General features: G+C 45.0%; 2 protein-coding genes across 2 annotated transcripts; one reads left to right on the top strand and one right to left on the bottom strand.

Moving 5' to 3' along the window:
* The first annotated feature begins 16,987 nt into the window (after positions 1–16,987).
* PDX1 (pancreatic and duodenal homeobox 1) lies at positions 16,988–81,089 on the top strand. The gene is made up of 2 exons (XM_073662471.1): positions 16,988–17,487; positions 78,448–81,089. Exons 1-2 carry the CDS (start codon positions 17,085–17,087, stop codon positions 78,849–78,851), a joined length of 807 nt encoding a protein of 268 aa, XP_073518572.1. The 5' UTR covers positions 16,988–17,084; the 3' UTR covers positions 78,852–81,089.
* A 29,687-nt stretch (positions 81,090–110,776) lies between these two features.
* Positions 110,777–124,066, bottom strand: CDX2 (caudal type homeobox 2). The gene is made up of 3 exons (XM_073662473.1): positions 123,408–124,066; positions 118,758–118,909; positions 110,777–112,211 (listed from the first exon to the last, which is right to left on the bottom strand). The coding sequence occupies exons 1-3, from the start codon at positions 123,832–123,834 to the stop codon at positions 112,032–112,034; spliced, it is 759 nt and encodes a 252-aa protein (XP_073518574.1). The 5' UTR covers positions 123,835–124,066; the 3' UTR covers positions 110,777–112,031.
* Positions 124,067–144,179: the final 20,113 nt, after the last annotated feature.

Here is a 144,179-nt window from a genome sequence, read left to right on the forward strand (position 1 = left end):
CACTATAATATCACCATTAGGCCGGTTTCACACGTCCGTATATTTCTGGTACCGGAAAGAGCGGTATCGGAGATATCCGTGTTCTATGTGTCTGTGTGTGTCACATGTGTGGCAACCGTGTGCCACCTGTGTGCCGCATCAGGATCATACAGACCAGAGCCTGGGAATCAGCGCTACTGTTAGCGCTGTTTCCAAGGCCCGGGTGCTGAAAGCTACCCTCATCATGGTTCCCTGCGGGCGCTGTGATCAGCACCAGCAGGGACAATGATGAGGGTAGTAGTGTCTGCTCCCGCAATGTCCCTGTGTAAAAACAAGAATAAAATAATAAAATCCATATACTCACCTGTCTGGAGGTGTCCCCCACTGTAATCCTCTGACCACTGATGCTGAGGAGCTGGAAAGAATGAGCCGCTCCAGGGAGCGGACCCTGGAGCTGCACTCAGTGAGTGACAGGACACTGCTCCTGAGCTCAGCTCCAGGGCCGCTTGCTGGAGCGGCTCATTCTCCCCAGCTCCTCGCCGTCAGCAGTCAGAGGATTATAGTGTCTCCGGACAGGTGATTATAAGATTTTATTATTTTACTCTTATTTTTACACAGGGGCACTGCGGGAGCAGACACTACTACTCTCAACATTGTCCCTGCTGGTGCTGATCTCAGCGCAAGCAGGGAACCATGATGAGGGCAGCATTCAGCACCCGGTGCTTGGGAACAGCGCTAACTGTAGCACTGATTCCCAGATGCCGGTACATGTCACACTGAGGACACATGGATGGCATCCATTTGTGTTCAGCGTGAGACACGTTTGCGGACCGTGCATCCGCAAAAAAAGCGGACATGTCAGCGTGTGGAGCACACGGACACACGGTCCGTGGAAACCCACTGACATGCGCACAGACCCATAGATTTGAATGGGTCTGCGTGTGTCAGTGTCTCCAGTACATGTGTAAATTTTCACCACACGTACTGGAAACACGGACATGTGAAACAGCCCTTATGTTTCTTCTCTGTTCCTGAATCAGGGAGTGGCACTTGAAATGTAAGCTCCCTGCCAACCCTTCCTATACTCACCCTCTGGCGTCTTTACCATTTTTCGGTGCTGCTCCAGTCCCGTGGTACCATCTTGTGCCCGTAACATCTGACTGGCCAAAAGTCAGAAGCTAAGCTCACAAGCTCTCAATGCAAGTCTATGAGATCCAGAACGAGGCCAGAATGAGCGACCTCCGCGTTGCTCCATGAAACACCCCTCTTCCTGGTATGCATGGCACCTCTCATCCCTCATCCTGGTATGCATGGCACCCCTCATCCCTCATCCTGGTATGCATGGCACCCCTCATCCTGGTATGCATGGCACCCCCATCATGCTGCACACAAAAAAGTAAAGGATTTTACTCGCCTTCCTTCCCTCTGCTCCAGCGCTGCGTCCTGTTCTGCTGCCAGCAGCTGATCTCACCGTGTGAGCCGCGTATGAAGTCACTACAATACGCCCTCACACATGAGATGAGCTACTGGAATAGTCACTGCTCCCCACTCCGGGACTATGGACGTGGGGAGCAGTGACTTCATTCTCCTTAATGGAGCGCACTCTGTAGCTGCAGCCGCGGCTCCTCCAGCGACTGGGCGATCGCGTGTCCCACTATTAGGGAGCATGTATATTCGCTACTCCTCACGCCCATGGGAATGGGGAGTAGTGAATATTCATGCTCTTTAATAGCGGGCATACGTGACCGCCGAGCCGCTGCAGGAGCCGGCGCTGCAGCTGACACTGTGCGCCCGCTATTAAGGAGAATGAATATTCAGTGCTCCCCAAGCCCATGGGCGTGGAGAGAGGTATATTCATTGTCTTTAACAGCAGGCACACGTGATAGCTGCAGCAGGTGGCTCCTACCTCCTGTGCTGCGTTTCTCCGCCGCTGCCGCTCCCCACACACCAGCCACCATCCACAGCCACAGTATAATATAGTACATTTGGACTATAAGACGGACACCTCTTTCCTTCAAAATTTTGGAGGAAAAAAGTGCGTCTTATAGTCCAAAAAATACGGTAAACCTTTGTATTCCCCATGAAATAACAATTGGGAAACATTTTTCTGAGAACCCTGCACTGTTCCTTTCCTCTGTAATTCCTATTGAAAATATATGAGTAACCTGACAACTTGACATTATACAATGGACACAGTTAGTTCCGATTGGACGATATCAGATCAGGTAGCTACAAACTGTCAACTGGTAACACCCAGTTAATGTATGAGGAATAACAAAGGAACATACAGTGGCATGTAACAGTTTGGGCACTCCTGATCAAAATTACTGTTATTGTGAACAGTTAAGCAAGTTGAAGATGAAATGATCTCAAAATTACCTAAAGTTAAAGGTGACACATTTCCTTTGTATTTTAGGCAAAAAATATATATATATATATTTTCATCTTTTACATTTTAAAAATTGCAAAAGGGAAATTGGGCTGATGCAAAAGTTTGGGCACCCTGCATGGTTAGTGCCTAGTATCACCCCCTTTTCAAAGTATCACAGCTTGTAAACGCCTTTTGTAGCCAAACAAGAGTCTTTCAATTCTTGCTTGAGGGATTTTCATCCATTCTTACTTGGAAAATTCTTCCAGTTTTGTGAGAATCCTGGGTCGTCTTGCATGCACTGCTATTTTGAGGTCTAGCCACAGATTTTCAATGATGTTCAGATCAGGTGACTGTGAGGGCCATTGTAAAACCTTCAGCTTGCGCCTTTTGAGGTAGTCTATTGTGGATTTTGACATGTCTTTAGGATCATTATCCATTTGTAGAAGCCATCCACTTTCCAACTTCAGCTTTTTTACAGATGGTGTTATATTTGCAACAAGAATATGTTGAAATGTCATTGAATCCATTCTTCCCTCTACCCATGAAATGTTCCCCGTACCATTGGCTGCAACACAATCCCAAAGCATGATTGCTTCACCCCCATGATTAATGGTTGGCGCAGGGCCGGCGTCATCACCCGGTGCACCCGGGCAAGTGTCGGGCACTGAGCAAGCAGGGGGTCCCAATCGCTGTCGGGGACACTGGCCCTCTATGGGGTCTGAGAGTCGGGGTGCCCGATGCCAGTGCCTGAAAATGGGCCCACCCCCGTACTCAGGGCCCCAGCACTTGGAATACTTACCTCTCCCTGTTCCACCGCAGCTCTGGCATCTTCCGCGTCTTCTGACTGTGTGACATCTCAGGGCAGAGGGCGCAATGACATCACTACAGCTCACTTTCTGCTATGAGCGTCACAGTGCAGAGGGCGGGAAGATGGCGACGCTGAGGAGTCCAGAGCAACGGCCAGCGAGGAGAGGTGAGTATTTGACTTTTATATTGGGCCCATTATGTATGGAGCAATATATGTGGCCCATTATGTATGGAGCATTATATGTGGCCCATTATGTATGGAGCAATATATGGAGCCCATTATTCTGTATGGAGCAATATATGGGGCCCATTATTCTGTATGGAGCATTATATGGGGCCCATTATTCTGTATGGAGCATTATATGAGGCCCATTATTCTGTATGGAGCATTATATGGGGTCCATTATTCTGAATGGAGCATTATATGGGGCCCATTATTCTGTATGGAGCATTATATGGGGTTCATTATTCTGTATTAAAGAAGTTGTCCACTACTTTTACATCTGTTGGATAGGGCATCAATGTATGATCAGCCGAGGTCCCGTACGTGGCACCCCGGCTGATCAGCTGCTATCGGTGCCGGCGGCCGCCGGTCGGAAGTGCTCACCTGCGGGGCTCCACCGTCAAGTGGTTGTGACCACCCTGGTGTACTGCACATCTGCCTCCCATTGAATTGAATAGGAGGCGGAGGAGCAGTACACCGTGGCAGCCACTACCACTTGACGGCGAAGCCCCGCAGGTGAGAACTTCCAGCCGCTGGCAACGATAACAGCTGATCGGTGGGGGTGCCGCGTGCGAGACCCCGGCTGGTCTTGCACGGTCCTACGGATAGGGCATCAATGTAAAAGTAGTGGACAACCCCTTTAAGCAATATATGGGGCTCATTATACTGTATGGAGTATTATATGGGGTCCATTATTCTGTATGGCGGTCTAAAATGAAAACTTTTGAATCCCCCCCAGGTCACGTACTGTGCGCTGCGAGGATTCGCCAGTTTCTTAGCTTTTGCAGAATTTACAATAGATATCAGTCAAGTAAGAAGTAAGTGAAATCTTCGGCATTGTACTATACCTATATTTCTTTGCCGTATCTGTGCATCATGAATCGTGGTATGTGTTAAAAGGGCCCACTGAGACTCTTTTTACCGGGGCCCACGAAAACCTGGAGCCGGCCCTGGGTTGGCGAGATGTTCTTTTCCTAAAATTCTGTGCCCTTTTTTCTTCACACATACCTTTGATCATTGTGGCCAAAGAGTTCTATTTTAACCTCATCAGTTCACAGAACTTGTTTGCAAAATGCATCAGGCTTGTTTAGATGTTCTTTTGCATACTTCTGATGCTGAATTTTATGGTGGGGAAGCAGGAGAGGTTTTCTTCTGATGACTCTTCCATGAAGGCCATATTTGTGCATGTGTCTCTGAACAGTACAACAATGTACCACAGCTCCAGAGTCTGCTAAATATTTCTGAAGGTCTTTTCCAGTAACGCGGGGGTTCTGATTTGCCTCTCTAGCAATCCTACGAGCAGCTCTCACTGAAATTTTGCTTGGTCTTCAAGACCTTATCTTGACCTCCACTGTTCCTGCTAACTGCCATTTCTAAATTACATTTCGAACTGAGGAAAGGGCAACTTGAAAACACTTTACTGTCTTCTTATAGCCTTCTCCCGCTTTCTGGGCCTCCACAGTTTTCATTTCCAGAGTGTTAGGCTGCTGCTTAGAAGAACCCATGGCTGCTGTTTTTTGGCACAAGGTTAGAGGAGGCTGAGTTATTATAAAGCTGGAAAATTTGCAGCACTTTGCCTTTCCTAACTAGAATAGTGAACAAACAAATAAAGTAGCACATGAAATATGTGAAATTTGAATAGCATTACTGCTCTAGATCAGTGTTCCCCAACTCCAGTCCTCAAGGCCCACCAACAGATCATGTTTTCAGGTTTTCCTTAGTATTGCACAGGTGATGGAATTATTGCCTGTGCAGGTGATAAAGTTATCACCTGTGCAATACTCTCTAGCATCCGTGCCTCATCTTGACGACGAGCTTCCTCAACCAGCAATGCAGCAAACACAACAGCACACTGCGCATTGTTCATGATGGTGCAAACTAAAAAAAAATTAAATTAAAAAATGAGAAAAGTTTCAACAAAACAATAAAGCAATTATTTGAACTGTGCATGCGAAAGGTCATGGAAAACTGCATTCCATTCCGTTAGCGCGCGTGCCAGAAAACGTGCTGTATGGATGTGTGCACACGAGACCCCCCTAAAATGGCAGCCCATGCAAAAGCATATGTACACAGATAGTAGCCAAGCCCTCCCTCCTCCCTCCAGAGCAATGATAGCAGATAATTGGTAGGTGTCCTATAAATGAAGTAAAAATGGAAACGCATTTGAGACCCCAAACGATACCTACCGTGCACAGAGTATAGGTGTCAGAAGAACCGTTGAAGAATAGATAAATCAATGTGGAGTCGCAGCCCGGAGAGCTCTACTACGATCTGCAAACCAACATACGGTCAGGAACAAAGAAAGGAAGCGCTACTATGTTGTCTTCTTTAAGGCAAGGCCGCGCAATCAGAACGCAGTAGCGACCACAAATCGGAGCTGAGGGGGCGCGGAAAAGGCAACGCAAATGCACGCCTATGTGTCTCAGTTCTGAGTCGCCAACTAGGTCGTTGGTAAGGTGTCAAACGCACAGATACATGCTACCCAGCGGGACCTCAACGATCAAAAAATGGTCCAGGCCATTCTGACACGACCAGCGATCTCACAGCAGGGGCCTGGTCGCTGCTAAGTGTCACATGTAGCGAGATCACTACTGAAGTCGCTGTTGCGTCACAAAACTTGTGACTCAGCAGCGATCTCGCTTAGTGTGACGGGGCCTTAAGGAAATCCTGAAACCATGACCTGTTGGTGGGCCTTGAGGACTGAAGCTGGGGAACACTGATCTAGATAATAAGAAAAAATAGAGATGCTTAGCACATAATTGGAAAATTCATGCATGCCCAGCAGCTAATGAGAAGGTGATCTCTGGTTTGCTGGAAACCTATCTAATTTGAAATCCTCTTCTAGGCTAAAGCCTGTGTGGATGGGTAGGTAGGATCCTGAGTGCTCGGTCAGCGAGCCAATATAAAAATAACAAAACACTGACTGGCACTTCCAAATCAGAAAACTGGTTTTCTGATTTGGAATTGCCAGTTTTTTATTAATTGATGATAGTGAACAAGCTATAACCCTAACAGGCTAATTAAGGTCTGAAACCTTGGCCAAAGTTATGAGCACACAAATCTCCAAGGGTGCCCAAACTTTTGCATCAGCCCATTTGCCTGTTTGTAATTTTTAAAATGTAAAATGTATATATTTTTCCCTAAAATACAAAGGAAATGTGTCATCTTTAACTTTAAGCCTTTTAGAGATCATTTAATCTTCAACTTGCTTAAAGGGATTGTCCACTACTTTATATGATCCCCCAGTCTATTCCCCCAGGGCCCATAAGTGTTTCTCTAAATACCTTGTGGTGCTTTTTCTGCCTGTGAGCGGAGCTATCACTGGCCACTGAGAGGCATCACGTGACCCCCGGCTGCAGCCGGCTCTGACGTCCGCTGATGTCACGTCAAGTTCCGGCTGCAACAGGGGGTACTCACTTCTGCATTCCACGGTGGACGCTGGGCTGTGGGCATGGTTACCCAGCACGTCACTTCCGGCATCCACCGTGCGCTCTCCCTCTCCCCATCCATTTAGAAAGCGTGCGGTGGATGCAGGGTGTGACGCACAGGGTAACCCCGCCCACAACCCAGCATCCACTGTGGGGAGCGCGTCGCTGAGGTCACGCCTCACTTGACGTGACATCAGTGACGGGTCACGTGATGCCTCTGAGCGGCCAGCGATAGCGCCGCTCAGAGGCAGAAAAAGGTACCGCAAGGTATTTACAAAAACACTTCTGGGCCCCGGAGGGGATACATTGAGGGGGTTCATATAAAGTAGTGGACAACTTCTTTAACTGTTCACAATAACAGTAATTTTGACCAGGGTGCCCACATTTTTACATGCCACTGTATATGGAATACATATGTAGGAGGAATAACAGAGGAACGGCAAAGTATAAAGTTACAGCAAAAGATGTTACTGAATTGTTACTCTATGGGGAATACAAGTATTTTTGCAAAACAGACCTGTGAAAAGAGGCGACAAGTCCTTTTTTAAGAATTGAAGTCCACACTATGAGCAAACCCCTTACACAGCATGTTTATTTGCTAAGGCTGGATCCAAGTTTTCCTCTCCAATATGGCCCATCAGTGTACTTGTTTTTTCAAAGCAATATGTTCCTCTCAAGTGACATTTGTTAACAATACAAATATTACCTTTGCTACAACACATTAGATATGTTTTCTACCTCAGGAAACTTCAAGATACCAGCTCTGCACTTGTACTAAATAGGGGTAAATGAAGCATTAAAATGGATCCCGATTTAGAGAAATGTGCAATTAGACTAGAAGTGCAGAGTAAATATGGTGGATGTGTGTGTATAAGTGTGAGAATGACAGACTGGAGCAGCCACCGCAGTGATCTTTGTCCTGTTTGGAAGCTCTCCGCCTCCTCATATCCTTGTCACCAAGTCAACCAAGAGCAGATTATCTGTAAGGGTCAACACATTTCAGCCAAACCTCCAGAAAATACCCCTTCAATAATCAATAGACTTACTATCATACTTGCATTGATAGCATTGTGATCCCTGCCAGCTAATATCTAACAATGTTCCAATTCTCTAGTAAACAGCTCACAGAAGGTCAATCTACTGCGTCCCGACCGGGGCTGCCAGGGAATCAGGTCACAGATGGTATTTTTCCCTAAACGGGAGAAGACAAAACAAATTGAAAACTAGTTTGGTGAGAAAAGAGATAAAAATGCACTATGAAATTAGAAACAACGAGAGCAGTTCTTCCCATATTCTCAGTCAGGAGCACACCGCTCCCCAGCCAACTGCCTGATAAGGGGTGGGTTACTCCTGATTGATTGAAGTTGGCATTGTTACAGCTGGCCTGAACTATACCGCTATATCAGGCAAATGTCGGAAGCCCAGTAAGCACTGAAGTTGTTCGGGATCAGATGCTAATAATGCGTAGTGATCCAGGTCAACTTCAGAGCAGCGATTATAAACTCCATTGGAAAGAGCTTTCAAAATTGCAGTGGTGGCCCATTCTCTAGACCAGTATTCCCCAACTCCAGTCCTTAAGACGAGCCACCAACAGGTTATTTTTTCAGGATTTCGTTAGTATTGCACAGGTAATAATTGCATCACCTGCACAGGCAATAATTCCATCACCTGGGCAATACTAAGGAAATCCTGAAAACATGACCTTTTGGTGGCTCGTCTTGAGGACTGGAGTTGGGGAACACTTCTATACACAATAAAAAAATATAATATCAAGGGAACAGAGCTGAATTTTAATAGGAAGTTACAAAAGCACTACCCAACAATACCCATCAAAGCAGTTGGGATTAACCCTTTAATTTTTAAATACAACCTGCAGAGCAATCAGCTGATTGGCTTTTGTAAACTCTGGGGGTCAGTTGAGAGAAGTTGCACCCCTGTAAGGGATTTATATTACGTGTCAGCCATTCAAATGTGGCACATGAATGGACCTGGTCCATCAGATGAAGATGTGCTTGTTGTTCATGGGTCTCCACTGTAGCTCATAGTCTCGAGGTCTAGGGACCCTTCTCTTTGATTTGTATATGCCGTAATATAGCCATTGAATAATGGTTGACTTAGTTAGAAATCCTCTTTAATAATTAAGCAACATTCATTAGCTACAGCAGAAGCTACAGCTTCTACTGTAGAGAATTATGCTTCATTCACATGTCAGTTATTTTCTCGTACAAGGAAATCGGTGATTTTGATTAGAATTTCATTAGATTTTCATCAGAGTTGACTGATGAGAAAAAAAAAAGGTTTTCCACCTTCTATCAGTCCACGAAAAAAAGTACTGCCCATTGATGACATCCGAGTGCTACGCAATTATTTTCACTGACCCATACACTTTTATTGCCAAGTTTGATCCAAAAAACTTTACAGAAAAAGAAACAGCCTTACCAACATGAGGTTAGATTACCAATGCACTAGCAGGATACAGCAGACCCCCATGATAAAGGCAGGGGTAGCACAGGTGCAAAATACCCATGGAGCAACTATTTTGAATTTAGTATAGGAACTCACAAGTATGAGGACCCTTGGTGTGGGTTGCGAGCTTCCATATTTTGGCCAAAATATCGACCAAAACCTCATGTATTTTAAACATTTTTCATCTTTTTATTGCACATTATTTCCATTTTTATGTAGGATGCAGCCAGGCCCTTTATTATTGGCTGGGAAAATTGGGGTGTCTATCCTCATGGGGTGTACTTATACAGTTGCTGGGCAGCCTGCCTGATCCAAGGACATGGGCGTCATCAATAGTCTGTAAACCAGACACTGCATCACTCGTATCTGTGTCACTGGCACCCTATTCAAGCTCATCTGCGTGCATGTATAATACTAGGCAAGCACCCCCTCCATGAATTGGTAGGTTTGTGAGTGGTTCCTCCATCAGTATTTTGCACCTGTGCTGCCCCCCCACCCACAGGGTCTACTGCATCCTGTTAATGCATTGGTATTCTGACATGTTGGTAAAGCTGTTTTTTTTTCTGTGATGTTTTTTGCCCTTCTGTGAGCCATGTTTGATCCAACACTCGGATCAATATCGGACATGTCTCCACGATTTTGCATGGACGACTGGGTCAGCAAAAAATTGTGAACAGCCCCATTGACTTTTATAGGTATGAGTGCTGTCCGTGAACAACACAGATAGCACTTGTATGTGAAAAACTGACATCTGAATGAGACTTTAATCTAGTGAACCTGTTAGTAGCAATTATATAAATGCTAGACTCCTTCCATTAGTTCTATAAAATGTTGAGACCACATTATTAGTGGCAGATAAGGCACATGTCATGTACGTCAGCATTAATTATTTTGCTTTTCTGTGACCGATTCTCTTTAAAGTGATTGCGTGGTTTAGAAATCCCATTTTCATATTTAGAAACAGTCTCTGTTCAGCTCCCTTATCTTGAAGTTAGACCTTATTTATCTCTTGCTTGAGAGGTCCCAATATTGTAATTGATTTCTGTATGAGCTATGTAATACCTTGTTCTCCCAGTGGTGGTGCTGCAGGAAAATTGAACCCTTGGTGCCGGATTTCTCCAGAGATTGGATGTCCTAGCAGCAAAACACCTTGTGATCATCATAAAGTCTCCAATATCTGATGACAAGAAGGCATTGTCTCAAGAGGGATCAAGATATTCTAGCGATAAATAGAGTGTTCATTCACAACAGATAGAAAAAATAATAATATATAAATAATGAGTTTCTGTATTTTTAGAAAAAAAATTAATTGACATTTATTAAACAAGTTTAACATTTTTGTGTCAGTAAGGCTCACGCATTGTTATATATATTTTTTTGTAGCAACTCTACACAACTGTCAAGATCTCCACGTGGTAGAACAGATAAGATGGGGCAGATCATAAATTGGTGGAAGTTGAGGGCCAGCAATGGCAGCCCGGACAGCAGCAGTACCACAGTATACATGACACGATGGACAGGGAGGAGATGTCCAGCAGAGTGTGGTCCATTGATTCTGGTGGCAGCAGTATGGAGTAGATGACAGTCAAAGGACAGGCAGAGAGATGTTAAAGCTGATATAATTATTGGCATCAGTCAACGGTGCATGAAAGGCTGCACTGATCCATAGCTTATTCATTTTGACAAATATTAGGTTTTTCACCCTTATAGCAGATAACCTGGTCCGCTTTGGTGTAAAAAAAAAAAAATCCACCAGCCATGCTGAACACCCATTGGGGCATGAGATCATAGTACACCTATAGGAAACTGGGCCATTTCTTGCCACTGCTCCAATTTGTCGACCCAGAAATCCATTGGATTGGTGCTCAGGGTATCTGTTTGAGAAAGGTCACAGTCAAGGTACGATTGAAATTTCTTAACAATTCGGCAAAAAATGTATAATTTTTTTTATTTTACTTATGAAGCTTAATGAAACTTGGTTGGATCAATTTTGCCCTTTCTCACAATCCTGATCAGGGTGCTACATGGAAAATTTTGGTCAAAAAAAATGTTGCATTTTCTAGCCAAACCTGTCAGGGATGACTTTTTGGTATAATAAATAATGGCAGCTAGATATTTTCCAATAAGCCTCAGTATACGCAATTCTTTTGCAAAAGGCAATATGAACTTGGACATGTGAGAGTACACTTTCCTTGGTATCGTCTTAATCATACTGGCCAGGACAATCATATTTACATCCATGTAATTTTTACTCCAGAATGAACGTCGAGAAAACAAAACTCAAAACACAATTGTAGAATTGTGTTTTTTTCGTAATTTCACTTCACTTTTTTCCCCATTTCCTATAGGTTGTCCACTACTTTTACACTGAAGTCCTATCCTTACGATAGGTCATCAATGTCTGATCGGCCACGGGTGCGACACCTGGGACCCCCGCCCTTCAGCTGTTATCGGTGCCGGCGACGGCGGCGGAAGTACTTACTTACGTAGCTTAGCTTGGCCGTCTACTTGTATTGGCCGGGACATGGAACTGCACATCCGCATCCTATTCAATTCAATGTGTAGTACCCCGCTGAGGCCAACAATGCACACATTTCAGTAGGTGAACACATCTGTTAAAGTTTCAGGATTACGTAGTTTTTTCTCTTTTAAAAGAGCATACAATAAAACATTTTTTTTAAAAAGTCCACGTGCCTTTACAAAATAGGATGGGACCAGGAAATCTAGGTAGAATAATGTCTCAATAGCAAGTGCGCATAACTGGCCGCTGTACTCAGGTGGTGTATGTACGCATCTAATATTAGACTATTGGAGCAATGAAGAGGCTTACAAAATTATTAGAAATAATGCACATACTTTGGTAGGCGAACACTTTTGTTTAAAGGGAATCTGACAGTAAGATCAACCCTTCTAATCCGTCTATATGGACATGCAGGTCATAGAAAGTTCAATAAAATTATAGTTTGATATCTGCGATCCGATTTCAGAGAATATCAAGTTTTTCTTATATGTAAATGAGCTGTAAGATCCATGAGGCGGGCATAGATCTTCCTGAGAATTTGCCTCCAGAGATTATTTTTAATAAGAGGGGGAGTTATCAGTGTGAGGCATGTAACTAACACAGAATAGTAGAACTGAACTCTATCTCATAACAAACACGTTAGCAGCTGCAGCTCTGGCAGCTCTGCTGTATTACAACAATACTGCAACATTGTCTGCCTGTGAGCTGGAGGCTGAAGATGCGTCAGTTAGGGCTCGTGCAGACGGCCTTATTATCGGTCCAAGTGCGATCTGACAAAACATCGGATCTCACCCGGACAAATGTTATTCTGTGGGGGATTGCACATGTCTGATTTTTTTCCTCGGAGAGAAAAACATACCCAATATTTGGATCGTACTCGGCCATGCAAGTCAATGAGTACGTGGAAATCATCGGACTGCGACTGGATGACATCTGAGTGCAGTCCAATTTCCATGCACTGACTCAATTGGAGAATTTTTTTTCTGCATCTTCTCCTCACAGAATCAGATCACACTATGCTGACACTCTGATCAGAGTCTCATTTCCATAATCGGCCCGATTCTCTTAGGCTGTGTGCCCACGTAGCATTTTTCAAGCGTATATGCTGCGGAATTTCCGCAGCGTAAACGCTTGAAAAACGCATGTATATCCGCACCCCATGGTCCCCAATGGGATTCCGCAAGTTCTATGCACATGCTGCGGATTTTTCCGCAGCGTTTATGCCGCGTTCAAAAATCCGCAGCATGTCATTTAATTTTGCGTTTCCGCAAGCGGAATTGCCTTTGTCCAATGCATAAAAAACGCAAGGCAATTCCGCATGTGGAAAACGCGTGATAAACGCGCGAAAAATGCGCGATAAACGCGTGCGGAATTCCGCATGCGTTTTTCCAGGAGAGGACTTGCATTTATGCAGCAGAAATTTTCTGCTCCATAAATGCAACGTGGGCACATAGCCTTAAAAGAAAATCTACGGCCATCTGTTTGAGCCCATATAATCATACACAGCTCTGGAGTGACATCAGAGAGCAGCAATTACATATCACACTGGTAACGCCTTCATCACTCTATAACTCCTTCTCTTCAGGGGCAGGGCTGGCTTTTCTCCACACACATTTACAATTAATTAAATAAACAATTCTATTCTCATGATCTGGTCCCTGGGTATCAAACCCACAACCTATATCTTTAGTTAGTGCCATCAGTAGCTAAAGCTATGAGCCATAGCCTGCACTCACAAGCATGGGAGGATTTTGCAGGCCGTGGACCCACAGGTATATTATACAGGTGCATAGAGATACATTATGTATAGCAGTGTATTTCTATGTCCCTGTTTCCTAGAGGTGAAGAAAAAAAAGTCAGATTTTATTTTTGTTCCTATAAAACTACTAAAACATAATTAAAAACAATTACAAAAATGTAATTTCTCTTGCTAGTGATCTGATCTGGTTTCCCTGGGAATCAAACCCACAACCTACACCATTGCAGGCAGTAGTTAAAGCTTTGAGCCACAGCAAACTACAAACTACCAACTACACAAGAATTTGTACTTGAAACTGCATTGCAACCACCAAACCCAGCAACAGATTATACTGGTACGTAGAGATACATCTGTACATAGCAGTGATTTTAATGTACCTGTATTCTATAGGGAAAACAAAAAAAAAGGTGTTTTTTTTTTTTTTCTATAAAATAACGATAAAAAATGACATTATGAAAAATATTAAATATCACAAATCAGCAAATAACAAACACATTTGGTGCCCCTGTAATCCCTATAATCGTAACAACCCGCATAACACAGCGATCAGGTTATTTATGGTGATTGGTAAATTGCAAGATTGATTTTTTCTCTGTTAAACCCATAAAAACATGTAATAAAAATTGTAACACTGAAGCCCTGTTCACATAGCGTGATTGCTATGTTTTTCTACTGCTTTTTTTTTCTGCAGGTGTCTTCACCATATGACATGATAGCAATTTCCACTGATTAGGCTATGTTCACACACGTTGTGTTTTGCTGCGTATTTTGCAGCAGATATTTATGCAAATTTTCAGCTGCATCTAGCAGTACTAGTAAAGTATATCAGAAACCAGAATTCTCTGTTCACACATGTGGCTTTTTACTTGCTGCGTATTTTCTGCCTTGCTTGCCTATTTGGAATATAGAACATGTCACTTCTTTCAGCGCTTTTGAAGCAGAAAATGCACCTGCACCCATAGGAAGTAATGGGTGATCAAAAAAACCCTGCTAAAAACGCAACAAAACCTGAGTTTTTAATGCAACTGTTGTCATGCCAGAGACAAGTTAGCAGCAGATTTGCAGCACAAAAAAAACACGTGTGTGAACATAGCCTTATTGTGTTTTTGCTACATTTTTTATGCTCTCCCCCCTTATTTGATGCGTTTTTGATGCAGATGTGAAGCAGCACGTATAACTCTTGTTAATAATACAGAAAAGCTTTGAGTCTGTGCTTAAAAATACAATTTTTTTTTATTTTCATGCATTTTTTTCAAGCTCCACATAAAAGCTTATAGAGAAAAAAAAAAAAAGCACCAAAACCACAGAGCACAGAAGCGTCTTTAGACACACTTAAGGCAGAGGATTTCATGAAATCACATCCACTTTCCTTGGACATTTAGGCCATGTTCATATTTAGCACAAATGCTGCATTTTCTGCTGCTTTTTTGCACAGCGATTCTGCTGCGTTTAACCGTCTAAACAATGTGGATGTGATGAAAACTGCACCCCCTGTGGTCTAAAGACGCTGCTGAACTGTGCGATTTTGGTGCATATTTTTCGCTAGAGGCTTCTATGTGGAGTCTAAACAAAGTATGTAAAAATCTGAAGTTACTTCTTTAGGGTATGTGCACACGTTGAGTATTTGATTGAAGAAATTTCTGCAATGTTTCTGCATCACAGGGAAGTTGTTGGCAGCAAAAACACAATGGAAAATACGTGCATTTTTGGAGCGTGTTTGCTGCGTTTTTGACTGATTTGAGAGAAGTCAATGGTGAAAAACGCACCGAGAATTGACATGATGCAGAAATCTGCAAGTCAAAAATACTCAACGTGTGCATGACACTTCAGGTTTCTCATTCACTTTGCTGGCATCAGGTTTTGCAACAAATCTGCTCAGAAAAAATGCGATAAAAAACACACCAAATCTGCAACATGTGCACATAGCCTCGAGTGCAAAATCAAAGCTTTTCTGTACTATAAAAAAAAAAAAAAGAAAAAAAAAAACACCACTTAAAAATGCTGTTTCACAGCTGCACCAAAAATGAATCAAATAAGAGAAAAACGGCTTAAAAAAATGCAGCAAAGATGCAATAACCAGAGAAGATTTTTTGCAGACACCCGCAAAAACTAAAAAAAAACTGTATTTATGCTATGTGTGAACACGGCCTTACAGACACAAAAAGTCAGATGTTGTATAGTGAAGCTACATAGAGATGAGAAAGTTCTGGCAGCTCCAACTGTGAATGAGTGAACAAAAAATAATCCTCAGGTCCCAACTAGAGATGAGCAGGACGCACAGATGACGTCGCACCAACCCTGTCTAATCAAAAGCCGCCGGGGACATCGGACCTGGACGCTGGACCCTGAACCGGAGACCTGTGAATCGATCCACTCATCTCTAATCCAAACCGTCCTGGATACAGCGAACAGTCCTGGATTTGGGTCTGCGCCCTGCAGTCTCGAATGTCCCTCACTGCCACCGCCCCTCTGACAACACCTCCTGCCAGGGGAGAAAGAAATGGTAAATGGACATGGATTGGGGTCTGGCCAAAGTTTGTCCTGGTGCACTACACGCTCCGCATGATCTGTCCCTCTTTCTATTCTGCAATATTTGGGAGGTACGATTCTATTACACTTTACTGTATATCACTTGGATTTCTGTTCACAGACTGAGACTATCACTCCCATTTTCAATCTGGTACATCAGCACTGGAGTAGTGCACCACAATCATATTAGGCCTTTTTCTATTCCTATGCTGTGTGCTCTGAGCTCCTATCCTTAAACAGTACAGGCATAAAATGGCGTTCCTTGGCCTGCTCCTATGCTTTATACTGCCTGTGATAGTCCCCCTGATTGGCTGTACTACACCATGTGATTGGATTGCTGCATGGCATTATGGGAGAGCTCGTGCTGCCACGCCAGACGCCATTATCCCGCTCACTGAGTGCAGCATGTGTGAACAGACGCCGGGCATTTATTCATTTATTTTTTTAATTGTGAACCACGAATATTATCGCAGATTTCAGGAAATTCTAATCGAACTTGATCCTCCGCTCATCTCTATTGCACGTGTATCTCTGTGGGGTGGAGGACGCCATTAAAAAAGTTCCCTGTGATAAAGCTGCCATGTGTTATCTCTTCTTCTGATAGGTTTATCAGATCAGGTGCACAGAAGGAAGCTACCGCGGCACAACACATGTTCTCTCAAGATGCTGTCCGTAATCACTAACCAGCCCAGTAATCAGTTCACATTCACAATGTGACCCAATGCGCCGGGTCTAATACACGAGTCCCCTGTGTGACATACAAAGTAAGGGACAAATATAGGGAAATGGTCACTAAGAAAGAGCGAAACAGCTGCACTTATCTTCTACAGGACACTCCCATCTGATGCCCATTGCCAAATCACATGAGTCAAGGAGCAGCCAATGTGACTGCAGCTCTGAGGCCATTCCCTGCAGGTGAAGCTTACCTGTCAGCTAGCAGAGCAAACTTCACAGAGGAGGACTTATCCAGCTCCTTATGTTTTCCTGATACACTCACAGCCATGAATGCGGATGACCAGTACTACTCCACAGCCCACATCTACAAGGACTCTTGTGCATTTCAGAGGAGCCAAGGCCAGGACTATAGCCCAAGCCCCCCAGCATGTCTGTACATGGGAAGACAGCAGCCCTCCACCTACTCCAACTCAATGATAAGTTTGGATCCAGGAAGTCCCCCAGATATCTCGCCATACGAGGTGCCACCTATATCAGAAGATCCTGGTGTTCCACATCTTCACCATCACCACCATCATCACCACCCTGGGATCCCTCACCCCCAGCAGCAAACGATGCCTTATCCAGAGGACTCTGAACCAGGACTCTTAGATGAACGGAGCAGAACCATTTTACCTTTCCCATGGATGAAATCCACCAAATCACACAGCTGGAAAGGACAATGGACAGGTGAGTGCCAGGAGGTCTTATGCTTCATAGGAGGGATGTGAGACAAAGGATGACTACAACTGTGCAAAGGAAAGTCCAAATATCCCCACAATCTGCCCATAATATATATGGTAACGAGTAGAAAGATCCACTTGAAGGATCATGGTGCATTAATTAATAGCATGGCGGTGCCTACTAATGCATCATAAAACATGGCATCTTCATAACTGGGTGAAAGTGCTGTAATAATAAGGAAACCTCAGCAACACTACAATACATGCATAAAAAGAAAGACATTAGAATACATACGTGCGTGTATATATATATATATATATATATATATATATATATACACATACATACACACACACACACACACACACACACACACACACACACACATGCTGTATGCGATGTGTGTCATTCGTTTTCTGTATTGAATATATATATTACACTGAGCATAAACTCACACATACAAAGTGTAAAATATAGATTGTCCATATCAGAAAATAGAACAAACTTACCTACACAAACAATACCAGGCTATAAGGAAATAGAATATGTATTTATACTAAATAACAGGCACACACAACAAGCGGCATACAATATATACATATAAGTGTACAGCCAGTCACAGCACTACACACATATACAATATATACATAAATGCATACACAACAGACATAGCTACACACACACACATTACAGCATGGAGGCTCAGTGGTTAGCACTGTATGGTGGCTCAGTGGTTAGCACTGCAGCCTTGCAGTGCTTTGGTCCTAGGTTCAAATCCCACCAAGGAAAATATCTGCACAGAGTTTGTATTTTCTCCCTGTGTTTGCGTGGGTTTCCTCCAGGTTCTCCGGTTTCTTCCCACACTCCAAAGACTGATAGGGAATGTAGATTGTGAGCCCCAATGGGGACAGTGATGATGTCTGTAATGTGCAGTGGAATTAATGGCGCTACATAAGTAAAGCATAATAATACAGTACGCACGAGACAGATGTCAGTATAATAATAACTTTAGTTCTATAGCATAGCACCAACATATACAATATATAGATTATGCAATATACATATACCATACATATTCTCATGAAGATAGTACGGATATACATAATTACACACATACGCAGCACATACAAAAAGCCTACACATTTACGCATATGTACACATTTATACATGCCCACAGTATATACATACACCTATGTGTACAATCACACCACAGTCCTCATTAGTCACTTTCCTAGTATACATGCACTTTAAGGAAATGTCCGGCGTGATTGACAGTTATTGGAACAGACTCTCTCTATACAGAGGGTTCAGCTACAGAACAATATTGCTCTATCTCGTTGTACAATGTTATCACAGGTCCCATTATACACTTTTTGTCACACCTGCAAAGCAAATATTTTTTTAATCACAATGTTCAAACAAAGTTTAGAAAATGTATATTCTAGTAATTTTCCTGGCAGATATGTCCTATATCCGCTGCCCTACAACCCTCACTATACAATGTGCACAGTACACCAGACCTGCGGTGCTATGGAGCCAGCAACACAAGCGTACAGTCAGTATCCCAGCAGAGAACAGTCACTGTCCGTACACTACAGTGTGCACTTGTACATAGATGGAGCTAAGCAGCAAAAACAAACGGGAGCCACATACAGAGACTGACATGAAATCATGCATAACCCTGCAAAATAAATATCTATCTAAATAATAGAGAGTTGTACATGGTTGACATTTCTATATATATTTTATGATCTGTTTTCAAAACAACACTAAGGCTACGTTCCCACTATGAGCTTTTTGGTGAGTTTTTGATATGGCATATTTTCGGCACCCATTTAATAAAATGGGTTACTTGTGTTTTTTCAAAAACTTTTATATAGTAATTTGTGTTTTGGGACTAGGTTCAGTATTTTGCACACATTAATAAATATATATTAGAAATAAATTCCATTTCTTACTTTGATAAAATAGAAATTTGTGCTAATTGATTTTATGAAAAAATTATATCTTCCTTAATGTATTAATTAATTACAATTTCACAACTAAAAAAAAATAATTATTGTTGTAGAATGGAAATCAGTTACCCTACATAGGCCTCTTAAGCTATTACATAGTCTTCATGTCATCGTTATTTAATTTTTTTAAGAAAGTTATAACAGAATAAGATGGGCTTCTTTAATGTATTTTTTTTCATATATATATATATATATATATATATATATATACACACACACACACACACACACACACACACACACACACACACACACACACACACACACACACACACACACACACACACACACACACACACACGCGCACGCGCGCGTATTTATATTAATACATTTTCCAGGTTTTCGTTATTTTTCGGCAGATAGTGAATAAAACACAAGTATTGTAGCATTAATGAATAGCCAACAAAATTATTGCAACATTTTGGAACGCAAATGATAACTCTTTACAACCGAGCAGATCTCCATCTAACTACTATGTTTAACCATAATAAAATAATCAATATTATGATTGTGTTTGGCCATCTTAAGACATCCTCTAAATTTTGAAGAATGTGTTTAGTAGGAGACACCTGTCAATAAAATGTACAAAATATATAAAGAGAAAAATTATTTTTATTAAGTGTTATTAGCGTATATTGTGTTACTTTGTTAATAAAAACAATTATTTCAGTACATGTTAATTTAATAGATTGCATATAATCAAAGATAGATAGTCTTTCCTCACGTAAGACATAAAATAGAATTTTTTATTCTGTACATTTTCTTTCTTTCAATATACAACAGGAGACCTGAACTTCACAGTCTGATAATTCTCTGCACTTTCCTTATATCTGTTCTTTTTCTTCTTGGGTATTTGTGATAAAGCAAATAATGAGAAAACAAAAAAATATTCATTAATTTTGTAAAAAAATAAAGTGAAGTCATACTTCAAAATATCAAATCTGATCAGAAACTTGGTAGCTCCTACTCGCAGAATTGTGTCAAGGTAATGCTTTGATTCTTTATTCTGGTCCATATTTATATATAATAATTTTCAATATTTATACAGAAAAAAACATCTTTGCACTTAAATCAAGTATTTTGCTTCTCATAATAATAAAAATAATAATACATTAAATAATTAGTGCAAAAGCTTAAACCACACTAAAAATAAATGTACAATAAAACAATATATTGTGGTACCGTGTGAGCCAGAAAAATCTATGGAAATACTTTTATGCCCAAAAAAAGACAAAAGTATTACCTTTTAGAATATTTTTGTCTTTTTGGGCATAAAACTATTTACACAAAAATATAATAAAAAATAATTGGCTGTTAAAAACTAATAATTGGCAGAAACTATTATAATCTCTTTAACGTTATTAAATGGTTGGGAAAATTTATTAGACAAGTTTTCATTGAATTTTTATGTGTCATCATGTAAATATTGCAGGTATTTGATAATCTGTTAACAATTAATCGTTGTGAGGACATCACATTACAAAGGAAATTTTTTTTACAATGATCCTTTGTTTTCCAAACATTATCAAATAATTTTTAATACAAAAAGTAAATTATTGAAATCATTAATTTAATTAATTAATTAATTAATTAAATGAGCAGCTTAATTTGCATTCCTCCATAGGCTGCAGCTATCAATATGAGACTTCAACATGAAAAATAGCATTTTTGGTATTAATTAGCTAATTTATTAGTATGAATGATCTTCAGGGCTTGTATTTTTGGGTCAAGTACGATCCGACAAAACATCGGAGAGCACTCGGACCAATGTTAATATATGGGGCAGTTCACACTCTTAGTTTTTTTCCTCGAACTGATCCGGTCAGAAGAAAAAAAAAAAATCACAGTATGCCCGAGTTGAATCTGTGGATGACATCTACTAATTACCATTTTCACAGACTGACAGAATGGAGAAGATGTAAAAAAAATTTTTTCCATCTTCTCATCCGAGAAAACTCTGAGAGTTTGATCAGTGTGTGATTATCATAATCATTCCTATTTTCTCAGATGAGAGAATATATGCTGGTGTGACCCTGGTCTAATAAATATGAACATTGTATGTTGGTATTAGCTGTATTTGCCATGTTGAAAAAAAAACAGACAATTGCCTGTGGAGGCAGCAAGTAGGGGGCGACACAGAGCAGATTAATGTTGTTTATTACCTATTTTTGCATTATGTTCTGCCACTTGCTCCTGGTTACAATTACATTTTTAGCCAATGAATACAGGGAGGTATACTAATCAGGAATAAGTGGATAGAAATTATGCATGGGTCACCATTAACATTATATACAGCAAAGTCCTATGCGCAGAACTTACCCCTGCACAGAGTTTGGTGCCCTCCTGCGGCATTGTATTCTTCTCTGGAAGCAATAGCAGAGAACACCATTGTGATAGCGCACCTGATGAAGCACAGGGTGAAACAATGGTTTATAGCAGTAAATGGGCGCTGTATTAGGGATCCATACAACACAAATCTGTAATATAGCTGTCTTTTTTTTTTTTTTTTTTTTTTTTTTTTTTAAATTTCTTCATTCTACAGATGCAATGGTGTGTTTTTGTTTTTTTAAATTAGTTTGTTGGAATTCTTTTTTTTTTTCTTCTCAGGATGGTAAATAAAAGAGGAGTCTGATTAAGGGTTCGTTCACACTAGCATATAAATCGGACGAGTGCAACGCGAGAAATAATCAGATTGCACTCTGCACCAATGTTGATTAACAGTGAGACAGTGCAGATCTGCGTATTTATTTCTCAGCTGTATTCGGCATGAGAAAAAAAAAAAAAAAAAATCGCAGCATGGTGAGATATCACTCCAAAATCTGATGGGTGTGAGAAAAAAAATCCCATGCCATACGGACCATCCGATTTTTACGGATACATTTCAGTTCTGTAGCATAGAAAATTGTAAATGATTAATAACTGCTGGGTAAAAAAAAATTAAAAAATTGTCCCACTTTTCTTGATGAGAATGGGACCGTTTTTTGGTTTGTTTTTGTTTTTTGCACACATGTGAGCGAACCCTAATTGATAAAAAGAAAAATACATCAGTTTGTATCTCTTTGCATATTATGGAAACAAATACAATAATTGATTGTCTTTTGTGCAGTTTGTAACTTTAAATTCTTACAATAGTGAAAAGTTCACACTAAATATATATAAGGTTATGTTCACACCTGCGTCGGAGCCTCTGTCACAGATTCTGCCAAGTAAAAGCCGAACAAAATAGTGCAGCATTCTGCATGAAAATAATGTAAGGTGACAGATGAGGCGTGTGGGGCATTGTTGGTTTCCGTCATGTATGAGCCTGCGATGCCGATATTTTTGTATTCCAACCTTTAGAACAGAAGAAGGGAAATAAGTAGTCCAAAAGAAAAGTATAATGAAATGTTTTAATTTGACATTTGGAGTCATTATATCAGTTTTCCTCCTTTTCTCTGTATATTTTAAATTAAATGCATAAGTAGGTGTCATAGGTGTGTGGCACCCCAGGGGTCTGGTTTCCACAGTAATAGCAATATTACGTCTGAGAGCAGGTGGGAGGTCTCCTGGTCAGGAATCCTATGCATGCCACACCTCCTGCCCAGTCCTGGGAGGGGAAGAACTTCCCCTATATAAAACTAGGGCTGAGGCAGGGTTAGGGAGAAGAAGAGGAGTCCCAGACAGAGACATAGTCTGGTCTGGAGAGGAGCAGCTATAGGAAAGAAAGATCAGGAGCTCTGTGGGAGCTGTGCTAAAAGAGGTCAGGGCTGGAAGCTGTAGAGCTCGCCCTGATTGAAGAGTTCTTACCGGACCCGGAGTCCGAGGCTGTGGGGACTAATCCTTACCCAGCAGCAGAAACCGCCCGGCAGGGGATTTCAGGTCCTCTGGCCAAGAAACCCGAAGGCACGGTCACACGCAAGGGACCAGCACCGCCGTCGTGGAGCGGAAGCTACCAGAAGGCCCCGAGTCACCGGCCATACGGGTGAGCACCACACGGTACACTCAGGGACGTGGGCTACTTTTATCAGCCTCTAGCAAGGTAGCCAGAAGAGTACGATTAGTTGGGGAGGCCTACAACTCCACCTGGCCAGGGGAGATTCCATCTGCTCGCGGACTGACCAGGCCCCGATCGCTAGCCAGTACTCCGGGAGGGTCTACCTTTGCCACCAGTAAAGACCCTGAACTACACCGCACCGTCTCCGAGTGTTTCATCATCCACGTCCGCTGCCCTGAGGCCTTACCCCTCCCGTTGGGGGTTATACCATCCCCGCTGCACAACCGTATCACCGGCCTCAGCGGTCTGCCCTGCAGCGGCGGTCTCATGACCGCATTCAACGGGTGGCGTAGTCGAACATTCTAACATCTACTGCTAAATACTGCCGCTCAGTTTGACTCCCTGGGCACGGACCGGGTCACCGCCACGAGACTACTACCCCCATCTGATCCGGCTCCGGGTAAGCCCCCGTGCGCGCGATGCCGCACGACACAGCAGGCCCAGGGGCGCGTCAACTTTTGGCGTAGTCGGCAGGATTACGTGCCCGCAACCACCGGGTACTGCGTGCCTGAAAAAGAGACTTTTAAACTTACCTGTGGTGAAGATTCCCGCCATCCGACGCCATCTTCTACCTTCTTCCCGCCATCCGTGGAGTTTTCCCGCCGTTGGACGCCATCTTCTGCCTTCTTCCTGCCATCTGTGGAGTTTTCCCGCCGTTGGACGCCATCTTGAAGACGCCGCGCGGGAAGAAGAGGGGCGTGGACTCCGAAAAGCCCGCGAGAACTGAAGCCCCGCCTCACGTCCGGACGTTGCGTAAGGTCCTGGAAGGAGCCCAGCAGACGCCAACGTCATTGGAGCGCGACGGAAGGTCCTCAACCCTGACGATCCACTGCGGAGCCGCGGCCTACGGAAGAGGATCATCGCAAGGTAGGCCACGGTCCACTAGGGGGGAGGAAGATGTCGGATACGGAGGAGAGCTTCACTGCCGCAGCCACCGCCAGCGCCACCGCTGCTGCGGTCATGCCTTTCACTATGCTCTATATCCCGGGGGCAGCCTGGCTACCCCAGTACTCAGGGGAGTCACATACCCTGAATGACTTTAGAGAAAAGCTGGATAGCCTCTTCCAGGTGTACCCCCTCACAGAAGAGCAAAAAGTGAGCATCCTGGTGGCCCAACTAACCGGGGCAGCCCAAAGGGAGGTAAAGTCCTGGCCACCTGGGAGGAGGACTGTCGCAGGGATATTAACCCGGCTGAAGGACACCTTTGATACCCACACCTCAGCCGAGATTAAGCTTAGATTCTACGGGTGCAAACAGCGAGCACATGAGAGTATAAGAGACTATGCTTTAAACCTACAAGAGGCCCTGAGAGCCATTAAGCAGACCGACCCTGACGGCGTGGGAAACGAGGACAGGCTGTTGACCGAACAATTTATAGAGGGACTATATTGCAATGCCCACCGAACCCAGTTGCGGGCAATGGCCTTACAGGATCCTCATCTGGACTTTGCAAAGTTCAAGGACAGAGCCATCCGGGTGCTCCGAGAACCGGCACCGGGTGGCGTTGTGACCCACAGGCGCCCTACTACCGCTTACCACCAGGAGGCGACGCCCTTGTCGGCAGGGCCTGTGGGAGCTGATGCGCAGGCTTTGAACAATGACCCGGCTCCAGACCTGCACCATCAGGTCCAAGAGCTAGCTAAAAGCGTTGCCGCGCTAACCCGAACTGTGCAGTCGTTAAAGGTTTCTGCTCCAGGGAAGATCCAGCTGGCATCCGGACCGGAGGACATCCCGTGACGTCGACCAAGGAGGACCCCACCGGCCAGAGGAAGACCCAGCGACCGATACAACGAGGACGGACAACCCATCTGCCGCCGCTGCAATCAACCCGGACATATGGCAAGGTACTGTCCTTTAAACTGGCACAACCTGGGGTAGAGGGCCGACCCCTAGGAATAAGATCACCAGGCCCATCGAACTGGCGTGACAAATATGTGGGAGGACGTCCAGTCTTGCCTGTGGTACTGGATGGCATTCCTATGAGTGCCCTACTTGACACCGGGTCACAGGTCACCACCATCCCGTACGTGCTCTTCAAGCAGTACTGGAATGACTCGGATATAACCCGCTACCCTGACGACGACTTGAGTATCATCGCCAGCAATGGTCAACCCGTGCCACAGATCGGATTCAAAGAGAGGACCATTAAAATCTGTAGAGTCGAACTGGCAGCACAGGGACTGATCATTGTAGACATTGACAAGCGCGAGAGTCACCCAAAGATAACGCTAGGAACTAATGTGATTGAAAATTGTCTTGCAGAGGTGATTTTCATTTTACAGCAGGTTGCCAAGAACGCCAGCTCCGGCCAGCAGCGAGTGCTCCAAAAAGAGATCCGGGCACTGATGCGACGGCAACAGGTGGAACTCTCCGGTGGTGAGATTGGAAGCGTGAGAATGTGTGACCCTGTGATGAACCTGTAGCCGCCATCTTGGTAATGATAAATCATATCCAGGGATGGCCACACTTCAGCAGCCCCCACCGTTGGGACCTTCTGTTAAAACGTCAACTAGATAGTTTCCCCCCATCCAGGCTCCTGTAAGATAAGAAGCCTACTTAACACTTGAATGCTAGGAGCTTCAAAGACTTCGAGAGGAAACACAGCCAGCAGGGGGGGGTGCTTCGTCTATCTGTACCTGACCATTTGTCCCATAGGACTAGTTTCTTTGTCTGTCACAAGCATGGAGGCATAAGATATAGAAACATGAATAGTACACGCATGTTGCGTGGGATGGGCCAATAAAAAAATATCACGGCGTCCCGGAGCCATTGCGCACACAAGCCTCCGCGGTAGACGTTTGTACGTGCTCTGGAAGCCAAGATATAGCGCGGAGCCATTCCTGAGGACCGTATGGTATCATAATTGATATCAAAAGGTCGGTTACGGCGGCCCGAATCCATGGGAACCCCTGGGGGTATCATGAGACCATCCCAGAAGAAGTTATTGGGTTCCATAGAATTTGGGCTTCTGATCGAAGTTAGACCTGAGGGTGGAGACTGAGCCAGCTGACCTCACCAGCAGTGGGCGGGACGGGGCAGGTAAGATAGCAGGACAGACAAGAGACAAGTCAGTTTTTGACCCAAGAGTGGTGTGCTGAACATCTGAGCACCAGCTGAGGCCACCAAGGGGAGGAGCAGTTTGACCATGCGGTGGTAGGCCTCAGCCTGTAACAAAGAACCGTGCCTGCGACCGCAGAATCCTCTCCCTGCGTCACAAGAAAATCAAGAAACCGGTAACTGATATGCTGTGGTGATTCTGTGTGTTGTATTCCATTGTTGTATAGTTTAGCCTGACCTTATACCTGTGTATATTTAGTTGTATATCGTGTATCTAGTGTATTATTATAATCAATTACCTCAAGTAATTGTGGGCCTGCCTTTTATTCTGCATAACGAACGCACGTCCGTGTGAGCTCGGCTCAAGCCAAAAACGCTACCCAGGGTTGGTTCCTGACCCGATATAGGCCCATTCACGGACTGGGCGTATATCTAAAATAGGGACTGGTGGCAGCATACCAACTGGAGATTGGGGAAGGCTGGTAGTGACGGTCGGAGGTTCAGATATATATATTCCTGGCGCGGCCAAGGAAGATATATATACCGCCCTCACTACAGAGGGCCCCGATACCCAGTAGGTTACAGGACAGTCTCCCTGGCGACCGCTTATCCTAGGTGCAGTTCCTTGACTGACCTGAGGCTAAGAGGGCGCTAGCGAGTTGTGCTGTGTAGTGACGTTACGGTTTAGTGACGTTGAAGGGATAACACACTACCGTGTTCCCTGCGCTGGTTGCAGCTTCCTGGCACTACTTTCTCTAGGTGCAGTACCTTGACTGATCTGAGAGGTAAGGGGGCGCCAGAGAGCTGCACCCACCGGCCGGCTTTCATCACATTGGTGGCAGAGCGGTGGGATTGCAGAATAATAGTGTTGTGGGACCCCTACTCCCAGGCACTAAAGACTGCCAGTGGTAACTTCCACTGCTGGAGTCTTAAGGTCAGCCCAACGTTAGACGGTCAGGCTAAAAGTATAACAAGGTGTGTGCAAACTCAGGGTTGCAGCGGTGTCGGTTACCAAGATGGCAGACGGCACCAGGAGCAAGACCCTGCAGGAGGCTAATGCTACGGTCCGTGTGGCAGGAGGGGAGGACATTGTTACTCATGGCGAGGAGGAGTCCAGCCCGGGCACCTCAGGGAGCCAGTCCCCAGTATACGGTCCCGCAGTGGGCTGCCCACCACCTACCCAGCCCAGCCTGTCCAGATCACAAGCCCTTTTACAAGCGGCTATGGCAAGTCTCCAGTCTCATGGCGATGCCGTCTACAAAACCCTCCTGGCAGCATCAGAGAAGGCAGCGGAGGAGGAGCGCGAAGCTGCAGAGCGCCGGGAGGCTGCGGAGCGTGAAGCTGCAGAGCGCCGGGAGGCTGCGGAGCGTGCAGAGCGAGCTGCGGAGCGCCAGCACCAACTGGACCTGGCCCAGCGGGGGCTTCCGCTAGAGCAACCAACCCATCAGGAGACCAAGTCGTCCAAAGTCCGAGCTGAGGACTTCCCTCTACTGGAGAAGGATGGGGACCTGGACTCCTTTCTGGTGGCATTTGAACGGACCTGTCTTCAGCACCATCTGGCCCGGGATCAGTGGGCCAGATACCTGACCCCCCGTTTGAGGGGTAAGTCCCTGGATGCCTTGGGGGACTTACCTGCCGGGGAGGTACAGAACTACGACTGCATCAAGCGGGCCCTGATCCGGCAGTACAACCTCACTCCCGAGTCGTACCGCCAGAAGTTCCGGAGCCTGCTGCGTGGCCCCAAGGACACCTGGACCGATCATATGCGGGCGCTGTTGAGAGCCGCAGAGCACTGGACCTCGGGTCTAGCGCTTACTACCCGCCAGGAGGTCCAGGAACTGTTCGTCACGGAGCAGTTCTTGTGGAACTGCCCAGAGGACCTCCGACAGTTCCTCCGTGACCGAAAACCAACAGGGGCTTCTGCTACAGCCGCCCTGGCAGACGAGTATGCCAATAACAGGGCGCCTGAGCTGAAGAGGTCTGCCAGCAGCACCTGGAGAGGGGGTAAGCCCAGTCATGCCCCTGTTTCCCCGGCCCCTAGAACACAAGGGGTGTATCCCCCTGTTGCCCTCTCCAGGCAAGGACCAGACGTAAGACGTTGTCATCTATGCAACAAACCAGGACACTTTAGGGCTGAGTGTCCCCAGCGCCAAAAGACCCCATCCCAGTCCCAGAGAGCGCCCAATGTTTTGTGTGTGGGAGGGGGTGGTGGTAGGTCCCTGGACAACATCCAACCCGTCACCATAGGCCGTTCTGCGGTCATGGGACTGCGGGACACGGGCGCTGAACGAACACTGGTACGGCCTGAGGTGGTGTCCCCCCAGGACTTGGTACCAGGAAAGACTCTTTCCGTCTCCGGGGTTGGAGGCGTGGAGCCGGCACTTCCCGTTGCCATGGTGTATTTGGACTGGGGTGCCGGAAGGGGGATGCGGGAGGTGGGAGTAACGCCCAATATTCCCGCAAATGTTTTATTAGGGACCGACTTGGGGCGTCTAGTATCGCAGTATGTACCCTCTGAACCCCCAAGTTCGGCCCCCCAAGAGTGTATTGATTTGTCTGCTGCTAATGCCAACCATGTTGTATGTAGTGTGTGTCCTGCTGAGGAGGAGGGAGTGAAACCTGAGGGTAACACCTGCACAGACACAACACAAACAGGGTTAGTGAAAGCAGGTGGGGAGTGTGGGGATGCCCGCAGAGGTGCTCAGCCGGCGTGCCGTGACCTCTTGTCCTCCGGTGAGGGAGGGGGCGGGCAGGATTCTGTAGAGGGAAGCTCAGGGATGGAGAGGGGGGCAGCTACCGGCAGTGTAGGGCTCCCAGGGGTATCCAGGCTGCTGAGTATAGGCCCACTGCAGGGGGAGGAACAGGCCATGGGGGGTGGGGGTGTCCCAAGAGAGGAGCCGCCAGGTAAGACCCCAGGGCAGGAGTTCCCCACATCCGAGATGTCCAAAGGCCTAGGAAGCCTGCCTGATCGGGCGGCTTGGTCAGAAACAGAGGGGAAGCGGGCACTACCCACGGTCACAGCGGTCATAGCCGCTGTCACCAGGAGTGGGAGCGCCGGAGCCCAAGGAGCCTTGCAGAGGTCCGACGGCTTCCCCACTTCTGACCAAGTGTCTGCCGGGTCAGACAGCGGCCAGGTGACATGCCCGGAGGGGCTGACGGAGGATGTGGCAGTTTCGTCGATTCTGGCCACATCAAGTCAGGAATTTCAGGCTGCGTTGGAAGCAGACGACAGCCTGAAAGCTCTCAAGGAACAGGCGGCACAGCCTCCCATGGAGTCAGACTGCGAGCGTGTGGTCTGGGACCAGGGACGGCTGTACCGGGTAACGGTCCAGCAGGGTTCACCGGAGGCGTGGCCCAGGGACCGACAGTTAGTGGTACCCTATCCGTTCAGGGCGGAATTGTTGCGGATCGCACACGAGATTCCGATGGCCGGACACCTAGGGATCGCTAAAACCAAGGCCAGGATAGCTCAGCATTTCTACTGGCCTGGGATGGGAGCCGCGGTGGGTGCCTACTGCCGTTCGTGTGACACCTGTCAGAGGGTGGGGAAGGCGGGGCCGCGCCCCAAAGCCCCACTGGTAACTCTGCCAATCATCGAAGAGCCTTTCTCGAGGGTCGCTGTGGATCTTATTGGACCTCTGTCCACTCCCAGCCACTCCGGGAAATGCTTCATACTCACGGTAGTGGACTATGCCACCCGGTACCCGGAAGCGGTAGCTTTGTCGTCCATTCGGGCCGACAAGGTGGCTACCGCCTTACTGGAGATCTTCTCCAGAGTGGGTTTCCCCCAAGAAATGCTCACCGACCGAGGGACCCAGTTCATGTCGCGGCTGATGGAGTCCCTCTGTAAGCAAATGCAGGTGCAACATCTGGTGGCCAGCCCGTATCACCCACAGACTAATGGCCTGTGTGAGCGGTTCAATGGCACCTTAACGCAGATGCTTAAGATGTTGGTCGACTCCCACGGGAGAGACTGGGAGCGCTACCTCCCACACCTCCTATTTGCTTACCGGGAGGTTCCGCAGGCCTCAACGGGGTTCTCCCCCTTTGAGCTCCTGTACGGGCGACGGGTACGGGGCCCCCTGGCTCTGGTGAAGGAAGCATGGGAAGGGGATTTGGCCACCCCCGAGGTGTCGGTCATCGAGTATGTCGTGCGCCACCGGGACAGGATGATGGCCTTGGCAAAGCTGGTGCAGGACAATATGGCCCAGGCCCAGGCCGACCAGAAGCGGTGGTACGACCAGAATGCTTGTGAGAGGACCTACCAGGTGGGTCAAAAGGTGTGGGTACTGGTCCCCGTACCACAGAACAAGCTTCAGGCAGCCTGGGAAGGTCCCTACTTCGTGCACCAGAAACTCAATGCCGTCACCTATCTGGTCACCCTGGATCACGCCCGTGGAAGGAGGAAGGCCTTCCACGTGAACATGATGAAGGCTCATCATGAGCGGGAAGCGACTGCCCACCCAGTGTGCAACCTTCCCGAGGAAGGAGAGGTAGAAACCCTCCTGGATCTGCTCACCCAAGCCAAGGCGGGTGGGTCCATCGAGGATGTGGGGGTTGGCCACCAGCTCACGGAGGACCAACGGTCCCAGCTGGGGACCACCCTGCACCCCTTCCGGGGGCTGTTCAGCAGCCTGCCCGGAAGGACTGAGATGGCTGTCCACGACGTGGACACTGGCGATCACCCGCCGATCCGGCGTTCAGCATATCGGGTCTCTTTCGAGGTGCAGGGAAACATGCGCCAAGAGATAGACGAGATGCTGAAGCTGGGGGTGATCCAGGCATCCAGCAGCGCGTGGGCTTCGCCTGTAGTCCTCGTACCAAAGAAGGACCGAACTACACGGTTCTGCGTGGACTACCGGGGGCTCAACGCTGTAACGGCCACCGATGCGTTCCCCATACCACGCATCGATGACCTGCTCGATCGGATGGCCGGGGCTAAGTACCTGACCATCATGGATCTGAGCCGGGGGTACTGGCAGATTCCTCTGACCCCCGCGGCAAGGGAACGCTCTGCCTTTATCACCCCTTTTGGACTGTACGAGTCCACAGTGATGCCATTCGGCATGAAGAATGCCCCTGCCACTTTTCAGCGGATGGTCAATACGCTGCTTGAGGGACTTGAAGGGTACGCGGCTGCGTACTTGGACGATATTGCAGTCTTCAGTCCCACTTGGGAGGATCACCTAGAGCACCTGCGGCAGGTGCTCGGTCGGATCCACCGGGCAGGCTTGACCATCAAGCCGGAAAAGTGCCAGCTGGGCATGAGTGAGGTCCTCTACCTGGGTCACCGGGTAGGCGGGGGGGTTCTGAAGCCAGAACCGGGGAAAGTGGATGCCATCGCATCCTGGCCCACTCCTAGGACCAAAAAGCAGGTGATGTCCTTCTTGGGGACCGCCGGGTACTATAGGAGGTTCGTCCCACACTATAGCACCCTGGCCAAGCCCCTGACGGACCTCACCAAGAAGAAGCTGCCCGTCGCAGTCGACTGGACAGTCGCCTGCGAGACAGCTTTCGGGGCACTCAAGGCCGCCCTAAGTAGCTCCCCTGTACTGCAAGCTGCCGACTTCGACCGGCCGTTTGTGGTACAGACCGACGCCAGTGACTTTGGCCTCGGTGCTGTGCTAAGTCAGGTCAACACGACAGGCCAGGAACATCCTGTCTTGTACCTGAGCAGGAAGCTACTGCCCCGGGAGGTGGCTTACTCCACGGTGGAAAAAGAATGCCTGGCAATTGTATGGGCCCTGCAGCGTCTGCAGCCCTACTTGTACGGGAGCCATTTCACCGTGGAGACGGACCACAACCCCCTCAGCTGGTTACACACGGTCTCTGGGTCGAATGGCAGGTTGCTACGCTGGAGCCTCGCTCTCCAGCAGTACCACTTCTCCATTCGCCACAGAAGAGGCCGTGACCACGGTAACGCTGACGGGTTATCCCGGCAAGGGGAGGGTGCAGAAGGACGCACGGGGGAACACAGGAATGTGCTACCCCCTCGCGCCCTCGTATAGGGGGAGGTGTGATGAACCTGTAGCCGCCATCTTGGTAATGATAAATCATATCCAGGGATGGCCACACTTCAGCAGCCCCCACCGTTGGGACCTTCTGTTAAAACGTCAACTAGATAGTTTCCCCCCATCCAGGCTCCTGTAAGATAAGAAGCCTACTTAACACTTGAATGCTAGGAGCTTCAAAGACTTCGAGAGGAAACACAGCCAGCAGGGGGGGGTGCTTCGTCTATCTGTACCTGACCATTTGTCCCATAGGACTAGTTTCTTTGTCTGTCACAAGCATGGAGGCATAAGATATAGAAACATGAATAGTACACGCATGTTGCGTGGGATGGGCCAATAAAAAAATATCACGGCGTCCCGGAGCCATTGCGCACACAAGCCTCCGCGGTAGACGTTTGTACGTGCTCTGGAAGCCAAGATATAGCGCGGAGCCATTCCTGAGGACCGTATGGTATCATAATTGATATCAAAAGGTCGGTTACGGCGGCCCGAATCCATGGGAACCCCTGGGGGTATCATGAGACCATCCCAGAAGAAGTTATTGGGTTCCATAGAATTTGGGCTTCTGATCGAAGTTAGACCTGAGGGTGGAGACTGAGCCAGCTGACCTCACCAGCAGTGGGCGGGACGGGGCAGGTAAGATAGCAGGACAGACAAGAGACAAGTCAGTTTTTGACCCAAGAGTGGTGTGCTGAACATCTGAGCACCAGCTGAGGCCACCAAGGGGAGGAGCAGTTTGACCATGCGGTGGTAGGCCTCAGCCTGTAACAAAGAACCGTGCCTGCGACCGCAGAATCCTCTCCCTGCGTCACAAGAAAATCAAGAAACCGGTAACTGATATGCTGTGGTGATTCTGTGTGTTGTATTCCATTGTTGTATAGTTTAGCCTGACCTTATACCTGTGTATATTTAGTTGTATATCGTGTATCTAGTGTATTATTATAATCAATTACCTCAAGTAATTGTGGGCCTGCCTTTTATTCTGCATAACGAACGCACGTCCGTGTGAGCTCGGCTCAAGCCAAAAACGCTACCCAGGGTTGGTTCCTGACCCGATATAGGCCCATTCACGGACTGGGCGTATATCTAAAATAGGGACTGGTGGCAGCATACCAACTGGAGATTGGGGAAGGCTGGTAGTGACGGTCGGAGGTTCAGATATATATATTCCTGGCGCGGCCAAGGAAGATATATATACCGCCCTCACTACAGAGGGCCCCGATACCCAGTAGGTTACAGGACAGTCTCCCTGGCGACCGCTTATCCTAGGTGCAGTTCCTTGACTGACCTGAGGCTAAGAGGGCGCTAGCGAGTTGTGCTGTGTAGTGACGTTACGGTTTAGTGACGTTGAAGGGATAACACACTACCGTGTTCCCTGCGCTGGTTGCAGCTTCCTGGCACTACTTTCTCTAGGTGCAGTACCTTGACTGATCTGAGAGGTAAGGGGGCGCCAGAGAGCTGCACCCACCGGCCGGCTTTCATCACAGACCCTTTCCCTATTGCCATGCCCCCAAAAAGTGAAATGATGATTTGGTGCCGGGCAGCTATTGGTCTAAGAGGTAGAGACTACCAAGCAATGGTAGAACCCGTCTACTCAGACAGTAGGCCCACCATTTTGACAGCACGGGGGGTGGTTGATGTCCGCCATGGGAGGGTGCCCGTTTGCATAATAAACATCGGGAAGAGAGAAGTACACCTGCCCAGGTATGCCACGCTAGCTAAATTGTTCACCATAAACCAGAATTCTGTACAGGCCGTGGAACCCTTGCCTCCATCTCAACCAGAGGAAGGTAACGGCTCTAAGAAAACAATAGAGGACTGGTGTCAGCAACTACATTTGGGTACCGACTCTACTCCCTCACACCAGAAACAGGGAGTCTATCGGGTGGTTCAAGAGTACGAGAGAGTGTTTAGTAAACACCCGTTAGACTTCGGGCGAGTCAAGGGGGTAGAACACCACATCCCCACGGGAGACCATCCTCCCATAAAGGAGAGATACCGACCCGTACCCCCTGCACACTACCAACACGCCAAGGGGATGCTTAGAGACATGAAGGAGGCTGTGGTAATCAGGGATAGCTGTAGCCCCTGGGCAGCTCCACTGGTCTTGGTTAAAAAGAAAGACAACACCATGAGAATGTGTGTAGATTACCGGAAAATCAACCGTATCACACACAAAGATGCGTACCCCTTACCAAGGATAGAGGAGTCTTTGGCCACTTTAAAATCTGCTAACTTCTTCTCTACTTTGGATCTCACTAGCGGGTACTGGCAGGTTCCTGTAGCAGAGGCGGACCGGGAGAAGACCGCATTCACCACCCCGATGGGACTTAGCGAGTTTACCTGCATGCCGTTCGGACTCTGCAACGCACCCGGAACCTTCCAACGGTTGATGGAATGCTGTCTGGGACACCGAAACTTCGAGACGGTCCTGTTATACCTGGACGATGTCATCGTCTACTCCAAGACCTACGAGGACCACCTGAAACACCTGGCAGAAGTGTTCGAAGCCCTGGCAAACTACGGCCTAAAGGTGAAACCCTCCAAGTGTCACCTCCTGAAACCAAAGGTGCAGTACCTGGGACATGTGGTGAGTGCTGACGGAGTGGCTCCCGACCCTGATAAGATCACCGCAATCAAGGAATGGCCAAGCCCCTCCAGCGTAAAGGAAGTGCGGCAGTTCCTCGGGTTGGTAGGCTACTACCGAAGATTCATTCCCGGTTTCACCAAAAAGGCAGCTCCTATGCAGGACCTCCTGATAGGCCAGTCCAGGAAGGCCAAGAACCAGAAGCCACCCTTCAGATGGGAGAAGCTGGAAGAAGAGTCCTTCCGCCAGCTGAAGATGGCCCTCACGGGGGATGAAATCCTAGCGTACCCTGATTACAGCCAGCCCTTTATCCTCTACACCGACGCAAGTAACATCGGGCTAGGAGCCGTACTGTCCCAGATCCAGCAGGGGAAAGAACGGGTAATTGCTTACGCCAGCCGAAAACTGCGACCCACCGAAAGAAACCCTGAGAATTACAGCTCATTCAAGCTAGAGTTCCTGGCAGTGGTGTGGGCAGTCACCGAACGCTTTAGGCACTACCTCGCCTCTTCCCAGTTCACCGTGTACACGGATAACAACCCGATGACACACCTGGATACGGCAAGACTCGGTGCCCTGGAGCAGAGATGGATGGCCCGCCTGTCCAACTACGAGTTCACGATCAAGTACCGGGCAGGACGCTCCAATACCAACGCGGATGCCTTGTCCAGAATGCCAAACCTACCGGACGTAGGGGAAGATCCAGAGGAATTGGAAGAAGTTGAACTCCCCGCGTTCCACCGTCATGGGACTATCCAGTATTCCCACCGTGTAAGGAGTAAGCAATCCGCTACGTTCAATCCCTTACCCCATTACAACTGGGCGGAAACGCAAGACAGTGACCCCGCCGTCCGACTGGTGAAGGAGATGCTGACTCAGCCAGATGCCCGCCTTGACCCAGACGCTCCGGAGGAGGCCAAGCAACTGTGGATTGAGAAGAGTCGACTGTTCCTTTACAAGGGGAAGTTGTGCCGCAGAATGGTTAACTCCCGGACGCATGAACTGATCTGGCAAGTAGTGGTGCCAAGAAGAGACGCGGCTATGGTACTGGAGGCATACCACGATGGAGCTGGGCACTTCGGGTGGAAGAAGCTGGAGTTCCTGCTGCGCGGGCGGTTCCACTGGGTAGGCATGAGAGGAACCATCGAGAGGTGGTGCAGAGACTGTGGACCGTGCCACCTAAGAAGGAAGGACCGTGCCAGCCAGAAGACTCCCTTGCAGCCCATCATCACCCGACAGCCACTGGAACTGGTAGCCCTGGACCATGTGAAACTGGCTTCAAGCAGATCTGGGTGTGTCTACGCCCTCACAATCGTAGATCATTACTCCCGGTTCCTGGTGGTGGTCCCGGTCAAGGACTTAACGGCTCAAACAGCAGCTAGAGCCTTCCAGCAGCACTTCTGCCGTCCAGACGGATACCCAGAGCAGGTGCTGACGGACCAAGGACCTGCCTTTGAAGCGGAAGTCTTCCAGGAGTTCTGCACTCTGTATGGCTGCCGGAAGATAAGAACAACACCCTATCATCCGCAAACCAATGGACTCTGTGAGAAAATGAACCAGGTGGTGATAGACCTTCTGAAAACATTGCCCCTGGAAGAACGCAATCTGTGGCCTGAGAAACTGCCTGATCTGGTGGACCTATACAACCACATCCCGGTAGGTTCTACCAACTGTACCCCGGCTTACCTAATGAGAGCAAGACCTGGTAAGCTCCCTGTTGATCTGGAGATGGGAGTCCCGACACCCGAGGACACTTCACCAGAAGCAGACTGGGACACAGAAAGGCAGCAGCAGTACCGGAAAGTACAGGAGAGCGTGGAGCGAAGTCTCTGTCAAGCTAGAGAAAGACAGGAGAAGACTTACAACCAGTATGCTCCCGCTGTTCCCCTGGTACCTGGAGAGCAGGTCTTGAAGAGGAAGAGACGCCTCCACAAGTTGGACGACCAGTGGGAGAAGGACCCGTACACCGTACTGCCCTCAAGCCATGAGAACCCGAAAGTCTGCATAATCAGTAAGGACGGAGGAGAAACCACAGCCATTGTCTCCCGAGATCACCTGAAGAAGTGTCCCGAACAGCTACGAAGCCCTGAAGAAGAACAAGAAGACCCTCGACCCGCAGAGGAAAGGGAAGATATGGTCAGTACTGTGCTCGGAGACTTCCCTCGGTCTTGGACTCAAGTAAATGGCGCTGTTGTGGTACCCGTCCTCACCTTCCTCCAACCAGCATCTCAAGTACCTACGGAGAAACAGGTAGAGCTGGAAGAGCAGCCGGTCCAGGAGGCAGAAGACCCCACACAAGCAGACCAGGAGGATCAACCCTCTGCTTATAGTGAGCCTGCCGTACCCCTAGTGAGCCAAAGAGCCCGTAGACAGCTGCCCAGTTTATCTTTGACAGCTCCTACACCCCGTAGCTCAGGACCAGTCAGTCAGCTCCGTAGGTCCACTAGAGCCACTAGAGGCCAGTTGCCCGTACGTTGGAGGATCTAAGTGTTTAGACTGCTTTATTTGTATTTACCTGTTTATTGTTGCCTGTAAATAATTGTGTATTTTTAGTTATTTTATAGGTGTCGTTTAGGGATTATCCAGAATACTTTGTACATATGTTTGGAGCGTAACCCAGGAATGGACTAAAGACTGTTAAGGACTCGGGGCAGGACAGACCCCTACCTGGTTACGGCTCCCTGTTCCTTGGTGAAATGGACACCCTTGTTTTCTTCAAAAACTGCACCCGGTTGCGGACACACCGTGACCATCCTAATGTGTTTTTCTTTATTATGCTGTTTCTGTTTATACTTGTATGTTTACAAAAATATGTTTAGTCCCGGAGTACTAAATTTCACTAGGGGGGAATGTGGCACCCCAGGGGTCTGGTTTCCACAGTAATAGCAATATTACGTCTGAGAGCAGGTGGGAGGTCTCCTGGTCAGGAATCCTATGCATGCCACACCTCCTGCCCAGTCCTGGGAGGGGAAGAACTTCCCCTATATAAAACTAGGGCTGAGGCAGGGTTAGGGAGAAGAAGAGGAGTCCCAGACAGAGACATAGTCTGGTGTGGAGAGGAGCAGCTATAGGAAAGAAAGATCAGGAGCTCTGTGGGAGCTGTGCTAAAAGAGGTCAGGGCTGGAAGCTGTAGAGCTCGCCCTGATTGAAGAGTTCTTACCGGACCCGGAGTCCGAGGCTGTGGGGACTAATCCTTACCCAGCAGCAGAAACCGCCCGGCAGGGGATTTCAGGTCCTCTGGCCAAGAAACCCGAAGGCACGGTCACATGCAAGGGACCAGCACCGCCGTCGTGGAGCGGAAGCTACCAGAAGGCCCCGAGTCACCGGCCATACGGGTGAGCACCACACGGTACACTCAGGGACGTGGGCTACTTTTATCAGCCTCTAGCAAGGTAGCCAGAAGAGTACGATTAGTTGGGGAGGCCTACAACTCCACCTGGCCAGGGGAGATTCCATCTGCTCGCGGACTGACCAGGCCCCGATCGCTAGCCAGTACTCCGGGAGGGTCTACCTTTGCCACCAGTAAAGACCCTGAACTACACCGCACCGTCTCCGAGTGTTTCATCATCCACGTCCGCTGCCCTGAGGCCTTACCCCTCCCGTTGGGGGTTATACCATCCCCGCTGCACAACCGTATCACCGGCCTCAGCGGTCTGCCCTGCAGCGGCGGTCTCATGACCGCATTCAACGGGTGGCGTAGTCGAACATTCTAACATCTACTGCTAAATACTGCCGCTCAGTTTGACTCCCTGGGCACGGACCGGGTCACCGCCACGAGACTACTACCCCCATCTGATCCGGCTCCGGGTAAGCCCCCGTGCGCGCGATGCCGCACGACACAGCAGGCCCAGGGGCGCGTCAGGTGCATGAACCGTAAGAGGTGGAAAATGAGTGTGTGCAGTAATGCTCAGAGAAGACTTGGACAGTGTTCACACATTGTAGAATGTAGCCCTGTTATGCATATACTTGTATATGAACGATTTTTTTTTTCGGTCCGTGAGAAAGAATGCATTACTGTCATCCACGTCTCAAGTGAGACTCACACATTGAAGTCTATGGGTGCGAGAAAAAAAGTCGGATCTCACATGGAAAATTCGAGCGGCATCTGATTTTTACGGATACATTTCTATTATAAACATAGGAAACTGTATGTGATCATTTACATGTTCTAATGTAGTTGTATTAAAATGAATCGCACACGGACATAATAAATGGACATTTAAATGACACATGGATGAAAATTAGAAAAAAAATCATCCGAGTTTTCTGTATGAAACTCGGACGATTTTGCATACGCTTGTCTGCGGGCGCTCTTATTCTGAAAAGTCGTGGCATTTCAGAAAAAGTATACTTTGAAAATTCGACTAAGAATTATGCTTCTCAGAAGACTAGTCTGAGGTGGGTCTTTTCAATGTGTGTGTGTATAGATGGAGACCTCTCAGACTATGGAGGCAGACGCATAGTCCCTGGACGACTTTTCAAATTTTGCTTTCTCTTAAATGCCACAATTTTTCAGCATAAAACATACACAGCTGCAATAATTGAGCCAGAGTCTGATTTGTGCTGCCTGCAGTTCGGACATCTGCAAAGAAACAGTACAACAGAAAGCCAGTCTGATCCAGTATCGCCTCATGGTTTCCATTACAAGGGGAAACCATGATTCAAGTGTGCACAGTTCCTAAACCTTTGTGCATAATAACGGCTTCCATTTGTAATGGAAATTTTGAAGCTGTGCTGCAGTAAAATGAAGTGTGAACCTAGCCCAAGTCAGTGACATGTCCTTTAGAAATGGCACTTATAAACTTTTACTATTTGGTGTACTGTATGAGCAAGCTGACCTTGACGCTGTGTTTCAGCGAAAACAGCGACATTCCCTTAATCTTGGCATCTAATAATCCCACACCTGTTTTCAACATAGAACTGCAATATATATGATCAGAAACAGAAGGATGAGCACAGAAAGCTAATAAGAAACTATGAAAATGGAACAGTAGGTGATCACTAGTAATGAGCAGTTTTTTCGAAAAGTACGGTTTAAAAAAAACTATTTGAGAACTGTAACAGAATTTTGGCTACTAATTTTACACTCATTGTAAATAGTAGGAGCACCATCACTTTTGGGATAGATGAGATAATTTTCAAACACATTTTTAATCTTTTGCGATTTATTGGCTGTTTAATCAATACCATTGCCTTGTAGAATACAATCATTTTCTCTGAGATTTCCTATTGTGGCAGTACAATAATGGATACAATTAGTTAGATACTGGTAAGAAATATCTGCGTGTATTAAAAATGTGTTTGAAAATTATCTCATCTATCCCAAAAGTGATGGTGCTCCTACTATTTACAATGAGTGTAAAATTAGTAGCCAAAATTCTGTTACAGTTCTCAAATAGTTTTTTTTAAACCGTACTTTTCGAAAAAACTGCTCATTACTAGTGATCACCTACTGTTCCATTTTCATAGTTTCTTATTAGCTTTCTGTGCTCATCCTTCTGTTTCTGATCATATATATTGCAGTTCTATGTTGAAAACAGGTGTGGGATTATTAGATGCCAAGATTAAGGGAATGTCGCTGTTTTCGCTGAAACACAGCGTCAAGGTCAGCTTGCTCATACAGTACACCAAATAGTAAAAGTTTATAAGATTGCCATTTCTAAAGGACATGTCACTGACTTGGGCTAGGTTCACACTTCATTTTACTGCAGCACAGCTTCAAAATTTCCATTACAAATGGAAGCCGTTATTATGCACAAAGGTTTAGGAACTGTGCACACTTGAATCATGGTTTCCCCTTGTAATGGAAACCATGAGGCGATACTGGATCAGACTGGCTTTCTGTTGTACTGTTTCTTTGCAGAGTAAGGCTATGTTCACACGTCTTGGTTTTTTCAGCATTTTTTTGATTTTTTTCAGCTGCGTTTTACAGTAAAAACAGTCTCTGAGATTCCAGAAATCTCATGCACACATCTTGGTTTTTTTTTATCAGGATTTTGTGCTTTGCAAATCATGTAATTTCTTTTACCGTTTTTTCAGTGTTTTTCACCCATTGGAAGTAATGGGAAGTGAAAAAACGCCTAGTGGGAACATAGCTATCAGGTTTTGCTCTGTTTTTAGTGAAAATAAGCAAGTACAGAAGTACGCAAAACTCATTTATCTTTGTGATTTATTTATTTTTTCCATCTTTTCTTGGTCACTGAGATGATAGTTTTTGTATTAGTACAGTGTGATTAAATTAGTTATGTGTACAGTGTATACATTGGCTGAGCTAAGTGTGAGATTGAATAATATTTGTGTCCCATGGAGGAAATTGAACAATGCCTGAGCAACTGAATGGCAGACCATAGTGTGAAAGTAAATAGTGTCATACAAACTCAATGCACTGCCAGTGTCTTAGGTAAACTATTCCTGAACAATTCACCTCCCCTCACTGTTACATTTGAAATTCTGGTTAATATGGTTTCACAGATGTTTTGCATTAGTGACCTGTGCTCATGCTTCTATGGTGGAAGCAAAGCTGAACCTTGGGATCCTGAAAAATGCACCAAAACCTGTGTTTTGATGCAGCTTCTTTCCTGCTAAGAGATCAGGTTTTGCGGATGAAAAAAACGCAGTGTGTGAACATAGCCTTAGTCTTCCAGTGAAATTTGTCAAAATCTGCAAAATGCAGATGTTAAATTGGCCAATTAGGGGTAATAAAAAAAAAAACACCATAACTGATCATTTTGTATCCTGTTATAGATCCTAGAAAAATGAAAATCATATCAGTGTGAACATAGTCTTACTTAACTTTTTCTTATATACAGCCCAGCATGATCTTTAAAAAAATAAATAGTGCTCCCTGCTGATCTCTTTGCTTCCTCTTCGAACAGGCTTGGGCATGTGACTACTATAACAAATCAGTGGCTACAGCAGTGACCAACACATCATTAAAGGAGTCAGTTATTTGCTCCATCTGTCTCATATCCATGACCAGAAGAGGGAGTACTTACAACTGCACTATATATTCTGTTCAGCACTGGGACATGCATTAAAAAATGAACAACCAATTAATACTAATAAAAATCTGCTTTTTTTTTGGTCATTTACTATAGTTAAAATGTTAACGCACACCTGACATTTCAGAAAAAAAACTGTCATGTTGTCTATGTGAGGAGTAACATTAGTTCTGGCCACTATATGACTTTATAATCTTGTATTGTTCACCAATTTTCTCCTTTGTAGGCCTCATCTCTAAATTTCAGTTGTCTCTCAGCTAGTTGGTGGGGACTAGCTGCAATGTCTCAAATACACAGCATATATAGACATGAGGGATTCTTGACCTCACAGGTCTCTCTGTAGCACATGCCCAGTATTGAGTAGTATAGATGTAAATCTAACACTGGGGTTATCTGATCCCTCAGTGACCTGCCAGGCCTCTTGTCTTGAGCATTGCAGGAAGAGGAAGACTTTGACATTAAAGAAGACTCTTCATAAAAACGGCAGTGGTGTTTTTCCTGAAGTGTCTAATTTTCTCCCTCCGCACCAGTCATTGTGACAGCTTTGCCACCGTAATTTTTTTTTTTCTTGCATCATGTATATGACGCGCCCCCTGGGCCGTGGGGTACTCGGTGACCCGGTCCGTGACCCAGGGCGGTCAATCCAAAGGGGAATATTTACACGGGATTTATAGTTTTTATATACAGTTCATGACACCACCTGTGGTATGCGGCTAAAGGGAGCCACCACTGCGGGGCAGGTCCTCTGGAGCTGGTGTAAATGCAGCAGAGTTGGTTTAGCTCTCCACAGGTAGAGCTTAGTTCCAGGGCTGTGCGGAGTTGTTATGGTTGTTGCGGTGTAGTGCAGGGGGTGATGGCGCAGCAATAACTTCAGAGACAGTGCGGTGCAGTCTTCAGAGTTTACTCACAGTTGTTAAGTTCCTCTGGTTGCACTGTCCAGCTTACAGCCTCGCACGTCGCGCTGCGTTCACCAGGCAGGGGTTCAGCAAGCTCCCAGGTGTTTCAAGAGTGCCTGACAGGACCCCGTTCTGTATGACCTTCTCAGCCGTCTTTCTGCGCTGGCCCTCACCCTTCTTGCCCTGCGCCTCGCCAAACAATGTCCCAAGCCGGTATCCTCGGATCTTTCTGGGCAACCTGGAGTTCCCCTGGATCCTACGCGGTTACCTTTTGGGCGACTTGAGTGCGGATGTGGCAGCTGCACCCTGAAAGTACAGAAGCCTCCAATTTCCAGTTGAACCTTGTAATTCTCACTGCTCAGGGGCCGGTCCCCTCTGCGGCTTGATCCCTCCACCGCCTGGCAGATTCGGGCGTACGGGTGGCCTCCAGCACTGCCCGTACCCCTGGGATCCCTTTCACTTTCCTGGAGCCTCTCCTGCTCCTCTCTCCCTCAGTCTGTCCAGGGCCTCTCCTCAGGCCCTCTTCCTGAGCAGAGCTCCTGCTCCCACTCACTGTCCTCCTCTGACTGAACTGTCTCCACACCCAAGATGGCTTCCCTCTTTATACTATCCCTAAGAAGTGCTCCCCTGATCTACGTCCTCCACCCACGCCCACTACATGGTTCCCCCTACTTTGGTTCCCCCCACTCCAACCAGGGTCAGGGCTCAGCAGGAAGCGCGACACATCTTGCCCCTCCAGCTGGTCTGGAGTAGTGTAGTGTTGGATGCAGGTGTTAGGGTCCCGGGCAGCACTCTATCCTTACCTGAGGGTGAGATACCACACCTCTGGGTGAGATGCAGTACCTCTGTGGCGACTAAACCCACAGGGGCGCCACATATACAATAATCAGCAGCCAAATGGAAGCAGCCTGAAGGATGATAAGGCCACTTCTTTTAATTACTTTTGAAGCCTGAAACAGTTAACCCCTTCACCCCCGGGCCATTTTCCGTTTTTGCCTTTTTGTTTTTTGCTCCCCTTTCCAGAGCCATAACTTTTTTATTTTTCAGTCAATATGACCATGTGATGGCTTATTTTTTTGCGGGACAAGTTGTACTTTTGAACGCCACCATTGGTTTTACCAAACGGGAAAAAAATTCCAAGTGCGGTGAAATTGCAAAAAAAAGTGCAATTCTGCAATTGTGTGGTTTTTTTTGTTTTTTTTTTTACTATGTTCACTAAATGCTAAAACTGACCTGCTATTATGATTCCCCAGTTCATTAAGAGTTCATAGATACCAAACATCTATAGGTTAAATTTTATTTAAGTGGTAAAAAAAAATTCAAAGTTTGTTAAAAAAAAAAGTCGCCATTTTCCGAGACCCGTAGCATCTCCATTTTTCGGGATTTTTTTGCGCGCCAAGCTGGCGTTTTTATTGATACCATTTTGGGGTAGATATGTTCTTTTGATCACCCGTTATTGCATTTTATTGCAATGTTGCAACCAAAAAAAAAAAAAACGTAATTCTGGAGTTTGATTTTTTTTCTCGTTATGCCGTTTACCGATCGGATTAATGCTTTTTTTCTATATTGATAGATCGGGCAATTCTGAACTCGGCGATACCATATACGTGTATGTGGTGTTTTTTTTTTCAATGGGGGAGATTTAAACTTTTATACATCTTTTAATATTTTTAAAAACATTTTCTTTACACATACTTCAATAGTCTCCATGGGAGACTAGAAGCTCTAATTATCTGATTGCCTGTGCTACACACAGGTGACCATCGCATCGCCTGTGTGTAGCAGAAATGCTCGCTGGCTATGAGCGCCGACTGCTGGGCAGCGCTCATAACCTCTCTGCAATGACAAATACAGGGGTCTCCTGCAGACCCCAGGTTGTAATGCCAACCCATCGGCGACCCGCGGTCATGTGGCACGGGCGTCGATGGGCGGGACTAGTGACGTCCTTCCGGTACGGTCATGTTAAATGCCGCTGTCAGAGATTGTCAGAGGCATTTAACATGTTAACAGCTGCAAGTGGATCGCAATTCCACCCACAGCTGTTAGGGGCACATTACAGCTGATCAGATCAGCTGTCATGTCCCGGAAAGGTGCGGGCTCCAGCGATGAGAGCCCGCAAAGGGAGAGACCCGACATGTGCCATACATATACAGTACATGTTGGAAAGGGGTTAAAAGAAGGTCAGAAAGACTTAACCTATGCACAGCAAGTCGTTTTGACATTGCAGTGGATATGTTCATTCTTTTTTGCATGTTTTAAGTGGTTTTTAGGTGGGTTTCAGAGTGGACACGCCTGAAAAAGATGTTGTGTGCACATACCCTGAGGCTACATTCCCATGATGAACATTAGTTGGGTTTTTGATGTTGCAGATTTTGTGCATTTTTTATGTAAATAAGGTTACTTGCGTGTTTGAGTGTGATTTTTAGATGCTTTTTAGTGTGTCATGCTTTAAATATAGTTGCTTTGTTTGATACTTCTTGGTATTCGGCTTTGACAAAATGTTATTGATGCAGTCGTGTGCGGATTACATGTGTTTTTTACCACATTTCTGCAGCAGAAATGCACGAACAAAGAATGTGTGTTTTTTACCTGCGTATTTTCCACATCTCATACATGTCTATGGGAAAAATATGCACATAAAACTCGCAAGAGAAATTAAAATGTTGAAACAAGCACCGCAGGTCAGTTTGCTGACTAAAAAAAGCACAGTGGGCAGGAGATTTCTATAAATCCCATTCACTTTGCTGGAACTGTAAGATGGTGCGTTTTTGATGCAGTGAAAATTCACAGCGTCATAAACTCATCATGGGAACTTCTGCTTAGGGTCCACATACCCTAAAGACTCGCTCACATGAGCGTATAACACGGTCGAGTGCTATCCAATGTTTTATCGAATAGCACTCGGACCAATGTTAGACTATGGGGCAGTGCAGATCTGCCATTTTTAATTTTTTTCTTAAGTCGATTCGGCATGAGAAAAAATTTGCAGCATGCTGCAAGCAGCTCTGGAATTCGGATCATGCTCACCCATACAAGTCTATGGGCACGTGTGGAACATCGGACTGCACTCAAATGTCCAGTTGCGGACAGAGACAGCCGAGGGGCTGAAAACAGTTGCCCGCGGGCCGCACCATGCCCCCTGCCAACCAGTCTCTGCATCTGATGCAGATGGCAGTGAACACATCGGTGGAGCCGGGGCCGCCAGTCCCTTATTCCACCAATCAGCAAGTGAGACAACTGATGCGATGACGTCATTTCATCGCGTCAGCTGTGCACTGTGGAGGGTCAGAGCACTGGAGACAGGAGCAGAGTCAGAGCGCCGAAGGAACGGCAGCGAGGTGAGTATGTGGTGCTATTCTTTCATTTGTATGGTATATTTTGTATGTACAGTGGCATGTAAAAGTTTGAGCACCCCTGGTCAAAATTACTGTTATTGTGAACAGTTAAGCAAGTTGAAGATGAAATGATCTCTTAAAGGCCTAAAGTGAAAGATGATACATTTCCTTTGTATATTAGGCAAAAAAAATAATAATAATAATAATATTAATAAATATATATTTATTGCACTTCATAAACCGCAGTTCACACATATAAAGTCCACGAGCCTTTCCAGTGGCAGCTATGCCCACTTGGCTCCAGGTAAACTATAACGTACCGCTTTTACCTTTTGCAGGGTCTTAACGGTTCCAGGTTTAGTTTGCCACCACTTTCACTTTTAGGCTTCCCAGGTGGGGGTCTCCAGCCCTCGTACCTTTGAAGGCTACTGGTATGTTTTCACTCACATCCAGTCTGCGCCTTTCAGGACTCTTGTATGCCAAGCCGGCTCTCCCTCAAAGGCCACTGGCATCCAGGCTCGACCTTTCAGGCTGCCAAACTTCACTCTCGGCCTCACTAGGCCTCACTAGGCCTCACTAGGCCTCACTAGGCCTCACTAGGCCTCACTAGGCCTCACTAGGCCTCACTAGGCCTCACACGAACGGTGTCCCACACACATGGGGAACAGGCCTCATGCCTCTCACAGAACACACCTGTCTCCCATCAAGCAGGGTTTATATATGCATCCCGTGCACACACACACACACACATACTGACAGGACCTTGCTGATGTCACAGTCATGTGATCAGACAGACATTCTGTGGTGCAGGACCTGTGCTATGTCACAGTCATGTGACCAGTCACCTGAGGGGGAAGGTACATGGTCAGGTAAAACACATCCTGGACCATTACCGTAATGCCAGCAAGTGGCTGCATTACTATATATATATATATATATATATATATATATATATATATATATATATATATATATATATATATATATATATATAATATAATATAATATAATATAATATAATATAATATATAATATATAAATTTATTTATTAATTTTTAACACTTTAAAAATTACAAAAAGAAAAGTGGGCTAATGCAAAAGTTTGGGCACCCTGCAAGGTTAGTACCTAGTAGTGCCCCCTTTTGAAAGTATCACAGCTTGTAAACACTTTTTGTAGCCAGCCAAGAGTCTTTCAATTCTTGTTTGAGGGATTTTCATCCATTCTTCCTTGAAAAAATTCTTTCAGTTCTGTGAGATTCCTGGGTCATGCACTGCTATTTTGAGTTCTAGCCACACATTTTCAATGATGTCCAGATCAGGGGACTGTGAGGGCCATTGTAAAACCTTCAGCTTGCACCTTTTGAGTTAGTCTATTGTGGATTTTTATGTGTGTTTAGGATCATTATCCATTTGTAGAAGTCAATCTTTTTTCATCTTCAGCTTTTTTCACAGATAGTGTTATGTTTGCATCAAGAATTTGTTGAAATTTCATTGAATCCATTCTTCCATAGAGAAATGTTCCCTCTCCCTTGGCTGCAACACAATCCGAAAGCATGACTGATCCACCCCCATGCTTAATGGTTGGCGAGATGTTCTTTCCCTAAAATTCTCTGCTCTTTTTTCCCCACACATACCTTTTATCATTGTGGCCAAAGAGTTCTATTTTAACCTCATCGGTCCACAGGACTTGTTTGCAAAATGCATCCGGCTTGTTTATATGTTCTTTTGCATACTTCTGACACTGAATTTCATGGTGAGGACGCAGGAGAGGTTTTCTTCTGATGACTCTTCCATGAAGGCCATATTTGTGCAGGTGTCTTTGAACTGTAGAACAATGTACCACAACTCCACAGAGTCTGTTAAATCTTTCTGAAGGTCGTTTGCATTCAAGCGGGGGTTGTGATTTGCCTCTCTAGCAATCCTTCAAGCAGTTCTCACTGAAATTTTGATTGGTCTTCCAGACCTTATCTTGACCTCCACTGTTCCTGCTAACTGCCGTTTCTTAATTACATTTCGAACTGAGGAAAGGACAACTTGAAAACGCTTTGCTATCTTCTTATAGCCTTCTCCTGCTTTGTGGGCCTCCACCATTTTCATTTTCAGAGTGCTAGGCAGCTGCTTAGAAGAACCCATGGCTGCTGGTTTTTGGCACAAGGTTACAGGAGGCTGGGCTTTTATAAAGCTGGAAAATTTGCATCACCTGGACTTTCCTAACGATGACAGTGAACAAGCCATAACCCTAACAGGCTAATTAAGGTCTGAAACCTTGGTCAAAGTTATCTGAGCGCAAATCTCCAAGGGTGCCCAAACTTTTGCATCGGCACATTTTCCTTTTTGTAATTTTTAAAATGCAAATTTTTTTTTTGCCAAATTTATAACGGAAATGTGTCATCTTTAACTTTAGGCCTAGTAGAGATCATTTCATCTTCAACTTGCTTAACTGTTCACAATAACAGTCATTTTGACCAGGGGTGGCCAAACTTTTACATGCCACTGTGCGTAGGAGGCTATGTGGGGGCAGCTAATACTGTATATAGGGGGCTATGTGGGGGTGGTTCATACTGTGTATATAGGAGGCTACGTGGGTGTTCTTATGGTATATAAGTGGCTGTGTGAGAGTTCTTTACAGTATATAGGGGGCTGTGTAGGGGCTCTTATAGCATATAGGGGGCTGTGTGCAGGCTCATACGGTATACAGGGGGGTGTCGGCATACTTAATTCTATTCAATATTAAATCATATAATTAATATTGAGCAGAATTAATTTCAGCTTATTGGTTCGGCCTCCACAACAGTCATGGTCTCTCATATGGCCCCTTGAGAAAATGAATTGCCCATCCCTGCTCTTTACTGTATAATATGGAAAGAGGGCGGCTTCCGAGCAGAAGCTGCTTGAAGAATGAACATGTTTCATCTTTTAACAGCTTCGGAGTTTTCCGAACCCTTAAGTGGTTAAAAGAAGTGACCCAAGACTGAACATGTGCGCAGCAATGTCATTTTGTCATTACTTTTATAGGTCACTCTTGTAGAAATTTTTTCAGGCGGATTCCCTACAGAATCTGCTTAAGAAAGACATTGTGTGCACATATCCTAATAGGGTTTCCAGCTTCCAAAATGTCCAGCATTGCAGGCTAGTCTTCATTCCTGCCTGCAAATAAACCACAAGAGAAGTTAAATATCATATAGTTAAATATCTTTTTAAATAAACAGGTTTTCTATAAAATGCATGGCACGGCCCAATGCCCCTAATAACCTGTTGTCAGTTTATTTACATATTTCCAGTAAGGAGTATTAGAATAAAATTATCCAATGTTTTTAATTAATAGGGAATACAGCTATATACAAAAACAGACTAGTCCAGTCTTCACACTTTAATCAGAAAGGGTTAATTAAAAAAAAAACTTAAGGCCTCATTCACCAAGAGGCTCCTGATTCCTTGAGAAGTGCATGCCAATGAAACTAAGCAGTTTTATTGCTTAGTGGCCACAGCCGAGTACTGCAGTTAATTGCAGGTCCTAGCAGGCGTCTCTAGTTCTTACTGCTAGGCCGCAAGTCCTTTTGACAAAGTCTATCAATGCTGTCTGTGCCTCTTGCACTCTCTATGGTCCCCACCCCGCCTTTTGCACCACCCCTGACTGACACCTGTACCATACATCAGTATTGGAAGTAATGGCGCCTCCATTTCACCATTGCAGGCGTCAATCCTCGAGCAGAGTTTCCTCATGGATCTTCGGTGCTTGATCGACAATGGCTGTCTCCCTGATCTGGGGAGAAGAGAGCTGGGCTCCGGATTTTGACTGGCGTCATCGGGGTTCGGTATCTTAACTGGTGCAGGTCTGGAATTCGGGCCTTGACCAGCATAGATCGGGCCCTTTGGTCTTGACCGGCATAGTCGGGGCTCTGGATCTTACCTGGTGTCGTCTGGGTCCTGTTTGCAAGCACCCAGCACTTTGCTGGCACTTGATTCCTGCTCCGGCCTGTTACTCTGGCCGCAACATCTTCTACTGTGCACGTCTGCACCAAATCTGCTCCTGTTTTGGTGCGCTGGCTTCTTATACCCAGGAACTGAGGCATCAGGACACCTGACCTGATGCTTCATCTAGACCCGTCCTACCTGCAACACTTCCTCTTTCTTCTCTCTTTGCAGGGTTCTGTCTGAACAGCAGATGGCAGTCTTTAATCACAAATGGTGCACAGTGCTGAGAAATCTCATTTTTCATTGTACGCTCTCCTACACATAATCAATTGTTTAGTCCTGGACAACCCCTTTAAGGAAAATATATTTTTTTTAAATTTTGACTGTTTTTAATTTTGGCAGTACTCTACATTTCAAAATTAGATACAAAATATTTTTCTATTTTGGCAATAATCTCCGAGCAATAGAAGGCCTGAAAGCAGCTACAGATCTTAGTTTACTGTTGATGTAAAATAATCTCATTATAGTAGAAGGTTGGAGATTGATGGGAGACTAACAGAATGACCGCTCTATTACTCTCTTAATATGACTAAATAAACATGATGGACAAGGAAATACAGTTAAAAACTCAAAATCCATCCCAGTATTGTCATGCTAGGTATGGGAAGGACCCAGTGTACGACGAAGGGAAAATGGGGGAAGCCCAGCAACTAGGGAAAGGGAGAGTGGAGACCCCCCTAGGCAGATCTAACAACATGTTACATGCACGCCGCTAGGTTCAGATGGGGTGAGACCGGTTTCATGAATTCATTGGGATCCTGGTGGAACCGTTACTCAGAGCGACCATAGGCTGCAGCTTCTCTCAGGCACACGATAGATTCAATTGCTGACCAGACACATCTGACAAGAGTCTTTTTCAACAGATTAACAGGTGAATTTAATCTGAGGCACAGCCAGTGCAATTCAGGGATATTACAGCCACAATCTTCATTATAGTACAGTCTGAGTTTCTTGAGCAACCGGCTCCAGTAACAATACAGTAGTTTCTTCACAAGGCACAGTATTACAGTCTCTTCGGTAGCATAATTCAGCATAGATTGGATCTCTTAGCAGCACACTTCTATGCATACACAACCACAGGCTTTTCCTTCACAAGGACACAATATTATACAGTATTCTTTATCTTGCATGGAGATGGAGGGGGGAGGGTTTGATGAGGGAGATGATCCCTGTAACACAATTCCTTCCAGTCCTTATCTCCCTGCCTGATAATACTCTGCACTGTTAGTTCGGGGAGCTTATCTAACCTGTGTTTAGTTTCTCTCCTGATCTGAATCCTGTTCAGTTGACTTCTGTCAGATCCAGATAACACACCACCTTTCTCTTCGGCTTCAGCCAGACTACAATAACAAGTTCCCCACAATCCCCCTGGGGCTCTGCTAAAACACTCCCTGTCTTCTTTGACTGTGTTAACCCCTCTAGTTGCTGGATGCTTCTGAAGCAACAGCACTACTTCTGCATGTCGCCAACATCCTGACTCCCCTTCATCACTGAGCTTCAGCCCATCTTTCTTGGCACTAGCAGCAGTCTCATCATTTATCATCACTGACTTGTATCCCAGCTTTCCTATCCTCAAAAGCTGTCCCAGCATTGGCAGCAGTCTCCAAAAGTATCATTACTGAACTGCAACCCAGATTTCATAGCATCAGCAGCAATCTCGCATCTCCGTCTCTATTATTATTATTATTAATCTCAGAATTCATCATTATGCACTTTTCCATTGTTGACAGCAGTTTCAGAATGTATCATCACTGAACTGAAATCCTAGATTTCCCAGCATTGGCAACAATCTCAGAAAGTATCATCACTGAGCTGCAACCCACCTTTCCCATTGTCAGCAGCCATCTCCGAACATATCAATACTGAGCTGCAACCCAGCTTTCAGATTGTCAGCAGCAGTCGGTATATATCATTCATCACTAAACTGCAACCTAGCTTTCCCAGAATTGGCAACAGTCTCAAAGTATAATCACTAAACTGCAATCCAGCATTTCTAGCATCAGCAGCAGTGTTGGCAGTATTCTGAGAAAGCATGATTATTACTGAGCGGCAACACAGCCCTCCTAGCATCAGCAGCAGTCTGAGAACTTATCACTGAGCAGTAACTAAGCTTCCCCATAGACTACATTATTGCAGTAGTAGTTTAATCCAAGTAGTGGGAAAGCTGGGTTACAGCTAGTGTCAAGTGAGCTGCCGTGATCTTCTGAAAAGTGGAAACGTTAGGTTAGAGGCCAATAGTCTATTGCGGTCTGCCTTGATCAATGAGCTCCTAAGTTTTGCACAGTTGGTTTACACTATAATAATCTGATGCAGTGAGTGCACCTAAGTGCTCCTTTCACATCCAGGAAACGCTGTAAGGTACAGCAGAGTGCACAAGATTTGAATTTAAGAAAACTTCTTACATTGCACAAAACATTGGAGTTGGACAATTCCTATGGGAGGCACTGTGCTCTAAGCTTATGTAGAATGCCTGTAATAAAAAAAAAAAAAAAAAAAAATCCTATTGTGGAAACAAACTACCCATCCAGCTCACAGTTTGAGAAGCACTGCCCTAAGGTACAGTCAAATGCTTTAGGTTTGTAATGTAAGAAAACTTTACATTGCACCAAAAGTTGGACGATTTTCGTGGGAGGCGTTGTGCTCTGAGCCTCCATAGACCTAAAAACAAAGTTACAATTCAAATCACCTTCAATTGAATAGTAAGCCTATTGGACTCCAAGTATACTCAATATTGCTAGACATAAAATACAACTTTTACATAATGATGGTAAAATAGTCATTAGTAAACACAAAAATACTTTGGAAGCATAACATTATATGCCTATCCATGTCAAATAACTGTCTATATATCAACCACTATACTATTTTATACTACCCGTTAGAATATCTGGTCAGTGGACCAAAATCATAGTGGGTCATCACTTTTGGTCGCTGGTAAACAATGCTGTGCAGGTACACTATCAGAAGTAAAGCCCCCGTCTCACATAGCGAGATCGCTGCTGTGTCACGGTTTTGGTGACGCAACAGCGACCTCACCAGCGATGTCGCTATGTGTGACACTTTGCAGCGATCAGGCCCCTGCTGTGAGGTCGCTGATCGCTGCAAAGTGTGCTGGACCATTTTTTGGTCGTTGCCCTCCCGCTGGTCAGCACACATCGCTGTGTGTGACCAGCGGGAGCAGCGATCAGGCTGGTAACCATGATAAACATCGGGTTACTAGGGGCACACGCGCACTTAGTAACCCGCTGTTTATCATGGTTACGAGCCTGCTAAAGTGAGCGGTAACCTCCCGCTCACCGTAGCAGAGTGGTAACCATGATAAACAGCGGGTTACTAGGTGCGCGTGTGCCCCTAGTAACCCGATGTTTATCATGGTTACCAGCCTGCTCCTGCTTCAGCAGGCTGGTAACCAGGAGCAGGACATTGTGGAAAGATTCTTTCCACGATGTCGCTGCTCCCCTGATCGTTGGTGAGCCTGCCTGTTTGACAGCTCACCAGCGACCACATAGCGACGCAGCAACGATCCCTGACAGGTCGTATCGTTGTCGGGATCGTTGCAGCGTCGCTAAGTGTGACGGGGCCTTAACACAACATTATAGCCATAAAGCCACAGGTCTTACCATTTCTGTCCACATACGGTAGCAAAGTGTTCTAATCCAACAGGTTGAAAAGTCCAGTGATTGGCAGCTGTCCCTCGTATGCCCTTGTGGGGGGCTAGTATACCTTATAGACCTAATCTCAGTTTCCCCTTTCTTGTAATGGTTCTCCTGAATCAGGGACTTTGCCATAATAAAATGTCCCTAACATGCCCCTATTAAAATAAGCATTGTCCTGAAATGGCATGTTTCTGTCTAAAAAAAAAAAATAAAAATAAGGGGGGCTCATTTTGGGACATAAAGCTTAAGGAACCTGTAAAATGGTGTCAGGTAAGTACTACAATCCTGCCTACCATACACTTGTCTGTAACTGCAGATGGTTAATATATAAAGTATGTTGATGGACCGAGGGCAGAATATCATGCATGTATTTCAGGGCCAATATCCATTAAGGGAGACTGCTCATTAGATTACGTGTGGATGTGGCATACTTGTACGTCCTTTTACTTCTACTTGTAGAAAGCGTGTGTCGTAATTGGCTCCTCCGAACATACCGATGAGATGAGAAGTGTGCTAATTGTCAGTGGATCGATGCCACTTCATTACTTTTAATTGAGTCCTGCTAATGATGAGCCAATCTGAGGAAATTCTATTCTCATGGAAGTTATTCGATATTAATTGAATGTTCCTTACATAATTCATCTCTTCACTTTACATGGGACGTTTGTGAGGAAGGAGCCTCCCTCTCCTACAATTTCAGCTCATCAGAACTCTATTTTTTTTTATAACAGTCTTCGTCTCTATCTTGAACCATGGCAACTTGATGGATGAACCATTTTTGGAACATCGATCTTGTGCAAGCCTAGATAGGCCCACCAGGGTCTTTTCCACCATCATCTTGATAATATCAAGCCATTGGGTTGCTGATCTTCCTCTTCACCTTGTTCCTTCTATTCTTTCATCCATGATGTCCTTCTCCAGTAATTTGCCCTCTTTATATGATGTGTCCAGAGTAGACAAGTCGTAGCTTGGTGACCCTTGTTTTGAGTGACATGTCTGGCTTGACAGGATGCAGCCTTGTCTAATGTCTCGCTTTACTTTAAACCATGCCGTTTCTCCGTGTTCCATTTGGACTGTTGCTTCTTGGTCGATGTGGAGGTTACTAATGAGGCTGATCAGTTGGGTTGGCACATCCATATATTTTTCTGGCATGAGTTATGAGAGAAATAGTTTGATAGTTTCCACAGTCTGCAGCATCTCCTTTCTTCGGAGTAGGAATAAACACTGATCTTGTCCAGTCCTTGGACCAATTACCAGTTGTCCGTATCTGTTGACACAGGTGAGTGATGACATCAACTGCTGCTTCAAAAGACTTTATTAGTGCTATTGGAATATTGTCAGATTCAGGCGCTTTGTGGTTTGATTGATGCTTTATCACAGCAACGACTTCATCTTTCAGGATGTTCGTCTCTCTATCATTTCCAGTCTCAGTTTCTTCCCATATCTCTGAGTTGTTCTCGTAGAGGTGCTCTGTGTAGTCTTTCCAACTTTACTTGATCTGTTTTGGCTCAGTTAGTTTGTTCCTGTTGGCATCCTTCAACATTTCCCCACTTGGTTCAAACTTTCATTGTATCTCTTTGATCTTTAGGTATGCCTTCTTGGTCTTGCCTCTCAGATGTTCGTTTTCTATCTTTGTACATATCTTTTGGTAATAAAGTTCTTTGCTCGAATGGCTGTCTTTTAGCCTTTTACTGATGTTGTCTGCGTCCTACTTGTTACCTTTTGGCTTTTGCTATTCGTCTTTCTTCGATAATCTGTAGGGTCTCTTCTGCTAAGGGGTCTCTAATGCTTACTGTTTGTCTTACTGGCTTCATCAGTAATAAGTCTTTTATGTGATTCCATAATTCCTCAGGCTTGCTTTCATTGATGTCCAGTGATGTAAATTGGTTTTGCAGACCGTCCCAAAAAACGTTAAGTATGTTGGTGGAACCGAAGTTGGAAACTGCCTGTTGTCTAGTCCGATTGCACAGCTTGACTCTAATCTTTGATTTCAAAAGTTCATGATCAGTTCCACAGTCAGCTACTGGCTTTATTTTCACGGTAATAATCGACAACCTCCATCTTTGGCGAACACATATGTAGTCAATCAGATTCTATAGGCCCCATTCGATGATGTCCATGTGTAGAGTCTTCTTTTGTGATTTTGGAAGAAGATGTTCATGATGGACAGTTGATTTGTCATACATAAGTTAATGAATCTTCCTCCAGCCTCGTTTCATTCACCAAGTCCAAAGTTTAGAACAACGGTTAGTTACATGTTTTGGAACCAATGGTTTCAACTCTTCTTTACCTATATTAAAAAAAAAAAATTTATTTAACTTTTTTGATTTTGGGAAGGGGGGTTAAGTGGTATATGCACGCATAATACACATGTAGATCAACTGGATGCCAATTCAGTAGGTCAATACCACCAATGAAAATGTAATCCTAGGAAGTCCGACTAGTATCTTGCACCATAAGTCACACATAATTCACACTATGTAGTTAGCTCCTTCTGCTGTGGTCAATCTTATTTTTTTACCTCCTACTTAGTCCTGTCGGAATAGCCATATGAGATCCAGATTGTGTGAGGAGTTGTAGTTGTGTGTACTGAAAAACAAGAAAGAATTAACTTTGTGTGGTGGAATGGAGAGAATGTAAGTCCCAATTGTTGCTTGGACTTTATTTTATAGCCTACAGTGCAGTAATGATGTTATTACGTACTTTGTTATCCAGTCCTGTACAGTTATGGCAATAACAAATATATGTAGTAATACGTCACTGATTTAAAAAAAATAAAAGTCGTAAAAGACCCATAACTTTTTTTATTTTTCTGTTTGTTTGAGCTGTGTGAGGGCTTTTTATTTTTCCAGGCTGAGCTGTAGTCCGTATTGGTAATTGATATTGTATTGGTGCGTTTTAAGGTTAAATATGACCTTTTTGTTCCTTTTTTTTGGAGGCAAACTGTATAAAAAAAATAAAAAAAATTCTGCCTTTTTTTTTTTTTCTTTATACGAGGGTTAGTCAATAAGTAATGCCTCCTATTTTTTTCTCCTTAAATAAGGTAGTTATGTTAAATATTCGAATTTGGCACAATTCCTCAAACCTTCTTCTCCAATCCACAGCAATTGCAACTTCCTGCACCAACACGTGGCAGGACTGTATCCGTTTGCAAAATGGCTGACATCGATGTTCGTATTAGACAACGTTCTGTGATTGAATTCTTGCATGCAGAAGGTGAAACGCCCATTCCAATTCATGAGAGACTGAAAGATGTGTACGGTGATGCAACAGTGGATGTCAGTACTGTTAGACGATGGGCTCGTCGCTGTAACACAGCTGAAGGGCCATCACCGATGGCTGACAAAATGCGGCGTGGCAGGCCAGTAACCGCAGTGACTCCAAGCAACATTCAGCGAGTCGATGGCATCATTCGTGGTGACCGCCGGGTGACTGCAGATGAATTGTGTGGCATTATCTGCCTCAGTAAAGGCAGTGTGATGACAATTATTGGACAACTGGGATACAGAAAAGTTTGTGCACGGTGGGTCCCATGAATGCTTTTTACCATGCTGGAATACATGCCCTTGTTAAACGGTGGACCCAGACTGTGGAAATGGATGGAGACTATATTGAAAAGTGACAAATTAATAGTTAATGTTGTGGTTTTCAACCTATGTAATTGCATTTGAATTTCTTGCCAATTAAAAGGAGAAAAAAAATAGGCGGCATTACTTATTGACTGACCCTCGTATGTGAGATATAGTGCAATATTAATATTTCTGATGTTAAAAATGTTTATTTGTAATATTTATGGAATGGGAACAAGGTGTTATTTTAATTTTGTATATTTTTGAGGTTTTGTTAAATATATTCTTTAATTATTATCTTTTTTTTTTAACATTGAGTGGTCACATCACTTAGGGGTGTGGTAACTGAGGAGGCCCTCATGGATCTGACCATTTAGATGCTGTGGTTGATATTGACTGTAGCATCTTATGGATTAAACAGTTATAATCAAAGCTTAATTCTGACAGTGGCAGTTACGGGCAAGCGTTCTATATATGGAGTCAGACGGCTTATTATTAAGGGGGCTAGGTGTCAGACCCCTGTGATCTGATATTGACGACCTAGAATAGGTCATCCATATTATATGACTGGACAAATTTGACTTTTTCAAAAATTTAATTTTAAGGTTGAAATTTAAAAATCGTGATTCAAAATAATTTATTATTTTTAAATTGACCCCAAAAATTAATGTTGGAAATATTTGTTCTCTAGTTGGTGAAATTCTCTCACTTGGCTGTTTCCAGTTGTAGCTCAACCGCCATGTAAGCTCACTATGGTCATGTGCAAGTATAGGTGGGGAAAGAAAGGGGTTCCATGTTCTTTCAATCAGTGGGGTGGCAGTGATTAGAACCCCACTAGCAGAACCTAAGACATGTATAGATTATATACGTATCTCCGAAATACCAATATAATGATTTGATGCCTTTACACTATTGTTCTATGCTTGAAACTCAAGACCGTGAAAATACGCAATTAATAAGACATTAGCTGTAAATGACGCCAGAACAGTAATTGTAGGCAGTTGATACATATTTCATAGTATTCCAGATACAGTGCGAACTTTCATGTTTAGTGTCATTGGTTTTTCCGAGATCTAATCATACAAAAGTCAGACCTGACAAATGATTATTACTTCAGCGCGGAGTTTTATTCCTAATGAATCAATAAATTCTAAAGTTTAATTGCTGAACATGAGAAGCTGGATTATACATCAGGAAAGAACTAAGCTGAAAAGTCCAAGGGTCTAGAAGACTTATTGATTTGTGGGGAGAGGTAAACGTGCCTGATGGGAGCACTGATCATTGCTAAAAATTTGGCTCAATTTACGTGATATGACCAGAAGTGGAACTAGAAAGTGCTTTGATCGATTGAAAACTTTTGAATGTCCCCTTGAGCATTTACCATATTGATGTGGAAGTTAAGATATACATTCAGACCACGATGTGTTAACCAAAAACACACAACTTCTTCTGTGAAGGTAAAACCCAAAGAGTAAGCATAGACATTAGCAGAACATGCTGGGACCATGGTACCACAGACAACCATCCAAATAATCAGGAAATTCAGGACGGGGCCACGGGTGATTAACACTTCAAAATCCAATCACTTAGATCAATTCAGATCATCAGATCTATTCTCTGTATTGATTAGAACCTATACTGGAACCTTTTGATAAAATCAGACCCCAAGGTCAGACTTCAAAATTGATGTCCACATTTATAAGTTTACATGTAAATTTATTCAGATCCTGAAATTAATTCAAACCCCCAAACTAGTCCTCTAAGTAAATTCAGACCTCTAAATGAATCAAGACCTTAGAACAGACCCCTATATTTACATGGGTTGATAATTGACGAACGTTAACTATCATCGTCCCATGTAAACATGCCACCAATCGGCTAACGAGCACGCAAAACACTAAGGCTATGTTCACACATTGCGTTTTTTCAGCTTTTTTTTTTTAATACAAATTTTCACCTGCGTTTTACAGTACCAGCAAAGTCTATGAGATTTCAGGAATCTCATGCACACACACTGTTTTTTTTTTGTCATCAGTATTTTGTGCTTTGCATGGTTTTTAGCACAATAGAGCAGGTCACTTGTTTCAGCGTTTTTGCAGCGTTTTTCACCACTTGAAAATAATGGGCAGTGACAAAAACACTGAAAAAAGCTGCAAAAGCGCAGGTATCAGGTTTTGCTGTTTTTTTTGTGGCAAAACCTGATTTAGTTGAATAGGCTATTTATTTTTTTTCACTGAACTTGATCAGCAGACATAAAGAGACAAATGGACAGTGAAAAATACGCAGTATAAATCAAGCAGAACCTGCTTTTTGGAGGCAGAAACTTTACTGCCAAGAGATCCGGTTTTGCTGCAGAAAAAAAGCGCTGAAAAAACGTCTACTGTAAACATACCCTAATTCATCGGCTGATTGCTCCGTTTATCCTTGACGGCAGCTGCCGACATACTGTATATCTCTAATGACATTGTATCCACCTGTAGGAACAGGGCATTAAACGAGCATGCAATTAGCACTCCTTTATGGAAAGTAATAACCCCCTTGAAATGACCCCTAAGTTAGTGCTACCACAGACCAGGTATTAAAAGGAGTTCAGATCCCGGACTAAGTGCTAAAATGTATTTAGATCTCAGGTCTTAACCCACTAAAGTAAATTCAAACTACTCTGATTACTTACCACTTACTTTTCACTTCCAGACACTGCTGCTTTGTTTCATGCTTTGCACTGCAGCTTTGCTTCCTCAGATTGACTGTTGTGTTAAAGCACAAAATCACTCAGAAGTTGTGAGGACCAGATTTATATTACGGGATTGATTTAAGGTTTAATAGATTTGCTGCTGATACAATACAGCAAAGCCTGCAGTTCCTCTTTACTAATGTCTAAGACTACATTCACACATCCGTGTTACACATTTGTCTGCTGTCCACTTTTTTCAGACCGTACATGGACCCATAATTGAAATGTTTTAAAAAAACAGATGCATTTTAATCAAGTCCGCATCTCTGATCTGTGAAACTCAGAACATGTCTTATTCCCATGACTCTGCTATTAAAGACGACCTTTCACTAGTTTGGGTATGATCAGTTGGCTGCATCATGGGATAGTGGCTGCGAACCTGAATTAAAAAGTATTTTTTAGTTTTATTTTCTAGCCTTCATTGGGGAGATATTAGCTTGTAAAGTTTAGATTCCAATTTATCATAAGCCCAATTGGGTGTTACCAAAGATTTGTCTCTGGGAACCTGTACTTTTTCCTCTGAATGATGTTGAATCATAAGCATGTGGCATCTTGCAGGGGAAAAAAGAACACTCCAGCAGATTAGAAAAATATGCATTCTCCTGTAAGACATGTAATGACAAATGGGCTTGATGTCTACAGTTTTTATCTCACAGCAGTCAGTATGGGAGTAGGGGCAGAGCTGACAACCCTGCCAGAGGAGAACTGCAGCTGCAGAGGTGTTTGTAATGATGCTCAGCTCTACTCTCCCTGGCTGAGTGCTGTGAGATAAAAGCTGGAGGTGTTTGTAATCACCCTCAGCTTTGCTTCCTCACTCACACACTCACACACACACACTGACTGCTATGATATTGAAGCTGGAGGTGTTGGTAATCACACTCACCTCAGCTGTAGCTGCAGAGATCTGGGCTGAAAGCAGGGCTATGTGTCATAACATGTCTCAGGAGAGAGCGTGTTATTTTACCTTTTTTTCCCCTGCATGATGCCCCTGCTTATGATTGGTCAGCGTCATGCAAGGAAAAAAGTACACTCCCCCATAGAGAAATCTCTGGTAACACCCACTTGGGTGTATCATAAATTAAAATATAAAGTTTACAAGCTAATATCTCCGCAACAGAGATGAGAAATAAAAAAATAAAAAAGTCTTATTCAGTTCTTCAGCCACTATTCCATGATGTGACCGATTTTAACACGCTGAAGCTGAAACTCCTATGGTGGGCATGTCTTTGTTGGTATAACTTGTTGTTGTCTTGATTTATAAATCTTCAGCCGCCATTACCCCCTAACCACTGTAGGTGTAAACATATATTCCTCTACTGAAACCCTACACCCACTGTATAGTATGAAAAGAGCTGTTTCATTGTGTCCTGCAAACCTGAAAGGAAGATGTCCATCTCGATTTCATTGAGATTTGAGGAGCAGTGGTCACCACGCCTTGTCACACCCCTGTCTTGTCCCAGCTTTGCCAACTTTGTCGGAGCTGGGTGAAACTAGGGTGAAAATGCCAAAAATCACAACATTTTTTGTGAAATCTTTTTTTTCAATGCTTTTTATGCTAGAACTCTACCACAGGATGTTTGGGCAACTACTCTCATTGTACCCACTTTTGGATGTAGCTCCCTGAAACGTGGCCACTAGAGATGAGCAGATCAGGTAAAATTCAAATTTAAGAAACTCGAGCAATTTTCTATTTGCAGAGAAATTATGGAATTGAATGTCTCTTATGATGATCTGGGGTCTCTCCAAACCCCAGAGCATGATGAACATTAAAAAAAAATCCTTATATTAACCTCACCGCTCATTACTCCAGATCCTTCGCTCCTCACCGTCACTCGTCGGGTCCTTGCTCATCTTCTAATAACTGCCGATGCCGATTGAGGGTTCTACACGCATGCGCTGAACTGTCCTGGGCCTTAACAGAGCAGAAGTCCGGTCCAAGAATGAGAGGCCAGGTGATTTCAGTGGTGATCAGAAGATGGCAGTGATCAGAATGTGCGTTGAGGTACAGGCCAGTGACAGTGAGGAGTGGAGGGGCCTAAGATGAGTTGAATATAATGATTTTTTTATTAATATTTAACCATTTGATGACCCTTTACTGTTCAGAAAAATAGAAGACAGCAGCCACCATTTTGATGAATCAGCATGGAAGCGAATTAAGGAAAATACACATTTTGTCAATATCTGATGTTCAGGAGCAACTTCAGAATCACAAGATCTCTCTTGTAAAGAGCTCTCCTGCTTTGTTTCCTGTACAGGAGACAGAGGGTTACTTGAGTGAGTTGGATCTGAATCAGCATTTGAAGGGGGAATTGGCCCAGTCTTTGTGTTAGTTTGTGTCAAACCAGCACACAAATAGACCTGGAGGTGTCTGTCCTAACTAAGGCTGTAAGGGCGCCTCTGCCTACGATGTAGTGCTACTGTGGCACCCCAGGGGTCCGGTTGCCACAGTGGCATTGCCTCCCTCACAAGAGGTGATGCCATGCCTGGAAGCAAGCAGGGGTCCCCTAGTCAGGTATACTAGCATGCAACACTTTCCTGGCTCCAGACCAGCAAGGGGAGCTCCTCCCCTTAGCAACTGGAATCTGGAGGCAGGGGTTAGTTAGTTAGTTAGTTAGTGAGAGGAGTTGAAGTCAGGACGTCGACGAGGAAAGACCTAGGGAGTGGAGCTGCACGGCAGTTCACCCCAGAGGAGAGAAGCGCAGAAGAACCGGACACTGGAGTCCAAGGTTGTGGGGCACTGAAGGCCCAGCAGCAGAAACCGGAGGGCAGGAGACTGCAGGTCTCCTGGCCCCATCAGACACCCGGAGGCTCAGCAGCACATAGGGCCCAGCACCACCACGTGGGAGCGACACTCCAGGAAGGCCCGAGCTGTCTGCCATACGGGTGAGCACAAAGACGTTTTACTCAGGGACGAGGGCCACAGCACAGCTACAAGCAGCAGGGTCAAAGAGATTAGTGCAAAGGGAAGGCCTAAAACTTCACCTGGTGAGGTGGATTCCCAACTTTCTTCCAGGCTGCCCGGACCTCTACTACAAACTAGTACCCGTACCCCGGTCTGCCTAACCACCGCAAGTAAAGATAAGAGGAAACCGCCATTAAGTTGTGGACTGATCATTAACTGCGCCATCCCCTGCCCTACACTGCACAGCAACATCTATAACATCACCATTTCCTGCCCTGGAGCTAAGCTCTGCCTGTGGAGAGCTGAACCAATTCTGCTGCACTAACATCAGCTCCAGAGGACCTGCTCCGCAGCGGCGGCTCCCTTTTGCCGCATACCACAAGTGGCGTCACGAACTTTATATAAAAACTATAACCCCCTTTCCCAAATTCCCCTTTTATTGACCGCCCTGGGTCACGGACCGGGTCACCGCCACTGTGACATCTCCCCTAGCAACGACCGGCCTGGCTACCGAGTACCCCACGGCCCAGGGGGCGAGTCAACTTGGCGTCACGAACAGGATTCGCGAAGCCCGGTATGACCAGGTCCTGAGTACTACAAAGACTGTGTATAACTGTATAAACTGCAGCCATTACTGTAGCACATGCGGAGTTAATGATATGTGGGGTGTCCCATCGTGGGCGGAGCCTCAAAATCGGCGCCAAAATAGGGCCCTCCCACTTGCATAGACTGTACCAGAGTTGTCTGTCACTCAGGCTGAAAGGTGCCAGCCTTCCCCTTTGCATCAGACTGAGCCCTGCAGAGGGCTGTGTGATCCCATCCATCCATCCCAGCTACTTCAGCTCTGTGAATACAAGTGTAAGAAGCTGTGCAGCAAGAGTGCAGCTGTACAGTGACTGGCAGAGCAGCAGACTGGTATGTCAGCAGAAACCCAGGACCTGGCTGAGGTTCACTAGGGGGGAGGAAGATGCCCAACCTGGGAGAGGACTCAGCCGCGGATGCGGCCGCCGCCACTGTAATGCCATTATCAATGCCATATATACCAGGGGCGGCGTGGTTGCCCCAGTACTCAGGGGAGTCGCACACCCTGAGCGACTTTGAGGAGAGACTGCGCAGTTTGTTTAAAGTGTACCCCCTGTCTGAGGAGCAAAAAGTCAGCATCCTCATAGGACAGCTAATCGGTGCAGCCCAGAGAGAAGTGAAGTCCTGGCCAGGCAGGGACAAAGGCACTGTTAAGGAAATACTGGCCCCGTTAAAGAATATCTTTGACACTCGCACCGCAGCAGAGATTAAAATGAAGTTCTACGGGTGCAAGCAAAGGGTGCAGGACAGTTTATGGGACTATGCTCTAAACCTGCAGGAGGCGCTGCGGGCCATTAAACAGAAATGAATAAACGATGGCCCACCTTATGAAGCTGACCGGTCCGTGGTGTCTGGTCACGAGTTCCAGACCCTTGGCCGGTTGTTGCCTACTCGTATACCAAGTATTTTTTAAGGAAGGAGAAGACATGAGTTTTACAGCATGAAGAACATGATTTTATTAAGATAAGCAAACTAGTGCATACAAAGTCATTTCATATAAATTACAATACAGGGGAAGTAAAGTGCTTAGTGCCAGGTGTCAGGGGATCCCGCGGAAGATGCAACAGCCGGGTTGGATATATATGAGTTATTATGTAAACGAGTTCAGGGTGGGTATACAGACATACACCCAAAGTGCTAGACTGCTAGTGTACAGTACAGACCAAAAGTTTGGACACACCTTCTCATTTAAAGATTTTTCTGTATTTTCATGACTATGAAAATTGTACATTCACACTGAATGCATCAAAACTATGAATTAACACATGTGGAATTATATACTTAACAAAAAAGTGTGAAACAACTGAAAATATGTCTTGTATTCTAGGTTCTTCAAAGTAGCCACCTTTGCTTTGATGACTGCTTTGCACACTCTTGGCATTCTCTTGATGAGCTTCAAGAGGTAGTCACCGGAAATGGTCTTCCAACAATCTTGAAGGAGTTCCCAGAGATGCTTGGCACTTGTTGGCCTTTTTGCCTTCACTCTGCGGTCCAGCTCACCCCAAACCATCTCGATTGGGTTCAGGTCTGGTGACTGTGGAGGTCAGGTCATCTGGCGTAGCACCCCATCACTCTCCTTCTTGGTCAAATAGCTTGGAGGTGTGTTTGGGGTCATTGTCCTTTTGAAAAATAAATGATGGTCCAACTAAACGCAAACCGGATGGAATAGCATGCCACTGCAAGATGCTGTGGTAGCCATGCTGGTTCAGTATGCCTTCAATTTTGAATAAATCCCCAACAGTGTCACCAGCAAAGCACCCCCACACCATCACACCTCCTACTCCATGCTTCACGTTGGGAACCAGGCATGTAGAGTCCATCCGTTCACCTTTTCTGCGTCGCACAAAGACACGGTGTTAATTCATAGTTTTGATGCCTTCAGTGTGAATGTACAATTTTCAAAGTCATGAAAATACAGAAAAATCTTTAAATGAGAAGGTGTGTCCAAACTTTTGGTCAGTACTGTAAGTAATAACAGATTGTAGTAAAAAGTGCAAGCAGTCACATATGTAGCCCGACCCATCCCATACATATCAGTGCAACCTCATGTATAAAACTCACCCAGCTTCAATGCCCGCACAGTCAGCACATCGATGGGACCCCAACACCACTGGTACCGATGAGAGTAACGTGCCTGACACCTGGCACTATGCACTTTACTTCCCCTGTATTGTAATTTATATGAAATGACTTTGTATGCACTAGTTTGCTTATCTTATTTTAAAAAATCATGTTCATGCTGTAAAACTCATGTCTTCTCCTTCCTTTAAAAAAAAAAAAAAAAAGGGCCATTAAACAGGTAGACCCCGACAGTGTGCGAGACGAGGACAGATTGCTAACTGAGCAGTTTATTGAGGGGCTCCTGTCTGACGCTCACCGGACACAGCGGCGCCTTATGGCTCTGCAAAACCCTGATCTGGACTTTGCGCAATTTAAAGACCGAGCCATCCGGGTGCTACGAGAATCAACCCCAAGTGGCACTGCACCCCTCCGGTGCCCAGCTATCACATACCACCAGGAGGTGGCGTCCTTTTCCCCAGCACCTGTGGAGGCTGACGCGCAGACCCTAGATAATGACCCGTCTGCAGACCTACGCCTTCAGGTTCAGGAGCTGACCAAAAGTGTGGCTACACTAACCAAAACCGTGCAAGTGTCTCCAAAGGAAAGAATCCAGCTGGCTTCCAGTCCAGATGACGTCCCGTGGCGACGGCAGAGAAGAATTCCACCGACCAGAGGGAGAAACCGCAATTGCTACGACCAGAACGGACAACCCATCTGTTGCCACTGTCAAAAGGCGGGGCACATCGCAAGATTCTGCAACTTAAACGAGCAACCCCTGGGGCAGAGGGTCAACCCCCAAGGAGTAAGACAACCGGGCCCACAAAGCTGGCGAGACAAGTACGTGGGAGGACGACCGGTCCTACCTGTTGTGCTTGATGGCATTCTGATGAACGCATTGCTGGACACTGGTTCCCAGGTGACAACGATGCCATATATCCTTAATAAACGATACTGGACTGACTCAGACATTACCCGCAGTCCAGATGAACATCTTAACATCTATGCCAGCAATGGTCAGCCCTTGCCTCAGGTGGGCTATAAAGAGGTGACCATAAAAGTTGGCCGAGTAGAATTGCCATCACAAGGAATGATTATTGTTGATATTGATCGCCGAGAAAGTCATCCTATGATAACTATAGGCACCAATGTGATAGAGAATTGTCCTGGGGAAATTATTCTTTTGTTGCAACAGGTCGCAGAGACTGCCAGTTCCAGTCAGCAGCAAGTTCTGCAGAAGGAAATCAGAGCCCTGATGAAAAGACAACAGGTAGAGCTGTCTGGTGGAGAAGTCTGCAGTGTCAGGATGAGTGATCCATTCCCCATTGCAATGCCCCCTAGGAGTGAAATGTTAATATGGTGTCGGGCAACAATAGATCTCAGTGGTCAAGATTATCAGGCCCTGGTAGAACCCGTGTACTCTGATAGTAGGCCCACCATCTGGACAGTCAGGGGGGTAGTCTATGTCCGCAAGGGGAAGAGTACCGATACGTATCCTGAATTGTGGGGAGAAAGAGGTCCATTTACCCCGGTATGCCACTCTTGCTAAGCTGTTCACTGTCAGTAACAATGCAATAAAGGCAGTGGAACCCTTGCCTCCGTCCAAACCGGCAGAGGATAATGGCTCCAAGGGACAGGTGGAGGATTGGTGTCAGAAGTTACTAGTGGGCACTGACTCCACCCCTTTGCACCAAAAGCATGGAGTATACCGGGTGGTCAAAAAATATGAGCGAGTCTTCAGCACACACCCACTAGATTTTGGGCAGGTAAAAGGGGTCGAACATCATATCCCCACGGGAGATCATCCGCCCATTAAAGAGAGGTACCGGCCTGTACCCCCAGCTCACTATCAATGTGCCAAAGGAATGTTACGGGAGATATAGGAGGCTGGGGTGATCAGAGATAGTTGTAGCCCCTGGGCAGCTCCATTAGTTCTCGTTAGAAAGAAGGATGGTACAATGAGGATGTGTGTTGATTACAGGCAGATTAACCGCATTACACATAATTGAGGAATCATTAGCAGCATTCAGATCAGCTAACTATTTCTCCACTTTGGATCTCACCAGTGGGTACTGGCAGGTTCCTGTGGCAGAGGCGGACAGAGAAAAGACCGTGTTTACAACACCAATGGGCCTCAGCGAGTTCAACTGAATGCCATTCGGGCTCTGCAATGCCCCAGGAACCTTCCAGCGGTTAATGGAGTGTTGCCTAGGACACAAAAACTTTGAAACCATCCTGCTGTACGTAGATGATGTAATCGACTACTCAAAGACATATGAAGACCACCTGGAGCACCAGGCCGAGGTGTTCGAAGCCCTATCTGGTTATGGCCTGAAAGTAAAACCGTCCAAGTGCCACCTGTTGAAGCCCAAGGTGCAGTACCTAGGTGATGTGGTAAGCGCTGAAGGTGTAGCTCCAGACCCTGAAAAAGTCTCTGTGATCAAGGACTGGCCAAGACCCTCCACTATCAAGGAAGTGCGGCAGTTCCTTGGGCTGGTAGGCTACTACAAGAGATTCATCAAGGGTTTCACCAAGATAGCGGCACCCATGCAGGACCTCTTAGTGGGCCAGTCCAAGAAGGCCAAGAACCCAAAACCTCCGTTCAAATGGGGTAAACCAGAAGACTAATCTTTCACTCGACTGAAAATGGCTCTTACTGGAGACGAAGTCCTGGCCTACCCCGACTATGGCCAACCCTTTGTACTCTATACGGATGCCAGCAACGTGGGATTGGGAGCGGTGCTGTCCCAGGTACAGCAGGGCAGAGAGATAGTGATTGCCTACGCCAGCAGGAAGCTCCGTCCTACGGAAAGGAACCCCAACAACTATAGTTCCTTCAAGTTGGAGTTTTTAGCCATAGTCTGGGCTGTAACAGAGCGCTTCAAACACTACCTCGCCTCCTCCAGATTTACAGTCTTCACAGACAACAACCCGCTGACGCACCTGGAGACTGCGAAGCTTGGTGCCCTAGAGCAACGATGGATGGCCCGATTGTCTAACTATGAGTTTACCATTGTAGTGCCGGCGTCCCTGCCCTCTGCTAGGCAGGGACGCTGTTCCCCTCACCGCTCTGCTCCGTGCCCGGCGTCCCTCTCCCGCTCTGCTGGCAGCGCGCGCTCCTTCCCGGCCACTGTGCTTAGGGCGCGCGCGCGCGCCCTCCCTCCCTCTTAAAGGGGCCGCGCGCGCCGTCCTAAGGAGTCCCCGGCCAATGGCCGGAGGACTTTACCATATATAAGGCACCTCCTCCAAAATGGAGGTGCCCGAGCAATGTTGTTGCACCGTTCTACTCTGCTTCAGCCCTCAGGTCCCTTGCCAGTTACCTGCCAGTTTCCTGCCAGATTCCTGCCAGCTTGCTGTCCTAATCCTGCCTGATTTCCTGTTACCTGCCTGCCTGCCTGAGGTCCGACGGTCTGCCTTACAACTCCGGTCAGTCTGTCTAAGGACCAACTTGCCCGCTCACCTGGGAGCGCACATCAGCTACCTGCCTGTTTGCCTGAGGTCCGACGGTCTGCCTTACAACTCCGGTCAGTCTGTCTATGGACCAGCTTGCCCGCTCACCTGGGAGCACTTCTCCGCTACCTGCCTGCTTGCCTGCCCGGAGGCTCCGCTGTCACGTGCTGTGACCACCAGCTATTCCAGACTCTTGCCCGCTCACCTGGGAGCGCTTCTCCGCTACCTGCCTGCTTGCCAGCCCGGAGGCTCCGCTGTCACGTGCTGTGACCACCAGCTATTCCAGACTCTTGCCCGCTCACCTGGGAGCGCTTCTCCGCTACCTGCCTGCTTGCCTACCTGGAGGCTCCGCCGTCACGTGCTGTGACCACCTGCTATTCCAGAGACTCTCGCTTGCTCACCTGGGAGCACACATCCTCCATCTGCCTTGCTAGCCTACCTGGAGGTTCAGCCATCACAGGTCGTACCTACCCTTTACCTAGAGACTGCCCCGGTCACTTGCCGTGACCTCCAGCCCGTTCTTCCAGAGACTGCCCTGATCACTTGCCGTGACCTCCTGCCCGTACACCCAGAGACTGTCCCGGTCACCTGCTGTGACTGCCTGCCTGGTCGCCACCCGCTCCCTTACAAGGACCGCTCCCTTGTATAGTAGCCCAGAGGTTCCGCCTCCCAGACCCGTTACAACCATCAAGTATCGGGCTGGGCATAAAAACACCAATGCTGATGCGCTGTCCAGGCAGCCCAACTTGCCAGATGGGGGAGAAGACCCGGAAGATCTGGAGGAGATTGAGCTACCCGCTTTCCATCGTCACGGGGTGACCCAGTGCTCCCACTGTGTGAGGGACAAGCGCTCCGTCAACAGAGAGGCCACGTTTAACCCATTGCCCCACCATGGATGGGCAGAGACGCAGGATAGCGACCAGGCTGTCCGCCTGGTAAAGGAGTTGCTGACACAAGCTGATTCGCACCCTGATCCAGATTCTCCACAGGAGGCCCAACAGTTGTGGAAGGAGAAGGGCAAACTGTTCATCTACAAGGGAAAGCTGTGTGGAAGTATCCACTCCCGGACACACGAACTGTTCTGGCAGGTGGTAGTCCCGAGGCGGGATGTGCCAATGGTCTTAGAAGCATACCACAATGGAGCAGGACACTTCGGGTGTAAGAAGTTGGAAGTCCTGCTACGTGAGCTATTCTACTGGGTTGGCATGAGGAAAGCAATCGAGAGATGGTGTTGAGAATGTGGTCCATGTAACCTGAGACGGAAAGACCGTGACAGCCAGGGGGCTCCCCTGCAGCCCATAATCTCCAAACAACCACTTGAACTGGTAGCCTTGGACCACGTGAAGCTAGCCCTACGCTCTCACCATAGTAGACCACTACTCCAGGTTCTTGGTAGTAGTGCCAGTGAAAGATCAGATGGCTCAGATGGCTGCCAAAGCGTTTCAACAACACTTTTGTCGCCCACACAGTTACCCTGAACGAGTGCTGACCGACCAAGGTCCAGCATTTGAAGCAGAAGTGTTCCAAGAACTCTGTAACTTGTACGGCTGCAAGAAAATGAGGACGACGCCATATCATCCCCAGACCAACGGGTTGTGCGAGAAAATGAACCAGGTGGTGATAGACCTGTTGAAGACGTTGCCCCTTGAAGAACATAGCCTGTGGCTAGAGAAGTTACCCGATTTGGTGGACCTATATAACCACATCCCGGTGAACTCCACCAACTGTACACCCGCTTACCTGATGAGAGCAAGACCTGGTAAGCTACCCATTGACTTAGATATGGGAGTTTTAACACCAGAGACAACATCACCAGATGCAGATTGGGATACAGAGCGGCAGCAACAATACCGCAAGGTGCAAGAATGTGTGGAAAGAAGTTTGTCCCAGGTGAGACAGAAGCAGGAGAAAACTTACAATCAGCACGCACCTGCCGTTACCTTATCACCTGGAGACCAGGTACTTAAGAGGAAGAGACGAGTCCATAAATTAATGACCAGTGGGAGGTTGAGCCATACACCATCCTACCCTCGAATTACGATAACACCAAAGTGTGCCTCATCAGTAAAGATGGAGGGGAAACTTCAGCGGCAGTCTCAAGAGACCACCTGAAGATATGTCCTGAACAGTTGAAACACAAAGAAGAAGACCAAGACAGCCCTCAGCCCACAGAAGAGGTGGAAGAAATGGTCCAGATAGTCCTTGGAGCATTTCCCCGGTCTTGGACGCAGGTGAACAGAGGAATTGTGGTATCTGTCCTGACCTTTCTCCAAGCGGCCTTACCGGAAGCTGCAGAGGCTCCAGAACATCTGCAAGACCAGTCGGCCCCAGAGACAGATGCTTCATCAGCAGCAGATCAGGAGACTCTACCCTCTGCTAGCAGTGAACCTGTCGTACCCAGGGTGAGTCAAAGAATTCGTAGGAGATTACACAGCCTACCGGTGTTACCTCAGACTACCTGTAGTGTAGTTCACCCTGAACCCACCACACCAGGGGTAGACACAAGGGACCTTGGTAGGTTAGTAACAACAAATGTACTACGTAGATTGACCCGGAGTACTAAAGGTCAGCTCCCTGCCCGCTGGAGGAACTAAAGTGTATGTTATATATAGTTGTAACCGTTAAATAATCTTGGATATATATGGTTGCTAAATTTATAGACAATTGGACCACAGGACTAGGTGTGGTCAGGACAATGTTGAAAATAGTTAATAATTGGCCTTGAAAATAAACCACAGGCGTGGCTGAAGACCAGGCCCAACTACAGCGTGCCCTGAAGCCACGCCTAGGAACAATACACAAAGTGGGTTGATGCGGTTCCCACCAGCCAAAAGACAATCCCCAGATTGTGGCGTAAAGACTAAGCGCCGCAGTGACTGCTACCAATTATTGTTTTTTTTTGTGATTTTTGCTTTTTGAGATTTTGTAAACTATTTGTAATGTGAATTGTTATTGTTAATTGTTAATTCAAAAAGGTTTCCTCAGTCTGGGAGTACTGAAGTTAACTAGGGGGGAATGTGGAACCCCAGGGGTCCGGTTGCCACAGTGGCATTGCCTCCCTCACAAGAGGTGATGTCATGCCTGGAAGCAAGCGGGGGTCCCCTAGTCAGGTATACTAGTTTGCAACACTTTCCTGGCTCCAGACCAGCAAGGGGAGCTCCTCCCCTTAGCAACTGGAATCTGGAGGCAGGGGTTAGTTAGTTAGTTAGTTAGTGAGAGGAGTTGAAGTCAGGACGTCGACGAGGAAAGACCTAGGGAGTGGAGCTGCACGGCAGTTCACCCCAGAGGAGAGAAGCTCAGAAGAACCGGACTCTGGAGTCCGAGGTTGTGGGGCACTGAAGGTCCAGCAGCAGAAACCGGAGGGCAGGAGACTGCAGGTCTCCTGGCCCCATCAGACGCCCGGAGGCTCAGCAACATGATAGGGCCCAGCACCGCCACGTGGGAGCGACACTCCAGGAAAACCGAGCAGCCTGCCATACGGGTGAGCACAAAGACGTTTTACTCAGGGACGAGGGCCACAGCACAGCTACAAGCAGCAGGGCCAAAGAGATTAGTGCAAAGGGAAGGCCTAAAACTTCACCTGGCGAGGTGGATTCCAAACTTGCTTCCAGGCCGCCCGGGCCTCTACTACCAGGTAGTACCCATGCCCCGGTTTGCCTAACCACCACAAGTAAAGATAAGAGGAAACCGCCATTAAGTTGTGGACTGATTATTAACTGCGCCATCCTCTGCACTACACCGCACAGCAACATCTATAAAATCACTACTTCCTGCCCTGGAGCTAAGCTCTGCCTGTGGAGAGCTGAACCAACTCTGCTGCGTCACCATCAGCTCCAGAGGATCTGCACCGCAGTGGCGGCTCCATATAGCCGCATACCACAGGTGGCGTCACGAACATTATATAAAAACTATAATCCCCTTTCCCAAATTTTATAGACCGCCCTGGGTCACGGACCGGGTCATCGCCACTGTGAGATCTCCCCTAGCAACGATCGGCCCGGCTACCGAGTACCCACGGCCCGCAGGGCGCATCACTACTACCATACAAAGTAACTGTAGAGGTACTAACCTGCACATAAGGAACTGGAAGAGGCCATGATGCAGATTACATGATTTTCAGCCACGACCCGCATGCACAGAATCACATGATAGTGCAGCTTGGTGCTGACCTCTGCTTCTCCTGATCGGCAAATGCAGAGATGGACAAAGCTGGGCAGGAGTTCGGGATGCTGTCTTGGAGTATGAGCCTACAATGTGTTTTTCAGATGGATATTGCCTGTAACCTATTTGAAAAGGAGCTAAAAAATATAAAAACAAAAAATAACATGCACAGCAATGTCAAAATGACTTGCTGTGCATATGTTCCGTCTTTTGTCATTTTTAACCGCTTCAGGCTTCGAAAGACACTTGGAAGCTGCCACTATTTGATGGAATGTAAAAAAAAAAAAAACAAACACTTTGCCACAAAAGACACTTCAGAGACCACATTGCTGCCGTTTTCATGTAGCGTCTTGGGCCTAAAAAACTACGTGGGTATTTGCTAGCGTCTAAAAGATGCCAGGTGCACATAACCTTATGGTGAGAGGAAGGTGAGATGGGGAAGGGTTCCTGCTCACCGCCGGTGGCCTGAAATAGGGAAACAAGCCAACCAAATCCCTCCTTATCCGGCTTGTCTTTTAGTGATCCCAGTAGCTCTGCATTGTTTGCAGGTAAGTGTATGGTCAGAGGCCTACATTTCTTTGTCTTTTTTGACGTTTCCTCCTAGACAACTCTCGTGGACAACAGGCTGGATGTTACCCTTGCCCTTGCTTACATTGCTTGTACCCCTGCCCTCTAGCCAGTCCTATTCTAATTATTTAAAGTAACCCCCCCTGACAAATCTAAAGCACTAACTTTCTAGACAGCCATTGTGTTTACAGACAGTCCTGCATGCATTGGCATAAAGGCACATACATCAGCCAATACGTAGTTTACAAGTTTACTCCGAAATGTGATCGGAATGTAGCCTCATGGTGAAAAATATCTAAAAGGTTATATATTCAGTGACCCCTAGAGATAGAAAAAAGAACATTACCACTGATAGTATGGTATAATGCTAGATAATCAACTACAGGTAATTACAATGTGAATATTAAGTACTGCAGAAATCCGTTCACTAAAATGTATTATATAGGGTAAATTATGTCATATAGGGGAAGATTACGATAAAAAATTATGCTACCATACATTAAAGCAAGAGGTTGTCCAGTCCAAACCCCTTAAATGGGTATTCTCACCATAGTAAGGAATAGCATATTAGTAGACTATTCAATGGCTTAATCATTACAGGGGTTCAACTTCTGTGACCCACACTAATGGTGAAAATGAAGGGACCTCAATGCTGTAACCCCTTAATTCTCAGAATTACTGGGGAGCTTAAGAAGTCAGAGCCCCAGTGGTTCCTTAACTGAGCTAGAACACCCAAGCCGCTGAGCTCAGTGATCGACCGCAATGGTGATATGTGCTATTGACATGATGTCACCTCTGCATCCAAGCGCACACCAGCTAGTCAAAGCAATGATAATGTCTTACTGCTAAAACCTTCAATGTAAGTAAACAGCACACCGCTTGATAAGTGACACATCATTGAATTCTGTTTTATCCCCTACCTCATGCTGCCTTTAGATTACATAGCAAAAACCTGCTAACAGATTCCTTTTAAAGTGGAAAATCCCTTTACGTAATAGCATTACCTAACCATGTGCCATCACTTACTGAGATGGGAATAGCTCGAATAAGCCCGAATTAGTAATATCTCAAACACCTTTGATTTACACTCCCTTTCTAAGTCCCTTCTTCCTTTGGCAGACATAGGTTCCTTGAACGACGCAGATGCTGCTGCTGCTTTGTATAACACCACAACAGCTGCAGCTCTCGAATATGTCACCCCCCACACACACATACCAAAGCTCGCACAATTAACAGGCAACCCTGGCACAACAGCCTAACTAAAGAACTGAGGCAGGCTTTCAGGGTTGCTGAGCGGAGATGGAAAAGATCCCACTCCAACGAGTAGTTCATCACATACAAACAGTGCCTCACCAATTTCAAGTCCACACTCACTGCTGCAAAACAAACTTCGCTTCTTTGGTATTCTCTTTGTCTCACAACCCTAAACAGCTATTCAACGCTTTCAATTGTCTCCTCTGTCCCCCAGCACCTCCTAACTCTCCTCTCCTCTTATTTCTGCTGAAGAATTAGCCTCATTCTTCAAGCAGAAGATTGATAACATCAGACGAAGCTTTTGTCTACAGTCCCCACAGCCCATCCTCATAACTACTCAACTCTCTTAGCACCAAACCAGCTTCTCCACCATTACAGAAGATAAACTTTCCTCTCTACCGTCCAGATCACATTTCACTACCTGTGCACTTGACCCGACCCAATCCCATCCCACCCCATCCCAAACCTCACCACAGTCTTCATCCCAACCCTAATCCATCTCTTCAACCTATCACTAACAACTGGTGTCTTTCTCTCATGCTTTAAACATGCCTCGATCACATCCATCCTCAAACTGTCCTCCCTTGACCCATCCTCTGTGTCTAGCTATCGCCCTATATCACTTTTCCCCTATGCCTCAAAACTACTGCAACAGCATGTCCATCTTAAACTGTCCTCCCACTTCTCCTCCTGCTCCCTCTTTGATCGGTTACAATCTGGCTTCTGACCTAATCATTCAACCGAAACTGACCTAACTAAAGTCACCAATGACTTACTAACCACCAAAGCCAAGCAACACTATTCTGTCGTCCTTCTCCTGAACCTGTCCTCTGTCTTCGACACAGTGGACCATTCCCTCTTACTACAGATTACCTCATCTCTTGGCATCACAGACTTATCCCTGTCTTGGATCTCTTTATACCTAACAAGACCGGACATTCAGCGTCTCCCACCCGCACACCACCTCCTCATCTCACATCCTATCTGTCGGTGTCCCACAAGGTTCAATTTTAGGACCTCTGCTCTTCTCCATCTACACCTTTGGCATGAGACAGCTCATGGAGTCCCACGGCTTTCAATATAATCGCTGTGCTGATGACACACAGATCTACCTCTCTGGACCTGATATCTCCTCCTTACTAATCAGAATCCCACAATGTTTGTCCGCTATTTCATTCTTCTTCTCTGCTTGATTTCTAAAACTTAACATGGACAAAACAGAATTCATCATCTTTCCCCCATCTCACTCAACCCTCCAACAGACCTATTCATCAAAGTCAATGACTGTTCACTCTCCCCAGTCCGGCAAGCTTGTTGCCTCGGGGTAAACCTTGACTCTCTCCTTCAAACCACATATCCAGCCCTTTCCACCTCCTGTCAATACCAAATCAAAAATATTTTTCGGATCTGTACATTCCTTAACCAAGAATCTGCAAAAACTCTAGTGCATGCCCTCCTACTCTGTGGCCTCACTTCTAACACTCTTGCACCCCTCCAATCTATCCTAAACTCTGTTGCCCGACTAATCCACCTGCCCCCCCCGCTATTCCCCGGCCTCTCCTCTCCGCCAATCCTTCACTGGTCTGCCTTTGCCCAGATACTCCAGTTTAAAACCCTAACCATGACATACAAAGCCATCCGCAACATGTCTCCTCTATACATCTGTGACATAGTCTCCTGGTACTTACCTGCATGCAACCTCTGATCCTCACAAGCTCTCCTTCTCTACTCCTCTCTTATCTCCTCTTCCCACGATTGTATACAAGATTTCTCCCGTGCATCCCCCCTACTTTGGAACTCTCTACTCCAACACTTCAGACTCTCAACTACCATGGAAACCTTCAAAGGGAACCTGGAGACCTACCTCTTCCAACAAGCCTACAACCTGCAGTAACCCTTGCTCCACTGTACCGCTGCATGACCAGCTCTACCCTCACCTACTGTATCCTCACCCATCCCTTGTAGACTGTGAGCCCAAGCTGGCAGGGTCCTCTCTCCTCCTGGACCAGTCAGTGACTTCTATTGTTTATGATTATTGTACTTGTTTTTATTATGGCCATTTCACATGTAAAGTGCCATGGAATAAATGGCGCTATAATAATAAATAATCCTTATCAATCCTCTCCCTCCCCTGGATCTATGACTATGTGGCAAAACGTTGCAGGCAGTATGCAGCAATTGCAAGAATTACAGCCATGGCTGATCTGTCTAGATCATGAACATCCTACCTGAGGCCTGAGGACCAAATGTAGCCTGTATAGCTTTAACCATCAGGACACAGACTAGCTTGATTACGTATTTATTTGCAGCTGCCAAAATGTCTCCTGACAATTCAAAATACAGAGCATCCTCATATTTTTGTGCATGTTTTGTTATGGGGCGCTGTTTGGGCGCTCTGGGGCTGTATGAGTACTAAAGGGTAACTGAATTTTCAGCTTTTTTTGGTCTGTGGAGGTCTGAGTGCTTAGCCATAAATTGCTAAATGCTGCTCTCCCTGGAAATCCATAAACTTTGCATTGAGCCTGTCTTCAGTCTCAGAGAACAGAACTCTGTTGAATGCATCTACTCCTTTGTTTAGAAATCAGTAGGGTCTCAGAACCCAAACCTCAAACCCATCAAAACCCCTGACATATTTTCATGACCCAATGGTATTCCTGCTACAATGCTAGTATTAAACTTGGCAAGAAATACTGTAGTGGTATTCCAATGAAAACTTCATAGCACAGCTGATTATTTTTTTGGGCAGTATTTGAAATACAAACTAGTGCACCTCAGTGGGGGTCTGACTGCTTGGTCCCATAAAATCCTGAGAATGAGGCTCTGGAAAGCCCCCTCAGAATGGAGCAGTTCTAGAGCACTGCTTCCATTCCCTACCAAACTGCCAGAGATAAGGGAGTAAAGAGCTCTGATTTTTTTTCGGCAGTCCCATAGAGAATCAAAGGAGCAGTGCTGCCACATTCTCGGGACTGATGGTGGGTCCATGTCACTGAGCTAGAACTACTACCATTTCCATTTTTTTTCTTGTAGGCAAAGTCCCAAAAGTGGAACCTCTCAGACATTGAATACATGTCATTTGTATAAACATCCAAAACTGTGTCTAACATTTTGCCATTTCCATTTTAGGTGGCTCATATATGATGGAACAAGAAGAAAATAAGAGGACAAGGACGGCTTACACCAGAGCTCAGCTTCTAGAGCTGGAGAAGGAATTCCTCTTCAACAAGTACATCTCTCGACCTAGAAGAGTGGAGCTGGCCGTGATGCTGAACCTGACCGAAAGACACATAAAGATCTGGTTCCAGAACCGTAGGATGAAGTGGAAGAAAGAGGAAGACAAGAAAAGAGGCAAAGGAAGTGACCCAGAACAAGACTCTGTGGTGTCCTCAGCGGATATTCTAAAGGATGAGTCCCCATGTATGGGAAACACACCACCCTCCAGAGACTTGGTGCTGTCACCTCCTCTGCCAACCTCATCGTCCTCACAAGTCAGCTCTGTGCCATCCTCCAGACAAGCTGAAAAGCGATAGAGCTATAGCATCACTGGAGACTTTAAAGTATTACAATATATTGAACTCCGTAGACTTGCATAACATAGATCAGGCTATGGGATGGACGCTCTGGGCCTGGCTATTCATGTAAATGTGACCTTTGCTTTATGCTGTAGTTATTGACCACGTATCACGTTATTGAAAGTATTCCGCAGTATAATACACAATGGAGGGCAGAAATATGAAGATCATCTCTTATTGATATCATCATTCAGTTGGACTCTTATCAAGGCTCAAATCAGACCAGAGGTGGACAGACACTAGTGGGCCCCTGTACAAGAACTGTATATGGGCCGCTCTTATCCCATTGCTCGTCATAAAGCACCTAATTATTTTTAGGATCTATGATGTTTATAAGCTCAAGTACTTAGACTAATTGATAGTAGGAAACTGCTCTTAACATGACAGTAGGCTCCCAAACCTATTGGGACCCCTGTTCAGCTGCACATATTGCACCAATGGTATGTTCACCCCTGCCCCACACTATGATTTCTATATTAGTTTTCATTACAGTACCCATTAATGAGTGGCTACTTGTGTACCATAGAAGCATCACTTAGGGGTCCCAAGAAGGCTGCGGGCTCAAACTGGCCCATCAATTTCCAACATGCAGGTTGTCTACCTATCTATATTTGACAAATATTAGGGAGGAAGAAGCCCCTGGCAGGGGCAGACATATCTTTGGTGCAATGTGGAGCCCAAGAGGTAAGGGGGTCCATTTCCACCTCCAAAGCAGGTGGAATTATGCATTATGATGAGCGATTGGTCTACAAAGGGCCCATATAATGTTCTTGCACAGGGGCCCTCTTCTGTCTGCGACTGCCAGTTCCCCAAGGTCATACTATCCCTCAACCGTGTTTCAGGAAGGTATACGTGAGGTGATTTATACCAGAATCAAGAGGAAACCTCATTTTATTTTTTGTTATTTTAAAGGTGTTTTCCAGTGCTCCTATGACGTTGCAACATGCCACAATGCACGAACGATTGGCAGTTATCACGCACACACGCTGTACTAAAGAATACCCCAATTATAAACCCCTTTAAAACACATATAAGTATTATTAAAGTTTTTACCTAGCTTGATTTATCACTGAAAAATATCACAATATAATCCCCAACAATTAATTATCTCACTGAAAAAGGGATATAACTTAAAACAACCCTTAATGATAAATAAAAATGACCACACACGTAAAACACAACTATATGAAGTGCACTAAAGGGTTAGAATTCCTGCTAAGTATTGGTACTCAGGAAACTAATAGACGCACAAACATCATCAGGAGACCATCATAAATCAAATTATAATAATAAAATAAATTTGATTTATGATAGTCTCCTCATGAGTTGTCTTTTGAGGGTGACGAAGATTAATTAATAAATATGGTGTCTAAAGGACATGAACCATATTATTTATAGAGACTGTAGGATTTAACTGTATGTTTGTGTGTTTATTAGTAGAGATGAGCGTTGTACTGGTCCGGTGCTGAACTCCGAACACAAACTTCTCTTGGAAGTCCATTTTAGAGTTCGGGGAGGAGAGAGCAAGAGTAAGACATATTTTCCTTATCTTTTTTTTTTTTTTTAATATGTAAATGAGCTGTTAAGATCTATGGGCTGGCCATAAATCTCCCTGAGAACCTGCCCCCAGAGCTTATTTTAAATGAAAGGGGGGCGTTACTAATGTTGTATCATTGGTAATTCCCCCTTTCATTTCAAAATAATCTCTGGAGGCAGATTCTATGTCCGGCCCATAGATCTTAACAGCTCATTTACATAATAAGAAAAATGTGGATTTCTCTGGAATAAGACATCGGATCACAGATATCAAGGTATCATTTTATTCAGCTTCCTATGACCTACATGCCCATATAGACGGCTTAGGAGGTTTGATCCTACTGACAGATTCCCTTTAAGTCCCCAAGACCTGACAACTAATGTCTGTGACCGGCTCAGGTTGCTCAATACCAGCAGAGACGTCATAATATCTCTGATTTACAGAGATTGCGTTTACTTTGCCATTAGATGCCATGTTGTCTTGTTGAATCACATACAGACTGTTTCTTCCTCCTCGGTTAGTTGAGATTTTCCATGAATGAATTCCAGGAGTATTTCCCCTCTCTGTTATACAGCTGTATTGTATGACTAGGATTAGTGTGTTTCTTTGTGGCACAATATTTGTAAATTGGCTTTAGTAATTAAAATGCTGCGTATGAATCCAATGACCGCAATTAGAAAGTTCTGTGTTATGCAATGGAAAGTTTTGCAATGTATAGAATAAGACATTCGGACCTATTCGATTGAATCCAATCACTTTGTAAATGAGGGATCTCTAACTGCAGCTCACAAGTTACTTCCTGTCAACATCTAAAATAAACAAAGCTAATACTTTGATAAAAATGAAGACCATAAAAAAAAAAAACTGGCACATGACATATAATTTTTTTTACAGGCTAATGAAAAATAAGGAGCAATGATTTTGCATAAAGGATTAGTTGCCTTAAGGGGTTTGTTCCACTATTACACATCATATTTATTGTATAAATCATAACAAATAACAATGTTTGCCATTTAGATGTTAAAGAAACAATTTGACAAATAGTTACAGCATTTATTATTGTGGTGTCAACTGGTAATTCAAGTGTATAGCAATAGACATGTCCACGCGACAAGCTGAAATACTTTTTTTGTCCTGCTTGTCGGGGAAAGAGCAGAGTATCAGCAGTAGCATGGCAGTAAAGCTGTGAAGACTCCTACCGGAGAGGTAAGAGAGGAGAACATGGTGAGTTGCAAGAGGGGGAAGAAGTCCACTTTCAGCAACACAGACTAGCAGCAGTACCAAGGTCAAATAAAAGTTACCAAATAATTAAGCCCAGCTTGATATGCATCTTGAAGGCAACAGAGTCAAAGAAAAGACTAAATTAGGACCTATCACCTCTTGGGGAACTTCATAAACCCAAAGCCAATAAAAAAACATTTATTCAGCATTTCTCAGAGAATATATATATATATACCTCTTGTGGTCGGCATTCCACAGTCTGACTGTAAAGAACCCTTCCCTGTTTAGATGCTGGAATCGCCTTTCTTCCACCTGTAATGAGTGTCACCTGGTCCTTAGTATGGAATTTAGCTTACTTGTAACCAGAATACCCAAGTCCTTCTTTGAAATCAATAATATGTATATGCAGCAATACAATTACTGAGGCCATGGTGCATTACTATACATTTATCAACATTAAAACTCATCTGCCATGCGTTTGCCCATGCAGATATCTTTTCCAGATTGTTTTGTAATACATTGTCGCACTCAGTTTTTATTCTCCTACACCGTTTTGTCATCAGCAAAGACTGACCCTTTACTCTCATTGCCATCCACATGGTAATTAATATAGAGATTAAAAAGAATAGGTATTAACACAGATCCTTGTGGTCCCCACTGCTGACTTTATCCCATTTAGAGAATGTAACGTTTAGAATGCCTTTCTTTCTAGCCCAATAACGCAATTTTTAGCAATCCTAAAAGTCAATATTGACTCTTCTGGATACCGGTCAGAAGCCTCTCACTCAGCCAAACCATATCTCACATTTTGCACTGATGAGGGGCAGTACCTTGAAACACCGTGTCTGTCTGCAAAGTGAGATTTTGGTTTTGGCTATTATCCTAAGTCATGTGATAAGGCGCCTTGAAGAGTCAATATTGACTTTTAGAATTGCTACTTTCTATAGGTGGCACTAGAGTTCTATTTCTCTTCCTCTCTGAAGAAACAATTTGCATATTTCCCAGAGGAGCATTGTGGCTTTAAAGTCTCCTCACCTTGACATGCTTAACATGTCGCTCTTCGCAAGGAGAAACGTTACCCCTTGGATACTTGTCCAATAACCACATTTTTTCCCAAGTGCATATAGTTCCCCCCAGTCCCCACTTCTGGAGCTTCAGTTCAAGGCTACTGTGTGGTACAGTATCAAATGCCTTTGCAGAGTCCAGATATATCTATCTGCTGCATGACCCCACCATCCACATTTATACTTACCTTTTCATAGAAACCCAATATGTTGGTTAGACACGCCTTGCACCTTGTCTTTCATGAATCCATGCTGGTTGGCCATTGTTATATTATTTTTTGCAATATAATTTTGCATGTCATCTCTTATAATGTCCTCAAAAATTTTGCCCACCACTGATGTCAAACTTATCGGACGGTAGATGCTGGGATTCACATTCTTACTTTTCTTAAATATCGGTACACGTTAGCCATCCTCCAAGAAGATGAAATACAGGGCTGCCACTAGGAATTTCGGGGGCCCGTACTGGTAAAATTTCGGGGCCCCCTTGAGACTCCGCCCAGGCTCCACCCCCAACTCTGCTGCCAGAAATATCCCCCTCGCAGGGCCAGACCCCCCCCCCCCAGCAGCCTCCCCCGGTCCTCATACATATACTGCCACTGCTGCTGCTGTGGCCTCCACACAGACACACTAACACACACACTGACACACAGTCTGCCTACCTTCTCCTACCGCCGCTGAAGTCTGCCTGCCTGTCCTGGGTCCCAATGCACATGTGGCAAGATGCTGCTCTGCTCCAAAATGAAAGTGAGCGCGCAGCGTGTCACATGACCGGCGGCAGGACAATGATGCACCCAGCTAGAGAGAGGGAGAAGAGAGAGTGCAGGAGGGAGGCTAGAGAGAGGGAAAAGAGAGAGTGCAGGAGGGAGGGTAGAGAGAGGGAGAAGAGAGTGCAGGAGGGAGGCTAGAGCGAGGGAGAAGAGAGAGTGCAGGAGAGAGGCTAGAGCGAGGGAGAAGAGAGAGTGCAGGAGGGAGGCTAGAGAGAGGGAGAAGAGAGAGTGCAGGAGGGAGGCTAGAGAGAGGGAGAAGAGAGAGTGCAGGAGGGAGGCTGAGAGAGGGAGAAGAGAGAGTGCAGGAGGAAGGCTAGAGAGAGGGAGAAGAGAGAGTGCAGGAGGGAGGCTAGAGAGAGGGAGAAGAGAAAGTGCAGGAGGGAGGCTAGAGCGAGGGAGAAGAGAGAGTGCAGGAGGGAGGCTAGAGAGAGGGAGAAGAGAAAGTGCAGGAGGGAGGCTAGAGAGAGGGAGAAGAGAGAGCGCAGGAGGGAGGCTAGAGAGAGGGAGAAGAGAGAGTGCAGGAGGGAGGCTGAGAGAGGGAGAAGAGAGAGTGCAGGAGGAAGGCTAGAGAGAGGGAGAAGAGAGAGTGCAGGAGGGAGGCTAGAGAGAGGGAGAAGAGAGAGTGCAGGAGGGAGGCTAGAGAGAGGGAGAAGAGAGTGCAGGAGGGAGGCTAGAGCGAGGGAGAAGAGAGAGTGCAGGAGGGAGGCTAGAGAGAGGGAGAAGAGAGAGTGCAGGAGGGAGGCTAGAGAGAGGGAGAAGAGAGAGTGCAGGAGGGAGGCGAGAGAGAGGGAGAAGAGAGAGTGCAGGAGGGAGGCTAGAGAGAGGGAGAAGAGAGAGTGCAGGAGAGAGGTTAGAGAGAGGAAGAAGAGAGAGTGCAGGAGGGAGGCTAGAGAGAGGAAGAAGAGAGAGTGCAGGAGGGAGGCTAGAGAGAGGGAGAAGAGAGAGTGCAGGAGGGAGGCTAGAGAGAGGGAGAAGAGAGAGTGCAGGAGGGAGGTTAGAGCGAGGGAGAAAAGAGAGTGCAGGAGGGAGACTAGAGAGAGGGAGAAGAGAGAGTGCAAAAGGGAGGTTAGAGCGAGGGAGAAGAGAGAGTGCAGGAGGGAGGCTAGAGAGAGGGAGAAGAGAGAGTGCAGGAGGGAGGCTACAGAGAGGGAGAAGAGAGAGTGCAGGAGGGAGGCTAGAGAGAGGGAGAAGAGAGAGTGCAGGAGGGAGGCTGAGAGAGGGAGAAGAGAGAGTGCAGGAGGAAGGCTAGAGAGAGGGAGAAGAGAGAGTGCAGGAGGGAGGCTAGAGAGAGGGAGAAGAGAGAGTGCGGGAGGGAGGCTAGAGAGAGGGAGAAGAGAGAGTGCGGGAGGGAGGCTAGAGAGAGGGAGAAGAGAGAGTACGGGAGGGAGGCTAGAAAGAGGGAGAAGAGAGAGTGCGGGAGGGAGGCTAGAGAGAGGGAGAAGAGAGAGTGCGGGAGGGAGGCTAGAGAGAGGGAGAAGAGAGAGTGCGGGAGGGAGGCTAGAGAGAGGGAGAAGAGAGAGTGCAGGACGGAGGCTAGAAAGAGGAAGAAGAGAGAGTGCAGGAGGGAGGCTAGAGCGAGGGAGAAGAGAGAGTGCAGGAGGGAGGCTAGAGAGAGGGAGAAGAGAGAGTGCAGGAAGGAGGCTAGAGAGAGGGAGAAGAGAGAGTGCAGGAGGGAGGCTAGAGCGAGGGAGAAAAGAGAGTGCAGGAGGGAGGCTAGAGCGAGGGAGAAGAGAGAGTGCAGGAGGGAGGCTAGAAAGAGGAAGAAGAGAGAGTGCAGGAGGGAGGCTAGAAAGAGGAAGAAGAGAGAGTGCAGGAGGGAGGTTAGAGCGAGGGAGAAGAGAGAGTACAGGAGGGAGGCTAGAGAGAGGGAGAAGAGAGAGTACAGGAGGGAGGCTAGAGAGAGGGAGAAGAGAGAGTGCAGGAGGGAGGCTAGAAAGAGGGAGAAGAGAGAGTACAGGAGGGAGGCTAGAGAGAGGGAGAAGAGAGAGTGCAGGAGGGAGGCTAGAGAGAGGGAGAAGAGAGAGTACAGGAGGGAGGCTAGAGAGAGGAAGAAGAGAGAGTGCAGGAGGGAGGCTAGAGCGAGGGAGAAGAGAGAGTGCAGGAGGGAGGCTAGAGCGAGGGAGAAGAGAGAGTGCAGGAGGGAGACTAGAAAGAGGAAGAAGAGAGAGTGCAGGAGGGAGGCTAGAGAGAGGGAGAAGAGAGAGTGCAGGAGGGAGGCTAGAGAGAGGAAGAAGAGAGAGTGCAGGAGGGAGGCTAGAGAGAGGGAGAAGAGAGAGTGCAGGAGGGAGGCTAGAGAGAGGGAGAAGAGAGAGTGCAGGAGGGAGGCTAGAGAGAGGGAGAAGAGAGAGTGCAGGAGGGAGGCTAGAGAGAGGAAGAAGAGAGAGTGCAGGAGGGAGTCTAGAGAGAGGAAGAAGAGAGAGTGCAGGAGGGAGGCTAGAGAGAGGGAGAAGAGAGAGTGCAGGAGGGAGGCTAGAAAGAGGAAGAAGAGAGAGTGCAGGAGGGAGGTTAGAGCGAGGGAGAAAAGAGAGTGCAGGAGGGAGGCTAGAGAGAGGGAGAAGAGAGAGTGCAGGAGGGAGGCTAGAGAGAGGGAGAAGAGAGAGTGCAGGAGGGAGACTAGAGCGAGGGAGAAGAGAGAGTGCAGGAGGGAGGCTAGAGAGAGGGAGAAGAGAGAGTGCAGGAGGGAGGCTAGAGAGAGGGAGAAGAGAGAGTGCAGGAGGGAGGCTAGAGAGAGCGAGAAGAGAGAGTGCAGGAGGGAGGCTAGAGAGAGGGAGAAGAGAGAGTGCAGGAGGGAGTCGACAGAGAGGGAGAAGAGAGAGTGCAGGAGGGAGGCTAGAGAGAGGGAGAAGACAGAGTGCAGGAGGGAGGCCAGAGAGAGGAAGAAGAGAGTGCAGGAGGGAGGCTAGAGAGAGGAAGAAGAGAGAGTGCAGGAGGGAGGCTAGAGAGAGGGAAAAGAGAGAGTGCAGGAGGGAGGCTAGAGAGAGGGAGAAGAGAAAGTGCAGGAGGGAGGCTAGAGAGAGGGAGAAGAGAGAGTGCAGGAGGGAGGCTAGAGAGAGGGAAAAGAGAGAGTGCAGGAGGGAGGCTAGAAAGAGGGAGAAGAGAGAGTGCAGGAGGGAGAAGAGAGAGTGCAGGAGAGAGGCTAGAGAGAGGGAGAAGAGAGAGTGCAGGAGGGAGGCTAGAGAGAGGGAGAAGAGAGAGTGCAGGAGGGAGGCTAGAGAAAGGGAGAAGAGAGAGTGCAGGAGGGAGGCTAGAGAGAGGGAGAAGAGAGAGTGCAGGAGGGAGGCTAGAGCGAGGGAGAAGAGAGAGTGCAGGAGGGAGGCTAGAGCGAGGGAGAAGAGAGAGTGCAGGAGGGAGGCTGAGAGAGGGAGAAGAGAGAGTGCAGGAGGGAGGCTGAGAGAGGGAGAAGAGAGAGTGCAGGAGGAAGGCTAGAGAGAGGGAGAAGAGAGAGTGCAGGAGGGAGGCTAGAGAGAGGGAGAAGAGAGAGTGCAGGAGGGGGGCTAGAGAGAGGGAGAAGAGAGTGCAGGAGGGAGGCTAGAGCGAGGGAGAAGAGAGAGTGCAGGAGGGAGGCTAGAGAGAGGGAGAAGAGAGAGTGCAGGAGGGAGGCTAGAGAGAGGGAGAAGAGAGAGTGCAGGAGGGAGGCTAGAGAGAGGGAGAAGAGAGAGTGCAGGGGGGAGGCTAGAGAGAGGAAGAAGAGACAGTGCAGGAGGGAGGCTAGAGAGAGGGAGAAGAGAGAGTGCAGGAGGGAGGCTAGAGCGAGGGAGAAGAGAGAGTGCAGGAGGGAGGCTAGAGAGAGGGAGAAGAGAAAGTGCAGGAGGGAGGCTAGAGAGAGGGAGAAGAGAGAGTGCAGGAGGGAGGCTAGAGAGAGGGAGAAGAGAGAGTGCAGGAGGGAGGCTGAGAGAGGGAGAAGAGAGAGTGCAGGAGGAAGGCTAGAGAGAGGGAGAAGAGAGAGTGCAGGAGGGAGGCTAGAGAGAGGGAGAAGAGAGAGTGCAGGAGGGAGGCTAGAGAGAGGGAGAAGAGAGTGCAGGAGGGAGGCTAGAGCGAGGGAGAAGAGAGAGTGCAGGAGGGAGGCTAGAGAGAGGGAGAAGAGAGAGTGCAGGAGGGAGGCGAGAGAGAGGGAGAAGAGAGAGTGCAGGAGGGAGGCTAGAGAGAGGGAGAAGAGAGAGTGCAGGAGAGAGGTTAGAGAGAGGAAGAAGAGAGAGTGCAGGAGGGAGGCTAGAGAGAGGAAGAAGAGAGAGTGCAGGAGGGAGGCTAGAGAGAGGGAGAAGAGAGAGTGCAGGAGGGAGGCTAGAGAGAGGGAGAAGAGAGAGTGCAGGAGGGAGGTTAGAGCGAGGGAGAAAAGAGAGTGCAGGAGGGAGGCTAGAGAGAGGGAGAAGAGAGAGTGCAAAAGGGAGGTTAGAGCGAGGGAGAAGAGAGAGTGCAGGAGGGAGGCTAGAGAGAGGAAGAAGAGAGAGTGCAGGAGGGAGGCTAGAGAGAGGGAGAAGAGAGAGTGCAGGAGGGAGGCTAGAGCGAGGGAGAAGAGAGAGTGCAGGAGGGAGGTTAGAGCGAGGGAGAAAAGAGAGTGCAGGAGGGAGGCTAGAGAGAGGGAGAAGAGAGAGTGCAAAAGGGAGGTTAGAGCGAGGGAGAAGAGAGAGTGCAGGAGGGAGGCTAGAGAGAGGGAGAAGAGAGAGTGCAGGAGGGAGGCTAGAGAGAGGGAGAAGAGAGAGTGCAGGAGGGAGGCTAGAGAGAGGGAGAAGAGAGAGAGGGAGAAGAGAGAGTGCAGGAGGGAGGCTAGAGAGAGGGAAAAGAGAGAGTGCAGGAGGGAGGTTAGAGCGAGGGAGAAAAGAGAGTGCAGGAGGGAGGCTAGAGCGAGGGAGAAGAGAGAGTGCAAAAGGGAGGTTAGAGCGAGGGAGAAGAGAGAGTGCAGGAGGGAGGCTAGAGAGAGGGAGAAGAGAGAGTGCAGGAGGGAGGCTAGAGAGAGGGAGAAGAGAGAGTGCAGGAGGGAGGCTAGAGAGAGGGAGAAGAGAGAGTGCAGGAGGGAGGCTAGAGAGAGGGAGAAGAGAGAGTGCAGGAGGGAGGCTAGAGAGAGGGAGAAGAGAGAGTGCAGGAGGGAGGCGAGAGAGAGGGAGAAGAGAGAGTGCAGGAGGGAGGCTAGAGAGAGGGAGAAGAGAGAGTGCAGGAGGCAGGCTAGAGAGGGGGAGAAGAGAGAGTGCAGAAGGGAGGCTAGAGAGAGGGAGAAAAGAGAGTGCAGGAGGGAGGCTAGAGAGAGGGAGAAGAGAGAGTGCAGGAGGGAGGCTAGAGCGAGGGAGAAGAGAGAGTGCAGGAGGGAGGCTAGAGAGAGGGAGAAGAGAGAGTGCAAAAGGGAGGTTAGAGCGAGGGAGAAGAGAGAGTGCAGGAGGGAGGCTAGAGAGAGGGAGAAGAAAGAGTGCAGGAGGGAGGCTAGAGAGAGGGAGAAGAGAGAGTGCAGGAGGGAGGCTAGAGCGAGGGAGAAGAGAGAGTGCAGGAGGGAGGCTAGAGAGAGGGAGAAGAGAGAGTGCAAAAGGGAGGTTAGAGCGAGGGAGAAGAGAGAGTGCAGGAGGGAGGCTAGAGAGAGGGAGAAGAAAGAGTGCAGGAGGGAGGCTAGAGAGAGGGAGAAGAGAGAGTGCAGGGGTAGGCTAGAGAGAGGAAGAAGAGACAGTGCAGGAGGGAGGCTAGAGAGAGGGAGAAGAGAGAGTGCAGGAAGGAGGCTAGAGCGAGGGAGAAGAGAGAGTGCAGGAGGGAGGCTAGAGAGAGGGAGAAGAGAAAGTGCAGGAGGGAGGCTAGAGAGAGCGAGAAGAGAGAGTGCAGGAGGGAGGCTAGAGAGAGGGAAAAGAGAGAGTGCAGGAGGGAGGCTAGAGAGAGGGAGAAGAGAGTGCAGGAGGGAGGCTAGAGCGAGGGAGAAGAGAGAGTGCAGGAGAGAGGCTAGAGAAAGGGAGAAGAGAGAGTGCAGGAGGGAGGCTAGAGAGAGGGAGAAGAGAGAGTGCAGGAGGGAGGCTAGAGAGAGGGAGAAGAGAGAGTGCAGGAGGGAGGCTAGAGAGAGGGAGAAGAGAGAGTGCAGGAGGGAGGCTAGAGCGAGGGAGAAGAGAGAGTGCAGGAGGGAGGCTAGAGCGAGGGAGAAGAGAGAGTGCAGGAGGGAGGCTAGAGCGAGGGAGAAGAGAGAGTGCAGGAGGGAGGCTGAGAGAGGGAGAAGAGAGAGTGCAGGAGGGAGGCTGAGAGAGGGAGAAGAGAGAGTGCAGGAGGAAGGCTAGAGAGAGGGAGAAGAGAGAGTGCAGGAGGGAGGCTAGAGAGAGGGAGAAGAGAGAGTGCAGGAGGGGGGCTAGAGAGAGGGAGAAGAGAGTGCAGGAGGGAGGCTAGAGCGAGGGAGAAGAGAGAGTGCAGGAGGGAGGCTAGAGAGAGGGAGAAGAGAGAGTGCAGGAGGGAGGCTAGAGAGAGGGAGAAGAGAGAGTGCAGGAGGGAGGCTAGAGAGAGGGAGAAGAGAGAGTGCAGGGGGGAGGCTAGAGAGAGGAAGAAGAGACAGTGCAGGAGGGAGGCTAGAGAGAGGGAGAAGAGAGAGTGCAGGAGGGAGGCTAGAGCGAGGGAGAAGAGAGAGTGCAGGAGGGAGGCTAGAGAGAGGGAGAAGAGAAAGTGCAGGAGGGAGGCTAGAGAGAGGGAGAAGAGAGAGTGCAGGAGGGAGGCTAGAGAGAGGGAGAAGAGAGAGTGCAGGAGGGAGGCTGAGAGAGGGAGATGAGAGAGTGCAGGAGGAAGGCTAGAGAGAGGGAGAAGAGAGAGTGCAGGAGGGAGGCTAGAGAGAGGGAGAAGAGAGAGTGCAGGAGGGAGGCTAGAGAGAGGGAGAAGAGAGTGCAGGAGGGAGGCTAGAGCGAGGGAGAAGAGAGAGTGCAGGAGGGAGGCTAGAGAGAGGGAGAAGAGAGAGTGCAGGAGGGAGGCTAGAGAGAGGGAGAAGAGAGAGTGCAGGAGGGAGGCGAGAGAGAGGGAGAAGAGAGAGTGCAGGAGGGAGGCTAGAGCGAGGGAGAAGAGAGAGTGCAGGAGGGAGGCTAGAAAGAGGAAGAAGAGAGAGTGCAGGAGGGAGGCTAGAAAGAGGAAGAAGAGAGAGTGCAGGAGGAAGGTTAGAGCGAGGGAGAAGAGAGAGTACAGGAGGGAGGCTAGAGAGAGGGAGAAGAGAGAGTGCAGGAGGGAGGCTAGAGAGAGGGAGAAGAGAGAGTGCAGGAGGGAGGCTAGAAAGAGGGAGAAGAGAGAGTACAGGAGGGAGGCTAGAGAGAGGGAGAAGAGAGAGTGCAGGAGGGAGGCTAGAGAGAGGGAGAAGAGAGAGTACAGGAGGGAGGCTAGAGAGAGGAAGAAGAGAGAGTGCAGGAGGGAGGCTAGAGCGAGGGAGAAGAGAGAGTGCAGGAGGGAGGCTAGAAAGAGGAAGAAGAGAGAGTGCAGGAGGGAGGCTAGAGAGAGGAAGAAGAGAGAGTGCAGGAGGGAGGCTAGAGAGAGGAAGAAGAGAGAGTGCAGGAGGGAGGCTAGAGAGAGGGAGAAGAGAGAGTGCAGGAGGGAGGCTAGAGAGAGGGAGAAGAGAGAGTGCAGGAGGGAGGCTAGAGAGAGGGAGAAGAGAGAGTGCAGGAGGGAGGCTAGAGCGAGGGAGAAGAGAGAGTGCAGGAGGGAGGCTAGAGCGAGGGAGAAGAGAGAGTGCAGGAGGGAGGCTAGAGCGAGGGAGAAGAGAGAGTGCAGGAGGGAGGCTGAGAGAGGGAGAAGAGAGAGTGCAGGAGGGAGGCTGAGAGAGGGAGAAGAGAGAGTGCAGGAGGAAGGCTAGAGAGAGGGAGAAGAGAGAGTGCAGGAGGGAGGCTAGAGAGAGGGAGAAGAGAGAGTGCAGGAGGGGGGCTAGAGAGAGGGAGAAGAGAGTGCAGGAGGGAGGCTAGAGCGAGGGAGAAGAGAGAGTGCAGGAGGGAGGCTAGAGAGAGGGAGAAGAGAGAGTGCAGGAGGGAGGCTAGAGAGAGGGAGAAGAGAGAGTGCAGGAGGGAGGCTAGAGAGAGGGAGAAGAGAGAGTGCAGGGGGGAGGCTATAGAGAGGAAGAAGAGACAGTGCAGGAGGGAGGCTAGAGAGAGGGAGAAGAGAGAGTGCAGGAGGGAGGCTAGAGCGAGGGAGAAGAGAGAGTGCAGGAGGGAGGCTAGAGAGAGGGAGAAGAGAAAGTGCAGGAGGGAGGCTAGAGAGAGGGAGAAGAGAGAGTGCAGGAGGGAGGCTAGAGAGAGGGAGAAGAGAGAGTGCAGGAGGGAGGCTGAGAGAGGGAGAAGAGAGAGTGCAGGAGGAAGGCTAGAGAGAGGGAGAAGAGAGAGTGCAGGAGGGAGGCTAGAGAGAGGGAGAAGAGAGAGTGCAGGAGGGAGGCTAGAGAGAGGGAGAAGAGAGTGCAGGAGGGAGGCTAGAGCGAGGGAGAAGAGAGAGTGCAGGAGGGAGGCTAGAGAGAGGGAGAAGAGAGAGTGCAGGAGGGAGGCGAGAGAGAGGGAGAAGAGAGAGTGCAGGAGGGAGGCTAGAGAGAGGGAGAAGAGAGAGTGCAGGAGGGAGGCTAGAGAGAGGGAGAAGAGAGAGTGCAGGAGGGAGGCTAGAGAGAGGGAGAAGAGACAGTGCAGGAGAGAGGTTAGAGAGAGGAAGAAGAGAGAGTGCAGGAGGGAGGCTAGAGAGAGGAAGAAGAGAGAGTGCAGGAGGGAGGCTAGAGAGAGGGAGAAGAGAGAGTGCAGGAGGGAGGCTAGAGAGAGGGAGAAGAGAGAGTGCAGGAGGGAGGTTAGAGCGAGGGAGAAAAGAGTGCAGGAGGGAGGCTAGAGAGAGGGAGAAGAGAGAGTGCAAAAGGAAGGTTAGAGCGAGGGAGAAGAGAGAGTGCAGGAGGGAGGCTAGAGAGAGGGAGAAGAGAGAGTGCAGGAGGGAGACTAGAGCGAGGGAGAAGAGAAAGTGCAGGAGGGACGCTAGAGAGAGGGAGAAGAGAGAGTGCAGGAGGGAGGCGAGAGAGAGGGAGAAGAGAGAGTGCAGGAGGGAGGCTAGAGAGAGGGAGACAAGAGAAAGAAATGAGAGAGCACACCTCCCTTGGCCCTGTCTCCTGTCTCTCACTCCATCATGGCTTCCATACAATGGATCAGTGCCTCTATAATTGTGTATCTGGATGATGTGACCCAAGAGTCTCCTGGAGCTGATAATGGGGCAGCCTGAGACTTTCGGTCTCCACAGTTGGGATGTGACAGGCTGGCACAGTATCAGTGCTGGCAGTCGCCGTCCAGGTGACATGGAGGCCCAGCCTCTGGTATCAGCCTCACACCTCCTGCTCCATTGTCAGCCAATGCCTCCCACGTGCAGAGGTGACAACATGGCAGGGGGTGCCCCAGGAAGTCCCCAGTGCTCTCACCTCCATATCAATGCCCTGCATTTCACACTCACACGTCCCCTGTGAGCTCAGTAGCAGGAGCTGCTCATATTAGGAAATTGCAGGGCTGTGTAACTGGCCGGAGCCATTGTCAGCAGCAGGTACAATGTAACCGCCGCTTCCGTGCGACCGGCGAGAGATCTGCAGAGCGGCGCAATGCTGCCATCTAGCGGTAATGTGTGGCATGATCAGTGGCATGAAGATCTGTCAGGGTGAAGCTTCTTCTGTTCAGCCAAGTCAGATGGTGACATATAGGAAGGCTCTAGGCTGAAACTGATGAATTCCAGCATTACCAACATGCCCTGTAGAAAAGCATTGGGTTACTCTGACATCAGAATGGGGAAAGCTGGAAGCAAGTGAGAAAGTGATGTTTGGCGCTGATCTTGGAGGACACAGCTGCAGGATACAATCTCAAATGCTAGTTATATACTGCGGATAATCTCCATGTGAAAAGTTGATCTGTGTAGTAGGTTAATTATTTGTGAAAATTTCATTGAAAATTAAATTTTTTACACTGTGTGAAATCCAGAGAAAATCCACGCAAAAAAATCCACATGTGGAACTTGTGGATCCGCCATAAGATCCGCAAAAGAATCTGTGCAGATTTTTTTTCTTTCACCCGTGACCGTAACCTAAGGTCGGATTCCCATATCTTGTGTCGCGGTCCGAGTGCGGACCATGATGCACGGAGGGTCTCCTGACCGGAACGTGACAGCTTCATCATTGCCTATGAGACATCTGAGCTCAGGTCTGGAGACATCATGCTGTGTGAGTGCAGTGCAGAGCTAGGTTTGGTGCAGAGTTTATTCCTAAATTGATATCTACAGCGTTTCTGCCTTTACAATCCAAGCATATTTTCGGCATTTTTTGTTGTTGTGGAAATACACCAATAAAACGCAGCTAAACATTGCCGGGCCAGCAGTTTAACCTGTGGATTTAGGGTCGTCATTGAAATGAATGATAATAACTCTGCACCAAAGTAGCACATTTCCAATGATGAAATTCATGTTTCGGATTTAAAATTGTAGATGAGATTGGTGCAGGCATTGTGGAGCTTGTCCTATCTCTTACTGTAAAAAGCTTTATCATTATATCTTTAATGATTTTAGTAGTTTAGAAAAAATTCTATATCACGTAAAGGAGAAGGTAGGTTGTTATTCCCTGTTCTAGATGCTTAGCTAAAACCTTTCCACCATTAAAGCAAGTCACTACAATGACCGCCAGCTACGGGCGGCTGCAGTGCTGCACTTCTGTAGGTCAGTCCTTCCTTTCTGATGGCTCTTCCTCAGACTTTGTTCTCTTGCAGATGCCCCTCCCGAGCACAAGTCAATAAAGATATCAGCTGAATGACTGCAAACAACAGGCGCTCTGCAGATCGGACCCTCACTTATGTTATTAAAAGGGGTTGTCAGGCTTAAGCCACAAGTCAGCAGTGACTGTACTGGATGTGACTACAGACTTGTGAATCCTCACAATGCGCACTGCGTACCTCAAGGCCAAACAACCCCTCTAAGACCCCTGTACACATTAGACTAACGTTGGCTGATCCTGCCAATGTCATTGGGTTCGGCCAACAGTATGCCGGGGTAGACAATGATCCGGCATTGCCAATCCTTTTGCTCTTTAAGGGTTCGTGCATACAACCGTAAAAATCAGATGAGTGCTATCCATCATTTTGCTCTGTTAACAATGAAAACATGAGTAGGTAAATTTGGTCTACCTTGCTCTCCTGTCCTCCTACTTCTAGACATCTTCTAAACTCCCATCCTTTCCTGTGCCCCATTCACTCAACTCCTAATTTCTTCTAAGGCTCTGTTCATACTTCTACATCATGTTTTACGCAGGTCAGAATAGCATAGAATGCCACAGTATTGTATGCCGATATCAGTGCTGAAAAAAGATCCTAATGGACCATAGCAGATCCATCATCCATATCTCCATAATCCATATATCAATCATTTATATATTCATCATCAATATATATATCATTTATAGATTCATCATCCATATATACATCATTTATATATTCATCATTTATACATCCATCATCCATATATCTATCATCCATATATCCATCATTTATGTATTTATCATTTATACATCCATCATCTATATTTCCATTATTTATCTATTCATCATCCATATATCCATCATCCATATATACATCATTTATATATTCATCATTTATACATCCATCCATATATATATCATCCATATATCCATCAATCTGCATTCAAACAAAATTTGACAGGTGCACAAGTATGGGCACCTCACCAGAAAAGTGACATTAATATTTAGTAGATCCTCCTTTTGCAAAAATAACAGCCTCTAGTCGCTTCCTGTAGCTTTTAATGAGTTCCTGGATCCTGGATGAAGGTATTTTTGACCATTCCTCTTTACAAAACAATTCCAGTTCAGTTAAGTTTGATTGTCGCCGAGCATGGACAGCCCTCTTCAAATGATCCCACAGATGTTCAATGATATTCAGGTCTGGGGACTGGGATGGCCATTCCAGAACATTGTAATTGTTCCTCTGCATGAATGCCTGAGTAGATTTGGAGTGGTGTTTTGGATCATTGTCTTGCTGAAAGATCCATCCCCTGCGTAACTTCAACTTTATCACTGATTCTTGAACATTATTGTCAAGAATCTGCTGATACTGAGTGGAATCCATGCGTCCCTCAACTTTAACAAGATTCCCGGTGCCGGCATTGGCCACACAGCCCCAAAGCATGATGGAACCTCCACCAAATTTTACTGTGGGTAGCAAGTGTTTTTCTTGGAATGCTGTGTTTTTTTGCCGCCATGCATAACGCCTTTTTGTATGACCAAACAACTCAATCTTGGTTTCATCAGTCCACAGGACCTTCTTCCAAAAGGAAATTGGCTTCTCCAAATGTGCTTTTGCATACCTCAGCCGACTCTGTTTGTGGCGTGCTTGCAGAAACGGCTTCTTTCGCATCACTCTCCCATACAGCTTCTCCTTGTGCAAAGTGTGTTGTATAGTTGACCGATGCACAGTGACACCATCTGCAGCAAGTTGATGCTGCAGATCTCTGGAGGTGGTCTGAGGATTGTCCTTGACTGATCTCACCATTCTTCTTCTCTGCCTTTCTGATGTTTTTCTTGGCCTGCCACTTCTGGCCTTAACAAGAACTGTCCCTGTGTTCTTCCATTTCCTTACTATGTTCCTCACAGTGGAAACTGACAGGTTAAATCTCTGAGACTGCTTTTTGTATCCTTCCCCTGAACAACTATGTTGAATAATCTTTGTTTTCAGATCATTTGACAGTTGTTTTGAGGAGACCATAATGCCACTCTTCAGAGGAGATTCAAACAGGAGAACAACTTGCAAGTGGCCACTTTAAGTAGCTTTTCTCATGATTGCATACACCTGGCTATGAAGTTCAAAGCTCAATGAGGTTACAAAACCAAAAAAAGTGCTTTAGTAAGTCAATAAAAAGTAGGTAGGAGTATTTAAAACAAGAAAATGATAAGGGTGCCCATACTTATGCACCTGTCAAAATTTGTTTGAATGCAGATTGCACATTTTCTGTTAGTACAATAAACCTCATTTCAAGGCAGAAACATTACTGTGTCCAACAGTTATTACATATATCAAACTGAAATAGCTGTTGCAAAAACACCAATTTTTATAAAACATTAAGCTTAAGATTAATAGGGGTGCCCAAACTTTTTCATATAACTGTATATATCATTTATATATCCAGCATTTATAAATCCACCATACATATATCCATCATTTATATATTCATCATCCATATATCCATCATTCATATATCCATCATCTATATATCCATCTTTTACATATCCTGTGAAAATGGAAATTCTGATGCCAATGTGAACATTACTCATATACCTACAAGGGACTAAAATCAATTCTTAAAAAGTTTTTTTGGTTGTACATGCATACAGTTTCCTTGTAGAATGTAAGCTTGCGAGCAGGGACCTCACTCCTAATGTAACTGTTTAAACTGTCTTACCTTGTATTGATCTTATTGGCTGTACATGTCCCCGCTTAATTGTAAAGTGCTGCGGAATATGTTGGCGCTATATAAATAAAAATTATTATTATTATTATTAAAGTTAACTTGGGTTGTCTCCCATAGAAATAATGTATTACAAATGATTTCTCTTTCCTCTGGCCAATAATTTGAATAAATAGGTGACCATGTAAGGCATAAACTGGATGGGCTACCCTGGTTCTCCATTCTTGCTCCTAGAAGGAAAACATTGGGCACAGGAACATTAAACTTGCTGATTACAAGGTTTTCTTTATGAGATAATCTTTTTTTCTTTCATTGTATAAGGAAAATTTTTGAACGTTCTAATATTTTTTGCTTTAATATCTTATCATTTCCAATATTGTCACCGGTGAATGAGAACATTCTTGCTAGAATCTGTAAACTTATCCAAACCTACTAATGTATCAGGATCTTCCATAGAACTTCACTATGCAATGATTAAGCTTTATTTAAAGGAAAAAATGAAATATTTTAAAATAAAATAAAGTATACACTGCAAATTCTGAGTGATGTTGGTGGCGCTGTTGCCATACAGCGCTGGGGTCCTGGGTTCAAATCCCACCAAGGACAACATCTGCAAGGAGTTTGTATGTTCTCCCCGTGATTGTGTGGGTTTCCTCCGAGTTTTCCGGTTTCCTCCCACACTCCATAGACTGATAGGGAATGTAGATTGTGTGCCCCAATGGGGACAGTGATGATGAGGTCTGTAAAGCGCTGTGGAATTAATGGCGCCATATAAGTGAGTAAAATAAATAAATGTCATTTGTTGTGCGCATCTAGAGAGGATCTTCCAGGAGACGGACTGCAGAAGGGTCACACACTTGTTGGCAGTTGTGTAAATGTGTGCACTGCTGAAGGACACAAAGAGCTGAGCACATTTGCTTGTGAATACCTCTAGGTAACCTGCTGATTCAGAGGAAGGAAGGAACAGAACATGCCCATACATCATAAATTCATCCTCCAGCCACAGTTCTGAATAAAAATGAAAGGTTTTCACACTTTCAAGGGAAATAGTTCAGATTCCTTTGCAGTCTGCACCTATACAATTGAGCAGGGAGAATAGTATACCCGAGGGATAATTCAATGAATGGGCAGAGAGGAGCTTCTTGCCTTCTTTTCATGGACGCCTATTAGATCGGCAATCAGTAAAGCTGCAAAACTATTCTTTATTTACTCTGCGGAAATCTGAGCAATATATCTTCTATGGAGATTGCTGGTGTCGGCTGTCAATCACAGAACTTATGAACCAGAAGATTTATTGTGTATGACCTTTAACACTGAACGTGTAAACTAGAAAACTATTTATAACGAACAACCCCAAAGTAAGACAATGTGAATGTAGAGGTATGTGACGCGCCCCCTGGGCCATATTCAGGGGATACCCGGAGCCGGATCTGGATAGGGGTAGTAGTCCTTGTGGCGGTGATCCGGTCCGTGCCCAGGGTGTCAAACTAAGTGGCAGTCTATGGCAGTAGATGTTAACTTGGATGTCGACTACGCCACCCGTTGAGTGCGGCTTTGCAGCCGCCGCTGCAGAACAGTCCGCTGAGGCCGGTGGTATGGGTGCAGCGATGATGTTATAACCCCCAACGGGAGGGGTATGGCCTCAGGGCAGCAGGGATAAATGATGGGGGTGATGGTGGTACACGAGCGCAACAAAGACAACTCGGAGTCTTGGTGGTGCAGTTCAGGGTCTTTACTCACGGTTACTCGGTTACTGCTCCAGGCCACCGCTGCAGAGGTGGCCGCCTGTGTCGCGCTGTGCTCACCAGGTGAGGGGCTCGGTTAACTCCCAAGTCTTTCTGGAGTGCTTTGCAGGACCCCCTTTATGTCCCCTGTCTCTGGTCTTCAACCCCACTAGTGACCACGCTTATGTCCAGCTGCCTCGGACCTTCTTGGTGGGCAAACGTTGGCCTGCGTTTCCCAGGTCCTATGTGGTGCCTTTCTAGCGGGTGTGGTGAGGGGCTGCTCCACATGTAATGTCGCAGCCTCCGGTTCTTAGTTGAGGGTAGTTTCTCTCCTCCACTAATTTGGGATCCGGTTCCCATCTTCTTGACCTGACCCCCCTACTCAGGTAGCGGCGGGCGTGTGGTGGCTACCAGCCAGTCCACACCCCTGGGGTCCCCTCTGTCCTTCCTGGAGCCCAGTCTGCTCCTCTTCCTCCTTCTTCCCTCCTCCAGGCTCAGGCCTCCTGACAGGGCCTGCCTGTGGAGCAGAGCCCATAAAGCAGCTCTGCTCCCTGTCTTCTCCTCTCTCAACTCACTCCCTTTCCAAGATGGTGCCTCCCTTTATACTCCTGTACAGAGTGCACCCAGGATCTACTTCCCCCACGCACACACTACCGGGTTCCCTTCTCTAGGTGTTCCCTCCCCCCACTCCAGCCAGGGACATGCTCACTCGTGCCTGCATAACTAATGGGAGCACCGTCGAGCTGTCCCCCGGAAATGTGGTGTAGTGCATGTGGGTGTTAGGGTCCTGAGCCACACTCCATCCTTACCTGGAAGTGAGATATCGCACATCTGGGTGAGATGCAATACCTCTGTAGCAACCGAACCCTCGGGGTGCTACATATGTACACTCCTGGTAGACATTTCCATCATGCCGTGTTCTATTTCTTCATGAGGATCATGCTTTTTTGTTTTTTTTTTCAAGCAAGAGAAGGTCCTATTAGGCTTGTTTCCATACTTGCTGCCATTTGTAGTTTTTCTCTATGCTGTGTCCAGAATGGATCCCGGAGATTTCTGTTGGAGCGTTCCTCTACTTCCGGTGTTGTTGCATCAGACTGGCCCAGCACTGAAATTTCCATTCCCCGATCCTTCTCTCCCAAACATCACCTGTCAGAAAAAAGTCAGGAGGCCCCAACACTAGGGATGAGCAGACCCGTGGAAGTCCTGGTTCTGGTACCCTACCTGAACTTTATTCCCAAGTTCATTTCAGGTAACAGAACTGTACCCGAACTTGAACCAGAACCCGAATCCCATTGAAAACAATGAGGAGCTGGACTTTGGCTCTGGGTAAGAAAAAAAATATCTCTCTCTCTCTCTGCAACAGACTTCTTCCAGAATCTCGAACATTGCCATGAACTTCCGGGTAAAGTCCATATTCGGCGTTTAGCATCGGACACTAACTGTCCAGTATGAACGCCGAACTTTTAAATTCAGGTTCGCTCATCTTTACCCAGTTAATTCGCCAGTCCAGCTAACTTTTATTTAATGTGTATGAAGGCCTTAACTTTATAGACCAGTAGGAAAAGCATTCTCAGGGATCCGCTCATTTTGGAATGATTCATAAATACTATTGTTTTCTATAACTAACAAATAAAGTAGCACTCTGCAGCAATAAGTATGCAAACATAAAATATATGATATTTGAATAGCATTACTGCTCAAGAAAATAGAAATAATTAAGAAATCTTTGCGCATAAATTGGCCAATTCATGTGTACCTGGTAGTCACAATCAGTCTCGATATCAGGACCGTGCCAATGTGTTTCATCTCTTAGAGAGTAAGTCTGCTTGTGTATTGGAAGGTAAGAACCTGCTGTAATTAAAACCGCCTGTGGCTTAGAGGCGGAGTGCTCAGTCAGAAGGCCGATGCATATGAACGAAAAAAACTGACCGTCACAAACTGTTATGATCATTTTTTTTAGTTTACTATTGTTTTCATGTTTTGCTATTTTTTGCATTTTTTTTTATTTGTTTTAGCTTACTGTCTCCATTGTTCTCTGTCTCACAAGATATATACTATAGACATAAATCATATAGACTTATAGTCCATCTACTAAGTATTTAATACACTGCAGATTTTGAAAGTTTTCCCACCTACAAAGAATGGAGAGGTCTGTAATTTTTATCGTAGGTACACTTCAACTGTGAGAGACGGAATCTAAAAATAAAAGCCAGAAAATCACATTATATGATTTTTACAAAATTTTCATTTTATTGCATAAAATAAGTATTTGATACAATAGAAAAACAGAACTTAATATTTAGTACAGAAACCTTTGTTTGCAATTACAGAGGTCAGACATTTCCTGTAGTTCTTGACCAAGTTTGTACACACTCGAGCAGGGATTTTGGCCCACTCCTCCATACAGATCTTCTCCAGATCTTTTAGGTTCCGGGGCTGTCGCTGGGCAACATTGAGTTTCAGATTCCTCCAAAGATTTTCTATTAGGTTCAGGTCTGTAGACTGGCTAGGCCACTCCAGGACCTTGAAATGCTTCTTACGAAGCCACTCCTTAGTTGCCTTGGCTGTGTGTGTCTGGTCATTGTCATGCAGGAAGACCCAGCCACGACCCATCTTCAATGCTCTTACTGAGGGAAGGACGTTGCTGGCAAAAACCTCGCGATACATGACCCCATCCATCCTCCTTTCAATACGATGCAGTCGTCCTGTCCCCTTTGCAGAAAAGCACCCCCAAAGTATGATGTTTCCCCCACCATGCTTCATGGTTGGGATGGGGTTCTTGGGGTTGTACTCATCCTTCTTATTCCTCCAAACACGGTGAGTGGAGTTGATACCAAAAAGTTATATTTTGGTCTCATCTGACCACATAACCTTCTCCCATGCCTCCTCTGGATCATCCATATGGTCATTGGTGAACTTCAAACGGGCCTGGACATGTGCTGGCATGAGCAAGGGGACCCTTCATGCCCTGTAGGATTTTAATCCATGAGGGCGTAGTGTGCTACTAACGATAATGTTTGAGACTGTGGTCCTAGCTCTCTTCAGGTCATTGACCAGGTCCTCCCGTGTAGTTCTGGACTGATTCCTGACCTTTCTCAGAATCATCCTCACCCACGAGGCGAGATCTTGCATGGAGCCCCAGACTGAGGAAGATTGACAGTCATCTTGTGTTTCTTCCATTCTCTAATAATTGCTCCGACAGTTGTTGCCTTCTCACCAAGCTGCTTGCCTATTGTCCTGTAGCCTATTCCAGCCTTGTGCAGGTCTACAATTTTGTCATTGATGTCCTTAGACAGCTCTTTGGTCTTGGCCATGGTGGAGAGGTTGGAGTGTGATTGATTGAGTGTGTGGACAGGTGTCTTTTATGCAGGTGTGGCACCCCAGGGGTCCGGTTGCCACAGTGGCATTGCCTCCCTCACAAGGGGTGATGCCATGCCTGGAAGCAAGGAGGGGTCCCCTAATCAGGTATACTAGCATACAACACTTTCCTGGCTCCAGACCAGAAAGGGGAGCTCCTCCCCTTAGCAACTGGAATCTGGAGGCGGGGTTAGTTAGAGTGAGTTGAGAGGAGTTGAATACAGGACAGCGACGAGGAAGGACCTGGGGAAGGGAGCTGTGTACAAGCTCACCCCAGAGGAGAGAAGCGCAGATGAACCGGACACCGAAGTCCGAGGTTGTGGGGCACTGAAGGCCCAGCAGCAGAATCCAGAGGGCAGGAGACTGCAGGTCTCCTGGCCCCATCAGACGCCCGGCGACACAGCAGCACCATAGGGCCCAGCACCGCCACGTGGGAGCGATACTTAAGGAAGGCCCGAGCTGCCTGCCATACGGGTGAGGAAGAGACATTTTACTCAGGGACGAGGGCCACAGCATAGCTTCAAGCAGCAGGGCCAAAGATATTAGCGCAGAGGGAAGGCCTACAACTTCACCTGGCGAGGTGGATCCCCAACTTGCTCCCAGGCTGCCCGGACCTCTACTACCAGCTAGTATCCGTGCCCCGATCTGCTTAACAAACCGCAAGTAAAGATAAGAGGAAACCGCCATTAAGTTGTGGACTGGTCATTATCTGCGCCATCCCCTGCACTACACTGCACCAGCAACATCTACCCTATAGTATCACTACATCCTGCCCTGGGGCTAAGCTCTGCCTGTGGAGAGCTGAACTAACTCTGCTGCGTCACCATCAGCTCCAGAGGATCTTCACCACAGCGGCGGCCCCATATAGCCGCATACCACAGGTGGCGTCACGAACATTATCTCTAAAAACTTATTTTCCCTTTTACTTTCCCTTTAATTGACCGCCTTGGGTCTTGGACCAGGTCACTGCCACCGTGACATCCCCAGCACCGACCAGCCCGATTACCAAGTACCCCACGGCCCAAGGGGCGCATCACAGGTAACAAGTTCAAACAGGTGCAATTAATACTGATAATGAGTGCAGAGTAGGAGGGCTTCTTAAAGAAAAGTGAACAGGTCTGTGAGAGCCAGAATCCTTGCTGGTTGGTGGGTGATCAAATACTTATTTCATGCAATAAAATGCAAATTCATTATGGAAAAATCATACAATGTGATTTTCTGGTTTTTATTTTTAGAGGTGAAGTGTAACTATGATAAAAATTACAGACCTCTCCATTCTTTGTAGGTGGGAAAACTTGCAAAATCGTCTGTATCAAATACTTATTTTCCCCACTGTAGGTATACAGTTTACTATATATAACTATAATATACTGTTATAGACCTGAAAATATTACTGCTAGAGTAAAGGATTGCCCTAAGAACATGGCTAGGCTTCTGTAAAATACCCTGCCCCATATAAGTTATTGGCACCGATCTGATGAAAGCCCAATCCATGATAAATGTATGAGCAGAATATATTGTAAAACCAAAATAACAAAGGACAGATAGGATCCAATTCATTAAGACTGACATTTTTTATACCAGTTGTAATGAAGGCAGTTCTGGAATACGATGTGCCTCATTCATTAAGAGACGCACGCCACTAAATTAATTAGGCACAACTGACAACTGGCATGCGCCTCCGCCAGAAATGCTTTTCCAGTCAGGCACATGAGTATATTTATGGTGTGGTTTCATTCACCAAAGTTGTGCAAATATCAAAATGCCATGGCTCAGTCCACTTTGGCACAGCTAACCAGGATTAAAAGATACGTGGATGCAACAGCGCAGAGAATGAGGACTCAGTAGTGACTTAACCAACATATATTTATTTATTTAATACAGATACAGTCATGGCCGAAAGTATTGGCACCCTTGAAATTGTTCCAGAAAATGAAGTATTTCTCCCAGAAAATTATTGCAATTACACATGTTTTGTTATAGACATGTTTATTTCCTTTGTGTGTATTGGAACAACACAAAAAAACAGAGAAAAAAAGGCAAATTGGACATAATTTCACACAAAACCCCAAAAATGGGCTGGATAAAATTGTTGGCGCCCTCAACTTAATATTTGGTTGCATACCCCTTGGAATAAATAACTGCAATCAATCGCTTCCTATAACCATCAACAAGCATCTTACACCTCTCATCTGGAATTTTGGAGCACTCTTCTTTTGCAAACTGCTCCAGGTTTCTCATATTTGAAGGCATATTCTCCCAACAGCAATTTTAAGATCTCTCCACAGGCGTTCAATGAGATTTAGATCCGGACTCATTGCTGGCCACTTCAGAACTTTCCAGCTCTTTGTTTCCATCCATTTCTGGGGGCTCTTTAAAGTATGTTTGGGGTCATTGTTCTGCTGGAAGACCTAGGACGCAAACCCAGCTTTCTGACACTGGACACTACATTGCAATCAAAAATGCTTTGGTAATTTTCATATTTCGTCGAGGCACCCATTGCCAGAGGCAGCAAAACAACCCCAGAACATCTTTGAACCTCCACCATGTTTGACTGTACTGTGTTCTTTTCTCTGTAGGCCTCATTCTGTTTTCGGTAAACAGAATGATGCGGTTTACCAAAAAGCTCTATATTGGTCTCATCTGTCTACAAGACGCTTTCCCAGATGGATTCTGGCTTACTTCTTCTTCGGCCTGGTCATCTCTCTCAGCCCTGACTCGGCTTATTCGGCTCAGATCTCACAGCTCTGGTCTCTCGTCTCCTTTGACCCGGATTTGATTACTCGGTTCCTCACTCAGATTTGGTTACTCAGTCCTTCACTCGGATCTGGTTACTCAGTCCTTCACTCGCATCTGGTTACTCGGTCCTTCATTCGCATCTGGTTATTCATAATGGTGGCTAGAAGCCAACTCAGCTGCACCACACATCCATCCTGCTACAGGTCAAGGCGTCCATTCCTCCCCTTCTCGGCCATCTCGGGCCTTTTATAATTATTAACTGCGCCACAGCTGTCACCTGACCAGCTTCTCTTCCAATCACTTCCCCAAGGTAACATGCCCTTCACTTTTGAGTTCCTGCTAATGTAATTCTGTCTGCTTTCCCTATTCCTATTATCTTTGCCCAGCAGATGGTGGTGCTCGCTTGCAGACACTCTGTTAAGCATTATCTGTGTGCATCTTCTCACTTGCCTATGTCCTTACACTAGCATAAAAAATGCCCACAGCCTCTAAATTTTTGGACAAAATATTTGTGACATTTCAAGATGCTCTACATCTGAAAACTGGCAAAAGCACTTTGATGAATTGTGCCTTTATGTGGTATTGTCTGTTTGTAAGATTAACTGTATACAAACTATGCCCACAACTAATCATACAGTTTTTGCCAGAGATTTGGAGCAAAACTGTTTGAAAAATTGGCCATTTTTTGCTCTCCCCGTGATTGCGTGGGTTTCCTCCGGGTTCTCCGATTTCCTCCCACACTCCAAAGACATAATGATAGGGAATGTAGATTGTGAGCCCCAATGGGGACAATTATGTCTGTACAGCGCTATGGAATATGATATCTATATAAGTAAGAAAAATAAATAAACAGTTTTTGCTTAATCCTCATATTAGTAAATTATCATTAGAAATGAAATGTCTGGTTATAGTGGCCCATAATGCAGCATCATTAGAGCTATTTCCCATAAAAGTGTGACTAATGCAATGCGGTAACAATACATTACAGCTCCCACGTGCTCTATGATGATATTTTCATGTAGCCAGCACTTTATTTTTGCTGAGGTGGCTGACATGTAATCCGTTGCTGTGGAACAATGCTGACTTTTGAACCTCTAACGACTATGCAAACAGGACGCGCTCCACATTGCCACCAAACACTTTATTGACAGTCATTAGTTACACAGCAACATGGAGCAACAACAGGCAACTTCTCGGGAAAGGGATCAATGATCGGCCTGATATAGGCCTGCAGCTGCGAGGAGGGGCCTGAGGACGACACTTCGGGCTCGCTGATCCACCTCACACTAGTAGCGAGTCGGATAGTGTAATGCCAGTCGGATTAGCTGTTACTTGTGTTGGGTAACACTCTCTATTTGTCTGTGATGTTTCTCCGAGCAAGAATTAAAAGGAAAGATTCCATTGCAAAATTAGTTTCTTTCAGGGCTTGTGCATACGACCGTATTTTCGATCCAAGTGCTCTCTGTTAGGGCTCGCTCACATCTGCATATAAATCGTACAAGTGCAATCCTATAAAAAATCGTATTGCACTCAGATCAATGTTATTCAATGAGCCAGTGCAGATCTGCGTATTTTTTTTCTCAGCTGTATTCGCCATGAGAAAAAATCGTAGCATGCTGAGATTTCACTCTGAAATCGATACAGTGCGTTAAAAAAATCGCATGCCATACGGACCATCAGTTTGGCATCCGATTTTTACAGATACAGTGCTGTAACATAGGAAACTGTAAATGGTCCTGTAAAAGATTAATAGCTGCTGAGTAAAAAACGGATTGTACACAGATGACAAGTGAAAGAAAATCGTCCCGCTCTCCTGGATGAAAATGGGACCGATTATTCATACGTAAGTGTGAGCGAACCCTTAAAAAAAAAACAGATCACACTCGGACCCATGTTATTCAATGGGGCAGTGCAGATAAATGATTTTTTCCTGCATGGGAAAAAAATTGCAGCGTGTGTAAGGTGCACACGGCGGTAGTCATGGTCGAAGGGCTGTGTTACCACACCATGGCACCCCACAAATAAACAGTGTCCCAGTCCCTTAGTGTCACACTGTGTACAATGCAGGCCTCCACTGCATCCACGTCCTTTGGTCCAGGATCAGCCACACACAAATCAGGGATCACTCGATTCTTATTAAACAGTCCAACTTTACTTAACAGTCCAAGTTCAATTGATGATACAGCACAGTACGTTTCCATGTTCTCCGTTTGATCAGCCTGAGCTATCCCTTTGCTTACTGGTTCCTCCATTTAGCCCCCGGGATACTCTGTCCAGCTCCACAGTATTAACAAGACCCATCCCTTCTCCCTTACACATTTCCCTATCCAGCTCCACTTGTTGGAAGGGAATAAGGCACGCTTCCCAGGGCATTTTTCAGGCCGTAGGCCTCGGATGATGCAGGAATGTCTTCTGAAGATCGTTGATGACATTCTCATACTGCCAGAACAGTGCGTACTTCTCATGCTCTCCAGCCCTCTGGCCTTGAACTCTTACTAAACCTTATCTAGCTCTCCATCTAATCTAACCAGGAAGTGCTCACCTTTTTATATGACCCCTTCCCCCCCATGCTGGGCTGGTTCCAAACATATTAACTGTATCTAACCTTGTGCTCCACCTCTGCATATTTCCCTTTCCTAAATCTAACTATCAGCCTTATACTATACCTTATGTCCTCATCTATCTAAAGTCAAAAGCAATCTGTAACATAAGCATTAAACTGTATCCTATACTTTTCTTATATCTTATACAAAAATAACATTGTTCATTAATCACAATACACAAGAAGAACCACATACGTTAGTGCCTATAAAACTCCATGCAGTTTCACATATCACAACAGTTGCAAAAATGCAATAAAATCACATGTAAAATCACACTCCATTACAAATGCTGTTTTAAGAGGGAGAGGCATATGACAGTCCCTTTCACACCCTTATATGTGCACAATTTTCCTCCAAAAATCGGATGAGACTCACCCATTCCAGTCTATGGGTGTGAGAAAAAAATTGGATGCCAGACGGAGCCACAGTATAACATCCAATTTTTAGGAAACATAGGAAACTGTAAATTGTCTTGCAAATGATTAATAGCTGCTGAGTAAAAAAAAACAGATTGTATACGGATGACAAGTGAGAAAACAATTGTCCCACTTTTCTGGATGCAACTCTGAACTATTTTTATACTGGCGTGGGACCCTAGCCTTACAGATATTTTTAAGCTGTACTGATATTATCCATGTAGCATTGTTGTAAGGCCACATGGTCGTTCACACGTTCAGTATTTGGTCAGTATTTTATATCAGTATATGTAAGCCAAACCAGGAGTGGAACAATCAGAGGAAAAGTATAATAGAGACACGTCACCACTTCTGTATTTATCACCCACTCCTGGTTTTGGCTTACAAATACTGATGTAAAATACTGACAAAATACTGAACATGTGGCTCTCTCTATTTGCTTTCATGGAAATTCCAAAATCAGCCGGACATACTTGCTTCTCGGTTTTTGAAACTCCAATAGAAGTGAATGCAGAAAGCCGCACAAGCGCTGCCACCTCTCTACAGTGAATGGGGAGGACAGGGGAGCGGCATCGTTCTGTAGATTGGTGAAGGTCCCAAAGTTAAGACGTCCCCCCCCTTCAAATCTATCAGACATTTAAGGCATATCCCATGAACGTCTAAGATTGTTATATCCTTTTATCCAACTCTCGCTTCCTTAGGACTCATTGACACATCCGTTTTTCACAAACAAGTGTTATCCGTATTTTTCATGGATAGCAATTGTGCCTACAATAGTGACTGGAGCCGTTCATATGTCCATGATTGTCCATGGACCGAGTTATCCATGTAAAATCGCGGAGACATGTCCGATTTTGATCCGAGTATCGCGTCATAATTGGCAATGCAAGTCTATGGGTGCGTGAAAAAATTGGATGCATCCGAGTGCAGTCCTATTTTCCCAGACTGTTACATAGGAAAAGAATAGGGGTTTTTTTATCTACAAAAAAAAGCTGATGACACTCGGACCAAACTGGGTCAGTTTTTCCCGTACGTGAAAAAATCTGATGTATGAATGACGCCATAACATGCATACTCTATTGTAAGAGTGTAGTTAATCTTCAGAGGAAATCCTGCCCCGCTTTTTAACACCTTATAGCATAGGGAATGGGGTTCACCATGACTGGGCTCTTCCTCCATCTGGGGTTCATATATAAATCATATCGGAAATCTACGAGATTATAGCCGTCATTTCTTAAGACAGGACATTTAGGATAGACTGTCCTACCAGAGACAGCTGGGAGGTTCGCAGAGAACATAGCGCGTTTTATGGCACTAAACATTCTTATCTTCCATAAAGTATTGTGACACTTCTGAAAAAATGTATGAACTTTGTAAATGGCTTACTATATATGATCCCCACCCGCATGGGTACACGTGAACAGGCCGTGCTTCTTTATATATTATGGGTAAGTGTTTATAAATAAAGAAAAATTGTTTTCCCGCATCCATGCCAATTGTATATTACGTACTGCGGTCATAAAGTGTAACTAAGGTGAGTATAGGAGTTGTATGGATAGACTACAGTCTGTTTACATGGATGTGACAACATCTACAGATCACCGATCAGCCCCCCAGGAACCGTTAACCTGGTCTCTTAAAAGGAACAAGACATGTGGAAAATAAACACAAAAATAACTGACCTGTTCCATTTCAGACTCCCACTCCTTTCGTTCTCTAAGAAATAAGCCGCTGCCAGAGATGTCTGGCGGTGGCTTTTTCATAGACAACACAGGAGCAGGGGCAGACATACAATTGGTGCAACCTCTGCAGCCACACAGGGACCCAAGAGTTAACAGGGGCCACTTCCACTTCTAAAACAGGTGAAATACTATACTGTTCTTGCACAGGGGCCTCTTCTGTTTGTGACCACTGCTGCCCAGGAGTGCTTGGCCAGCCGAGTGGGCTGAAACATCATTAGGCCAACAGCTATCTAAAGTATACGAGGGGCTTTACTTTGATAATCCAGGTCAGAATGACTGTATATCCTCTTTGAAAGTTTGCAAGTCTAGCTGGGTGGTCTAGGCAGGAAAACATTTAAAAAGGATTATACAGCAAGTCTGATGTGGATTTTCAAGGTATGTACATCAGCCTCATCAGCTCTTGGGAGATCTGTTTAACATATTCAGTTTGTTTGTATGTATCCAGTGGGAGTCCAGTGGGAGGTCCTACTCAGTAATTGACAGCTATCTGTCACGCAAAGTGTGGGAAAGACTAAGTGTAACACAAAGGGAATAGGGGGAGGAAGCCCAAACACTAGGGAAAGAGGGAGTGGAGACCCCTAGGAAGATCTAATATCACCCTGCCTACCCTACCATCACTATATAGGTTCCACACCTATCGCCGAGTAGGACCCTAAGCCCTGGATGTCCCTAGAGCTTGGCCCTAGATGGGGAGGGGGAGGGGTGAGCACTGGTCAGGCCCCACTGTAAACTAAAGACAACAAGGTAGACAAACAAATTGAATAAACTTAGCTTGAGCACACACCAGAGGAGTAACGTCAACTGTCCTCCAAGGGCACAAGAGAAGAAGCCAGCCAACAGCTAGTGCTCCAAACATGCACAAAATTACATAGAAGTATCACCGGCGATTCCCTGGAGCAAACTGAGTGTTTTTAACTCCCAAGCAAGGGTGTGTCAATCAGCAGCAGGAGGGAGGTCGACGCTGGGTCTTAAAGGAAGAAGGATTAAGAAGGTGTCTGTAATGCCAAGCGCAGTGACCTTCTACAGCCAGATCCAGAGTGTCACAAAGTGTCACACCCGTGACATTATCTCTGCATGCACAGTCATACAGGAAAGACTGTCAGTCACTGTGTAGGACCGCCCACTGGACTCATATATGTACAAACACCGGGGCTTCAAGTTTTACTGGAACTTTTTCCATAATAATATTTATCAATCTGCTCAGCTCCTCCTGCTCTATAACACCCTGCCTGCAGGTCAGATACCATTTTCAACATGGTTGGTCTTGCTAAAAAAAAAACAAACACATAAGTTGCCTCTGTTATTAATTAATACATAGAAACAAACATTTCTCATCAGAAAAATGGTTTATTACATCATCTTCCCTGAAATAGGTGCAAATAATTTAAAATACAAAACGTTGTACAATTATATTCATGTTAGCAATCAGCAGGGGCATTTGTACAAAAGAAGTATCACAATGGATCATCGGGGTTGGTTTTAGCAGGAGATGCAGCACCGTCTTTTCCTCATTGCCGGAGAAGAGGAAAAAATAAATGCAACATTCATGTACAGTATGAAAAATTTCTTTCATTGTTGACAAAAAAATAAAAATAAAACCTATTATTTACATTTGGTATTAAATGTACTTGGTATATAGGCTGTGATCTTGTGGAGTAAAATAGGGAATTCCAGTTGAATTAATGTAAAATGTGCTAAATAAAAGGGATAGCTAATTGGGTTTGGCCTTAATGGGTTGAACAACTTTAGAAAAACCTGGTTTGCTTTTCTTCTAAAAACAGTGCCACACCTGCTCATAGGTTGTGAGTGGTATTGCAGCTTTGTCATAATTACTTCAAAGGAGTGAGGAGGCATGGTAAACTCAATCCAACTGGCCAATAGATTGGGGATAGCCTAAGGTGCTAAGTATGTGTGCAAGTTTAGACCATCCCTTTACTTCAAATTTTCAATCACCGCCTTTGTGGTCATCATAAAATTCCAAATAATTAAAGATCCCTCACCTAAGACTTGTAAACTCATTTTTTATATATATTTTCCCCAAACAGTGCTTGGAATCAAAACCATGGACATCATCTAAAGAACGCCCGGAGCCATACTGCTCATCAGGCCAGTAAACATTTTCCTTCTTCCAATGAAATATTTTATAACTTTCAGACCTCTAAGTAAACATATCATCCCTGAGAATTGTCAATGAAGAAAGTCTTTTTTTTTTTAATTATTATTTTTCAGACAATATATTAAAATTAACCCTACAATTTCAAGTCTGGCTCCTAAACCTTTATAGCCTTTGAAGAATGATTCCTACTTAAAAAAAAATAATAATTTTTGGAGGAGATAGTGGGTTCTCTGGACGTGCACACAGTGCTTCTTTAGTCTCCCATATAAGGGTGCTCTGGACATCCACGCAGTGCTCCTTTACTCTCCCATGAGGGTGCCCTCATCCTTCTCATCAGAGTCTATGCTCCGTAGCGCAACTTATACTCACTCAGCAGGCTCTGAATGTCCTTACCAAGGCTAACAGTCCGGAGTGACGCATGGTGGACTTTTTTGGATTTATAGTTAAAAAGTTTTCGATGTTGGTGTCACTGAGGAACAGGATTTGCCATTGTGCCCACATTGGTGCCAGGCAGGGGCATCATGTGACTCAAAGAGGATTCTAGGCTGAGAGAGTCTTGATCATTCGGCCCATTCTGAGTTTGCTGAATCCTCTTCTTGTTGATTTTTCTTTCTTTGGCTCTTCTGTTCTGGAACCAGATCTTCACCTGCAATGAAGAAACATTTTGGATTCACTATGCTTTATAAGTCTACATACTAATTCCTTCTGGTTTATATGTAGCTTGTTACTTTTCAACCTCACCCCTATCAACTAGTAATATCACGTCCACCATAGACCCTCATTCACACACTTCAGTTGGATATAATAAGTAGGGATTATGTGTGAAAATTGGATATTTTGTTAAAGGCTGGGTGAGGAGGCAAAGAAAGTAATGTAATCTCCCTGGCATTTCTACTCTTCATCCTATCCAGGTATGTCTGCACCTGCATAGAGGTATATAGCGGAGAAAGAGCAAGATCTGCTCTATAGTGTTGGCAGTGCAATAAGATTGGAATTTCATATTCACTTATTGAAATTTTGCATAAACTGAATTTATTTGGCTTTGTAATGAAGACAAATGGGGGGATGGAAATATAAGCACAAACTCAATAAAAAAGAAAACTGCCAAGACTAAAGTAAATGCAAATAATAAAAGTAGTTTTTTTTATATAGATTGAAAGACATCTATGCATTGTATCCAACATAACAAACACCAACATACATTGGTGGGTGCACCAACAGGGAAGCTCCCACTGTCAGGATTACCGTTGTTCTTCTTCAGATTGACCACTAGTGGCTGCTATTGTTCCCCTTAATAATTGTGCTGCAATTCCACTCCTTACCACTGGAGGCTGCTGCTGTGTTTTGCAATTGTCCTTTACTAGGATGGCAGATTCTGAACCTGTGGAATCCATCTTGTTTCCTGTTTGGGCCTACTTAAAGCCGCATGGATCTCTCAATCATTGCTTGAGTATTGTGTCTAGCTGTTTAGTCTAGTTCCAGTCTTCAGCTCCTGAACTGTCTCACCCAGACTGCTTACACCTAGCTACAGATTGTTTCCTACAACTCCTTTGCTAACTCCAAGAGCTTCTACTACCACTTGCTGTTCCTGCTTGTACTCCTTCGACCACTGGATTCCAGCAGTGCTATTCCAGTATTGTAACAGGCACCAATCACTGTGCACAATAATATGTACAAATATATATATATGCTATTCAGATGTTTAATAGGAAAGTGTAATATTGAATATACTTAGTATACAGACTAGTTCTTATTGGGGGAAGTGGTGGAAAAAAGGATTCCCTGCAGGATAAATCACATAAAGTGCAGATAGTGCACATAAAGATAAAGATATAGTGAGGCTCTGATGAAGTATTGGTGAAACGCCCTTTGGGTGTTTGGTGGGTGAATCTCACTATGTTTTTACCATTATTCACAAGAAGGAGAATTTACAAGACATCGTTAAGTTTTTCCACTGCAGTCCAGATCGCGGACAACGATTCTGCCACAAAGCAGTAATATGGATGAGGAAAAGATAAATCCAGCTTGATGGACGTGTAATCTTCTTTACTCAGGTAAGTACAAAGCGGAGTATATACAATAAGATTTTAATGTTAATGACAGTGGTAACATCTAGGCGTTCAAGGTTTCATGATTACGGGTGCCACAAGCACCTGAAACACGTAGATGTTACCAATGTCATTAATGTGAACATTTTATTGTATGTCCTCCACTTTGTACCTACCTGAATAAACAAGATTACTGGATTTATCTCTTCCTTTCCCATTATATGCACTATCTGCCCTTTATGGGATTTATCCTGCAGGGAATCATTTTTCTGACACTCCAATCTCAACAAATCTGTATTATAAATGTTCTTGATATTACACTTTCCTATTAACCATATGTTTATTTTTTTACATATATTGTTATGCACATCTGCCCCTTGGAAGAAGCAGTGGCGAAACGCGCGTGGGGAATCTGGGAAGACTCAGCTACTCTACTGAATTTGTATACATATTCTTTGGCCATATCTTTCATGTACTGTATATTCATTTGCCAGCCCATATATATTTTTTTTTAAGTACAGACACTTTAATGCACCTCCCACATATATGACATGACATGAAACTATTAGCACTATGCACTTTGTAATTACATATTTGCCTCTGAAAGGAAAGGATTTGTATACAATAACCTAATCCATCTTTATCTATGTTAATACTATACTCAGCAAAATATGAGAATGTTTTTTGTTGGAGGCTATATATATATATATATATATATATATATATATATACAGTACAGACCAAAAGTTTGGACACACCTTCTCATTTAAAGATTTTTCTGTATTTTCATGACTATGAAAATTGTACATTCACACTGAAGACATCAAAACTATGAATTAACACATGTGGAATTATATACTTAACAAAAATGAAACAACTGAAAATATGTCTTATATTCTAGGTTCTTCAAAGTAGCCACCTTTTGCTTTGATGACTGCTTTGCACACTCTTGGCATTCTCTTGATGAGCTTCAAGAGGTAGTCACCGGAAATGGTTTTCACTTCACAAGTGTGCCCTGTCAGGTTTAATAAGTGGGATTTCTTGCCTTATAAATGGGGTTGGGACCATCAGTTGTGTTGTGCAGAAGTCTGATGGATACACAGCTGATAGTCCTACTGAATAGACTGTTAGAATATGTATTATGGCAAGAAAAAAGCAGCTAAGTAAAGAAAAACGAGTGGCCATCATTACTTTAAGAAATGAAGGTCAGTCAGTGCGAAAAATTGGGAAAACTTTGAAAGTGTCCCCAAGTGCAGTTGCAAAAACCATCAAGCGCTACAAAGAAACTGGCTCCTATGAGGACCACCCCAGGAAAGGAAGACCAAGAGTCACCTCTGCTTCTGAGGATAAGTTTATCCGAGTCACCAGCCTCAGAAATCGCAGGTTAACAGCAGCTCAGATTAGAGACCAGGTCAATGCCACACAGAGTTCTAGCAGCAGACACATCTCTTCAACAACTGTTAATAGGAGACTTTGTGCAGCAGGCTTTCATGGTAAAATAGCTGCTAGGAAACCACTGCTAAGGACAGGCAACAAGCAGAAGAGACTTGTTTGGGCTAAAGAACACAAGAAATGGACATTAGACAGTGGAAATCCGTGCTTTGGTCAGATGAGTCCAAATTTGAGATCTTTAGTTCCAACCACCGTGTCTTTGTGCGACGCAGAAAAGGTGAACGGATGGACTCTACATGCCTGGTTCCCACCGTGAAGCATGGAGGAGGAGGTGTGATGGCATATGGGTGCATTGCTGGTGACACTGTTGGGGATTTATTCAAAATTTAAGGCATACTGAACCAGCATGTCTACCACAGCATCTTGCAGGGGCATGCTATTCCATCCGGTTTGCGTGTAGTTGGACTATCATTTATTTTTCAACAGGACAATAACCCCAAACACACCTCCAGGCTGTGTAAGGGCTATTTGACCAAGAGGGAGAGTGATGGGGTGCTATGCCAGATGACCTGGCCTCCACAATCACCAGACCTGAACCCAATTGAGATGGTTTGGGGTGAGCTGGACCGCAGAGTGAAGGCAAAAGGGCCAACAAGTGCTAAGCATCTCTGGGAACTCCTTCAAGATTGTTGGAAGACCATTTCCGGTGACTACCTCTTGAAGCTCATCAAGAGAATGCCAAGAGTGTGCAAAGCAGTCATCAAAGCAAAAGGTGGCTACTTTGAAGAACCTAGAATATAACACATATTTTCAGTTGTTTCACACTTTTTTGTTAAGTATATAATTCCATATTTGTTAATTCATAGTTTTGATGCCTTCAGTGTGAATGTACAATTTTCAAAGTCATGAGAATACAGAAAAATCCTAAATTGAGAAGGTGTGCCCAAACTTTTGGTCTGTACTGTATATATATGTATATATACGGTATATATATATATATTTATATATACATATATATGTATATATATATATATATGTTTACTACTGTAGCTGATATACATGATGTATGTTTCTGGCCACTTCATTTGTTATCCCCTTAGAAATCATGGATGATCTAACCGCTTTTTAGTACATGTTTATATAATGTATTATAATGAACATATGAATTAGCACACATTTTTTTCATAATATCTTAATTGTAGACATTATTATAGGTTTAAAAATAAATATATTGCTGTGCATAACGATTTGTGCCTGTTTACTATGGGGGTTTCCCTTTTGGTGCACCTACCGATATATCTTGGTGCTTGTTATGTTGGATACATATATGCTAACTAATCTATATGCAATAAAAACTACTTTGTATTATTATATTGTGATTATTATATTATTTTATTGTACTTTAGTTCTGATACTTTTTTTTTGTTGTTTTGGGTTTTTCATTAAAAAAAAAAACAGTAAATAAAATATAAGTAAATTTCTGAAGTTTAGGTTAAATTGCTTCTTTTCCCTTTATTTGTACATTTTAAACAGTATATTAGGATAATATTCTAGCAATGAGAAGGAGGGGAGTGAGAATAAAAATGATGAGGTTCAGAATTGCACATGTACATATTACTACAATACCTAATGGTTAAGAATAATTATAGTTAGGAATTGGATTTTCCTAAATCCTGGTTTAGTATGACTTACAGATATGAAAAGGCATTAAATCAAACTAAAATAAAACTGATTCTTCAACGTATGACAATGTTTATGAGTAGACCAATGCATTTTACCATTTTGGTTTTGCAAAATTTTTTTTTTTTTCTATTGTCAGTATTGGAAATCTGCTTCAAAATTCTATAACTATATCATAGAGCAATAAAAAGAATTGAGTGGAAATATGGGAGTGAATATAAAAAAGTGGATTTTTTTTTATAAAGTTTTCAAATGTTATTATTTTTTAATGTATCAAACAACTTGGCTTTATATGTAGTATGCAAGTATAATTCCATTAAATGAGAAAATGACTTGTAATCTATTTTATTTATATTGTTTGTGTTTTAAGATACAAACATTTACGGATTATTATTATTTTTTAGTATTAAATATTTTGTTTATTAAAAAAATAATTTGACTGTTCATAGAAAAAAAAATAATGTAGTACAGTAGAGGTTACTCCTATAGTTTTAAAGTAGGTATTTTATTAATAGTGAAAGAAAAAATGAAAACTCATTTAGGAAACCTCTTATACTTGAAAATGATAGTTAGATCACAATTCACAACAAAATATGAGACAATTTGATCCTTCTTTACGCAAAAAAAAATAAAAAGAGAGATGGCAAGAAACTGCACCACTGTATCATCTGAATAAGCCAGACATGTAAGCTGCAATAATGAAGAACATGTTGGACTGGATAGACCTGACATACAGGTGTTCCCCTGATTAAATACTCAGACATGAAGTCTCGTAACCCTTTTTTTTGGCAGATCCCACCATAGTAACAAAAAAGGAAATGCATTACAGAAACTCAAGGCTGCCCCCCAGATTTATACCACACACCTTTGCCGTTTAAACTGTGATTCATCCACAGCTGAATTCAGTAATCTCTTATATTTTTCCCACAATTTTGACTACAAATCAGTGCTGGAAAATTCCATGGTCATGAGAATGGTGACACAGCTTTTCCATGTAAAGAAATTGAATTTTGTTTGAGGTGCATTTCATGCAGATTTTTTTTCTGCTAAGGAAATTCTGTTGAATACTTTATACACAGGCTGGGGGGTGCATACAGAATTTCTTAATAGACTTTTGTGAAATCTGAAATCCACAACAAAAATGTAACATATCTGTAATAATAATTCCACAAATAGAAACGTCTTTATAAATTACTCAAAGAGATTATGTGGCTTATTTTTATGCCATGTGGGATTTCACTGTTTTGTACAAATTGCCAATAAATATCTATCTATCTTCCTATCTGTCTACCTATCTGTCTACCTATCTATCTATCTACCTTCCGATCTATCTATCTACCTTCCGATCTATCTATCTAACAAAAAAAAGTGGAGCTGCACCAAACATCAACCAGTTGTGGGTGTAAGGCCTCCCAAACAAGTACCAGTTGTAATCTCTGAAGAAAAAATATAAAGAGGCAGCACTCCAAATTGCAAACAAATGGTGATCTTTTATTAGCTCATGTGATGTGAAGACGTTTCAATTACAAAAAAACTTTATCAAGCAGATAAGGACCCATTCTTTTGCAATTTGGAGTGTTGCCTCTTTCTATTTTTTTACATATCTATCTCTTTATCTATGCATCCGTTATATTATATATATATATATATATATATATATATATATATATTAGATATTATATGTGCGCATATATATGCATTCATATATATACAGTGTCTATCAATTTATGATACATTATATATATACACATACATTTATATATGTATGTATACATACATTATATATATATATATATATATATATATATTTTATATATATATATATATACACTCACATTATATATATATGTATGTATATATGGTAAGAGGTTCAGGGGTAGATGTGGCCCCTTTTTCTCATTAGTGGTCAGAGTTCTGCTATGTGGTTTTTGCTGCAATCTCAGACAGGTACCTTTGATTAATGCAGATGTAATGCCCTCTCTCCCTGACACTGGGCTCATTAATAACTCAGCTCCTGTCCCCGGCTTATCAGGGGCATTAATGGCACATTAATCCCAGCCATGGTCACATACCTGTCGTTCAGAGAGCCCCAGGTTGACAGCCAGCTCTGCTTTCCTTCTGATGGTGATATACCTGCTGTAATGGAACTCCTTCTCCAGCTCCAGCCGCTGGTGGTCAGTGTACACCACCCGGTACTTGTCCTTTGTCCGAGTTTTACTCCCTACTGAACGAATATATATACTCCACTTAGAAAAAAACCCATAGATAGATAGATAGATAGATAGATAGATAGATAGATAGATAGATAGATAGATAGATAGATAGATAGATAATGGGTCCCTGTACACATTAGGAATTTATAATTCTAAATCGCATTCCTATAGCTTCAGTTGTAAAGAAAATGCATTTTTATAATGTATCTATCCTATTAAATATTGAATGGATTGCATTAATTGCAACACAATTCATTTATTAGTTCATTGTTATGCAAAAATGGGAAACCAGCAGCCAACGAAATGACATAAAATAAAATGACATCAGGGACCGCAGGCTGCATATACTAATACTCATCCGCTACAGATAATGCAGTCATTGATCCTGGTAGCATATTTGCCGAAATAATGTATATTGTCATGAGTCCCTTTATGGAATCAAAATTTTAATGTGGAAATCTAAAATAAGTGAGTAAATAGAAATAAATAGAATTGAAAATATAATAAAGGAAAGAAAGAAAGAAAGAAGGAAAGAAAGAGAAATAAGGAAAGAAAGAGAAATAAGGAAGGAAAGAAAGAGAAATAAGCAAAGAAAGAAAGAAAGGGAAGAAATGGTCCATTTGTAGGGCAGATAGGTATAAAGATAGAAAAGCCAATTAATAAATAGCATAAAATATTATATTTATATATAAATGCTATTGTGTTTATATATATATTATATATATGAAATGTTTCTTCTATTGTAATCATCTGTAGTATTTATATACTTTATTATATATATATGTGTATATAAATTGTGTATATATGTGAGTGTGTATATATATGTATTTATATATATAATTTTATGTGATTAGCAGCAGTGGTATTTTATTCTTTCCTGTACCATTTTCGTTATATTCAAATTCTAATAACAAATCACAAATAGGATTTGAATCATTGCGATCACAAGGATTTCTATTCTATAATCTGCCGAATATATGAGTCTTCTGTCCCCAGTATAGATAATGCCCGGTGCTCTTGTCCTCCCTCCCTGCAGCCAGGAATAATGCTCATTAATATCTAATTCTTCATGCTGATCTCTTGCTCCTTTGTGGAGGTGTTAGAGCCTCTCCATATAAATGGCTGCCATATTACAACTAATCACGGTTAATATGATAGCTGCTGTAAAACGCACAATTACCACCCAGTAAACCTCTCGTTTATATTGTGCTGAGGACTTGATAAATGGGATTTACTGAGTCCAGGTCCTCCAGCTTCGTCCCTAATACATGGGGCAGGGACACTCTCTGCATGTCTCAGCTATATATATGTGTGTGTATGTATATGTATATATATACATATATATATACACATACACACTGAATAATATATTATAAGTTGCCTGTGCATGTAATATCACTGATACCAAACTAAACTGAATAGATGTTTGTGGATCTGCAAATCCTAATTAATTCATTTTAATTTAGCTTTGTAGAACTGCAAATCCCAGCAGCATTTTGGGGTATATTCTTTGGAATGTGTATACTTTATATAAGACTTATGGATCTTTTTGCCTTTCTGTATCTGTTACTTCTCATTTTAGCAGCTTTTCTTTTACCATTTCCTCTTCTTTGTGGAACTAACAGTCCCAGCAGTATCAACCACCGATATTTAGATATATTATTCTTTATTTTTTTTTTTTTTCTGGTGGTTACATATTTGTGGCATTACGCTGGAAATCTACCACGCTAGTTTACATGATGAGAGTTGTAGTTCAGGATGGATGTGGATATGAAACTCTAAGTGCATGGCAGCAGCATTTCTTCCCAGCTTCTTGCTCTTGTGCATACTGTTAACCTTAAATCTGGCTGGGTCATGCTCTTTGGCAGAATATCTTGAATTCTTGGTTATTCAAATGTCGCATATAGAAATGGCTGCAGGATGAAAGTCCAGGCCGACATTTGTTCAGATAGGGTAATTCAAACACAATGTACAAGCTAGAAAAGCTTCTCTGTGATAAGATCTCCTTGTAGTGTATTGTCTGAGGTTGTGTCATCCATTCATTAGCACTGCCTAGACCCTTCTGATCCTTCTTGTATCTACACAGGGGGTCTTTGTAGTGCTTTGTACAGATCTGAGATAGCCTGTTGGTTATTAAACACCTACTACTAGATCAGATAGTCCTCATACTAGTATCGAAGATCCTGATAACAGTAGCACATAGCTGACATGACTGCTCCCACTAAACCACAGGATTATAATCTGCCATCAATACATCAGTTAACTTTGGGTAAAATATTAAAAGTGTTATGTATTGTCTATCTATCTATCTATCTATCTATCTATCTATCTATCTATCTATCTATCTATCTATCTATCTATCTGTCCATTGACTATGTGTATATACGTATGCATGGGAAAATTCTCTGCTCCAATGCATTTGCATGGTGGGAAGTGATCACAGTATAATCCCAGTGCTACAAATCTCTATTTACTGCTATATTTCCTGTCCTTTCCGGTCACAAGAATGGACAATGCTTCAGCAAGGTGTATATCAAAGCTATGCACCCATGACAGATGGGTGAGTGCAGATTTGCACCCTGTACTGTCCCTGCTTGTCTGCAATCAGTCTACAGCTCAAAGGAGATATTTACATGACAAGGGACAGGGCGCCTGACTTTGTCGCCTCTATATGGGAGGGCACCAGAAACAGAAAACTTTACACTGACCCCTCAACTTTCCCCTCAAACTCCTCCCCTCAATTCCACACCCTTAGCAAAGTTGTTGGACCCTAGGGGAAATTGTTTCACTACGATCTGAGAATTTAATACTGTCATATCCATATTATTTGCATAGAATGTAATACTAACCCTAGCCCTATAATGTCCATAGACTGCAATTTTAGCCCTATAATTCTCATAGACTGTAACACTAACCCTATAATGTCCATAGACTGTAATAATAATGCTATAATGTCCATGGAGTGTAATCCTAACCCTATAATGTCCATAGACTGTAATCCTAACCCTATAATGTTAATAGACTGTAACACTAACCCTATAATGTCTATAGACTGTAATAATAATCCTATAATGTCCATGGACTGTAATCCTAACCCTATGATGTCCATAGACTGTAATCATAATCCTATAATGTCCATAGACTGTAGTCCTAACCCTATAATGTCCATAGACTGTAATCCTAGCCCTATAATGTTCAAAGACTTTAATATATACCCTCACCCTATTCACAGACTTTAATAGTCACCCTAACCCTCTAATGTCCATAGGCATCAATGCTATTTCTATAATGTCCATTCATTTAACAACCAATCAAATCTATAATGTCCATAGACTTTATTATTTTTCTTTCACTGTAATACTAACCGTAATCCTACATTAACCATCCATATTTTGCGTCACTATCCATAAAACTTTGCTAACCCAGACATTAATACCCATCTTATGTGCACAGGCTTTACTACTAATCCTAACCTTATAAATTCCATGGACCTGATGCAGTCATATCCATATAATGTCTATAATTGTAAAGTATTTATATACATATAGGTCTATACAATGGATTGCACTGACATATAATGCCCACATACAATAAATTAATGACATCAATATTTATATTGATAATATGTATTGTATTGCCATTAATGTATCCATTTTGTTCCTTTTGTAATTAACGCTCTTATCTATACTATAAGGTGTCTCCATTTATTCATGATAAAATTAGACTATTTATGTCACATGCTGTAACAGATAAGATCATATATGCCGATGTCATTGTTGCCACATCAGAAAAATTGACTTTACTCGTTACATGTGAATGGCACCACATGAACTGCCAAATTCCTAATAAATAAACCAATTACCAATTGCATAAAAGGCGGTACTCCCATCACAACAAAAAGGAAATCCCTAAATATATACCCTGACCTTCATGCATGGACAGACGAGTGTTTTAATCTTCCAAATTGTCTCCTAGATATCAGCTAAATGAGACAGAAAAGTAATGTAAACTGCAGGGCCCAAGATTCATGGCAGAGTAATTAGTTATAAAAGCTGTAAGTGCCTTATAATATAACCGGAAACAATTAGCTTTTAAGTGTCTGATATAAAGGTGGTTTTTTGCTTGGTATAAAGTATTTTTCCACCTTATATCCTAAATTCTCAGATATCTTCTGCTGTCATCCTATAAAACATATCTTCAGTTATTTCAGTGAGAATCTGACAACCAGTATGGCTGCTATGCCAGTTTCCACATGGGTTGTTACTCAGCTTTCCTGGATTCTTGTATGGCACATTTAATTAGCCAGTGGATTTCATAGGGAGGAATGACTGATTTTGGTAATTCAGGAGGACCCCAAAACAGCTGAGAGGCAAATCCTATTGGAGCAGTGATGAAAGCCAATCACCCAGCTTTCCCAGATCCTGATCGTACTAATTATTGCATGGAGATGGATCTATGTAGACATATTTATTCCACAAATCCCAGATTTCCTGATGCCCATCTTCTTACCAGAGTTTCCCTGAGTTGCTGGCTTTCTCATCCAGTCGTAATGATGTCTCCGGTGCCCATCTGCCATCCCTGGAGAGATCTGAGGTTGATGCCCTGTTGGCAGTACTCCAACACAGGGTGGTCCCTGCACCTGCCCAGTTGGGTAATCAGAGACGGGGCTGTAGCCCAAACTGCCCCCTGGAGAGGGATTTAAAGGAGTATGTCCTGTGGGGTAGGTGGTGTGACCCCAGTCTTCTCTTGTGGCTCCATAAGGTGTGATCCAGGCGGGGGATCCAGAAGAAGGAGCTGCACCTTCCAAGCTCAGCCCATGATAGCCCCCATAGTCAGGATACTGGGGGGCAGTGGAGAAGTTCTGCAGCCCCGGGTGGCCCCGCATAGATCCAGGGTACATGCCAACGTCCTTGTCCAGGAGGTAACTCACGTACATGGTGGCAGGCTGGTGCCAGCTAGCCGCATACTGCTCTGCTGTCCCTGCTGCACTCTGCTCCCTCTGCCCCGGGTATATGTGCCTTCATTGGCCACCACTTACAGATTACACACTGTGCACAAGCCCGTATTAGTAATGGCAGAGCCTGTGGCAGGTGACGTCAGAGGGCAGATAGCGCCCCCCCTTGTCACCATTTGCATGTGAAGTGAGATAAGGAGAGGGCAGCGACCTGATCACACAGAATACTCAAGTCTTTATTGTCTAAGAGCTTCCTCCTTCCAATACAGACCTGCTGCACTTTGCCCTTCAATCACAGGTTCAAAGGGCTGAAGTCAATAGAACCAAAACCAGGGGGCAAACATGGTGCAGCCAGGACAGGGCAGGGGGCAGTGAGCCCCGAGGTCAGGGGCGACCGGCCGGGGGGATCTGGCCCTTCTTCATCACTGTACCTCTATAGGTTATGTAGAAACTACTTACCAGATTCATACAACACATTATCAGCAAAGACACAGGGGCGGAAGATTTATAGGGGCGGAATATCTATAGGGCGGAAGATCTATAGGGGCGGAATATCTATAGGGCTGAAGATCTATAGAGGCGGAATATCTATAGGGCTGAAGATCTATAGAGGCGGAATATCTATAGGGGCGGAATATCTATAGGGCTGAAGATCTATAGGGGCGGAATATCTATAGGGCTAAAGATCTATAGAGGCGGAATATCTATAGGGGCGGAATATCTATAGGGCTGAAGATCTATAGGGGCGGAATATCTATAGGGATGAAGATCTATAGAGGCGGAATATCTATAGGGGCGGAATATCTATAGGGGCAGAATATCTATAGGGCTGAAGATCTATAGAGGCGGAATATCTATAGGGCTGAAGATCTATAGAGGCGGAATATCTATAGGGGCGATAACAGCGCTGCTATTACACAACAGGCGGGCGTGTGCTGCTCTGAGAGCTATGCGCTGTGTGCTACCTTCAGTGCTATCGGTAGTGTCCATACGGAATCAGTACAATGAAATCTCTATCTATCTATCTATCTATCATATATATACATATATATAATCTATCTCTCTATCTATCACATATCTATCTAATCTATCTATACATCTATATATTTCTATCTATCTATCTATCTATCTATCTATCTATCTATCTAGGTGCAGCACTAGCAGAGACACTGTAAAATCGGGTGCAAAAAAAGCCTCTCAGGTAAAACCAAACCTCAAAATATCCAAAAAAAGACAAACGCAGCACTCCATATTCAAGCTTAACAAAGTTCTACATTTGGAAAGAAACGTCGCCCTGACATAATGGGTGTCATTGGACTATGTAGTGCTGCCTTTGTCTTTTTTTTCTTTCTATCTATCTATCTATCTATCTATCTATCTATCTATCTATCTATCTATCTATCTATCTATCTATCTATCTATCTATCTATCTATCTATGCATATATATATATATATATATATAATATCTATCTATCCACCTATTTCTATCTATCTTTCTATTATCTATGTCTATCATCTATCTATTTTTTTATCTACATATATCTAGTTATTTTTCTATAATTAATCATCTCTATCTATTTTACGCATGAATCTATTTATTTTATATGCAGAATTACACGTGATACGATATAACGCAGGATAACCATCCATTACCAATAATTGCAGAATAGTCTGATTTTAGCAAGAAACGATATTATAGTGATGCGTTATATCCAGGTAACATCTGGCATTTTTTCGTAAGGAATTCGCGTGTCTTCCTAATTTCTTTAGTTTCTGCTTATAATTAGAATCAATATCATCAACATCAATTACTATAATTATTGCTATAGAGAAAATATTTGCTGTTGGCAAAAAATAGGGAAAGTTATAGGTTATGTATTTATCTGTGCGATATTCAGTTATGATTTAGGGATGTAGTTATTTAATATAATTTTTGTTTAATGTAGTTGTCCAAGTGTGTTATATAATGGTGGACAGATAGAAAGATATAGATAAATAGATAGATATAGACGATAGATAGATTATATATATATATATATATATATATATATATATATATATATAGATGATAGATAGATATAGATGATAGATAGATATAGATAATAGATAGATATAAATATATAAATTTAGATGATAGATATAGATGATATACAGATAGATATAGATAGATGATAGATAATAGATATGACATACATAGATATAGATCGATAAAAGATATATATAGATAGATAATTGATAGATAATTGATTTACCTAAACATATAGAAATAGATATTAGATGATTGAATATTACCACACAGATAAATAAATATAAGAAAATAGATTACAGAGAAAGTAGTTTACTAATAAAATGATAAACTACATACTATATGGACTATACATAGGAGATGCTTTTTGATCATTTCTACTGATAAATTAAAATCTGCTAAACAAATGCGTCTCAGAAGCGTTTTAATTAATGTTTTCGTTGTCCTGTTCATATATAATATCAGCAGATAAAGGTTATGTATTATCTGGGTGAATTTCTATTATACGTTTACTTTGTCATTATTTAATATCACTCTTGTTTGTATTGTAGATGTAACAAAGTGAGTTATATAAAAGGTAGGTCGATATATAGAGAACCAGATCTATGGGCTACAGAGTGATATAGATAGAAAGATAGCAGAAAAACTGAAATAATATACGGATAAATATGTTTAAATCATGGATCATTGTGATGTTTAGATAAATAAACAAATGATAAATATGACGGACAGTGGCCGTGCCTGAGGCTGTGATACCTGTGTGTGTTACCTGTGTGTGATACCTGTGTGTGTTACCTGTGTGTGATACCTGTGTGTGTTACCTGTGTGTGATACCTGTGTGTGTTACCTGTGTGTGATACCTGTGTGTGATACCTGTGTGTGATACCTGTGTGTGTTACCTGTGTGTGATACCTGTGTGTGTTACTTGTGTGTGTTACTTGTGTGTGATACCTGTGTGTGATACCTGTGTGTGATACCTGTGTGTGTTACTTGTGTGTGTTACTTGTGTGTGATACCTGTGTGTGATACCTGTGTGTGATACCTGTGTGTGTTACTTGTGTGTGATACCTGTGTGTGTTACCTGTGTGTGTTACCTGTGTGTGATACCTGTGTGTGTTACCTGTGTGTGTTACCTGTGTGTGATACCTGTGTGTGTTACCTGTGTGTGATACCTGTGTGTGTTACTTGTGTGTGATACCTGTGTGTGATACCTGTGTGTGATACCTGTGTGTGTTACTTGTGTGTGTTACTTGTGTGTGATACCTGTGTGTGATACCTGTGTGTGTTACCTGTGTGTGATACCTGTGTGTGTTACCTGTGTGTGTTACTTGTGTGTGATACCTGTGTGTGTTACCTGTGTGTGTTACCTGTGTGTGATACCTGTGTGTGTTACCTGTGTGTGTTACCTGTGTGTGATACCTGTGTGTGTTACCTGTGTGTGATACCTGTGTGTGTTACCTGTGTGTGTTACCTGTGTGTGATACCTGTGTGTGTTACCTGTGTGTGATACCTGTGTGTGTTACTTGTGTGTGTTACTTGTGTGTGATACCTGTGTGTGATACCTGTGTGTGTTACCTGTGTGTGATACCTGTGTGTGATACCTGTGTGTGTTACTTGTGTGTGTTACCTGTGTGTGATACCTGTGTGTGTTACCTGTGTGTGATACCTGTGTGTGATACCTGTGTGTGTTACTTGTGTGTGTTACCTGTGTGTGATACCTGTGTGTGTTACCTGTGTGTGATACCTGTGTGTGATACCTGTGTGTGATACCTGTGTGTGTTACCTGTGTGTGATACCTGTGTGTGTTACTTGTGTGTGTTACTTGTGTGTGATACCTGTGTGTGTTACCTGTGTGTGTTACCTGTGTGTGATACCTGTGTGTGTTACTTGTGTGTGTTACTTGTGTGTGATACCTGTGTGTGATACCTGTGTGTGTTACCTGTGTGTGATACCTGTGTGTGTTACTTGTGTGTGTTACTTGTGTGTGATACCTGTGTGTGATACCTGTGTGTGATACCTGTGTGTGTTACTTGTGTGTGTTACTTGTGTGTGATACCTGTGTGTGATACCTGTGTGTGTTACCTGTGTGTGATACCTGTGTGTGTTACCTGTGTGTGATACCTGTGTGTGTTACTTGTGTGTGATACCTGTGTGTGATACCTGTGTGTGATACCTGTGTGTGTTACTTGTGTGTGTTACTTGTGTGTGATACCTGTGTGTGTTACCTGTGTGTGTTACCTGTGTGTGATACCTGTGTGTGTTACCTGTGTGTGTTACCTGTGTGTGATACCTGTGTGTGTTACCTGTGTGTGTTACCTGTGTGTGATACCTGTGTGTGTTACCTGTGTGTGATACCTGTGTGTGTTACTTGTGTGTGTTACTTGTGTGTGATACCTGTGTGTGATACCTGTGTGTGTTACCTGTGTGTGATACCTGTGTGTGTTACCTGTGTGTGATACCTGTGTGTGATACCTGTGTGTGTTACTTGTGTGTGTTACCTGTGTGTGATACCTGTGCGTGTTACCTGTGTGTGATACCTGTGTGTGTTACTTGTGTGTGTTACTTGTGTGTGATACCTGTGTGTGATACCTGTGTGTGTTACCTGTGTGTGATACCTGTGTGTGTTACCTGTGTGTGATACCTGTGTGTGTTACCTGTGTGTGATACCTGTGTGTGTTACTTGTGTGTGTTACTTGTGTGTGATACCTGTGTGTGTTACCTGTGTGTGATACCTGTGTGTGATACCTGTGTGTGATACCTGTGTGTGTTACTTGTGTGTGTTACCTGTGTGTGATACCTGTGTGTGTTACCTGTGTGTGATACCTGTGTGTGATACCTGTGTGTGTTACTTGTGTGTGTTACCTGTGTGTGATACCTGTGTGTGTTACCTGTGTGTGATACCTGTGTGTGATACCTGTGTGTGTTACTTGTGTGTGATACCTGTGTGTGTTACCTGTGTGTGTTACCTGTGTGTGTTACCTGTGTGTGATACCTGTGTGTGTTACCTGTGTGTGATACCTGTGTGTGTTACCTGTGTGTGATACCTGTGTGTGTTACCTGTGTGTGATACCTGTGTGGCTCTTACAATGAGCTCTTCTAATGGCCGATTATTCCATTGCCCACATTGATGTTTGCCAAGTGTGCAGTTGTGTGATTGCAGAGCATGGTAGTCACACATGCTGTATTATTAGCCAAAATCTCCATATAATGCTTTTACTTTTTTTCCTATCACGTCCTGTAGTTATGGTGCCCTCCACCTCTTGTCACAGAATTTCCACTGTTCCCACCATTGTTACTTCCTTATAAAACCTCCCAGTCTCAGCCCTGATGCTCCTGTCCCAGTGATATATTTACCTTTATTACAACTCATTGTGGTGACATTATTACTGAAGAAATATCACAGTTATCTCTACAGACAACTGGATCATGTAACAGTAAATATAGATAAATGTGTAAATATGGAGCAGTGTTTATATACTCCTCTTCATATAATGAGCGCTTGAAAATAATAATAATAATAATAATAATAGTGGTTAGCACTGCAGCCTTGCAGCGCTGGGGTCTTGGGTTCAAATCCCACCAAGGACAACATTTGCAAGGAGTTTGTATGTTCTCCCCGTGTTTGTGTGGGTTTCCTCCGGGTTCTCCGGTTTCCTCCCAAACACCAAAGACATACTGATAGGGAATGTAGATTGTGAGCCCCAATGGGGACAGTGCTGATAATGTCTGTAAAGCGCTGTGGAATTAATGACGCTATATAAGTGTAAAATAAATAAAAATAAATAATAATATAATACTGTATAAAATATACTATCTATCTTTCTTTCTATGGATCTTCTATCTATCTATCTATCTATCTATCTATCTATCTATCAATCCCATATCTATCTATCTATCCCATATCTATCTATCTATCTATCTATCTATCTATCTATCTATCTATCTATCTTTCTTTCTTTCTATCCCATATCTATCTATCTATCTATCTATCTATCTATCTATCTATCTATCTATCTATCTATCTATCTATCTATCTACAAAGCAAAGTACAGGAGCTTAAATACCTGACCCCACAGTTCCTTAAAATGAATGTGTCAGCAGTTTTGCTATGTAATCTGAGAGCAGCATGATGTATGAGCTTAGACACTGCTTTTAGGGATGAGCCGGAAATCTGGTGTAAACATTTTAATAAGTTGCAATATTTTTGCGCAACTCAGCAGTTGAGCAAAATTATTGTGACTTTTAGAGACTATATGCCCTTCCCAGCCAGCAACACCAATGTGGGTGTGACGTGGAACGCGTTTATGCTCACCCGTAATATTCATCACGAGTTACACCACTATAGTGGTGTTACTTTCTCCACAAATCTACTCCAGTCCCCGCATATGGCGTACATTTCTGGTGACAGCGCGCACTAGGTACCAGACACGCCAACTTCCTTAAGCTGCAAGCGTCCCTTAATGAATCGTGTCAGTGTACTCCAGCAAGCGCATCATTAAGAATGACCTGTGCTACGTTCCCCCAAGGAGCTTTCGGTGAGTTTTTTTTTTTGTTTCAGATTTTCTGCATCTATAAAGTAAATTAGGTTACTTGTGTTTTTTTTTTCATTGCATTTTTAGTGCATTTTTTACATGCGTTTTAATCACGTTTTGAATGCAGAAAAAATCCGCAATGTCAAAAATTAATTGTGGGCACACATCCTAACAAGAAATACTTGAGGATGGTTATTTTATGCATTTACTAAAATAGATGTGACAGAAGAGGTGACAGCTACTCTTTAATCTTCAAGGGGTTCTCCCAGTTGGGCATTGGTGGCATGCACCAGTTATTTGGAAACAATGTCATGATTAGTGTTGAGCGATACCTTCCGATATCGGGAAATATCGGATCGGATTGGATCGGACCGATGCCGAAAAAGTATCGGATATCGCCGATTCCGATACCGGAAACCAATGCAAGTCAATGGGACAGAAATATCGGAATGAAAATAAACCCTTTCTTTCCTTGTAGGTTAATTCTACATGAAGGAAAACAACTAAGAATAATGTAGAATGTATTGGGGGAGGTGGGGGAGACAATAAAGGCATAGAGGTTTAGCCCAATCAAATGGAATAGCAGGAATTAATATTTTTTTTTAAGACGTTCTGAGTTACGGAAATATTGACTATGTTAAGTATTTTTATATTTTGTCAGATATTTATGTTTCACTACTTCCAAGCTCTTCACCTTCTTTTTTACTTCTCCCACACTTTCTCCTTCATCATCCTCAGCATCTTTTTCATCCACTTCTTCTTCACCTTCTTCATCTTCTTCTTCTTCACCTTCTTCGTATTCTTCTTTTTTTTTACATTCTTCATATTCTACTTCTTCATCTTCTTCATCTTCTTCTTCTTCATCATATTCTTACTTGTGGCAGGCATTCCTGTAGTTGTTATCTATAAAAGGTTGGACATTACACCTTTCGTTCTGCCCGTCACAAAAGATTTACAACAGGATTTGTCCGCGTTCAGTTTGGCCTGCAGCAGCAGGTCTTTTCCAGGGGCACCACGAGGAGGAACGGACTCACCCCCATACACTGCTTAGTCATCTTCTGCTTATAATTTAGATATTATCTTTTGCTCTGATTTTTAGTCTTATGCTTAATGTTCTTCCGCTTTTTGTTCTGCAGCTTCTTGTATTTCTGCTTCTTGGTTTTCTGTCTCTTGTTCTTCTGTATCTTGGTGCTTGTCTTCTCTTCTTTGTCCTCTTGGTCAACTTCTTCAGGGTCATCTTCTTGGTCTTCTTTGGGGTGGTCTTCAGGGTCGTCGTCTTCGGGGGTCCTCGTCTTCGGGGTCCTCGTCTTCTTCGGGTTGGTCTTCTGGGTCCTCGTCTTCGGGGTCCTCGTCTTCTTCGGGGTGGTCTTCAGGGTCCTCGTCTTCTTCGGGGTGGTCTTCAGGGTCCTCGTCTTCTTTGGGGTGGTCTTCAGGGTCCTCGTCTTCAGGGTTGTCGTCTTCGGGGTCCTCGTCTTCTTAGGGTTGGTCTTCAGGGTCCTCGTCTTCAGGGTCCTCGTCAGGGAGATCTAGAGTGATTACCAAGAACCATTTCAAAAAGCTTGAACTTGGAAATGTAGCAGAAGGTACAAGAAAGCTGAGGAACTACCGAGGACCAGCTGACGGTACTGGAACCCGGATGGGTAGCAGAAGGTACAAGAGCCAATGAAACTGCCGAAGACCAGCTGACGGTACTGGAACTCAGTTACTAAGCAGGAGGTACCTGTGCCAGAAAGCACTACCAAGGACCAGCAGACGTTGGTGGAACTTGGATACCGAGAAGGAGGCACCTAATCCAAAGGCACTGCCGAGAACCAGCTGACGGTACTGGAACCCGGATGGGTAGCAGAAGGTACCCATGTAAAAAAAAGTTCAAGGCCGCGAGCCGGCCGCAGTTACCAAAACCCACAGTCCTACAGGGGGTGCTTGTCCTATTGGCACTATGGAACCAGCCTTCATTGCCAGATCCCGCAGCCCACATAGGAGTCACCTAAACTGCAGGCACCAGAGAGTCGGCTAACCCGACCGCAACACCACAGGACAACGCATTGGAGGCAAAGTGACGTTGACACTACCCAGAAACAGCTGGCATGCTGGAACCAGGCTGGGCAGGAGGGAGTACCCGTGCCAAAGTCACTGCCGAGAACCAGCTGACTGTACTGGAACCCGGATGGGTAGTAGAAGGTACAAGAGCAAATGGAACTACCGAGGACCAGCTGACGGTACTGGAACCCGGATGGGTAGCAGAAGGTACAAGAGCCAATGGAACTGCCGAAGACCAGCTGACGGTACTGGAACTCGGTTACTAAGCAGGAGGTACCTGTGCCAGAAAGCACTACCAAGGACCAGCAGACGTTGGTGGAACTTGGATACCGAGAAGGAGACACCTAATCCAAAGGCACTGCCGAGAACCAGCTGACGGTACTGGAACCCGGATGGGTAGCAGAAGGTACCCATGTAAAAAAAAGTTCAAGGCCGCGAGCCGGCCGCAGTTACCAAAACCCACAGTCCTACAGGGGGTGCTTGTCCTATTGGCACTATGGAACCAGCCTTCATTGCCAGATCCTGCAGCCCACATAGGAGTCACCTAAACTGCAGGCACCATAGAGTCGGCTAACCCGATCGCAACACGACAGGACAACGCATTGGAGGCAAAGTGACGTTGACACTACCCGGAAACAGCTGGCGTGCTGGAACCAGGCTGGGCAGGAGGGAGTACCCGTGCCAAAGTCACTGCCGAGAACCAGCTGACGGTACTGGAACCCGGATGGGTAGTAGAAGGTACAAGAGCAAATGGAACTACCGAGAACCAGCTGGCGGTGCTGGAACCCAGGGTAAATACTAAAAACAGAGTGGAGCCAGAGGTGTAATTGGAGCAAGTTTTAAATCCGTAGTACAGTGGATGTGGACAAAGCAGGAGAATTTGCCGGGCACACAGCTGGGGATCAGCTGACGTTACTGAACCCCAATAACACTGGAGCAAGCGTTGACTGTGCAGACGGCACTTCTGAGCAGCAACTAGCGGTATTGGAGCCCAGGGTAAATACTAAAAACAGAGGAGCCAGAGGTGTATTTGGAGGAGGTTTTAAATCCGTAGTACAGTGGATGTGGACAAAGCAGGAGAATTTGCCGGACACACAGCTGGGGATCAGCTGACGTTACTGAACCCCAATAACACGGCAGCAAGTGTTGACTGTGCAGACGGCACTTCCGAGCGCCAACTGGCGGTGTTGGAGCTCAGGGATAATACTGAAAACAGAGGAGCCAGAGGTGTAATTGGAGCAACTTTAAAATCTGTAGTAGTGAGAATGTGGACAGAGCAGGAGAAATTGCCGTCCGCACAGCAGGGGAACAGCTGACGTTACTGAACCCCAATAACACGGCAGCAAGTGTTGACTGTGCAGACGGCACTTCCGAGCGCCAACTGGCAGTGTTGGAGCTCAGGGATAATACTGAAAACAGAGGAGCCAGAGGTGTAATTGGAGCAACTTTAAAATCTGTAGTAGTGAGAATGTGGACAGAGCAGGAGAAATTGCCGTCCGCACAGCAGGGGAACAGCTGACGTTACTGAACCCCAATAACACGGCAGCAAGTGTTGACTGTGCAGACGGCACTTCCAAGCGCCAACTGACGGTGTTGGAGCTCAGGGATTACAGTTCAGGTGGTAGAAACATGAACACAACAGGAGACCTGGATACTGTTGCCAACCAATTATTTATTCTGGAAGAGGACTGGCCTTGTTCATTTTGAGAAAAGTAAGCTGGTCAACGTTATCGGAGGATAGTCGGATGCGACGGTCTGTTAGTACACCACCTGCGGCACTAAAGACGCGTTCCGATAATACACTAGCAGCAGGGCAAGCTAGCACCTCCAATGCATACTGACTAAGCTCTGGCCATGTATCCAGCTTACAGACCCAAAACTTGAAGGGAGAAGAGCCGTCTGGGAGTACACTAAGAGGGCAAGACATGTAGTCTGTCACCATCTGACGGAAACGTTGCCTCCTGCTGACTGGAGCCGTCTGTGCTGGTGTAGACATTTGTGGCGGCGGGGACACAAAACTTTGCCACATTTCGGCCATACTGGTCTTGCCTTGTGCTGAGGCGCTGCTTCTGCTCCCTCTTTGTGCAGAGCTTCCTCCACTGCCTCGACGCACTGAGCTGCTTTGTAAAGCACTAGCAGCACTGCTCTCGGTTGGAATGGAGAACATGATGGAATGCACCAGTGCGTCTTGGTACTCCCGCATTTTACGCTCCCGGTTCAACGGTGTTATGAGGCTTTGTAAGTTGTCCCGGTAGCGAAGATCTAGGAGGGTGGACACCCAATAATCAGCCGTGTTGAGAATGTGGGCGATGCGGCGGTCGTTTATCAGGCACTGCAGCATGAAATCAACCATGTGCTGCAGACTGCCAACTGGCCAAGAAACGCTGTCCCCTGCTTGAGGCGTGATCTCTGCCTGCTCTGCATCACCCCACCCTCGCTCTAGATACTGACTACTAGAGCATTGTGTACCTCCCTCCTCTGGACAGATGTCTTCCTCATCCATTGACTCCTCCTCATCCTCCTCACAAAGTGTCCCCTGCCTAGACCTTTGTGAGGAACCACGTTGCGCAGACTGTAGAGAAGCAGATGGCATTTGTGACTCCTCATCCTCCACCTCTTCCAAAACCTCGTCCCTTAGTGCTTGCAGTGTTTTTTCAAGCAGGCAGATAAGGGGGATAATCATGCTGACTAGTGTATCATCTGCACTCGCCATCCGCATGGAATAATCGAAGGCACGCAAAACATGGCAAATGTCCTTCATAGAGGCCCACTCAGTGGTGGTGAAGTGTGAACGGCGCGCACTGCGACTTGTTTGCGCCTGCTGCAGCTGGTACTCCATTACTGCTGCCTGCTGCTCACACAACCTCTCCAACATATGTAACGTTGAATTCCACCTGGTGGGTAGGTCACATATGATGCGATGTTCCGGAAGACGTAATCAGCGCTGCAGAGCTGCAATGCGTGATCTTGCATTGCTGGAACGCCGCAAGTGAGCGCACTCTATGCGGACCTTGTGAAGCAGTGCATCAAGATCCGGATAGTCCCTCAAAAAACTCTGCACGACCAAGTTGAGCACATGTGCCAGACATGGGATGTGAGTGAGGTTGCCTAGGCCCAGAGCTGCCACCAGATTTCGGCCATTGTCACACACTACCATGCCTGGCTGGAGATTCGCTGGCACAAACCACACGTCGCTCTGCTGCTTGATGGCATTCCAGAGCTCCTGCGCTGTGTGGCTTCGATTCCCCAAAGAAATTAATTTTAATACGGCCTGTTGACGTTTGGCCACGGCTGTGCTCATATTGGTCACCATAACAGGTAACCGTTCACGGGTCGATGTGGAGGTAGACCGTGACGGCTCCTGCAGCGCTGATTCAGAGGAACTGGAGTATGAGGAGGAGTCAATGTGTACAGACTGGATTCCTGCAATCCTTGGAGTTGGCAGAACACGTACAGCGCCACTCTCAAGATCTGTACCCGGCTCCACAACATTTACCCAATGGGCAGTGAGGGAAAGGTATCGTCCCTGTCCATGCTTACTGGTCCACGCATCGGTGGTCAGGTGGACCTTGCTACTGACGGCGTTTTGTAGCGCATGTTTAATTTTTCCCTCCACATGATGTTGCAGGGCAGGGACGGCTTGCCTGCTGAAATAAAATCGGCTGGGCACGTTGTATTGTGGGACTGCCAATGCCATAAAGTTACGGAATGTGTCAGTCTCCACCAGCCTGAATGATAGCATTTCAAGGGCCAGTAGTTTAGCAATGCCAGCATTCAGAGCCTGTGCTCGGGGGTGGTTTGCCGAGTATGGGCGCCTTTTCTCCCATGCCTGTTCTAACGATGGCTGTAGACTGGCCTGGGAGTGTGAGGATGACTGGGATGGTGGTGCTGTGGGTGGAATTACACTGTGTCTCTGTACAACAGTGCCAGAGATTCTTCCATGGCGATCTTGTGAGGAAGCCGAACCAGCTGTGTGTGAGCTGGAGGAAGAGGCTACAACACGAGCTGAAGAGGTGGTAGGTGGCGCTGTAGGTTGGCCTAGGTCTTCAGTGTGTTTTTGTAACTCCACCACGTGCTTGGTCCGCACATGTTTCCACATATTTGTGGTATTGAGGTTGCTGACACTTTTCCCTCTTTTCACCTTCTGATTACACAGCTTGCATTTGACAAAGCAAATGTCATCTGCAACTGTGTCAAAAAAGGACCAGGCACTGCAAGTCTTGGGAGCGCCCGCTTTGGATTTTGGAAGAGCCATGCTCCTAATGGGTGCCGAAGTGGAGGCTACAGGCAACCAAGTCTGCCCCCTCCCTCCTTTTTGGGCTGTTCGGGGAATCTCTTCCTCAGAGCTGCTCCCACCACCTTCCTGTCCCTCACGCCATCATGGGTCAAGGACCTCATCATCTACACCACCCTCTTCAAACAACTGCTTCTCCTGGGTAGTCTCGACAGCACAGTACGCACCAGAAAGTGGCACCTGAGTCTCATCATCAGATGCGTACTGAGGTGTGCTGCTGACCATAGGCACTGGCCCACCCGCCTCTTCAGATTCAGAGAGACAAAACGGTTGCGCATCACTGCATACTACCTCTTCTTCAAATTCTTGAATTCTGCTTGGCTGGCCCCCTCTTTCCAAGCCAAGAGATTCAGAGAACAGAAGTAGAGATGGCTCCTGTCCAGGGCTCTCTGACTGCCTGGGCAATTTGGCAGGTGGTGAAGAGACAGATGGGTGCTCTTCAGTGCTCAGGACCCGAGAGGATGTGGAACTAATTGAAGTCGATGCGTTAGCTGCCATCCATCCGACAACGGCTTCAATTTGGTCCTCGCGCAGCAGTGGGGTACGGCTAGCTCCTACAAAGCTGCGCATAAAGGACTGTTCCCTGGTAAAACTGGGGGATGCTGAGTCACTGGTGCCCGCAGCAGGCACAGAATCCCCATGTCCTCTCCCTGCAGGCACAGAATCCTCACGTCCTCTCCCTGCAGAAACTCCACGCCCACGCCCACGACCACATGCCTTACTCCCTGCCTTCTTCATCTTGGTAAGACTGATAAAGATAGGCAGAAAAGTACTAAGGGCTTAGTGTGCTTATTCCTGAACAGCTGCTGACAGGTATAAGAAACACTAATTTTATAAAGTGTGGACTAGACTTTAATATGAGCTAATGTGGCCTACACAACTGTAAAGTGGAGTGTTTGGTGAACTTTATTTAGGTTTTTTTTGTCACAAAAAGACACTGGATGTGCCTAAAGATGTAATAACGATAGTATCACAAACTTTTTGTAGCTATTACAATGTAGGAAGGTAACCTACAATGCAATAGATGAGGCTGCAAAAAATAGGCTAATACTAATCTGGCTGGGGCTGCAGGGCCCAATGCTGCAGAAAGGCTCCTCTAACTACTCCTATATAGTGTGTTTGGAACCAATTTAGCTGAATACGGATGGAACCACCACACTAATAGGAGAAATCAGGAAAAATTATGAATTGGCAAAAAAGGACAATGTATGAGGCAGTGACACACACTGAGTGCACTACAACCAGACAGGGTTGAAGCACACACTACAGGGTGAGCTGCACTCACACACCAGACCTTGCAGACAGCGGTGAACAGTACAGATGCAGAGCACTGTGCACTAGCGCTGCAAGACCAAAAAAATTCTCTATCTACTCCTATATAGTGTGTTTGGAACCAATTTAGCTGAATACGGATGGAACCACCACACTAATAGGAGATATCAGGAAAAATTATGAATTGGCAAAAAAGGACAATGTATGAGGCAGTGACACACACTGAGTGCACTACAACCAGACGGGGTTGAAGCACACACTACAGGGTGAGCTGCACTCACACACCAGACCTTGCAGACAGCGGTGAACAGCACAGAGAACTGTGCACTAGCACTGCAAGGCACAGCGATTTATAAAGTAGCTTGGGTAAAGCAGAATAGACCAAATAGGTAGCTAAAACTGTCCCTCAGAACAACAGCATCCTATCCCTAACTGAATTCACAGCAGAGTGAGCTCAAAATGGCGGCGGCGGCTTTTATAGTGCATCATGACATCATTTCAGCAGCCAATCACAGCCATGCCATTAGTTAAGATGCCTACATGCCTAACAGGATGTGCCCACACTTCTTAGGATCCTCATTGGCTGAATAAAATGAAAATGGCTCATTGCATTATGGGAACTTCCGATTCCGGTATACGATATTGCAAAAGTATCGGAATTAAGTATCGGAATTCCGATACCGCGAATATCGGCCGATACCCGATATTTCAGTATCGGAATGCTCAACACTAGTCATGATGATATTATTATTATTATTATTTATTATTATAGCGCCATTTATTCCATGGCGCTTTACATGTGAAAAAGGGGTATACATTCAAGAACAATTACAATAATCTTGAACACAATGTGACAGCAACTGGTACAGGAGGAGCGAGGACCCTGCCCGCGAGGGCTCACAATCTACGAGGGATGGGTGAGGATACAGTAGGTATAACCCTTAAAGCATGGACACAGAATTTAATAACCATCATCAAATATTATAGTCATGTTTTTGCAATAAACATCATTAGAATTCTATTTTAAAGATATTCTAAGGACATTTCATTTGTGCCCCAGTCTGAACTGTCACAAACAGAAACCGAACCCGTCGTTTTTTAAGTGCAGGGGCTGGACAGCTGATCAGTTTTATATTTCTCTACTTCAATAATGAAAACAATTGCAGAGCAGCATATTTCTCTATAAAACATGCATTTTTCCTCTGTTAAAAATAATACCCAATGAAGCGAATTCGATTTTTCAAAATACAGATATTTTAGGGCCATGTTGCATTTTTTTCCGCAGGTGTCTGCACCAAAATATTCAGTAGCAATTTGCATTGAAAAGATTTGCAGCAACTTTTTTTTATTAATTTTTTTACTTATAATTATAATAATAATTTTTATTTCTATAGCGCCAACATATTCCGCAGCAGTTTACAGTTTTAGAGGGGACTTGTACAGGCAATAAAGACATGACAGAATAAGCATAGCTCAGATATCAAAAGGAGTGAGGGCCCTGCTGCTCGCTCGCTTACAGTCTCTTTGGAAATAGGGGAGACACGACAGGTAAATGGTAAAATGTGCTTGTATTGTAGGATACAGCCATAATATACTAAATAGGGTATTCACATAACTCTACATGAACCGATCACCAGCCAGAGGGCTAGTAAGTGCATGGAGGGTGTGAACAGATGCTACGGGGGTCATGATTTTGAAGAAAATTTTGTATGGGCCAAACGGGGATAGTTAGATAAGTGAGGTGAGGCGATAGGCCAGTCTAAAGAAATTCATTTTTAGGCCATGCTTAAAACTGTGGGTATTGGGGATTAATCAAATTGTCCTGGGTAGTGCATTCCAGAGAATTGGCGCAGCTCGAGAGAAGTCTTGGAGACGGGAATGAGAGGTTCGGATTATTGAAGATGTTAGTCTTACATCATTAGTGGAATGGAGGGCACGAGTAGGGTGGTGTAAAGTGGTGCTGAACTGTGGAGCACTTTGTGGGCGAGAGTGATAAGTGTCTATTGGACTCTGTATCGGATGGGTAATCAGTGCAACGACTGTCACAGGGTGGAGGCACCGGTGTAATGGTTGGACAGGAATATGATCCTGGCTGCTGCATTCAGGACGGATGGGAGAGGGGAGAGTTTAGTTTAGAATTGCTAAACCCAGCACACGTGTAATGTGTACATAATTGGTGGCATAAAACAAAGCTTTGCAGAATAGCAGTGCACGAGTGAATTCTGGATAATAATAAAAATTTATGTTGATGACATTAACAGTTAATAGACACTTTGCTGCTATAACCTCACTATTTAATCAGTTTTTATTGTGGGTCATAAGCAGGTTATTATGTTATAGTATGTTGTTAGCTGAGCGGAAATCAGTAATACTCAATATAACTGGATAGGAAGCGCAAATGCGAAACCGTAAATCACAAACTGAAAAAATACAAAGATAAACAGATAAAACTACACTGAAAAAATATATTTCTAAAAAAGATTACAAATAAGGCTAGGACTACATGGCAGGCGACACTGAAATCGCAGTGATACATTGCAATGTTGGATGTAATAATTTCCTATATTATATTAGATCAAACTCAGACATGCAGTCTTTTTATCCACGGACAGTCTTGACATGTGCACTGCCCTATAGACTAACATTGGTCTGCGTGTGATCTGATGGTTTCTCGAACTGGTATTACGGCCGTCTGTACCTGCCCTTACTGGAAAAAAAGGAGCAAAATAGACGTAGGTTGCTCTGGATCTCTAATCTCTAATTTTCGTTTTCATTTTAATTCATTACATAGTTCTATTATTTCAAATATGCAACAATGTTTCTTTGCTTTGGAAATTAAAAGTCACAAAACACTTAAGATATTATTTATTTATTTTTTCTGTATTTTTTTTTTTTACATAACAGTGTTTCAGAATTTGAAGCTACAATGATAAATGATAAAAGCCAGCAATGGCTATGTAACTACAGTATATGGTTGGATGCTATGTTTGATCATTTTGATTGCTTTTATATATGCTGTAGACTCTATTCCATCACAGGTCGTTTAAAAGGCGTCTTATAAGTGCGAGGGGGCTGGCACGCACAAAATGATGTTTGGTATCCTGCAGAAAGCTCTGAGTCAGTAAGACTTGCGTTTCGTACGCCATTCTTAAAGAGAGTCTTGTGGGAATAAGATATGCCAAATTCATTATGAGCCTTAGAACTCATTCACACGTCAGTTTTTCACGTATGTATTTTTTTTCTATGGATAGCACTTGTATCCGTGAAAAAAGTATCTGTTCACATGCCTGATTTTTTCCTCGGACCAAGTGGTCAATGTATACTTGTGGAGACATGTCCGATATTGATTCCGGGTGTTGGATCAAAATCGGCAATTCGAGTTTATGAAATAGGCCACGGTCCCACTATCAGTATTGGGTCAGTATTCGGTCAGTATTTTTTCTCAGGAGTGGGAGCCAAAACCAGGTGAGGAACAATCAGAGAAAAGGTATAATAGAAACAAGTCACCAATTCTGCATTTATCACCCACTCCTGGTCTTGGCTCCCACTTACTGACTGAATACTGATAGTGGGGCCGTGGCCTTAGTGAAAAAATTGGACAGCACTCGGATGCCATCCGTGTGCTGTCTGTTTTTCACAGACAAATAAGAGCAGGTGCAAACATTTTATTTTTTTTCTCATCAATGATGAAATTCTATCCAAACTCTGATGAAAATTAAACTTTGTCCATTTTTCTCAAATGTCGTAAAACTGACGTCTGAATGAGGCCTTAGGGTGTATTCGGACATCACAAATCCATGTTTTTTTTTTAATGTTCTGATCATTACAAAATTGTGCAAACAGTATCTTGCATTATTTTTGAAAAATCATTTTTTTCCCCAGAAATGGGTAAATAAACTCAAAGGTGTTATACGCAGCTTGAAAAATAATGCTGCTGCTGTTTTATAAATACGAAACAAATGGGAACCCTAGAATAAGACATCTATAAAGTGCATGTGCCATTGTGTATTCCTGGTAGGCTGTGATCATCAGGACGTGCAATGTGGGACTTTATGGGTAAATGTCGATCCCCTGTACTAAGCCATGAGTAAATACGGACACAATTCAGGGCCCAGGTTTTATAGCTTTTTAGTATTTGCTATTGAAAAAACCCATTTGTTAAACAATGAAAGAAAATGTGTTTTATCTTAAGGTAAAACTTATTCCTGCATGTGAAATGTGCAAAATAAAATCCGCGCCTCCTGTTTTATGGACGCAATCCAACAAACCATAAAAATAATAATAACTAGGTGTTTCTTGAGACTACCCTCAATGTAAATATTGTCAGGAATATTCTGGAGAGATTCACTAATACAATCACCAGTATACTGTGAAGGTTTTATTCACACATCAGTATTTTTGATCAGTATTTGTATATCAAAAGCAGAAGTGTCTCCAAAACACTGAACGGGTGTCAATCTTTCAATTATAGTTTTTCTCTCGTAAGTTCCGCTCCTGGTTTTGGCATACAAAGGGCCCGTGCACACGACCGATTTTTTCGTCCCAGTGCTATCCGTGGTTTTCGTGGATAGCATTCGTACCTATAATAGTCTACGGGGCTTTGCGTATCTGATTTTTTTTCTTTTCTCTAGTGATCCGTGGAAAAAAATCGGAGACGTGTCCAATTTCAATCCGAGTGTTCTGTTTTGATCCAAGTGCAGTTCAATTTTCACAGACTAAGGCCACGTTCACACGTTCAGTATCTGGCTCCTGAATCATGGACTGTGACACACAGGTGAGTGAATGCAGCCCCTAGAGACTGTGGCTTTGTGAAATAGCTGTCATGCATATTTACGGAATACCTTAACAGATATAATGAACAGTGACTGCGGGTCGCATATAGAGACCATGGGTCCCTATAGCAAAGTCCTATTTGTGCCCCCAACACACTTATATTATGATGCCCCTAACGTGCCCCCAACACAGTATGATGCCACAGTACCTTCAACACAATGTGATGCCCTTATAGTGCCTCCAACACGGTATGATGTCTCCACAGTTCCTCCATCCACATTATGAGGCTCCCACAATAACCTCCACAACACAGTATGATGCCCTTACAGCCCCCCACACTGTATGATCATGATGTTCCTACAGTCCCCCCACACAGTATGACGTCCACCACAGTATGATGTCCCCTGTCACACCTCTACACAGTATGATGCCCCCACAATCTCCTCCACACTGTATGATGTCCCCACAGTTCCCCTCCACAAAAATATGATGCCCCTACAACCTGCATACAAAAGTATGATGCCGCCACTGCCCCCACACAGTATGAAGCCCCGGGAACCTCTCACACACAGTATGATGCCCCCACAGCCCTTTCACACAGTATCATAGCCCCACAGAGTTTAATGGTGCCCACATTCCTCACACAGTATGATGCCCCCCACAGCCCACTATACAGTATAATAGCTTCCATAGTTTACCCTTAGAAGTACTGACTGACAAAATAAAAAAAAACTCACCTAGACCCATTGCCCGATGCTCTTCTTTGGTTTCTGCTGTGTGTGGACTGATTTCCGCGAAGCAGGTGCAATCTAGTAATGTTGTTCTGAGATTCAGATGCACGGGCTGAATGGTGGAGCACAGTGCCCACAGCTCCTTGTTCCACCATTGTATTGCACTGTGTCTGCATCCTGATGATGAGGCCCCCACAACCCATAGGCCCCATAGCGGCTGCATAGTCTGTCATTCTTAGTGATATGCCACTGGGTCCCTGTACTTTTAGACTTTTCCTGGCCTGCAGCTGGTTGTGAGTGGTGCTTTGTAAACGTTGCCTTCACTTTTGTTGCTTCACATGTATTGATGTCCATCTGTACGTGTCGTAGAGATGAGTGATGGAGTACATTAACATTACTCAGTGCATAGATGATGAATCTCTTCATATCATGGAGAACATTCCTGTAATAATTTTGCAGCTAAGAGGCAGGAGATCAATGCAAGCTGCCGCCACGTTGGAAACTTACTTTCTAAATAAGTGCACATTGACTCTTGTGTACCACTATTTCATTACCTATATAGTGCTTAATTAAAGGCTATGGACACCTTTGACATGGAAAAATGATTTATACCTATATTAGTGATCACCTTTAGTTAATACAATTACACTGAGTTCCA

The sequence above is a fragment of the Phyllobates terribilis genome, unplaced genomic scaffold, assembly GCF_046119375.1.
Source record: "Phyllobates terribilis strain yellow unplaced genomic scaffold, ASM4611937v1 Scaffold_2__4_contigs__length_985480577, whole genome shotgun sequence".
NCBI lineage: Eukaryota > Metazoa > Chordata > Amphibia > Anura > Dendrobatidae > Phyllobates > Phyllobates terribilis.

Excerpts from the sequence above, each read along its gene's own strand:
- PDX1 (XM_073662471.1), top strand. The coding sequence starts at position 17,085 with ATGAATGCGGATGACCAGTACTACTCCACAGCCCACATCTACAAGGAC. Across the intron at positions 17,488-78,447 it reads CTGGAAAGGACAATGGACAG|GTGGCTCATATATGATGGAA; the intron begins GTGAGTGCCAGG and ends TTTCCATTTTAG.
- CDX2 (XM_073662473.1), bottom strand. The coding sequence starts at position 123,834 with ATGTACGTGAGTTACCTCCTGGACAAGGACGTTGGCATGTACCCTGGA. Across the intron at positions 118,910-123,407 it reads AGCAACTCAGGGAAACTCTG|TAGGGAGTAAAACTCGGACA; the intron begins GTAAGAAGATGG and ends ATATTCGTTCAG. Across the intron at positions 112,212-118,757 it reads TGGGGCTCTCTGAACGACAG|GTGAAGATCTGGTTCCAGAA; the intron begins GTATGTGACCAT and ends TCTTCATTGCAG.